Consider the following 144,179-nt stretch of genomic DNA (forward strand, 5'->3'; position numbering starts at 1 on the left):
TAAATGCAAACAGTAAACAGTCATAGAACCCACTGTACATGTCATAGAAAATGCTAGTTGAATCTTTACGTGATTAAATGCAAACAGTAAGTCATAGAAACTCAAAGTACATGTCATAGAAAATGCCACTATGCATCCCTTTGGAAAAAAGGAGGAATTTTGAATTCCAAGCGGGGATGGGGAACGAGATGCTCGTCGCGAATCCGCCGCTGTCCCATCCCCTGGCGCCATGGGGCCGTCGCCGATGGTGAAGGGGAAGGGTGGGGTGGCAAAATCTCATGCTCCGTGAAGCTGGCATAGAATCAGTTACACCATGCATCGAATCATTTACACAGAATCATAGAAAACAGGAATACATCCGCAAAGAAAAGTTACACCACGCATAGAATCATTTACAGAGAATCATAGAAACAAGAACACGGTAACACATCCGCTCAGAAACTTTAATTTGAGACAAAAGAAAAAAAACATATTGCGTAGCCGAGGCGCCGTTGCTCCCCATCTCCAGATCCGGGGGCGCCTCGCACCCACCACGCCGCCGGCGTCACTGCACAGGACCCGATGACGTGCCGCGTGGCATAGCGGAGCCACCCGTTGGCCTGCTCCGTCAAGGTGTGGGCGCGGCCCTAAGAGGAGATGCGGATCTGGAGGGACCCCATGTCTTTGTCGGCACGCCGAGCGAGCACCCGGTCCACATACCCGGCCCGGCCCAGCGCGGCGGCGTCCATCGTCAGGGTCTTGGCGTGGACCCAGACGTGTCGCCATCATCGCGAGAGCGCAGCCGTGCCATGTCTCCGTGCCCTCCCGCGTCGCCGCAAGCCGTCGCCGTGTCAGGCTCGCGCGCCCAGCCGGGCCGCCACGCCCTCCGCCGGCCGAGCACCGGGCCGCTGCACCCTTCTAGCGCCGCCGCCCAGCTACGGGCCGCCGTGCCTCGGCGGGCCACCATGCCCTTCCAGCGTCGCCGCACTGCCGAGCCCACGCGCCGGGCCGGCGCCGGCGTCGGCCAAGCACCTCGCCGGGCCGCCGCGCCCTTCCAGCGCCGCCGCAAGGCGCCGTCGGGGGTGCTAGAGGCAAGTGTGGGGTGTGTCTGTGGGGGGGGGGGGGAGATTAGAGTTGGGAGATGAGGTGGATGTGTTTATATATGACCGGTCTGGGCTGGTCCCAATGGGCCTGATGTGGGCCGATGGGGAGGTTGGTTGAGGAGGTGGTTCGGTCTAGGATCAACCAATTTGCTTCTTGGGCCGACCAACCAATTTATAATCTTATAAATTATAACCTTATCTGACCAACTAATTTGCTTCCTGGGCGGCCCGCGGAAGCAAATTGGTTGAAGAGGTCCGCGCAAACAACCCGCTTCCCGCGCGCGGCTTGTCTACGAGGCTGAATAGGCCACTGGCTTATCTCCTGCAGTCGCGCGGGCCAGTAGCCAGCCCGCGAGCGTGGCATGTGGCCCAGCAGAGTGGCGCGCGTAAACCAGCCGAACGCGGTTGCAGGCCTATTTGGGAAGCAAGTTACCAGCCCATTCAAAAAAAAAATAGTGAAGAAATTCCGTGATCCCGATGAAAAACTAAAAAGTCGTTAATCATGATTGGCGACGCTAGGTAAATGAAACATTTTTCGTCATCTGAGTATAGCAAATTACGTTTTTTTTTGGACTAGGATAATGACAAACGTTGCATTGCATGGTCCATGACAGAGATACAACGTCACTCGTTGCAGAGCTGGCAAGGCACATTGGCAAATCGTGGGCTCGCTTCAAGCAATGTGATGCGAGATGGGCGTCCAGGCAAGTAGGCCTGGTTGTTTGTCGGCTAGGAAATAAATGTTGATGTAGACAAAGTGGTGGTTTGTCTTTTGGTTATTAAATAACTTATGATGATTAATTTGCATTTTCACGTACTCCCTCCATTACAAATTATAGATCGTTTTATTTTTTGACCTCAAATTTGACTACTCGTTTTATTTAAAAATTATGAAAAAAAATCACTTCTTTTATTGTGTGTTTTTTATCAATATAAGATTTTCAAGAATGATTTAAATTTGGCAATATTTGCATAAATTTTTTGAATAAAGCAAATGGTCAAACTTAGGATAAAAAATTCAAACAAACTACAATTTCAAACAGATAGTATTTACTAAGTGATCTGCTCACATACTCCCTCTATCCTAAATTATATATCATTTTAACTTTTCGACCTACATAGATTTTATAATATATCTAGATATACACTAAATTTATAGGTCCATGTTAGAGCATCCAGTGGACTATCTATCCTTCTCCTCAATATCAAAAACTTGTTCTATAAATAATGAGAGGTGCTCCGGCAGACTACCAATCTTATCGTCAATACCAAAAAATATTTTGGCAATCATCAAAACATACCTCCCTCTTGCTCAAATGTCGGATTCCTCTCTCCACCCAATCTTTTGAGTAATTTGCTACAGCACTTGGTACAAAAAAATTAAAAATATTATTGGTGATGGAGAGAGAAAATATATAATGTATGAGAGATAAGCAATCTGGTTGAGATGCTCTTACAGTTTTCTCAGCATATCGCCCATATACTGCCTCATATTACACTCTATGGTTGAGAGTATGTCAACTGAATGGTACGGCATGATGGATAGGATCGCTCTATTTTCTTGTAGAATTATTTTTACACTATATGTCTGTATGCAAGTTGAAATTCAGGAGTTCCTTTTTTTGTTGTGCAAAATGGATCTCGGGAGTTGATCTGCAAAGGAAAAGGGCGCCCTATGCGTGTCGAAACGGGACCAGAGGCAAGGGAACAAAAGCAAACTAAGGCCTTGTTTAGATGCAAAAACTTTTGGATGTAAAACACTGTAGCACTTTTGTTTATATTTGGTAATTATTGTTCCATCATAGATTAACTAAGCTCAAAAGATTTGTCTCGCAAAATACAGATAAACTGTGTAATTAGTTATTTTATTTAGCTACATTTAATACTTCATACATGTATTGAAAAATTCGATGTGATGGGAACTCTTGTAAAGTTTTGAAATTTTGAAGGAAACTAAACAAGGGCTAAGTGGGTGTGCTCCCATCTATCTTCCATCTCATCAATGTCCTTTCGTGTATCTGGCTGAAAAAAAATAAAGGATACGAGTTTGTGTGCTCAGTGCTCTATTCTATGAACAATTTCCCTCTTTCTAGTAGTCACCAAAAAATCAAAGCCATTTCCTTTCCTCTTTCGGCTAAGTAGTTGCCACAGTGCTGGCCCACGCAGCCCATCATCCCCTAACTTTTCCCACTCGACCGGCCCAACCAGCCATGTGCTGCCATGCCATGCCACCAGACACCAGTCCACCACTACCGCCCTCTGTTCACCACGTGAACGCTGACGCAGCCCTTCTGGCCTGCGGCACAGTACTTGCCCCCAAATCGTCCTGGATCAAGATCCAACGCCTCAGACGCCGTCCCCTCCTAAACCGCATCGCATCCGGCGCGTCCACGTGTCGCCTCCCCCCGCTCCCCCTGTCTCCCCGCGGAAAAGGCAGGTGGGGAAGAAGAAGCCAGCGGCGAGCCAAACGCAAAACCCCCTTCCCCCAAAATTTTTGATCTCCCTCCTCCCTCCCCACCAAATCCGACGGGCCAAACCCTAGAGGAGCCGACCGGCATTTCCCCGGCGGCGAGCCAGCGAGCGGGTCGGGGTGCGCCGCCATGAGCCGCCGCCGGCAGGGCCAGGCGCAGGCGCCCATCGACCTGGACAGCGACGCTGAGGACGGTGAGCGCGCCCTCCTCCATCCCCCCTTTTACTCCGCCTGATGTTTGAGGCCTCGTGCTGCGATTTTTGGTGACGGGGAGACCGCGGGCGCGCGGTCGTGGTGCGGTCGGTTGGCGCCGCGCCGTGCTTGCGTTGTTTGGGGGGCTGATTGGTTTGCTCTGTACTGGTTTAGGCGATTGACTGCTCACTCCTTGTTTGTTTCGGCGGAAATGAGGGAGGCTTCATGTTTGTGTTGCCTTAGATTTTGGGGAACAGGCGGATGCTTATATGGCCGTTGCTGTTTGTCTGTATCAGATTACTGAGTAGTGTTTGGTGTCTTGGATAGGACAGGTTCCTGGGTTCGCTTGTGCCTCCACTACCTCTAATGCATAACCTGCAAATGTGCTGCTATCCTTTTCCTTTGGAAATTTAGGACCTACTTGGTGTAACAGTGAAGGTTGAGGATATTAATTTTCCCAATGAATTGTGTGTCTTCTGTCCTCTAATTTCAAGGGTGTCACAGGCAGGGTTCACCAAACCGGTGGGAACACCGGTCCGGACCGGTTCCGGTTTCGGCCGGTACCCAACCGGCCAAAATTCAAATTTTAAATTTAAATTAAAAAAATGAAAAATTCCCAAAAAATTCCTAAAAATACTTCAAGTTGCGATGAATCTAATGGTATCAAATTTTCTCAAAAATTCATTCATTTAGTATAGTTTGCGGGGATTTAAAGTTAAATCAAAAAAGAAAAAGAAAAAAAATGGGCCGGCCCATTAAGGCCCACCAGTCAAACCGGTCAAACCGGCCGATAAACCGATTGCACGGGAGCTTTTGAATTTGGATTTGAATTCAAACCGGTCAAACCGGCCGGTAAACCGGTCAAACCGGCCGGTAAACCGGTCGGAACCGGTTGCACGAGAGCTTTTGAATTTATTTGAATTTGGATTTGAATTCAACCGGTTTCCACTGGTTACCGGTCCAACCGGTCCGGTAAACCGGAACCGGTGGCCGGCGGTTTGGGTTAACCGGTCGGGAAAAAAAACCTTGGTCACATGTGCCTATTGATTTAGAGCTTAATAGATTTGTTGCCACATTCGAGTATAACACATAAGTTACACAAATGTTTCTGTAAATTATTGCTCAGCTATGCAGTTTTGTGTTAGCTGTAGGATTTGGTTCTTTGGATGTATGTTTTAAACTTTTAACATAATGTAACAATGTTCAGCTGGAACATGTATGTTTCATACAGAACCATGCTTATCAGTTTCATTGTGTTCTGACTGAACGCCTGGAATTTTGCTTCCATCGAGCAAGACAGAATAAGATATTTCGTACCAGCAAACAGTCCAATATCCCAGTCATCTTGGATGATTCTGGCAGACATGTGGGACAGGTCTTCCCATCCATGCTGTCACTGTGTGAATAGAAGCTGAACTCACAATCTAATTGAACCCAATGCATGAAATTAAACTTATATGCTTAGACCTTAGAGGAACAAGGTAATCAACTTGCCCACAATTTTTCAGTCCTCCCAAATCCTGTATAGATGAGTTTTCTTGTGTTAATTTGGTTGGCCATGATGTGGTCCTACTAGAGTACTACTTTACTTTTCTTGATTCAGTCACAGCACAAGCCTTAGTTTGGATTACAAAAGTACCAATCATTCTTTGGCTGGGTCAAGTAAATATTCAGCGTTTTTTTATTCTTCAATCTTTATTAGGCTGCACCTGTATTGTACTAATGATTGATTTATTGTCAATTTTATATTATTACCATATATTTGTTTTTTAGATACTCCAGAATGATCTGGTACTGACATGTTCCATTCCAGTGACCAACAGGAATGGCCTCTGGAATGGAATTGACAAGTATGGGTAGTACTCTTATAATGTAAGGTTACAAAGATGAAAGAAAAAAATAAATCTTAGAGTGAAAGTATAATGCCAAAATAAAGGATTAGTTTCTTGTTGAAAACTGGAAAAGATCTGTTTTCCTTGATTTCAAACTAGAGTTTTGCCATTATCTCTGAACAGAATGAAATCCTTGATGCATTTAAAGACTGCTTTTAATTGGTGTAAATGTGATGGCTTCTATGGTTATTCATAGTGGTCATTTTCTTCTTGGCCTAGCCAGCACTTGTAGATGGTTTCCTAAACGCTAACAGAACAATTGTGAAAAACAAATTTATTGCTTGTGGTTTCTTGGTTTTTAAGGCTTTGCTTCGGTGATAAAGTACTCAAGGGAGCTGGGAGTCACCAGCACCTAATCAAAATTTCAAAAGCAGTGAGAGAGGGAGGCACAGAGGGGGTGATGGAGGAAGAATAAGGGGAAAACCAATCATCAAGGCCAATCAGCCACCACATCTGCCATTCCGATTGGATCTCATGCCAGTGGCTGTTGTAGCACTCCCTCCAGTCAGCTGCCAGCAGCGGATCTGACAGGGTGCAGCTGCGGCAGTGTATCTGGTATGCGCTGCCTCGCCTCACAAGCGCCTAGCGTTTGTAAGGGGGTGCTCGCGACTCCTCAGCTCGCCTTACCGCCTTAAGAACGCTATGTGGTATACCAATTACGGAGCCACTTGCAATATGCAAAGTAGATGCTAAGAAGTGATGGATTTCTTGCTACGCTTTTTTTGCAACACTAACAGCAAACTTAGCACATGATTTATGAAATAGATTATGTATGTGTATTCGAGTTCTGAAAAATCTCTATTTCCCTTTGTAGAGTGCAAAAACAAGCGATCTCGAACAAGTAGAATGGCAGCATTGAAGACATCTGGGAGATCCAAACATGCATTACCTTCCTTTTACAATAATCTCCCCCAAAACAGAAGTTCACGCATTGCAACTAGCAGGAGGGACAAGGCAAATCAAGACAAGTTGAATACTGATATTTTTGAATTATACATGGAGTATGTGATGCCATTTTCTCTCTAATTTTATTTGTTGATCTTTTGAAGAAATTTTGTATTCTTATTGCTGCTATGATTTTTTGCACAGGGATCTTTGGAAGCACATTGATGAAGACAAGAAGAGTGCTTATGCATACTTTGATTCTTTATGGTTTAACATGTATTACTGTGGGCAGAATATACCCAATGTCCTTAAATGGATAAAGGCTAAGAGAATATTTTCAAGGCAATATGTTTTTGTTCCTATTGTTTGTTGGTGAGTTACTTTTCCTATTTTGTGTAACCACGTAATGAATTATCATATAGATATCAAATTTCTACCCTTTTTTTACTGCAGTGGACACTGGAGCCTCCTTGTCTTATGCCACTTTGATGAGACAAACTGCTCAGACATTAAGAAAGGACCACGCATGATAGTGCTGGACTCACTTAATACGGCAGATCCGACAAGGTTTCAATCTGCCATCAGAAAGTATGCCTCTCTAATCTCCCCTTTCTGAATTTCCAAAATGTACTTTATCTATAGATATTTTGATTCTATTTTATAAGGGCATATGCATGGTTTTTAAGGCATCGCCTAGTCGCCGCCTAGTCGTCTAGGCGGGAAAAAAATCGAGGCGTCCAGGGCGCCATGAATCCTCTTCATATGGCGCCGGTAGTCGTCACCTAGGCGTCGATTTTCAACATAGACGCGCGCAGGAAAATGAGCGGGAATCCGCGTGCCTAGTCTTCCGGCTGTGGATTCTGAACGAGAGAGGGAAGGAGAGAGGTAAAGAGAGAGGGCGCAGGCCACCAGCACCTGGAATCCTCCGTGGTGGGGCTCTGCTCCAACAATCTAGCTGTGCCCACTCTCCAATCCCGTGGCTCCAGCCCCTTCTCCTCCAATCGATCTGCAATTCTGCATCTTCTTCCTCTTCTCCAACCAATCCGGGCGGACTCCCTCCCTGCTGCACCTAGGAGCTCCTGGTTCTCCTCCGACATGCCCACCTCTGCCTCCTTGCCGGCACCCCTTCCTGGAGCTGCATCACCGGGAGTTGGGTACACAGGTGCTCTGCTCTGCATCACGGGGAAGGAAGAGATCTAGAAGGGGTGCCTACCTCTGCCTCCCTACCGGCACCCCTTCCTGGAGCGGCTAGTGCATCTGCTCTGTTGTAGGGGCTGTTTTTTTCTTGGGTTTTGTTGGAGCTGTGGCCTGATGCATGTGCGTGTGGCCGTGTGCTGCTGCTTCCTAGCTGCCTTTTGCTTGGCTTTTGTGCATTGCCTTTTGTTTATTTGGGGCTGCTGGAAGGAGGAGGATCAGTGGTACATGTGTTCTAAGAACTAGAAGCAAAAAGGTATGTATTTGTGCATGTTTGTGCTGCCTCTATTCTAGATGAGTGTATGTGTATGGCGTCGCCTCGCCGCGCGCTTTATTCGCCTAGGCATCTGGAAGGGGGTGGCTCTCCGCACCTCGCTTTTCCGCCTTAAAAACCATGGGCCTATGATTCAAATGATGGAAAAAGTTTGCTATTCATTTGGTTCCCCTTTATGCATTTTTATTCCGTACAAACAGACCAAGGTATCTATACTGTTGGCTGTTGCCTCTCATGCAGATTATGCCATAATGTTATGCATCTGAAACTTAAAAACAGTGAGTCTGTCGATAGGGAGTTATCCAGACTTTGGCTATAGTTGAGGGGAGTAATTTAGACTTTTTCCTATATATAAAATGTCAGTAGGACAACAACTTGCAGATTAAGCCACATCAAATTCAGCTTTGCTCCAACACATCATAATTACCAGACCATTCACAAATCACAAAATAGTTCATTTGACAGTTTTAGACTTTATGTTTGCATCAATGACTTCAACCATAATTTTTTCTGCAACTGATATGTCACATCAACCTGGATGTTAATTTTACCAGCATTTAATTTCTGATGCTGGTATGCTAGATTCATTGCTGACATTTACGAAACTGAAGAGCGGGAAGAAAGCAAGCAGTTCATAAACAAAATCCGCCTCGAGTTTCCCAAGGTATTTCTATAGCACCTTCTTCGTCAGTATATCATTGCTTTTGAAATCTAGATTTGTTATAGTACTCCCTAAAATAACTTTGCAGGTGCCACAGCAAAATGGAGAAGAATGTGGGATTTATGTTCTTTATTTCATCCAGTGTTTTCTTCAAAACAAAAAACTGGCAGAAGTTCTTGAAAATAAAAAATTGGAAGAAGATTTCACCCAGCTAGTGCGTCATGCTGTTTGACAACTCTTTTACTTCTTTTTTCCATCTTTCAAATGTTATAACTAATTTATTTTATCTATATGACTTAGCTTGACGATGGCTGGTTTGATCCAGAGGAACTAGAGAACTTCCGCAAGGATATCCATTCATTCCAAGCGTATGTTTCACCTGCCATGTTTTTCATTTCCTGTTTGTGTGTGACTCTGATCTCGTTGCCCTTTTTACACTACTGCAGGAATCGAAATAGCAAAACTGAAGAGTAGTATAGATAGCAAGATGGTGCCAAGTATATAAGTTGGTACGCGAACTATCAAGCCTTTTGACTTCCAGTTATGCATGTTGCCCTTTATCACTTATCCATTTATTTCTCTTACTAATATCCAGGCACCATCATTCAATATCGTAGTATACACAAATTACTGAGTTTTGTCTTCACTGGCAGCTCATTGAGGAATTTGAATCAAAGTGCTGAGTTTCATCTTCCCTGGCGGCTCGTTGAGGAAATTTGAACATTGTTCGAGAATCTGTTGTAGTTCAGGTTTATGTATGGAAGAGGGTTTATGCATGGAAGAGGGGAGAGATTTTTGGTTGCCCGGACATAGAGCTTCAATGACAGATAGTACCTGGTTCTGCAGACTCTTGGTGTTCCCTTTCCTCAAAGAAGCTTAGATATTACTAGATTTATCGTATTCAAGCAATTGAACGTTGTAGCTGTACCTGTACATTATATCAGGAACTACTAGGTGAGATTACCGTCACCCTTTGGATATATTTTAGCAGGGGTGCATTCCATGTACTAGTGTATGTATTCACACTTTAGAGGTATTATTATATGAGACCTGGGTAATACAGTTACAGTCGCGTACTCTGTTGTGAAATTGTGTCGGTGTTAGGATAGGAATCCTCAGCATATACTTCTGCTGTTACTGTTATAGATCAGAGATCACATGAGATGTGATGCCCAGGAGCTCAATGTGTGAACATGCTTCGGCATCACCATGTGTCCTGTGCTGTGGCCGAACCGTCGCCTGTTGTGTCTTGTGAGGGTTCCTGTTAGCTGAGGGTGCAGTGATGCTGCATCCAGTTTCTACTTGACAATCCGGTTGGGTAAAACGTTCATTTTACTACTGAGATAAGGGAGAAACCGGAAAATGTATTTTCTCGAGTGAGGTAGCCGGGCCGGTGTTGAAGGAGAGGCGACCAAAGAAGAGGTGCAGTTCGGCTGTACGCACATGGATCTGTGGACGTGACAGCCGAACCGTCGGCCGTGTCCTTCTTGGTGGGCTTGGAGCAGCCTATCTTGTTGATTTTCTACTCTCTGTTTTTTTTCCTTTTTTAACTTCAGCTGGATCTTTTTACATCCTGTTGACACCTAAAATTGGCACACATCATGTTTGCTAGACAATCTTGGCGGACCGGTCTGACCTGTCCTGTAAACCGGTCAAGACAAGTTTGTCAAATTGTCAATTGGACTTCACCATTGCGTAGATCTCGTCGAGACGATGGAAATGCATATATATAACGTCCAATTTAGACTCCGGATAAGGAAGTTATGCCTCCCGAAAGACATGCACCCCGATTAGACCGGTCCAGGGGCGGTTAGACCGGTTCAGAGACCGGTTAGACCGGTCCGAAACACCCAATTAGAGTTAGGAGTTGTATTTTGACATGAGATTTGTAAATGTTTCGACTCCTAATGGGTACAGACCACCCCACCCTATAAAATATAAAGGGTTACGCCCGATTAAGACACATCCAATTGAATCAAACAACAATGCATCTACTTTTTTACCCTAACTCTCTTTTCCAACCTCTTCTTGCTGTTCATCCGTGATCTCCACGACCGTTGATGGCGCTCAAGACTCGGCGACGTCCACACCCTAACGGGGTCCCTCCCGGGCGTGAACATCGACGATCTTTGTTAGTTTGCTCGTAAACTAGTTGTTCTTCACTACGTAAGTGCGTTGGTTATCTCTTTGCTGGTTTGCTTGTAAACCTTGCCGTCTTTCACTACGTAAGTGTGATAGTTATCCCTCGAGACAACCGATTCCAGCGAAACCGTAGAAACCGGTCCGACCGGTCTACCCTAGCGGTCTGACCGGTCTGTGCGGCCTCGCTGCCCTTCGGTCCATTTGCGACATGCACGCTCGAGTGTTTTTGTGTGTTGACCGAAATCTACGTCAACACATCCTTCATGTCATTATTGTACAACGATTTTATATCTGTTGTGCAAAAAAAAAATCAAGTGCAGATAGGGCGCGATGCGCATTGGTCGATTCGACCATTTCCTTCTATAGAACCAGAATCGCAAGTGATTCTGATTCACACGACAAACGTTCTGAGAGAGAAGCAATTGGTGCATGTTCTCGATTGGGATCGGAAGAAGGTTCAGTGCTACCTGTCGAGACATGTTGTGACTATGAAATTTCCTCATTCTACTTAGACCCTATTTAGTTTCAAAAAAAAATTCTACTGTATCTGTCACATCAAATTTTTGGCACATGCATGGAGCATTGAATGCAGTTGAAAAAATAACTAATTACACAGTCTAACTTATTACCACGAGATGAAGCTTTTAAGACTAATTAGTCAATAATTGAATATTATTTATCAAGTAATAATGAAATGTGCTACGGTACCAAAATCTAAACTTTTCACCAACTAAACACACTCTTACATTGATATCAAATTTAGTAATACAGTACGGATGCAATGATCTAATAAGATGGTGGGAAAAAACCGATTTAGAGCTGCTTCAAATTTCTTAAAATCCCTTTGGTTACATCTGGAGCGTCCATTTAAGTCTTTTAAGGTCCCAAACATGGGAAATAAATCCTCTAATCGTGAGCCCTCTAATTTATTAAGTCAAAAAGTACATCCAGACTCCAGATCATGGCCGATGATAAGTAAAAGACTACTTTCCGAGTCCAAGCGGCTGTCTGTGCCGCAGCGGTAGTTTCCAAGGTACAAGGTTGTTGTCGGGCATGTTAATTTATCAAACAATAGGGACAACCCCCCTCCCCCACACCCACAGGGAGAGGGAGAGAGAAGGAAAATGTATCTTTGGAGCAACTTAATAAAATTCTTAGAGAAGAGCTTGTTACAATAATTGTAAAGTATGGGATGGTACTTTTAGATACTTTTCTCTTAAATTTTTTTAGCCGTTGATTTATAAAAAAAATAAATTAAATTAGTATTTGATCCCATTTTATTAGTAATTGGTCTCGTATTTTTGTACCATTAGGTACTTTTTACTTTGACCACCGTACGATTCTATCATATGGACGGCTATCGTTTTAAAGAGTCATTTGCAAGACTGCCCTTATTTAGAGGTCCAATTGCACGTTTGCTCCTGTTTTTTTTAAGTTTGTATGCTTGCTCCTATTTTTTGTCTTCCATTTACATGGGTGTCCTTGAAAACGTCCAAAATAGGGGCTGTATTGCAGTAAAACAGGAGCAACCATGCATATGGAAGACTAAATTTAAGGGCAAACATGCAAAGTTAAAAAATAGGAGTAAATGTGTAGTTGGACTTCAAAACAATGACAGCCTTACAATTTTGCCTTGTTCCAATCATTGTAAAACAATTGTTTCCTCGAGCGCCCATTTGGCCAGTGCCGACATCTCAAGATCCAAGCTACTTTCCGAGTCAATGTTGGTCGCCTGCGCTGTTGTAGCAGCAGTTTCCAAGGTGCACAAGGTTATAGTTGATCGTTGTCTCTCTCCTTCCTGCAGCTGCTAGAGCATCATTGGAAGACCCGATTAACCCAATCAACTCATTTCCTAGAGCATGTTTTTATCCAACAACACAAGAACGGATGGAGTGCGGCCAAACGTGTCGTCCATCTCGAGGGGAGAAATACTTAAATTTTCTCTTGGAAATACCTGCGTGGACCGTATGAGATTCCGATGGTATAGCCGTACAGGACAACCATGCATTGTATTTTTTTTTTGGAGAAAAAAGTAGTCATGCACCAGCTAACTCCAAAGAACATCAGCATCTCTCATCGGAATGATCAACTCCTGATGTATCTGGACAGGGGGATGTGTCTGTTGCCAAGTTTCTACCAAGCAAAGCCAAATCTGCGGGGGGTCTTTGTCCATTGCACCCCCCCCCCCCCCCCCCGCCCCCTGTTAAGTGTTTTAGTCCGGCTAAATCTCCTTCATGAAACTGACGCGTACTGTACTACGTTGCGCTCCAGCTACGCTGCCAATATTTTGTCAGCTCACATGTCGATATCACCCGGAAGAACTCCGGAATATATGCTCTAGCCGCTAGGCCGTCCAATGGGGAAATGTTTTCATAATATGTTTGTTTATAAAAGAAAAGACATCACCATCGAGTACAAAAAATACCACTTAAATTTGAATGATGGAGAGATGTCATTATCCAAAACATAACACCACCCTCAGAAAATGGAGAAGTAATTTTGTATTAAAAGGAAAAAAAAACATCAAATTTGAGCCAAGACCCACCACGTTCTAGGCTCTAGCCATTCTCTGCGCCCATGCTACTAAAATGGAATGGTGAGCTGGAGAAGACTACCGACGACTGGCCGGACCACATGTCCACACGCACACCAAGAGAACAGCAGCACTAAATTCTTTTTTTTTTGAACGAACGCAGCACTAAATTCATCACGAGAGAGCTGGGCCTCTGGATAAAAAGAGTATATAAAAAGGAATGGAATGAAAGAACCTTTATACGACCTTTAGGTCCATTACAGTATGAATTATAGAGGAAAATGTGCATGCTAGATTTGGTTGTATTTTTTGAAGGTAAAACTCTAGATTTTTTTTAGCTTTTTACATTCCAACAACCACAAGCTTATTAAAACAAAATACTGTGCAGGATGCATATAGAAACATGCAGTATCATCTAATTGTTGAGAGGATAAAATCCTAGTCCGCACGATTAAGTGTTAAAATGCTAACAAAAACACTAATTCTCTCCCTGAAACTCAAAATAGTCTTTTTCAGAACATAGACACAATATGCAAAATGGTACATTAAATAGAAATTTCTATGAAAAATCCAAATAAATACAAGTGCATATTTGAAATCATCTTTCATGATCGATCTAGTAACACTTAATCCTACTTTCTCCGTCTCAAAAAAAAATACAATTCTCACTTTCGGAGAAGTCAAACAATTTAAAATATAGAAAATTTATATAAAATTTACTAACGTTTATGTCTTCTAATAGATTTATTATGAAAATAGATTACATGATTAATCTAATGATACTTATCTTATAATATAAACATTAATATTGCTCTGTATAAATTTGGTTAAATTCACTATGTAAAAACTGACCTATAGTGACGTGCACAAATGTGACATATTGTTGTTGTACGCCACCTTTGTTATCTGGGTGACGCGCGAAGATGATGCACGTCACATTTTACCTCTTGATGGCCTCTAAAACGTTGTCCATCACCTTTGTGATGACATAAGTGACGTGCAACATATAAAACACACCTTTGTTATAGGTGACGGGCCATATATTTATGGCCCGTCACCTATAAGTTTGATATAAGTGACGGGCAATATTAAAGCACGTCACCTATAAAATCAGTATAGGTGACGAACTTTAATAAGTAAAAGGTGACGTGCAACATCAAAGCGCGTCACCTTTGTGACTTTTATTAATATTTGAACATGCGATTTTAGAAAAATTCAAATTGTCTCAAATCAAAAATTGGTCTATACAAAAGTTGTAGGTCTCAACCAGATCTATAACTTTGTAGTTCAAAATTTTTTCAGTTGAGATTGTTTTGGCACCCAAATATATAGTTTAAATTTCGATTTTTAAAATTTTCAAATGACCTTAGAAGGAAAAAAAAAGTATATACTAAACTTGTAGCTCGCCACCAGATCTACAACTTTGTAGTTGAAAAGTTTTTCATTTGAGATTGTTATAGCTATGAAACAGGTTATATAAGACACTAGAAAGTGATGATAAAAGAAAAATATCTCATTATTGGTCACATGTGTTGGTGTAGCCCAGTGGTAGGGAAGGGTACGTGCGAGGCTGAGGTTGTGGGTTCGAATCCTCGTAACGCCAGAAAAAATCGCATGCGTGCATATTCGTGCAAAAAATTGCGCGTGTGACATCCCAAAAATCTAACAAAATTAAATCACGTGCTAAAATATTTTTTTTCCAAAAACTTTTCATCGTTGAGCTCAAAATCTGCCTAAAACCCTGAACCCTAATTCCCGGAATCTTTCTCTGTTCCAAACGTCCGATCTCCAACACCCCCGACCCCTTTTCCCTGTGGCCTCGTCAGCGCGCGCACGCGACCGCTAAACGCAGCCGACCGCCCCCGTGGTCGACGCTGCGATCAGCGCGGCGCGAATCTCCCACTCTCTCTCTTCTCTCTTTCCCTTTTTCTTTTTTTTACTTTTTCCTTTTCATTCTCCATTTTCTCTTTTCTTTTCTTTTTCTTTCTCCTCCCTCCTCCCTTCTCCTTCTCCCTCCTCTGCCCCGCTCGGCCCGCGCTCACGCCCGGCCCGGCCCCCCCGAACGCACAACTGACAAGAGTCGCACGCGCCGAATATTCCCTAGCCGCTCTCCAAGCCCAAATGCAAGAATACGAGGCTCGCAGAGGAATAGGCGGGTGGATTGAGGAAGAACCCGAAGAAACCCATTTGGATAGAGGCACTCAGACTGAAGAGGAAGAAGCCGAAGAAACCCATTGGGATATAGGCACTCAGACTGAAGAGGAAGAACCCGAAGAAACCCATTGGGATATAGGCACTCAGACTGAAGAGGAAGAACCCGAAGAAACCCATTGGGATTAGGGTACTCAGACTGAAGATGATGTGATGGATCAGTGTCTTCCACTGAAGAAGCGCCCTATTAGGATCGAGGAAGAATCCCCATGATAGGAGTAGCACTCCAAACTAGAACCCTATCCTAATAGCCATGTATCCATGGAAACTGTACCTCTCCATGTTAAAATAATAAGTACCGTATGTTCCCTTTTGTATTCAAATACTTGTGCAAGAATTTTCACCCTACCTTTGTTTTCAGATGGCTGAGGAAGGATGGACCCAGGGCAATTGCCAAGCTGCACCTGGCTTCCCAGTCTCTTGATCAATGCCTTGGAGAGCCTTGGCGTTACGGAACGCCCAAGGTACTACAGCAGAGAGTACGAGCACCATGGTACCCTCCGCTGCAGGGTGATCCTGGTCATCGCTAGAAGTGACAGCTACCCCGACATCCAGCCATGGCGAGTGGCCGCTACAGGATTTAGGCACCAAGACACCTATCCCTTGGCCGTTAGAAAGGCACTCCGTTACCTGTGCCAGATTTTTGAAAGACACCTCGCTTCCACACCAATGAGATTCTTTCCACCGGCCATCAGAACTCCAGTTTGGGAAGCACGCATTAGAGTCGCCATGAAGAAGACCCACTGTACCAAGTGGCTACTTACCTAGGCTTCTTGGATCAGCTCTTTGATGAGCAAGCCAACATTCTGAGGGAGCAGACCCATCGAGCCGAGCAAGCAGAGCTCGCGGTGAGACTGCAACAGATACGAGCAGCCCAAGCCGAGGCAAGAACCGCAGCTGCAGTCAGCAGTGAAGCAGTTGCTTAGGAGAGCCTCAGGCAAGCCCAAGACCGGCGTATGCAAGAATGGACCAGAAGTGGAACCCTAGTTCCGGCAATTGGGGAAGACCATGTTCTACTCGGGACACCCGTCATAGGATGGGGACCACTCGTGATAACCTCACAAGCCCCACCCGAGAACCCTGAGGGGTCTACTGCCGTCGATGAAGGAGAAGATGCTACGCAACCCAGGGAAAACGGAAACCTAGAGGATGGCGAGCAAGGACTACTCACACACTCCGCCCCAGAAGAAGGCTCGCCCCGCGAGTAGAATGCCCGACGCCATCCTAGTGTTGCACCCTTCCAAGCCCCCCTTTGGTTTAAGTTGTACCCTGAAGTGCGAACCTGTACCTGGACGTGTAGTACGCGTTTTAGCCTTGCCCCGTGTTGTACCCTTCCTTGCAGTAATAAAGTTGTTTGTGCTTGTTGTTCGCTATGTTTGTGTGCTTGTTAGTTGGTATGCTTCTCGGCAGAAGGTAGATTCTGTCTTTTCAAAAATACGAATTTAACAACTTAAACATCACTTAATCACAATCTCACAAAAACTCTACCCAATCTACAGATGGCTTCCCGAAGCGTTACGAGGGCCTCCCGCATTCGGAACCCTGCAGTCGCTGGTACGTGAGTGCAGCCTAATGGACAGAACCCTCCTCTGGATGAACAGGAAGTGAGCCAGAACCGAGGAGAAAATCAAGGAGAGGTGCCACTGCCACCACCACCACCCCTCGGGGACCTGGCACAGATAATCCACAACCAGACCCTCATCCTAGAAACACTGGCCAATGCCCTCGTAAACAAGCGGCCTCGAGAGCAAACCATGAATGACAAGCTGACAGCTTTTCTGAGGACCAAGCCGCCCACCTTTGCCGGATCTAGCAACCCCTTGGATGCAGATGACTGGCTACGTGTAATTCAGAGGAAGCTCGAGCCGTTCGAGTGACAGGACCGAGACAAAGTCCTTCTGGCAGCTCACCAACTCACCGGGACTGCCTTAGCCTGGTGGGAGAATTACTGTGCCGCTGCCAAAGATGCCTCCACCATTACATGGAAAGAGTTTGTGAAGGAGTTCCGCCGATACCATATTCCCTCGGCCACAATGAAGCGCAAGGTGGATGAGTTCTGCGCACTACAGCAAGGAAGCATGTCGGTGGAAGAGTACACCCATCAGTTCATGGAGTTGGCCCGATATGCACCGGAAGAAGTAAACGATGATGAAAAGAAGCAGGACATGTTCAAGAAGGGACTGAACCCAGAACTCCGGACCTTGCTTACCCCTCAGATCTACCCGGACTTCAACACCCTGATGAACAAGGCCATTCTTACAGAAAGTGCCAAAACCGAAGGAAGGAAGGATAACAAGCGTAAGTTTTTGGAAAGCAAGGCCCGCCAGCAGGATCGCTTCCAAAAACCAAGAAGCTTCAGCTACACTGCACCAAGATCCCAGGCCCCAATGCAATATAGGACTCAATCTCATGTGACAGGCCCACAGGCCCCTAACACACAGCTCAGGAGCCAGAACACCATGAGGGCCCCGCAGAGCAATGCCAGTCAAGTCATCACCAACAACAACAATGCTAGGGTCTGTTTCAACTGCCGTGAGACAAGACATTTCATTGCCAACTGCCCATATGCCAAGAACAAGCCTGCTACATCAGCCTTCTCCAACATGGTGAATGGACCAAGGCCAGTTCTGTCAGGTGCCAACCGAGTGCCCATCCACAACAACAACAACAACACCAACAACAACAGTCAGCAGACGAGGCAGCCCCAGCAGTCATTTGGACGAGCCCGCGTCAACCACATCAGCGCGCAGGAGGCTCAAGGAGATCAGGGCGTAGTGCTCGGTGAGTACCTAGTTAGCTCAGCTCTTGCAACAGTACTATTTGATTCTGGAGCATCACACTCGTTCATATCCTCGAGTTTTGTGGAAAAACACAATATACCTACAGTACTACTAAAAACACCCCTATTAACCCGGACGCCTGGAGGTGACATCAAGTGTCAACTAGGTTGTCTACGAGTAAGGATCAATTTAAGTGGGGTAGAATTCCTAGCAGACCTGGTAGTACTTAAGTCTAAGGGAATAGACGCGATCTTTGGAATGGACTGGTTAAGCCGACACAATGGTCTCATAGGTTGTACTGACAAGGTGGTACACCTAACAAACCCGGAAGGAGTACGAGTGACCTGCCATACCCGGGAAAGTGGATCAGACCCAATGGTGTTTAGCATGGAAGCCAAGTCCTTGGAAGAAGTCCCAGTAGTAAATGAGTACTCGGATGTTTTCCCGGAAGAACTTCCTGGGTTGCCACCAGATAGGGATATAGAGTTTGTTATCGACCTTGTCCCTGGAACCGCCCCTATAGCCAAGAGACCCTATAGGATGGCAGCCTCCGAATTGGCAGAATTAAAGAAGCAACTGGAAGAATTACAACGAATTGGCTTCATCAGACCAAGCTCGTCGCCTTGGGGAGCCCCAGTCCTATTTGTCAAGAAGAAGGATGGGAGTATGAGGTTGTGTGTAGATTACCGGGCGTTGAACGAAGTTACCATCAAGAATAAGTACCCCCTCCCCAGGATTGATGACCTTTTCAATCAACTAAAAGGAGCCAAGTACTTCTCCAAGATTGATCTAAGGTCAGGATATTTTCAGCTTAAGATTAGAGAAAGCGATATTCCAAAGACAGCTTTTGTCACCCACTACGGACAGTTTGAGTTCACTGTGATGTCTTTTGGACTCACCAATGCACCTGCTTATTTCATGAACCTCATGAACAAGGTGTTTATGGATGAGTTAGATAAGTTTGTCGTAGTCTTCATCGACGACATACTTATTTACTCGAAGAGTGTCCAGGAGCACAAGCAGCACCTGAGGGTAGTTCTGGAAAAGTTGAGAGCAAATAAACTCTATGCAAAATTCAGCAAGTGTGAATTTTGGCTAGAGAAAGTGGCTTTCCTTGGACATATTTTAACCGCAGAAGGAGTAGCAGTGGACCCCGAGAAGGTTGAAGCAGTTTCTAACTGGCAGCAACCGACCAATGTTAGTGAAATCAGAAGTTTTCTTGGATTAGCTAGATATTATCGGAGATTCATTGAAGGATTTTCGAAGACAGCCCGGGCCATGACAGAGCTGCTCAAGAAGGAGAAGAAATTCACCTGGACAGAGTCATGTGAGAGGAGTTTTCAAGAATTGAAGAATAGGTTGACGACCGCCCCAGTGCTGACCCTACCGGACATTCATCGGGATTTTGTCATATATTGTGATGCATCCCGACAAGGATTGGGTTGTGTACTAATGCAAGACGATAAAGCTGTTGCATACGCTTCCCGCCAACTCAGGCCTCATGAGCAGAATTATCCAACCCATGATTTGGAATTTGCAGCCGTAGTGCATGCCCTTAAGATTTGGAGACATTACTTGATTGGGAATAAGTGTGAGATTTACACCGACCACAAGAGTTTGAAGTATATTTTCACCCAGCCAGATTTGAATTTGAGGCAAAGAAGTTGGTTAGAACTGGTTAAGGATTATAATGTGGAAATTCATTACCACCCTGGCAATGCTAACGTGGTAGCCAATGCCTTAAGCCGGAAATCCTATGTACCCAAGGATGATCATCTGCGAGAGGAAATGACACGATTGAATGTGCACATTGTCCCTCGAGGCCCCAGCCACGTGCTGAACGTCCAATCCACACAAGAAGATAGAATCAAAAAGGCTCAAAGTTCGGACAAGGACTTGATGGGAATCCGAACACAAATTGGAGAAAATAAGGCGCCAGATTTTAGAGTGGATAATGAGGGAACCTTATGGTATAAATATAGAATGTGTGTGCCCCGGAAAGGAGACTTCCGACAAATAATCATGGATGAAGCCCATAACTCGGCCTACTCCATCCACCCAGGATCCACCAAGATGTATATGGACTTAAAACAAAAATATTGGTGGAAAGGAATGAAGGCGGATATTGCACGATTTGTCGCCCATTGCGATACTTGTCAAAGGATCAAGGCCGAACATCAGAAGCCAGCAGGATTGTTGCAACCCCTACCCATCCCGGTTTGGAAATGGGATGAGATAGGAATAGACTTTGTAGTAGGTTTGCCCAAAACACAGAAAGGACACGACTCCATATGGGTAATAGTGGACCGACTCACTAAATCGGCTCATTTCATACCCGTACGGACAAATTACGCTGGAGAAAAGCTAGCAAAGCTTTATGTGGAAAACATAGTAAAGTTGCATGGTGTGCCTAACAGAATTGTTTCAGATAGAGGGACCCAATTCACCTCTAGGTTTTGGAAAAGTTTGCATAAAGCCATGGACACCAAGTTGGATTTCAGCTCCGCTTATCACCCGCAAATGGATGGCCAGACAGAAAGGGTGAATCAGATCATGGAGGATATGTTGAGAGCATGTGTCCTTACCTATGGCAAGGATTGGGAGCAAAGTGTACCCTATGCTGAATTTTCATACAACAACGGTTATCAAGCGAGTTAGGCATGTCACCATTTGAAGCTCTTTATGGTAGAAAATGCAGGACTCCCCTGATGTGGTCAGAGGTTGGAGAACGTGTCCTAGTCAGACCCGCACTCATAAAGGAAGCAGAAGAAAGAGTTGCCAAGATTAGAGAAAAGCTGAAAGCAGCCCAATCTCGACAAAAGAGCTACGCGGACAAGAAAAGACGAGAAATAAGTTTCAACCCAGGAGATTTCGTTTATCTCAAGGTTTCACCCGTTCGAGGGACCCGAAGGTTTCAGGTACAAGGAAAGTTGGCCCCTCGGTACATTGGGTCGTACCAAGTTCTGAAGAAGGTTGGAGCAGTAGCGTACCGTCTAGAGCTACCCGAAGAAATGTCGGATATACACCCAGTGTTTCACGTCTCGCAATTAAGAAGATGTTTGAGGGTACCCGAGGCAGAACACGTGCCAGTAGAAATGATAGATCTGCAGCCAGACCTGCGATACCAGGAAATACTGGTCAAGATCCTGGACACAGTTACTAGGAGGACAAGAAACTCCGAAGTACGGATTTGCAGAGTTCAGTGGAGCAGACACGGAGTAGAATAAGCTACTTGGGAACGCGAAGATGCTCTAAAGAAGGAGTTTCCCCATCTGTTTAGGAGCCAGCCGAATCTCGAGGACGAGATTCATTTTAAGTGGGGTAGGTTTGTGACATCCCAAAAATCTAACAAAATTAAATCATGCGCTAAAATATTTTTTTCCAAAAAATTTTTATCGTTGAGCTCAAAATCCGCCTAAAACCCTGAACCCTAATTCCCGGAATCTTTCCCTGTTCCAAACGTCCGATCTCCAACACCCCCGACCCCTTTTCCCTGTGGCCTCGTCAGCGTGCGCACACGACCGCGGAGCGCAGGCAACTGGCCCCGCGGTCGACGCCGCGATCAGCGCGGCGCGAATCTCCCGACGCGCCGAGCCGCGCACACCGCACCCGCTCGCCCACGCGCACGCCCCCGAGCCTGCTCCGCACGTGCGCACGCCCGTGCCCATGCACTCCACGCGCACGCCTCCACCGCGTGGCCGTACCGCCCGCTGCACCACTCGTCGCTGCCCTGCTCTGCTTCCTGGCCAGCGCCGGCGCACGCACGCGCACGCGCTCGCCGGTAGCGCTGCGCCTCGCCGCTTGCGCCCAGACCCGCCACACGGAGCGAGCTTCGCCGCGCGCAGCACCACCATCAATGCCGGCCGTACGCGCGCACTGCTCTCCTGCCCTGTCTACGCGCGCGCACGTGAGCCACGCGCCACGAGACGCCGCGCCGCACGGCACAGTAACGCCGCCTGGGCGCTCGCGCACACGGCGAGCACAGCTCGCGCCCCCCTCCTCCACGTGCTCGACGCCCACGCCACCGCCGCACGCCGCGTCAAGACACGAGCGGCCGGCCGAACTCCATTAAAGCGCCCCACGGAACCTGTCGGACCGTCACCGACGCGGCCCCTCACCTCTACCGCCTCGCCACCGCCATTCCTCGGCTATAAAAGGGGGTCCTCGGCGTCGCCATCGACCCACAACCCCGGCCGCCACCACCAGCGTCCTCCCACTACCCACAGCGCCGCCACCTAGAGTAGCCATGGCCACCGCCTCCCGCTCTCGTCGCCCCACCTCCCTGCTCCAGCCCAGCTCGAGCTAGGTAGGGGAATAGAACCCCCACCTCCTCCTCTCTCTTTTCCCCTCCTCCCGGAGCGCCGTCGAGCCCCGAGTCGCCGGCCTCGGGCGCCGCCGGCGTCGCGCCGCCCCTCCCCTATTTTCTAGCGAGGGGAGGAGGAAGGGGACGGGTGTTTTTGCCCTTAACCCCCTGACCTTTCTCCTAATTCTTAAATAACCCTTCCACTCTTTAGCTCTTTTACAAAAGGGACCCTTCCTATTCTTTTATTCACAAGTAGACCCATCCACGATTTCAATTATACCCTACATTTTTCCAGAGTGACCCCGGTGTTTTCTAGAATTCCAACCAAGCCCCTGTTATCTCAGAAATAATTACAAACAGGTCCCCGACTCCTTATTTGACCCCTGAACCTTTATATAACCTGTTATTTCATGCGCCAAAAAATCTCAGATCGACCTGAAACTTTACCACACCTCTCATAACATAGTTTTGGCCATGCCATTAGAAAACTGCCCAAAAATCTTACTTCTATCTTCATATCTTAATTGTTTCTGATTCGAGCTCAACGATAAGGCTTTTATTTCTTTTTTCTTGATTATGTGTTTGTTTGTATACGTCATAGATCACGGTGTGAACGAAGGAGAGCCCGTCGACGAGCAGTACTATGAGCAAGTGAACGAGGACCAGTTCTGCGACCCCGAGCCTGAAGGACAGTACTTCGACCAGGACCTCCCGGAAGGCTTTGAAGACGTCAAGTTCAATCCCGCCCTTTGATGCATGCTTTTGTCCTAGTTTTTATAAACACAACCTATTGGCCTGTTTTATAAAATTGCATATGTTTTGCCTGCTGAAAACACGGTTGGATAGCCACCCCTTGATTTGTTATAACCATTCCTTGACCACCTAGGTTAATGTTTGAATGCGTTTGGACGTTAATCGCTATTAGAACGCTTAGGACCTTAAACTCAATACAATTTATTTTATAAAAGGAAAATGTGTGATTGTGTGGGAAGGGAAAAATGTGAAATTTCGAAAGATAAGTTTAGACGGGATGGATGGCATTTCTGTGTGATTTGCCGATTGGTGTGCCCGTGCCTATGTGGCAGAGCAAGGAAGGGAGATATCCATCTTGTCACAACTAAGGACCGAGTTGGTGTGTCATCTCACCTAACTCCACTATCGTGCAAACCACTCGACCGTTGAATGGGCAACGGCTTAGCATAAACCCCACTAGTTAGTCTGATAGCCATCAGGAGAGCTGAGAGCAACGGGTGATCAAGGAGGAGGGATTAGCTCTGTGTGACTTATGCCCCGGTTAAAACCTCTGTGATAGGTCAATGACCCCTTGGTGGATCCCGTGATGGCTAGTCAGGTCTAGCTAAGGTGGGTAATGGCTTTGTTGGGATCTGCACCGACACTACGGTGATCAAGTTGTGGTACCCCGCTTGTGGGTAAAGTTGCACACCTCTGCAGAGTTAAAATCTATTCGAATAGCCGTGCCCACGGTACTGGGCGAGTTACGGTGTGGTCACATAACTAGTGTTTATTGTGGAATGGGTTGGCGTGAGTTATTTTTGGAAACGTGTCTGACAGTTGTGCCGTGTGCTACGGCGGATGAGGAGTCCGGTAGCAGTTTAAAACCTGGATCCTGTGTGGATCAACACCATGTGTTACTCAAAAACTGGTTTTGGAAATACTTTCTTTCAAATGAAGCCCCGCATAAAATCTAGCTTTCCGCAAAGTAAACCATGACCTTATCCTTGAATTACCCTGTGCATTATATTCTGTTTATACTCCCTCCGTGGGTGTGGTTGGACTTGCTGAGTACGTTTGTACTCACCCCATTCTTAATAATTTTTACAGAGGAAGATCCAGACTTCGTTCCTGACGACGCTGAGTAGGGGTACCGTTCTGCACCCAACCTTGCCTGTGGATTTGGGTCACCCGTAGGAGGTTCCGCATGGCGCAAGACTCTGATGATCCCCTCTTCATAGTTAATGTAGTTGTGTGGGTTTTAGTTGTAATCCTCGCGATAGTGGCGCTTCACTGCCCATTACTGCGTAGAGTTGTACGGTGATGAACCATCTGATGTAATAAATGTGTCATCAGCCTCCTGGGACTAATGTTTGTATCACATTTAAGTCTTCTCGCATAATGGGACGTTTCAGCGCGACTTGCAAAAGAATTTATTTTTTATTTTTATTCCTGCTGCAAATATTTATTTTAGCATGCAAAAGAATGATGTCCGTCACCTATGTGTTGACATACATGACGGACTAAGAATATCATAGGTGACGGCTCATACTGATGTCCGTCACCTTTTAGGTACATAGATGACGGACTTTTGCCCATCATTTTTCTGTTCTAATTAGTGACGATGTATTGGTGACAGGCGCGATGCCCGTCACTTTAGGGGGATGACGCCTGTTACTATTGGCCTCTTCTTACATAGTGATTTAAAATTGTTTGACTACTGAAAAAGCGAGAGTTGCATTTTTTTGATGGAGCGAGCACATTGTTAATATACATAATTCTTTATATATCAAGACTGTAGTTCAAAATAATTAACCGATACAGAACTAAATGTTATCCATTTTGAATGTAGGTAGGTAACTAGAAAAAAAACGAAAATACTAGCAGCTGACATGGGAATCTTTGGTACCCAAATCTTCATGGCATCATTATTCGGAGACGCCCACACTACTGTTGTGCTCGTGCATAGAGCCACACACCCCTCTGACTCCAGCGCTCGGATCTCCTGTGAGCAAAGACTACTTCACCAAAGTAGATTAATAAAAGGAGTTTGCCATAAACAACTCCTTTAGCTGTATCATCTTTTATCACCGAATGCAATGCAACATAAAAATTGCAAAAATATTGTTATACCTTAGACTATTTTTATACCTGCTTATATGTCGTTACATTTTTATAAATTCAGTTAAAATTGAGCAAGTTTATCTTATAAAAATAAAAGTAAACTATAATTGGAAACGAGGGTAGCTTACGGTACTCTTTACCCTCTCCCTCCCAAAAAAGTCATAGTAAGATTTAAAATTCATTCCAAAAACAAGTTGTTTTACGATATTTGGTAGGTGCATGTCTATGAAACGATTAATTATTACCAAATATGGCTAATAAATAGGAACAAATAAAGTTATTTTGCCTTTATGTTAATCTGTCATAACTTAGAATTACTTATTTTTTTGATGGTAGGGAGTAGCTTTTAAATAAATTACCTTCATTTTCGTTAATCTTCACTCATATTTAGGCGCAATTGGTGTTTGTACCAAAATAACTTTTAGTGGCAGATGATACCACTCAGGATGATTTGCAAGGAATCCAGGGCGCCAGCTCCTGGCCGCATCTGCCACGATGCCTCTTGATTCTTGAATGAGCTGAGCTGTGCCTGACGGCCACATACGCCATTGCAGCCTTCGTGACGGCTGACGCACGGGCTTGAATGCCTCTGACTGAACCGAACTGAATGGGAGCAGGAGCAGTGAATGGGCCCTTATCACCTCTTGGAGTCTTGGTGCTCTCTCCAACGGCTACCCATTCAGTCTCAGGTGGGAGTGATAATTCCATTTTGAGAAGAGCATCCCTAACTTGGAAGCCCCTACTACTTTCAGAGTTTTATGCAAAATTTAGCCAAGAACAAGAATCCATTGAGTTCCTGAAGCTTTACAAAACTTATGTGAGATTAGTTATACCATTGTAACCATGAACAAGAATTCATCCATTGGATGATATTCTGAAAACTTTAGACCGTTGCACTGAGTATTTGAGTTCATGACTAAGACTAGAGGATGCAGATTTCAGACCATGAACAGGTGTTGTACTGCTGCAACAATTATCCTGTACTTGAGTCAACCAATAAACAAAGGCCTGTTGGAATTTTGCCGTCAATCAGGACTTGCAAATGTTAGAATTACAAATCTTGCTGCGAGTGAAAGATGACCCTGCATTTATTTACGTAGGGTTGGTATTTATATATTAAATACCCCCTTAAAAAGGATCTCTCTGTTTTTTTTTTATTTTGAAAATTCTTGAATGCACAGGTAGGAGCAACGTGTAGGATTTGTATATGGTTATTGGTTAATAATATGATAAATCTGATGCACCTTCATTGACTTGTGGTAAAACCTAGATAAGAAAATAGTCCACATGCGTGTTGTCAGCAAAATGAAAACTAGTCCACATACATTAGGCTATCTTTTGCATCATATATTTATTTTCGTTAAAAACAAATCGACAATGGGCCCACTCGTCATTGATTCCCAAGAGCTTAAAACATTTCCCTCACACATAAAAAAAGAACAGCACTACCACCAGTTGCAGAAAATCAGGAGCAGAAACCGCCGGCGAAGCGAAACAAAAACAAAACCGAATCCAAACCCAAGCTGAACCGATAACAACCCACGAGCTAATCGCAGTCTTTTCGCGTCGCCGCGGAGGAAAAGGCTCCGCGGCCCCGGTATATAGCCCCCACGAGCGCCGCCGCTGCTTCTTCCTCGCTAGCTCCGTCCACCGGACAACCCACACCTCCTCTCTAGCCGCCTCTTCTCCTCCGCCCAGTTCCGTTGGCTCCTGGCTGCAGGAGCAGCAATGGCGGCTTCCTGGAGGGCCCTGGCGCTGGCGATGGCAGCCGTGGGCTGGGTTCTTGGCGGTGGTTTCGTGTGGGGGTTCCCGGCGGAGGATTTGGTGACCAGGCTGCCCGGGCAGCCGCCGGTGACGTTCAGGCAGTTCGCCGGGTACGTGGACGTCGACGTCAAGGCCGGCAGGAGCCTCTTCTACTACTTCGCCGAGGCGCAGGAGGACGCCGCCGCCAAGCCGCTGACGCTGTGGCTCAATGGAGGTTGGTTTGGTTGCCGGCAGGAGCGCTCTGCCTCTCGCTAGATTTTGCTCCCTTATGTCATCTGAATTTTCATCTGCTAGTAGTTTATCATCAGTTGCCTTCCTAAGCATTTTCCTTTGATGGTGTTTGCTGCTAAAATTCAGAGTCAGACTGGGTTGACTGTCGTTGAATTTGCTTTGATACGATTGACGCCGCAGGGATCTTAGATCAGTTTGTCACGTTCTCTTAAATTTTGATGAATTTTTGTTTGTACAGATCCATTGGGCGGTTCGTGTTTATTGGGTGCTGTAATCTCGTCTTTGCTTTCTTGTTTGGTGTTTTTTTTAAGATTAGTAACAGATTTCTAATTTTCGAATCTTTGGAACTAGAGTCCGTATTGGCAGTTATATACTGTTACATTAGAAATATGAAAAATATTGCTTAAAGAAATGTATACGTTTTTTTTTTGGCAAATTGTGATTATTGGAGCACTGTCTTAACCAATATTAGGAAGTGAGATTAATTAACCATAGTCATAAAAAATTAATCAACCATTTTCTCAAATACACCTTCAGCATTTTTTTATTCGCCATTCAACATAGCATTCCTTGTTCATGTGGGGAGTATGATGGCAGGCAGTGTTTCCTCGACTGGAAACAAAGGACTGCCTCCTATTCGTCAACTGCTCCATACCTGCCATGAAAGAAAATTAGGAAAGGGTTAATATTAAAAATAACTTGCATCTTTGTACCCCTTTTCACTTGAGTACTAGGATAGTATCTTTGTCCTTTGAGGTAATGAGGTCACCACATGTGACCTTGCCCGTTTAGAGCCTTACACCATTGGACTTTGTGTTTCGTGGTCCCTGCATATTTCAAAAGAAGTGAGACATCATTTGATCTCCATGCAGCAGAAGACACACCCAAAGAAAGCTTCGGCACAATTTGATTTTTTTTTTTTGAGGAACAGGCACAGTTTGATTTCATCTCTATGCAAACAAAAGTAAATTTAAGCTTCTTTCAAGTAACGGAATCTTGATTATAACAATACTTATCATAAGATTAGGGAATGTGCGTTAAATTTGCTGCAATTTTTCTCCAGCTTGTAGTCATAGCTCATATGATTCTCAGGTCCCGGCTGTTCTTCAATTGGAGGTGGCGCTTTCACGGAGCTGGGTCCATTTTATCCGAGGGGAGATGGCAGGGGTCTCAGATTGAACAAGAAGTCATGGAACAGAGGTTGGAATTCAGGCTGTTATATTTCCATATGGTTGTTCAGTAAGAATGTGAAGTGTAGTTCCTAACTTTAGTTTGTTCGATGCTGTTACGTTCACTTTTGCAGCGTCCAATCTTCTGTTTGTCGAATCACCAGCTGGAGTTGGATGGTCTTACTCAAATACTTCATCAGACTACAACACCGGCGATCTGCGCACTGGTTAGTTAAGATATTTGTAAATCACAGGGAAGTTTCAGCCTGGAATATCGGATCTGACTGTTTACTTGTTCAACCGTACAGCTGATGACATGTACAAATTTTTGCTTGGATGGTACGAGAAATTCCCAGAGTACAGATCGAGAGCCCTGTTTCTTACTGGAGAGAGCTATGCAGGTAGGCGAGTGCCAGTTCTCTTTTGCATGTTAAGGCATTATAAAACTCAGTTATGGTTAATGGGATTGATAAAAAAACAATGCAGGGCATTACATACCACAACTTACCGATGTACTCCTTACCCATAATGAGAAATCAAAGGGTTTCAGGTTCAATATCAAGGGTGTTGCTGTAAGTACCCAAGCATACCTTGCCAAATGTCTTCTTGAGTTAAACTTTATTATCAACAATTCTAACTCTTGTATTTGTATTAACTTGAGCAGATTGGGAATCCACTTCTTAAGCTTGATAGGGATGTCCCTGCAACCTATGAATATTTCTGGTCTCATGGCATGATCTCTGATGAAATATTTCTAGCGATCAGCCACAGTTGTGATTTTGAGGATTACACCTTCAATAACCCCCATAATGAGAGCAAGTCATGTAATGATGCCATATCTGAAGCAAACACTATAGTTGGGGAGTACGTCAATAACTATGATGTTATTCTCGATGTCTGCTACCCATCAATTGTGATGCAGGAGCTACGTCTGCGAAAATATGTATGCTTTTGCTCCTCATGGTACAAATGTAGTATTCAGAATCATTTGATTCCTCCTGTGTGATAGGTTCTTTCTGTTAATTGTAGGCAACAAAAATCAGCTTGGGTGTGGATGTTTGCATGACCTATGAGAGGTTTTTCTATTTCAATCTTCCAGAAGTGCAGCAGGCTCTGCATGCTAACAGGACACATTTGAAGTATCACTGGAGCATGTGCAGTGAGTAAGTGTTTATATTGCTACTCATACCAATTAAATTTATTGGTTTTTCCATACTTTAGAATTTAGATGCTTTCTGTAAGCACTTGTTTTTAGCTGTATGGTTCTTTCCAGTAAAGTTCGAGAAAGAGTTTCTTTCAGCGATATAAACTGTACTTCTGATATGTTGATTCTGGAGCTGCCAACTATTGTTAGAAATGAACTGAGAAAGCAAACAATAATAGTTGAAGATCAAGTAGGTCATCTTTCCAACTGACATGGGCATTTTGCATCATGTATCAGTGTCCTGAATTACAGCAATACGGATGGCAACATCAATATCTTGCCTATACTTCAAAGAATTGTGGAGCACAAAATACCACTCTGGGTGTTCAGGTGATGTAGCCTTTTCTCTTTTACTTCAAATGAACATTTTTTACTCATGTAAAATATCTTCTAACATGATCACTCAACACTACAGTGGTGATCAAGACTCTGTTGTGCCCTTGTTGGGCAGCAGAACCCTTGTGCGAGAGCTAGCTCACACCATGGGTCTGCCTGTTACAGTCCCCTACAGTACTTGGTTCCGCAAAGGCCAGGTGCACTTTTTGTTATTTGACTACGTTTTACTGCAATTATGTATACAAATTAGCTGGTATTGTGTAAACATGATTCTGAAGAATTAGATGTTTACTGACCATGGAAACATCTATATATTTTTGACTTCAAGGTTGGTGGCTGGGTGATGGAGTATGGCAAATTTTTGACTTTTGCAACAGTGAGGGGTGCATCTCACATGGTGCCATTCGCACAGCCAGACCGGGCGCTTGGGCTATTTCGATCCATTGTACTTGGAAAAAGACTACCAAACACAACAAATCCACCCATTGACTAAGTGTACCTACGAAAGAAGCTGAAGATAGAAACAAGTAGCTTAGGTTTTTTCCGGTTTACTTCTGTAGATTAGTCCATAAAGATGTGGGGTGCTCAATAAGTTCTTTATTCTTTATAAGGAGCGGAAAAATAACACTTCCATGTATTATGTTTATCGCCTTACATAGATTGTCAGATTGCAATCCTGAAGTCTGGAACAGAGTAACTGTAAGACATTGTGCAATTTGACACTGCAAGTACACCAAAATAGTTCAGGGTTTACTTTTCTAAGCTCAGCAGCATTTCACTATACAAAAAGGATAGAAAAGTCATTCATTGTAGAAGATGCCAAATGGTCATTCATTAAATAGATAGCAGATCAACTGTTATGATGCTTCTTGTACTTGGGGGTTAGCGTTTCTGCAATGTTATACCTGATGACTTGGTATGATGTGATCTTATTTTCAGCAAATGTAACACCATAAATCTTGATCCTTAAGTTATACTATCAGGACAAGATACAAATTTCTGCTGTAAGGTTACCTGTCAATGCTGTATTATGCTTGATAACAGTTTCACTCGGCAGAGACGATTCCTTTCGTTCATTTTTTTTTTCTGCTGAGCAAACTGTGCTCGATCAGCGTGCAAACCCACATGGTCCAGAAAGTACAGCATCTGGAGCCAGATAATAAGAGGCCTATTATGGCCTATCTGCATTGGAGGGCACAAGAATGCAATGAAATGGTATGTTAATACCTGGAGAGAGCAGAAGCCATGGTAACTGCCCAAGAATGCTATTTTACTTAGGTAAAATAGCGTGTGGCAAATATTTGTGCGATTTTGAGTGAACCATTTGTGTTAAGGGAACATATCAGGTGCAAACCAATCTCTCTGTGCAAACTATAAAAACTTCAATATGGGGGAGGGAGGGATTTGTAAAAGTGTGATTACCCAATCCAAAGGCGGGTCCAGATTGTAAAATTACTCAATCCTCCATATCCCTTGGATGTTGATCCAATGACTCAGATTGAAGTTTTCATAGTTTGCACGAAAAGGTTGGTTTGCACCTGATACGTTTTTTTTATGTTAATAAGCCCAAAGGCCAGAAGCTGACAGTAACAACTGGGAAAAACAATCTTTGTTGTTCTCTGGCAGTACTAAAATATTGTCACTGATGGACGTTGCCAAAAAGATGCCTGGTTAGTGGTTAAGTCAGGCGGACCTGGGCCAAAATTGAATGGCGGCCCGCTTCAGATGGTCTCATCTTCACTAGGAAAAGGAGGCCTGTCTCTATAGGAAATACGGGCTTTGAGTGGCGGCCTGTGCCAACGCTGGGCCTACTATGCTGGGTCCATACATGATACTTTGCCTCTACCGAATGCCAAGCGGATACATTTTAATGCTAAGAAACGTGCTGATTTTATTCTGAAAATTTATGAAATAGCTAAAGAAAATATTGAAAAAGGTAAATGAATAGTATAATTGCTGGTAGTAAAGGTAGAAAGAAAGTTAGTCTTGATATAGATGATTTGGTGCGGTTACACTTGAGAATAAATAGATTTTCAGGGCTTAGGAGGTCTAAATTAATGCAAAGAGCTGCTTGTTCTTTTAAAATAATTAAGAAAATAAATGATAATGCATATAAACTTGAGTTGACTTCGAGTTTGGGGTAGTTCTACTTTTAACATTGTATTTTAAGCCATACTTGAGAGAAGAAGATTAGCTAATGTCTGGGATGACTTTACTTAAAGAGGGAGAGGATAATGAGGATTTCACTTCTTTGGATACAAATAACACTCCACACATGGTTATACAAGGATCCATCACTTGAACTCGATCATGTTGACTAAATCAACAAGTGAGCTTGTTTCTATGTACGTTCGGTGCCCGTTTGGTAGGGTTACGGCTCCTAAAAGGGCTTTGGCCGCGGTTCCTCTAGTGAAGCAGTTTCTTTGGTGGAGCTGAAGCTTTTTAGAAAATGTTTGACAAAATGGCTGCAGTCACCTAGGATCACGGTACCTGATAATATTATTGTAGTTAAAAATAATGGAGATGACCATAAAGTGAGTCTTATGCCTGTATGCCCTTACAAAAGTTGGTGGTTATCTCCATGCCCCTAAAAAACTTAGTCGCACATGTATGCCCTCGCACGAACTTTCTTTTATCCGTGTGTCCTTCTGTCCATGTATTGTTAGAAGATAACGATAGAGGAGCCCTGACAGGTAGAACCCAACAACAAAAATATCCATGTTGCCCCTTACCCAACCATCCCAATCCAATTGTGCTGAGAGCTCCTTCCTCCCCCCCAACCCGTCAGGTTCCTCCTGATCGCCCGCTCCCCGAAACCACCCTAGTTCATGCACTGTCGCCGCCCCAACGAGCACCGGATCCTACACACCATGGCGCGTGCGGGCTCGCTTGAAAGGACCTCAGATGTCGCCTAGGGGGGATAGGCGTTTCAATAAATTCTGTAAATTACAACACTTAAAACAAGCTGTCAGCCACAGACCGGTCAGTCAGACCGGTCTAACACTTAGAAACTTGAACAGACTACCAACCGGTCAGACCGGTTGGGGGCCAGAGAAGCCCAAATATAAGTTAATGTGCTCCACTTGGTCCACCAAGTCAACACTTGATCATCCAAGTAGCACTAAGTTAGTTATCAGGGGTTTCCTCTTAGGATTCTCACTTAGGGTGACCTATGAGCACTTTTGACCAAGTCAAACAATCCATGTTGTATCCCTCTTGATAGTACAGCATACCTATACTCAAGATTAAATATCAAACACATTTCAACCACTTGAGCCTTGAATTGCTTCAATTTTGCCATACTTTGATTTTCTTCAACTTTAGGATTCCAACATTGCATAACATCCTTTTGAGCAAATCCATACTTGAGCTAGTGACTTAGAGTTCCAAATCATTTTGCAAATCTGTCCTTGAATACTCAAGTCACTCCAATAAAATATTTGATGCATTGCATTGCTTCTCACAACAAGGCTTAGATATGATTCTTCGAACACCCCACAGATACTAGCACTTCACCTTAGCACTTCGCACACATGGTAAGCCGTCGCTTCACCAAAGCTTTATTAGTCCCTCGCACTAGTCATCTCGGTTGGTTTCTTCATCACTTACCCTTGCCATGTTGAGCTAAACTTTGCACATCAACAATGACTTCCATATTTTATTTTTATATCTTCATTTCTTTGTCTTGCTTTGTAATCATGAACTTTTGATCCTTTAGACAAAGCATATTTTACTTTGACAAGACATATTTAGAAATCATCGAATGGCGCATGAGCACTTGTTTCTATCTTTGTTCATAATGTGATTGTCTTGCTTTGTAACCATGATTTGATAACAATATTTCAAGCATTGCAAGCTTTCAAATATAAGACCAATATGTAGCATATAAGTGTATGTCTCTTCTTTTTTCTTAACTCCATGAAGCCTTGCAACAATACTTTCAACAATTTTATATCTCATCAAATATGCTTCAAATATGTCAAGCCATGAATAAAAACCATTTGTTTTCATTGCATGAATACTTGTCTCTTCTTTCGTATTACAACATGCTTGATTTTGTTCAATAAGCTCTCTTTCATTTGATTCTTTGATACATAAGTCAATACCCAAAATTTATATACAAGTAAATCCCTACTCGACAGCCATGTTTGCAATCTCAGTGGTCTCCAATGTCGGAAACGGATTGAATACATTGTTTTGGACTGATAGATGGCTTCATGGATGTTGTTTGGCTGACCTTGCTCCGAATGTTATAAATTGTGTGCCCCTGAAACTTCGAAGAACAAGAACAGTGGCTGAAGCACTGCATGATCATAGTTGGGTACGAGACATCAAGGGTGCACTCGGATGGCGTGGGCTAGCAGAGTACCTAGAGCTTTGGGACTGCTTTGCTACATTTGACCTCAACGGGTCTGATGATACCCACTTATGGAAATTTGAAGCCACCGGAAATTTCTCCACCAAATCAGCTTACAGGAATTTCTTCGCTGGTTCTATCTCCTTTGAACCTTGGAAACTGATTTGGAAATCTTGGGCACCTAGTAAATGCAAAACATTTTTGTGGTTGGCAATTCGGAATCGCTGCTGGACCGCATACTGGCTGCGTAAAAGAGGACTTCCCCATCCAGTGTGTTGTCCACTTTGCGACCAAGAGGATGAGAATGTTCAGCACATCCTCACATCATGTGTGTTTGCGCGACAATTCTGGTTCGCCATCCTACAGCCTTTGGGTCTCTCCAACCTGACGCCCAACAGCAGGTGTGTTTCCTTCGCTGATTGGTGGAGAAAAAGTTGGAAAAAAATTCAGAAGCAACAAAGGAAGGGGTTTAATTCTCTATGCATTCTCGGAGATTGGACGCTATGGAAACACAGGAATGCATGCGTCTTTGAGGGAAGGAACCCAAACTTACAGCAGGCCATTCAAGCATTCAAAGAGGAGTCTCGCCTTTGGATTTTTGCGGGAGCAAAGAGTCTTGCTGCCCTGAATCCAAGAAGGCATGTTGAGGTAGTGTAGAATGGCAGAAGTTGGGTGGTCAGGTCCTACGTCATCCTTGTTTTGTAATAGTTCCTAACTAGTCTTTACAGCCCTCTCCCTGGTCCAAGGAGATGCGCTGTTTTTGTAAATTGGACACCCATTTCTCCTCTTAATATAAAGATACGCAGCTCTCCTACGTGTTCGAGAAAGAAAAAAAATTCCTACTCATGATATCTCAATTAAAGTGTTAGTCCTTTAATCATATTGCCATTCAATTTACCAAAACCCATTAGGGCCTAGATGCACTTACATCGCTGGCCTGTGCCGAGGCGCTGCACTTGGACGCGCTCAAGCGTGGCCTCGCCGGAGAGCAGGTCGTCGGCAACGCGTTGATGAACACCTACCCAAGTGTGGGGACGCCCGGATGGCGTTCAGGGCGTTCGGTGCACTACTGCAAAATCTCATTTACCATGACCTTTAAAAAAGGCCTCGGAGGCTGGCACTATTTTTAACCGCCTCGGTTAATTCCTGCGATTAACCGAGGCAATCATTTTTTATTAACCGAGGTGGTTACAAAAACCCACCTCGCAAAATCAATTAACCGAGGCAGACATCTTAAAATGTCTACCTCGGTTAATAGACATTAACCAAGGCGGTTGTTTCAAAGCAAACGCCTCAGTTAATACATTAATCAAGGCGGGCATGTTATAAGGCCCACCTCGGATAATACTGGTGCATCTTGGAGCCTAAACAGCCCATCTCGGCCAGATATCCCCCTTTGAATATATATATATATATATATATATATATATATATATATATATATATATATATATATATATATATATATGTGGCTAGTCTATTTAGCACCCGGTGTGTTGAATAGTTATTTAACGCCCACTGGGGAGCAGCACTCTGGCAAACCAAAATTACGGTGCCACAATATGAGGGTAGTAAATTTTGGTTAAGTGTGTATACTTTTAATGCATATATGGCCCTGGAGCCTATGGTTTGTCACGGTTGTGACCTGTTTTAATGCACGTTTGACTACTCGCACATTAATAAAACACTGATTGACCAGTAAAAAGGGCGCCTTGCATGGGTCATTTGCACGGCGTTTCCATCAGCAACACTAGAGTTGTGGGAAATATGCTGTTGGAGTATAAAGTGGAATGTGTGGCTATAGAAATCTATGTTTGAGTTGTGTGGATCGTGCCAGGGAAAAAAAGAGTTTGGTGTATGCAAGTATGTACAGTGTTGCCTTGTCCATATCCGGATGGAGTATAAAGTGGATGGTATGGAAGTAAAAAGTAGTGGTTCATCAGTGATAGCATTGTGGAAGTAAACCTAGTGGTTCGTCTGTGGCGGTGATTCTAGCCGGAGGTCCAGCAAGCCTCCAGGGCCGTAAAAATCTGCGTGCTCTGTGCTGCAACCGTAAATTTTGGTTGTACATTAGTTCTGCATCTGATTTTTAGCGTTGTTGATTTGTTGCATGTTCCATCGAGTCTTGCTGTGCGCAGAGCATGGTGCCGTGTACCTTTGGGCTGCAGCATCTAAGAGGATCGGGAAGCTTCTGCAACCGTAAAATCCATCAATTTTTTTGTCAGCATCCATTTTTAGCACTGCTGGTCCTTCGAAGCGAGGCCATCTCCTGTTGTGTGTGGAGGGAAGCATGTTAGAACGTTGGGCAGTAGTGCACCGTAGCAGAGATGTCGCAATCACCATTTTTTTCTCTCATTTAACGAGTTTGTTAATCGGCCATCTTGTGCACCAGCGCCATGCCCGTGCCAATGCCACACACAACGGGTAATAATCCATATGTGGAGGTGCGTGGTCTGCAGTGAAAAACAGTTTTGTCCATGGAGTGCATGTGTCATCATGCAAAATTTTTTGAGCATGCTATTCATGCGGCATGCAAGGAATCTCCATTGATGTTATCTTAAACTTGCATTAGAGAGCAATTTTAGGAGGAAGTCAAAACCTGCATGCTAGCTTATTAGTTTGACTGTTTGAGCGAGATTTGTGAGAGGAATATACGAGGACCTTGTGTATAGAAAGAATGCATTGAATCTGCAGTTGTCATAAAAATTAAGAATGAGGGATTTCAGGAGGCTGTTAAAAGCATTCATGCACAGAAACTAACTTGAGTGAGATTTAGAAGAGTAATTAGCATGCATTTGTGTTTTAAAAAGAGATATCCTTGTATGGATGCAACATTTTGGAACATGATTATAGAATGTGTAAAAAACACATGATCGACTCATACAACACACAGATTCCTTTGATCTCAATTTTTATTTCTTGTGTATATGGCCAATTATTCCTTATTCTATAATATTATTCCTTACTTGGCATTTAATCCATTCATCTATATAAACACAATTTTAGAATTTTTTCCTTAACAAAATACTCCTTTGTTCTTAGAAAATTTAGACATGTAATATTTAGGAGTAATTTTCCAAATTTTGAGAAGTAAAATTAATTATGACATCGACCCAATGATAGAGAAGCTGTTTATGTTGTTATTACTTCTCTAATTTTATGATAATACTCTCTGATATTGATAATATTACTACTAATATCAATACACAATTGCAGTTCTTGGAATTCAAAGTCCGGTCACATGGGACCAACTCAAATAGAAGGCTCCCACACATCATGCTCAAACTTCTCGGCACTTGTACCATATACTCCAAGCACATTAATTTGATTGTAGTAATTTTAATACTAAAGAACCGTAAATCAAGCTTGCAAGTTATATTCCATATGTTTCAAGTGCATTAACGGCAAAAAATATATTCCAACCACACACCATAAACCAAGAATTACGCTTGTATGTAGAACTTTTATAAAAAATAAGGAAAGTATTCGATCTCATGTCCAACTATTAACCTTGTTGTGAAACATCATACCACAAGACTTCCACATACACCACAAAAAACATGCGCATTAGTACAGGAACTAATAATAACAGATTCTTTGGATGGGTGAATGTTTTGCATCAATTCACAAACATATTCGAACATCTGCAACATCTCTATTCTCTGCACATATTCAAAAAGGTGATTAATGATTGTATAGAATTATTTCCACCATAACATATTTCACATAGACTGCTAAAGTGGTTATGTTGTTGTGTGCTGGCATGACCTCATGGTCGTATGATTCACAAGTTATGAACTACTATAAAGCACAAAAAATACTACTCTATATAATGAAAAAATACTACTCAAAATTATGACAATACTTATCTAAATTGTGAAAAGTACTACTTGAGTAAGAAAAAAATACTACTATAATTTATGAAACAATACTACTAAAAAGGTGTGAAAATACTACTTGAATATGAACACAATACTACTCTGAATAATGGAGAAGAGAATGCAACCAGGTATATGAGAGAAAACAAGAGGAGAAGATAATAGAGAAAACAAGAGGAGAAGATAATGCGTAATTAATGTGCGCTGAAAGAGGGCAGGAAATGATAGCGTGACACATTATTGTGTATTTATTGTAGCAAGACCTTGTTGCAGTAGTAAATATTATGAGAATTTTACTCCGGTGTGTTGAATACTATTCAACACCCTGTGTGTAGAATAGACAATAGGTATATATATACATGAAAATTTTTAAAAGCAGCCCTATTTTTTAAATATACTATGATTATAACTTAGTATTAGTATATAAAATAAGTATGTCCACATACTTTATGTATGATCACATATCCAACATAAATATCATCATAGATATTCTAGTATGAACACATACTCCGCGTACATATTCTTCATGGGAGCAGATACGTCCTATATCATGAGATACACATGTGGGAGTAGTTACAAGAGAGTGTAGAAAGAAATTTTCATATATATATATATATATATATAACCCACCCCAAACCGCGCCCACCAGGACACCACACTCCCGGTGGGACCCACCCGCAGCATATCCTCCTCTCCCTATTCAGTTTCCCTTTCCCCATTCCCTACCGAGACGAGGCGGCGATTGGGGCGAGTGAGCGGCGATGGCAGCGCGGCGGGGGAACGACGGGCCCCAAGAGGCAGCGGGAGTCCACGAGCTCCCACGCCTGCGCACTCCATCACGGCGGCGGCGATTGCGATTCGTAGCTAGCGGCGATGGAGTGCAGTGCTATGTTCGCGAGCCAGGGTGTGTCAGCGGCAGGGCCTCAACCGGTGGGAGTGGTAGTGCGGCTCCTGCGTCGGGTGTGCGGTGGCCTCGAGCGTGTCCTGCTGGTCATCGCGGAGGCCTCCTCCCTCCCTTCCCTTCACGTGTACTCGCTGCTGAGCCTACGCGTGGGTACTCTGGTGAGCATCACATGTATGCTTCTAAACTTTTTCTGCAATCCCCCGATCTGCAATAATTGTGTGCATATATGTGCAATTTTTTGATCGATCAGGATCAGGACATGGTTAGATTGTGCAAATCGAGCATGCAGTAGTCAGCTTCTCTAATTAGTGACTCATCCTGAAGTGCTCCTTTAGATTTCTAGTAGCGGATTGAATGAGTGTGAGACTGAACGGTGTGTAGAATTGTGGTAGTATCCTTCAGAAAAGCTTTTTCCCTTTTGCCGCGCCATTTTGGTTTGCTGATCTGTGGACGCTCCATCTTGGTGGTGTTGATGTAGAAATACGTTTTGTTTCTTTCTCAGCCCGGTTCATGTGGGCATGGCCCCCCTTTTCGACTCATCCCCTCATCATAGAAGTAGCTATCCAGTATTATGCATTTTTAAGTATTTTTCTCAGGTTGGTAAATTGTTTTTCCAGTAGCACACGTTGTACATGTATTTTCTTTTATGTAATAAATATTCAGTAACTGGATTTAGTAACCAAGAGATTCAGTAATATTATCTAGTATTCTCCTTTTTTACATTGGATGGATTCAGTAATCCGGAGAGCCAGTTATTCATAACTTTTTTATATGCATTTGTAGATTCAGTAATCAATAGATCCATCTAATCACTATTTTTCATGTGGGCCAGTAATTGTTGCAAATAGTTCATTTGTTTGGATTCGGTAACCAAGAGACTCAATAATAAATATTCATTAGATGCTCGCTTTTAGTAATCTGGTTATTCAATAATAAATATTCAGCAGATGCTTGCATTCAGTAATCCATTAATACTTACAAATATCAGTAATCTCTCAATTCCCCAGCAATACTCTGCAACTCTCTGTAACCCAGTAATACTATGTAGCATTTCAGTTATTCTTAGTAAAGTAATAATCTAGTAATTCAGTATCATGTCGGTGTTGCTCTGATTTTTCTCAATGATCGTTTTCAGAGTTTTACTGGTGGCAGGTTCATGTGGACATTGCACCCCTTTCCAACTCATCGCCTCATGCATACGACAGTGATAGTATTGAACTTCACATGGGTGAGGATTCCATGTGAAGAGTAAGATGGTTCATGTGTTTTTTGGTGACTTGGGACTTTTCACCCAAACTTATTTTCTTTAGATGGATTCAGTAATCCGGAGATCCAGTTATTCGGAACTTTTTTTTTACATTATTAGATGGATTCAGGGTTCCATGAAGGTTAGTAATTGTTGCAAATAGTTCATGTGTTTAGATCAGAGACTCAGAAAATTACTAGGATTACTTGTAGTTTCTTATGAAATCAATGATGGTGTACCTTCCAGTAATGTTGTTGATGAGCTGGTAGTTTGTTCAGTAGTAGGTTGTACCACACATGATTAGTAAATTTTGTTCATACGATCCATATGTCTGTGTGGTACTTTTAGTAATTTTCATATCTTCAGTAGCTTGTATCGTATATTGTTCAGTATTTTTGTTTTACATGAAATTTATGTCTTTATTTTTTTTGTAGAAGTATTTTTTTAGGTCAGTATTTTTTTGGTGTTAGCACCGTAAGTTATTCTAGTTGTTTAGTTTCGGTAGTTCAGTGGTTTTATATATTAACCCCTCAATTTTGTTCTGCTTTTTTAGTTTTATTAGTAGTTTCAGTAGTCCAACAGTTTCAGTAATTTTTTATGTACTTTTGGCTGATACTTTTTTAAATTTTTGTTTATGCTAGTGTAGTTTCAGATTAGTTTAGTTTATGCCAGCATGTAGTTTGATTAATTTTTTTTGACAATACTGTCAAAGGTATATCATTGATAGAAGCTGTTTTTCTATAATAGGGGTGTAAATGACGAGGATGAAAAAGCGGAAGCCTCCCAAATTCTCCTCTAGATACGACACATATCGCAATTGTCTCCTAAGTGGCGGCGGTTGCTAGTACTGAACTTAACAAAGGGAGATGATTCCACGTGAAGAGAAAGATGGCTCATGTGTTTTTTAGACCTTTTTTTGGAGGCAGCAAGAGACTAATCATGACTAATATGTGTACATCTGCGTAGTCACCACCCAACTATATGATTGGATTTAGTAATCCAAAGAGCCCTTTCATTTCAATAATATGCACTTCTTCAGTAATTTTGATATTTCTGGTGAATCATTTATTTTCATTAACACTCTGGACATGCTTGGATTCATTAATAGCGTGATATAGTTATTTGGAATTCTTCTACGAACATCCAATAATTTTTCCCCATATTTTTTTGGTGACTTCGGACTTTTTGACAACACATTTTATTCACATTGAATGGATTCGTTAAAATGAGATCCAGTTATTCAGTACTTTTTTATACACAGATCCAGTAATGCTTATGTATATGTAGATTCAGGGGGGGGGGGTGATTTTCTGTGAATCCAGTAATTCGGATGTATATAAATTTACCTCAATAGAAACTATTCAGTAAATGCTTGGATTCAGTAAACCATAGGATCATCTATTCATTATTTTATCCATTTGTAGTAATTTCTCGGGTTATTCAGTATTATGTACATCCAATATTTTTCTCATATTTCAACAAAACCTTATTTTTCATACTTCATTTTTGTATTCAACAATGGTGCATCTACAGTTATTTAGTGTTTTTTATACAGATCCAGTAATTCTTATACTACTGAATACTACCTAACTGATGCTTTTGAAACTACAAAAAGCTACTGAACTAGGAGTAGTGTCTTTCGTTAGGAGTCACTCAGTTACTGGTGTATACATTTTCCTTTTTAACCATTCGAAATCATGAAGACAAAAATGAAAAGAAAATTGCTGAGAACAAATGAAAAGAAAATTCATCCAGAAAACCTCTAGAAAAATGAAATTACTGAAGCTTTTCAGTAATTTAGTAATTTTTTTTAAAATTCCAGCTGAAGCTTTTCAGTAATTTTGCAACCTAATCTTTTCTGCACACACCCGACCGCCTCCAGCCAACCGTGTGGCCCCGTGCGACCAGCTCCTCGCGTGCTCGCGCATCTCCCCGCCATGGCCTGCTCCCGAGCGTCCGCCTCGTACACGCCTCTCCCAGGCCCTCGTGCACTCGGCTGCCGCAGCGGCTGCCACGTCTGCTGGCTCGCCCTCCCCCTGATATTCAGCCGCCGCGTGCTACTGGCCGCAGCTGTGCTGACATGCAGCCGCCTCACCCGGAGAGGCCTCTGCGCTCCCCTGACCCCGTGCCGCTGCCGCCCCCCGGCGCCGCCGCCACCCTCTCTGGCCCCGCGCGCCGCCGCTACGGCAAGCCCCGCGTGCCGTCAATCCGGGGGAGGCATCGCACTTGTGGCTCGCCGCGCGCCGCCACTCCGGCCTGCTGCCCCTGCTCGCCGTCAGTACAGGGAAGCCTCGCACTCACGGCTCGCCGCGCTGCCGCCGCCGCTGCCCCTGCGCGCGGTCACTTTGGGGAGGCCTCACACTCATAGCTCGCCGCGCCGCCGGCTCGCCGGCCCCGCCCGCTGTCGATTAGGGGAGGCCTCGCACTCGCCGCTCGCGCGCTCTACGCGCTCGCGGCTCATGCTCGCGGAAGATAAAAACTGGATATGTTGAGGGAACGGGTCGAGTCAGGTAGTGTCTAGGTTGTTTGGGCTGTAGTTGGTGTAATGGGTTGGTTAGCTGTAGAATACCATTCTACACCTAGGGTGTAGAATAGCGCTGCCGTATGTATGTGTGTGTGTATATATATACTGTGACTTCGTAGGGTTTTAGCTCTCTCACTTCTCTCCCTCACCCTTTCCCTCCGCTCATCTTCCTCCGAGCGGATGCATAGCCAGGGCGGAGCAAGGCACAGGCGGGGACGGATCGAAGCTCGTGCGACGCTGTGGGCTCAGCCCCCTCCTCCACAACAGCCTCGGCGCGGCAGAACGGCGGCGGGGAGGGCCTGGCCTCGCCCTCCTCCCCCACGGCCTCAGTGCGGCGGACCGGCGGCGGGGAGGGCTTGGCCTGGCCCTCCTCCCCCACGGTGCAGGCATGGCGGACCAGCGGTGCGGTGGGCCCGACCTCGCCCTCATCCCCCATGGCGCAGGCACAGCGGGCCTCGCGCAGATGCAGCGGCGCAGCAGGGCCGGTCCGGATACGGACACAGAGAAGACACTAGACCAAAGGAGAAGGCTGGTGGGGCCGGCACATGGCCGACCGACCACCATGGTCGGCCGATGGCCCATGGCCCCTACCGCATTTCTCCTTTGATGTGGCAGCTTCCTATTGGTCCCTAACATCGGTTCATGGTGGATTTGCCTCCATTCTCCGCCGAGGAGAGGATGACACCCCCTATAAATACAAGGGGAGGGGATCCATTTCAAGACACACAACACACACTTGGAAACCCACTCTCATTCAAGATGTAGCCTTTATCTTCTCTTGTAGAGTTCTTGGGATTAGTGGAGTTCAGGTGTGGATTCGTAGTTCGAGGTCTCAGAGTCTTCTTGAAGAGTTTGATATGTCTTATCTTCTCTTTATGTAATGTTCTGAGTTTGTATTAGAGTCTATTTATTTATTTAGCACGTTTGGTTCATATGCTCTTGTTTGTGTGTATGATTTTGCTCATGATTTATGCTTGAGTTGTTTGATTCATATGCTAGTCTAGTCTTCATTTCATGGCTTCGCTTCATCTTCCTTAATTGGGCGCTCTAAAACTAAGGCCCCGGATAGACAAAGGTGTCCTTGCGCAAGGCTAGAGTGGTACTCGGTAGAGCAAACATGGTGTCTAGGTTAATGACTACATTTGAGTGCGACTCTATTCCACGATTTGTAGAGGTAGCCGGCAGGTGGTGGCAGCCCTGTCCGTTAAGTTGCCCAATAATCCTCCACGTTCGGGTAGAGTGGTAGGACGTGCATAAAGCTGTATAGTTGGTCGGGCTCCTCCTGTCCAGTTAGTAGAGGTCTCCCTTATCCATGTTTCTAGGATCCTCTATGCATATGAGCGACTCAACCCAGCATGTTCATGAGTGTGTTAGCTAAACACATAGCTCTTGTTGCCCTTGTGCTAGATCCTACTCCTCTACTGTCCTAAGGTGAGTTTTATCTAGTTACTCTTGTGTCACATTACCCCTCTTTATCACGAACCATTTACCCTTGTTCAGACCCCGAATATTAATCCATAGCATTTTCTATGACATAATAAAACTCTTTGCATCGCTGCCTTCCCTGCAGAAATATAAATGACACCTCGGTTACTCTCGTGTAAAATGCTGTGGCTGTACTCCGTGCGCTTGCAGATTTATTCATGGGCCATGAAATAGCTGCCACTCCATTAGCGTATGCGGGCGTCATAGTTTGGGATTACCCAGTCCTGACTGCTACGGGGAAGAGTTCCCGATGGAGGACCGGACCGAGACGGTCGTCTTCCGATCCTTCTATGAGAAGGGCTTCGCGCTGCCCATGGGGTCATTCTTTCCGTGGGCTTCTTAATTGCTACAAGCTTGAGGCAACACATCTGAAGCAGAACTCGATTGCGCAGATCGTGATCTTCATTCATTTATGTGAGGGGTTCCAGGGAATCGCCCCCCACCTCAATTTGTGGCAGGCCCTTTATTGCCTCAAGGGGCACCCGTCCAACGACCACCATGGATAGGGTTTCAGCCACCACACCTACACTAATGATGGTTTTTACTAGCCACTAATGAACACTTTCACTGACGGAGCTAGAAGTGCACATCTAGACATATGTTGTTGTTTTATGAGTGCGTGAGCCTTTGATTTTTAGAAATGTTTGGCCGATACATCGTTCAAGATGGCACACTCAAACCGACTTATAATCACTGGAGAACCCAAATCCTGCTGAGGAGAGAGCAAAACAGATTCATACTAGAAAAGCCCGCGGCTTCCCCATGTGGGATCCGTATCCCGCCACTAGTGGAAACCATAGCTTTGTTGACGAATGATTTCTGTCACTGCAAAGCTCAAATCCGTCACAAAGGAAGCTCAATATGACGAATTTCAATTCGTTATAGAAGTTGCGTCAAGTTTGTTCCACCGTGACAAACGGCCGATAAATGTCACAGAACTGTTTTTTCTTGTGATGAAGAAACTTTCATCACCAAACCATTTTTGCTTCTGTGACCCATTGCAAAAATGTCACCAGATGTCCGAATCCACGTGTCCCCGTCCACGCTGGCAGGCAACGTGGCTCGCCGTCAATGCCATTAGGTGCCATGCCGGCAGCATGTTTTGCCGTGGATGGACACTCGCGATGAGCTAGCCGAAGGACACGTGTCCACATGTCAGGAGCTTCCAGTTCGACCATGTGTCGAGTCCACACCATGACACGTGGCATCTTCCCGTTTCTCCACGTGCCACATTTTTGTTAGGCCGCATGTCCCATCCATGCAGAGACACGTGGTGTCCACGTGTCCCTTTCCTGAGCGGCGATGTGTCACCTCTAGGTTCCGACACATGTCATCTGCGCACATGTCCACATGTCTCTACCTTGTTCTGCCATGTGTCCCATCCATGTTCTGACATGTGGCATCCCTGTTTCCCTTTCCTGAGCGGCCACGTGTCATCTGGGCACATGTCCATGTGGCTCTATCTTGTTCTGCCACGTGTAACATCTAGGTTGTGACACGTGGCATGTTCGTATGAGTCCACAAGTCACAGCCCCGTTAGGCCACGTTTCACCTCCAGACCGTGACTCGTGGCGTCTTCTAGTTTGCCCACGTGTTGTTTTGTTGTTACACTAGGTGTTGCCTCCCTGTTGTGATGCGTGGCATCTTCCAGTTCATTGTTGGCGCCTACCAACGTCACCACTGAGGTCAAGTCCGATGTGCTAGGCTAGCTATATCTATGCTACCTAATGATTAGATTGTCAGAGATTAAACTAGTGATGTCAGGTCACTCTTATCCAGTGGACCCCGTGTTAACATATTTGACCCACAATCCTAACACGTAGACTTGCGGATCCCAGTAAACACACGTGGTTGCTAGGTAGACATACTGGACCAGTAAACCAGAACCTACAGTTACACGTGTTAGCCACATCAGTCTGCTAGGTCCGCACTCCTACATGTGGATGCCCGAATCACAAGCCTGGGATGTGGACCAACAGGCCCAGGTCGCTACACGTGGCAGCCGGTCCGATTCTATGACGAGGCGCGGTCATCATAGGTAGTCAGGTATGAGGAGTTGATGGCGCACCATTTTTTTTAATGATATGAGATGTTGTTCCGCAACGCGCGTTTTACTTCATCATAGTTACGCAAGGGTTGAGGGTTGCGCTAATGAACTATGACGAAACTAATGTTGTTCTGTGATGCGCGTTTTACTTTCGTCACGGTTGCCTAGTATCCGAGGGCTGCCGCCGAAGACCTATAACAAACCTGAATTTTTGTCATAGATGTGGATTGTTCAATGGCGAAGTTCCAAATGTCGTAGAAGCTACTATTTCTACTAGGGCCCATCATAGTATTGTAGTTGATGCGAACTTTAGTTGATGCGTGTAGTAGTTTGTGTCGTACACTTGATTTATATTTTGGATACTCTATTGTCGTAACGCTATTATTTAATGAGTATATTATTATGGGTATCAAAATGCAGCTATGAAATTTGTTGCTATATTTTTTATGGTGAAAGAACGGGTAAAATAATTAGGGAGGGTGGAGCACAAATTAGTCAGAAACTTAATGTATTTACGAAATCATATTGCAATTAATAGACATATTATTTTTTAAGAAAGAAGTGGTTATATTAAAATATAATGTGTTATTGTGGAGATAGCATAGGAAGTCATAAATGAATTGTGTTGTGATACTGTGGAGGTAGCATAAGATGTTATGTTGAACGAATTATAAAAACAATTTAAATTTACAAAACTTTGCCCTAAAATTCTAGATAACTTTTATGTCCATCCTTTTTTTTATTCGAAGATGTTTTGTTGTCCAAATTGAGGTACAACGGTTTGCATGGGAGTTTGTGCAAATGGATTGCAAAAGTGTTCTGCATTTTAAAATTTACTCTCTGATAAAGTTGTAGTTTTTGAATTCTCGGTCAAATTCTATGTTGAGCAACTTTTGGTTCCAGCGCATTTTGGTGCTCAAATTGTACGTACAGTGTTAGTCGTGTAGAAGTAACAAGGTTGTGGTTTGATTTAATTAACATCTGAGGGTTTTTCTAAGAAAATCCTGAGAGAGGATCAGGATTCAGGATAGCGGGTTGATATTATAAAAATTTAAGGTTTTCTTTGCAAATCTACCTAAACCTGGTCTGTTGTACCGTGGGTTGAGTTCTAGAAAATTTGAGAGGCTTTTCAAAAAATTGCATGAGGGGGAATCGGACCATGTGTTGATTTCTTTAAAGTTTGAGGTTTTTTTCAGAATAAATATGAAATTCACGCGTGACCTCTCTATGGCCTTGTTTTGGTGCAGAAATTGTATATAGAGATTTGAGACTCTACTTGGGAATAAAAAATGGATTAGCCCACACCCGGTCTTCGTAGCCAGCGGTCACCGGGAGGCAAGAACTCGCAACCGACGAAGCGGGCGGAGTACGTGGTCAGTGGTAGTCCGGCAAGCACGCACGCCGGATCTCTGCGGACGGAGGGTCCAATAAGGTGGATCGGATGTGTTGTTGCAAAAAAATTTTGACACGACTTCGTGGCATATATTAGTTGTCCCAACTCAATCTGTTTTAAACCGAGTTTCATAAAACAACAAAACAGTTCTAAATATATCTAAACAATACGAAACGCACCAAAATATGAGTTTAGGGTGCCAGTCAACCTCCGCGGATCTCTCTAACACGTCTTGCTGGCCGGGGCCGCTACCTCGTGCCGCGTCCGTAGCTCCGGCGGATCTCCCTGGCGACGGAGCAATTCTAGGAGGAAGCCCGCCGCTGCTGCGGTTCCGCTAAGTAGAAGGAAAAGCGGCGGCGGAGGAAACGAAGCGGAGGCAGCCAGAGCCAAGCACGGTAGCAGTCAGAACGTGATTTCTTTTATCTTCCGCGGGACACACATTCACTACTACATAAACGCTGATTTGTCCCGGTTGGGAAACTTCTGTTGTCCTGGTTTCCTAACCGGGAACGCCAGGCCGGGACAAAAGGGGGTCTGGCAACCGGGACAAAAGGTGCTGCCATCGCCACGTGTCTAGCACACCCTTTTGTCCCGGTTAGTGTTACCAATCGGGACAAAAGGTCCATTTTTTCTGTTCCTCTTTTCTCAATTGTTTTTCTATTTCGATTATACTTTTACATTTCAATTAAACTTATGTATTGGAATTCAGTGTGTAAGATCTCCACTAATATATACATATATATAGTTACTTATATAATATTTGTCCTAGATAGTTTCCATATATAAACATATATATATATATACACACATATATATTATTGGAGGGCTTAAATATATAATACATACATACTCATAAATATAAATATAATACATACACACACATATATATTTACATAGGTATATTTGTTCTTAATTATATATATACACGTATATTATCATATTTGCTGCGATTGTCAATATTAGATAGTCCATCATAGTAGAATTCGCCTTTTGGATCGAGGACTTGCCCAACAATAAATCCGGACAATTGTTCTTGAATTGCCATAATTTTTTCCTCCCGTATGAGTTTATCGCGCATCTCCACGACCTATGGAAAAAGTGGATAATTAATTTCGACTAATTAAAATATGAGTTCAAATATTAACAAGTTTTTTACTTACTTCCTCCTCCCAATCTGTCCAGGCCCTTGGAGGACCTACCAGACTATGGATGTTCTCGCATACATAGTATGCGCATAAATTACTGTCTTGTTTCTGCCTCATACACTTTAAGAGAGAAGAAATTATCAGGTATTTACATGAATATATAATAAAACTAATGAATCGTGCAACGAATCATCCAAGTGCGTACCTCAAAATCTGTCTTGATCTTCAATTCCTTGTCAAATTTGCATGGATGATTTTTAGCGAATTGTTTCCAAATCCTGTGCATGATTAGACCAATTATAGTCAAGTAACAAAGTGATTCAAATTATCGATCATCGACGGAGTAGTGGTAGAATTACTTTTTCATCATGTTAAGAAGATTTTCATATTGTTCTGGATTTCTCCTCAATGAGTCCATAACCACGAGTAGGCTCTTCTGGGGAATTATGACAATTAGGACCCAGTGTTCACTGCAAAATTATACGAAGGCAGTTCTTGGTAGTTAAGGTTTAAACAATTCGATTACAGAATAGAAAGAGTTAGACGGAAGGAATCACTCACGCAAAGTTGTAAGGAAACAATATCATTTGCTTGTTGTGATGAACGCTTATGTACTTGAACAAGTTTTGGAATAGCTCATCGGAAGTGTCGCGTAGAATCCTCCAATTACAAGTAATTGGGTCGATGAAGCCGAGGTGAGAGTACCCCTTTCTCCTACAAGTTTGCATCTCCATTCTACATGATACCGAATAAATCAAGGGATCAGTATGTTGAGATCATGTAAAACAATACGTAAGGAGAGTAAAATACTTACAGAACCCACAAGCCGACCATAGAGATGTCGAGGTCCTCCTGATGGAATAGTTGGTAAATTTCTTCCCAGTTTATCCATATAATGGCCTCCCCCCGTAAGAAATCGTCATCTTTAATCTTCCCTGCATGAAGATGCAATCGGCCATCGCACGCATGTAGTGCTGGTGCAGCTTATACATTTGCGTTGGAAGCACGGACACTACTTCGGGGGTACAAGAGATTTGCCCTGCTCATACGTCCATTTGACGACCACATCGACCTTTGGAATATCTTCCCCCCTGCAATCTGAGCCGCCGTCAGGTTTGATTCTTTAAAAAATGTAACAAAGTCTTGTTGTTGCGTCGTCTGTCCCACTACGAGAGGCTCTATTGATTGTTTCTTTTGGGCTCCGAGCTGTGGAACGTCGGACGATGATGACTTTGATTGTCTCTTCTTTTTCACAGTAGTTTTGATAATTGTGCGTTCGTAGTCTGAAGGGGGATCTCTCAAAATGAATTTTCTCTTATTTGCTTCGCACATTCCCTTAAAAAATTTCAAATCTACCGGATTTATCACTTTCTCGGGCTCCGGCTTCGGCTTCGGCTTGAAGTGCTCTTTAACTCTTTCTTGAGTTATCCGATCGCATTCTTCAAGCCTCATGTCCCAGGGTTTAATAGGAGCCTCCTTGGTTTTCTTCTTCTTTTCCTTCTTCTTTGGAGGCTCCTTAGCCGGTGCAGCTACCTTCTTTGCCGGCGGCTATTTCTGCTTCTTTGCCGGCGGCGGAGGGGGTGACCATGGTGGCGACGGTGACGCTTGAGTGTTCATCGGCGCATGAGATGATGGTGATGGAGAATGTACCGGTGAACCTTGCTAAGACAGTGCTGCCCTTGGGGGGGTTTTGCAGAGATGATGGCCTTGGAGAGGCATGCTGAGATGCTGGTCTTGGTGTTCGATCATCTGACTTTAGGACAATGTAGCGCTTATCCCATAGGATGTAGCCATGAATGGCTTCTGCTACTATCCTCTCCCCATCGCCACTAGGAATATCAAGCTCGAGCATCTCCCAACCCTGGCACACCTGCTCCACACCAACTCTTGGATATCCTGCCAGAATTTGCTGCCCGTGGTACACGTCGCCTGGTTGGGTTGGCATGGCGGTACCGTACGCAACAGTGAACATTAAGTTCTTAATGGCAGTCTGTAGGTCACAAGGTGTCCGCTGGGTGATCTCATCCACTGGAAATCGCTGCGGGGCCATCGCTTCAACTGCAGCCTGGATCCTCGTTGGCTCGACGGCGACGTCTGTGGAAGCGCAACTGCTTTTCCGCTGAGACATATGATCGGCTGCGACATTAGGCTCTAGAGGCACCGTTTGCGCTTGTTGTTGCTGGCTCATTGCTATGGCCACTTAGCGTTGAACCTCTTCCTCCAGTCTTTTGATCGTGTGACATGAGCCGTTCCTCTAGCCTTCGCAGGTGCTCCCGCTCATCATTCTTTCTTCTTTGCCGGCTTCTATATGATTCAATATAATCCCTGAACCCATACTTCCATGGAACCACGCCTTTACCTCTTGTGCGGCCCGGATGCTCTGGATTCCCAAGGGCGTAAGTCAGCTCGTCCCTCTCTCTATCCGGCTGGAATATTCCCTCGGCCGCTGCTTGTATGGCCTCCTGTAGTCTCTGGGCTGCTAGCTGGATCTTTGGCCCATAGATGCAGTCCCCAGTCAATGGGTCCAAGCTTCTCCCGTGACCATAAAACCAGGTCCTTGACCTTTCAGGCCAGTTCATGGTCACAGGTTGGATGCCTCTGTCAAGCAGATCCTGCTCCATCTTCTCCCATTTGAGTATTGCAAGCTTGTAGCCTCTTTGGCATAGAGTGTGATGGTACACTTTCTTCGAGGCGTTGTCTTTTGCCTTCTGCACCTTCTGAAGCCCAAGCTCTGAAGACTTGTATTCCACAAATGCATCCCAGTGATCCCTAAGCTTTTCGAGCTCGCCGGTAAATACGGGTGTGGTCCCGGTCTTGATATATTTCTTCGTCAAAATTTTCTTGAATGATTGCAGCTGTTCGGCCATCTTACTCAGGGTCCAACGCTTGCATATCTCGTCGGATTCAGCTGGAACCGTGAAGTTTTTCTTAAGCTCCCGCCAACACCATTCTTTTTCTCTTTCGGGTAAAGCATCCCGTTCCTCGCATGGATTGAAAGCTTTCCAGAGCCTGAAGCTGATCGGGATGTGGTCCCTGACAATACATCCGGATTGTCTTTTGAATTTTTTGGCGGCAGCTTCTGGAGCGATCGGTTCGCCATCTGGACCAACTTTCGTTATAATGAACCGCCTTCCAGTTTTTTTGTCGGGCCTCGCTTCATTTTTTTCTGCTGCGACGATGATCCAGACGGCTATAAAAAACATTCATAGTATTCATATAGATTCAGATGAAAATATGATTTTCACTACAAATAAGTATAGTTGTGATATGTACATTAGCACTTTGTTCACCAGCAGCGTCATCCTGAATAGATGGTGGCTCAATTCCATCATCGGACATATTCAAATATATGTCGGAATTGCTGCCATCATCAGCTTGTTCAGGGACATCTCCTTGAGCTTCGGCAATCATATTCAACAGGAACTGTTCGTCTTCCGCGTCTGTGTGTCGCGGATCCATCGTAACTAAAATATGAATAAAAATAAAACCCTTAAAAAATTCTCTAAATAATCCACATATTTACGAGCATTTGACTAAGTACCGATCGATGGACGAGGTCGAGTAATATTCTCTAAGTAATTCAAGAAATAAACTTGAAACATTCTATATATGAAATATTCTAAACAGTTTTTTCACTAAGTACCGATCGATGGATGAGGTCGAGAAATATTCTCTAAGTAATTCAAGAAATATAAAAGAAATATTCTATCGATAATTTCACTAAATACCGATCAATGGATAAGGTCGAAAAATATTCTCTAAGTAATTTAAGAAATATAAAAGAAATATTGTATCGATAATTTCACTAAGTACCAATCGATGGATGAGGTCGAGAAATATTTTCTAAGTAATTCAAAAAAAATACATGAAATATTCTATCTATAATTTCACTAAGTATCGACCGTGAAATATTCTAGATGGTTTTTTCACTAAGTACCGATCGATGAACGAGGTCGAGTAATATTCTCTAAGTAATTCAAGAAATAAACTTGAAATCATCTATATATGAAATATTCTGGACGGTTTTTTCACTAAGTAACGATCGATGGATGAAGTCGAGAAATATTCTCTAAGTAATTCAAGAAATATACATGAAATATTTAAAAGAAATTTAAACTCACTTTACACATACATATACATACACATTCATACATTTAAAAATTTGTAAATATACCTTAATTTACACAACAAATTAGGATTTCACTCTAAACAACAAATTATGATTTCACTCTAAATAACATGAACTCTAAATAATATAATTTCAAAAGTAATTAACACCCTAATTGTCATCAAAATTAAACAAATTAACAAATAGTCTATATTTTACAACATAATTTCTAAACAAATAATCCATATATTCAAATTTAAACAAATAATGCATATTTAAACCAATTTCTAAACAAATTTAAACAAATAATCCACATTAGGGTTAGGGCGGCACCGGCCAGGCGCTGCAGGCGAGGGCGCGCACAGGCGACGGCGGGGCGAGCCAGAGCACACGTCGGGGAGGCGGAGCCGGAGCCGGATGCGAGGGGCGAGGACATGCCGAGGCGGAGCCAGAACCCTGAGGCGAGGGCCGAGGATGACACGCCGGGGAGGGGGACGACGACGCGGCGGTGGAGTACACAAAGTCGGGGAGGAGGAGGACGATGGCGTGCTCGGGGAGCACGCGGGGCTCTGGGCGGCGGCGTGAGGTCGGCGGCGGGGGCCGGGCCGGGATGGAGGATGTCGACGGCGGTGGCGCTCGCAGGGACGACGGCGCTCGGGGACGTTGGGCTCGCGCGGCGGGGCTCTGGGCGGCGACGTCGACGGCGGCGGTGCTCGGGGACGTTTGGCTCGCGCGGTGGGGGGAGCAGGGGACGGCGGCGGCACCAGGCGCAGATCAAGAAACCAAGTTTTTGGGGGAAGGGCGAAGTAGGAAGGAAATATATGGGGGTTTGTCCCGAGTGAAGCCACGACCTAGGACAAAAGGCCCTTTTACCCAGGGTGGTGGCTTCACTCGGGACAAAAGGGGGGGCCTTTTTGTCTCGGGTGAAGCCACCACCCAGGACAAAAGGTGTTTTCGGGCGGGCTGGGAAAATTCCCAGCCCGCGGCCCACCTTTAGTCCCGGGTGGATCTACCACCCGGGACAAAAGGGGCCCGTTTTCCCTCATTCCCGCCAAATCTTATGTTTGTTTTTGTTTATTTTTACTTCTATTTTAAAATAGGCTTTCATTTGTTAATTCAGTTAATAAATTTTGATTCCGAAAATTATGGAACAAAATTTCTTATCTCTATATAAACTTGATACACGCAACAAAAATAACTAATTTTCATTCAAGTGATTGGGCCAACGAAATATCTAACTTTTTTGAAATCATATTTGTTATTTTGACCATGCAAAAATATATTAGGTGATCAAATTTTTTCAAACTGTTGCTTTTCGACAGGAAGTGGATTCTATCATGATATTAACATTTAAAAAGTGAATTTTACATAAAATTAAGCAATTTCATGATATTAATGAGTAGTGTGTGAGTTTGAGAGATAGTGTGTGTGTTAGTGAGATTGTGTGTGTTAGTGAGAGAGTATAGTGTGTTAATGTGAATATAATTTCATGAAATAAATAAAATTAGTTGAGTAATCCATTATTGAATGAAAATTATAATTGAGTCTGATAATTAAGTGAAAAATATAAAAAATAATATATATAACACATAAAGTATAATTGTACAATACATATATAATAAAAGTATTCGAATTGCGATTACTTTTTTATACAATAATATAAAATGATTCAAGTTCATGAAGGATTAGCGGTAACAGACTTTCTCTTCACAAATGTCCCTTGATTATGATCACGGCGCAATTATGGAGCGTCATCATTGGCTAGCATGATGCATGGATCAGCATTTACTTCAAAAGGTGGAATGGCAACAAAATTATTATATTCTTCTGACAAATCTGTCTTGTCCTCCACTCCAACGATGTTTTTCTTTCCTGATAGAACTATGTGTCGCTTAGGCTCATCTTTTTGCTTGTTTATCCCCCTCTTTGGCTTGCTGGACATGTCCTTAATGTAGAAAACCTGAGCGACATCCTAGGCTAGGACAAATGGCTCATCTCTATACCCAAGATTGTTGAGATCAACTATTGTCATCCCATACTCATCTTTTGTTACCCCTCCTCCAGATAGCTTAACCCATTGGCAACAAAATAGACACCTTGAAATTGGGACCACAATCCAGCTCACATATCTCTTCAATGTAGCCGTAATATGTGTCCTTTTTGCCATTATTGTCCGTGGCATCCATACAAACACTGCTGTTTTGGTTGGTACTCTTTTTATATTGGGCTATCGTATAAAATGTGTTTTTCCATTTATCTCGTACCCTTGGTATGTTAAAATATTCCAAGATGGTCCCCTAGCCAATAAGAACAGTTGTTCACTTATATCCATGTTATGCATTAGATGCTTCCGCAACCAGCTGCAGAAAGTGTTCATGTGCTCACGTGTAATCCATGCCTCAGACTTTTTCAAGAATTTGGAGAGCAGAATTTTCTTGTGTTCCTCGATATATGGGTCAACCAAGGATGATTGTTGAAGAACCGTATAATGCGCTTTCTTGAATGAGAAATTATCTGTGCAGACATAAGATTTCTTTCCTAATGTACCCTTTCCAGTTAGTCTCCCCTCATATCGCGATTCAGGGACTCCAATCGGTTTAAGGTCATCAATAAAGTCAACACAAAAGACAATGACCTCCTCAGTTCCGTAGGCACTGGTGATGCTTCCTTCTGGACGAGCTCGATTACAAACACATTTCTTGAGTACCCCCATTAACCTTTCGAATGGGAACATGTTGTGTAGAAATACTGGTCCGAGGATATCAATCTCTTTCACAAGGTGCACTAGAAGATGTGTCATGATGTTGAAGAAAGATGGTGGAAATATCAGCTCAATGCCAACAAGACATTGCACCACATCGTTTTGCAGCTTTATCAAATTCTCCGGGTCAATTATCTTCTGAGAAACTGCGTTGAGGAAGGCACATAGCTTCACGATGGTTAACCATACATTATCAGGCAGAATCCCCCGCAGCACAACCAGAAGAAGTTCGGTAATAAGCACATGGTAGTCATGGGACTTGAGATTTGTGAATTTCTTCTCTGCCAAATTTAAGATTCCTTTTATATTGGATGAGTATCCAGATGGAACCTTTATACTGCTCAAGCAGTCAAATATGATTTCTTTCTCTTCCTTGCTAAAAGTATAGCTGGCAGGACTTAAGTATTGTCATCCATTATCTCACTGTTGTGGATGTAAGGCATCTCGTTCTTCCATACATTACAATTCTTGACGTGCTTCTACTGTATCTTTTGTCTTTCCGTACACTCCCAAGAATGCTATCAGGTTGACGTAAAAATTCTTCGTGAGGTGCATCACATCAATTGCATGACGAACATCTAAGACTTCCCAATATGGTAGCTCCCAAAATATAGATTTCTTCTTCCACATGGGCGCCATTCCGTTTTCGTTCGGAACAGGTTGGCTACCAAATCCCTTCCGAAAAATAATTTTTAGATCTTTTACCATCTTGAAGACGTCTTTACCACTACGGTGCATCGGTTTTATTCGGTGGTCCGCTTGGCCTTTGAAATACTTGCCCTTCTTTCGTACCGCATGCCTATGGGAAGAAACCGACGATGACCCATGTATACAACCTTCTTACAGTAAGTCAACCATATATTATCGGTATCATCTAAACAATGTGTGCATGCTTTGTATCCCATTGTTCGAATGTCCTGACAAGTTACTAAGAGCAGGCAATCATTGATCGTTACGAACAGCAATGCTCGTAGGTTGAAGTTTTCCTGTTTGTATTCATCCCACATCTGTACACCTTCATCGCCCCAGAGCAATAAGAGTTCTTCGACCAATGGTCTTAGGTACACATCAATGTCATTTCCGGGCTACTTTGGACCCGGGATAAGCACTGGCATCATGATGAACTTTCGTTTCATGCAGAGCCATGGTGGAAGATTGTACATACAAAGAGTCATAGGCCAAGTGCTATGACCACTGCTAATCTCACCAAAAGGATTCATGCCATCCGTACTCAAACCGAACCTTATGTTTCTCGCATCCAAATCAAATTCAGGGTACGTTCTATCTATTTTTCTCCACTGCGACCCATTAGCGGGGTGTCTCAACATCGAGTCTTTCTTGCGTTCCTCTTTGTGCCATTGCATCAACTTATCATTATCTTTATTTCTAAACAGACGCTTGAAACGTGGTATTATAGGCGAATACCACATGACTTTCGCAGGAAATCTCTTCCGGGGAGGCTCCCCCTCGACATCTCCAGGATCATCTTTTCTAATCTTGTAACGCAAAGCACTGCATACGGGAAATGCATCCAAATTCTCGTACTCGCCTCGGTAGAGGATGTAGTCATTGGGGCATGCATGTATCTTTTGTACTTTCAATCCTACAGGTCAAACAAGTTATTTGGCTTCATACGTTTTGGTAGGCAATTCGTTGTCCTTAGGAAGCATTTTTTTAACAAGTTTGAGTAATTCACCAAATCCCTTGTCGGATACACCATTTGTCACCTTCCATTGCAGCAACTCCAAGGTGGTGCCAAGTTTCTTCAATCCATTTTGACAATCTGGGTACAACAACTTACGGTGATCCTCTAACAACTTCTGGAACTTCAATCTCTCCATTTCACTCTCACAGTCTGCCTTCACATTGTGCAATGCCTGCCCCAGATCGTCGCTGGGATCATTTTCTGCTACATCTACTTCGGGCTCTTCCATGGGAATATCGTCATCGAATGCACCGATTCCAGCATTCCCGGGAAAGTGGTCGTCAAAATATTCTTCTTCATTGTCTTCCATGGTAACCCCCTGTTCTCCATGCTTCGTCCAACAAACATACTTCTCCATGAAACCATTTGCGAAAATGTGACTGTGTAGGATTCTTGAAGATGAGTAATCCTTGTTATTGTTGCAACGAACAGACGAGCAGCACATAAAACCATTCTGCTTGTTTACCTCAGCCACAGACAAAAAATAATGCAGACCATCAATGAATTCTTTTGAACGTCGGTCAGCATTGTACATCCATTGCCGGTCCATCTGCATTTTAAAGAAATCAATTTGAATTCTTTACATGTATCGAATAAATAAAATATATCAAACCTAAATTAAACTAAATGTAACATAACATGAATAATTAAAAGATCTGCAATATCCATCATACATCTTGATTAATTAAAAGGAGTACTTAATCCATTACAGAACTTAACAAAGAAGTACTCAACATGAAACTTAAAAATTTGGACAACAACACATAGGTTTTCAACCGTCCTTGCGCTGGAACGCAGAATGCTCTAACGGATTTCTTGCTGGCGCAGAAGAAGATGGCGGAGCTGAAACCTCCGAGTTTGGTGGTGACGAACCGTAACGCCGCAATAAATCCTCAAGATCAAACGGAGATTCCTCGCCCCATGCCATGCATTCTCTATATTTTTTTCCAAATAACGGAGCGCTGCCCTATGAAAAGCACTAGGTTTTTTGGACCGACGACCTACTCGAGTTGTGCCCTTCTCTCCAGAAGGACAACGATCATCCCCACCGGCGCCACTCCCTCCAAGCTGCTGAAGCCATATTTTACTGAAAAATACCTTTATTTTTCACAAAATTATAAATTCTTACCATTACAATGCAAATATTATTTACTATTACAATTACAATGATCAGATTAATAACTCTTACAAATAACAATGAAATCATATAAAAAATATACAAATAATCCATCACTAGAGTCTGAGCATGAACGAATGCAACACTAGAGTGTCAAAATAATCCATTCATAATACAAAAAATTCTAATATACTCATTTCATTAATTCATTCATGAATACAAAAATCAACTATCTACAATATGGTCATATATACAAGTACATCGCATGAAGTGTCTAAACTCATTCTAAAAATTTCTACTATCCACATACTCATCTAAATCTAAAAGAAAATTACACCTACATATGCAATCTAAATGTCCAAGAAATGAGTTAGCTACACATTTTCTCTATTTCTAAAGTATGAAATGATCTATACAAGCCAAGGAAGAAGAGAAAAACAAGTCCCAAACCTTTAGCGCCGATGGATGGACGGGAGAATCAAAGATCTTCATAAATGTGGTGAAGAAATGAGCAAGAACTCCCCTCTCCCGAGCCAAGAATAGCAAAAACAAGTGACCTGAATGGCTCGGGCGGGGGGAGAGGGAAGGGGATAAGGGGTCAAGGAGTTTTGTCCCGGTTGGAGCCACCAACCGGGACAAAGGCCCCTGTCCCCCCCTCCGCTGGCCCGGCTAGCCGTTGGATCCAGGACAAAAGTCACCTATTGTCCCGGGCCCAAAGGCTGTCGGGACAAATGGCCTGGAACAAAGGCCTGTTTTGTAGTAGTGATTACTTTTTTTGGACGAGTCGACTCTACAGTATCTTTTTGCGTACGGCCGCCGGTGAATACGGGAGCTGTGGTTGGTAGATCTGCCAGTTTTGTCGTTGGTGCTACATTTTTATTTTATATCAACACAATATTATTACATGGTGATGTGTAGTTGTTAGATCTTCTGGCATTGTAGTAGCATTATCTGTATATTTATTACAGCTGTTGTGGACGCTAGCCTGAACAAATAGAAGTTTAATGGTCGGCGCCTGCAATCGGTAACTTCTTTTTTGAGTCGTACAATCGGTAACTTTAGTGTTCATTACCTATGGATTAAACTGGAATCCACAAGTCATTGCTTTCCCACCCTCTTCGGTTCCTCCGCATCCCCACTCCTCTCCCTCCTCCCCAGCTCGCTCGAGGGCGCACTCGCTCCTGCAGCTCCTCACCAGCGAGTTGGGTGGTAATCTAGCGGCGGAGCGGGTCGTCGTCCAAGCCACTGCGGCGGAGCATATGACAGGCGATGGTCGAGTGGGCGGGCGACACGGGGCTTTCTCTCTCCTGTTCGCCCGGGTGCCTGGATAGGCTACCGGTGCCAGCGAGTGCTAAATTAGCATCTCCGGTGCAATGTATTGCACCCTTCCTTGTTGTTTCTCTCTCCTCCACAGCACCCCATAGACACAATGTTGCGCATGCCCTAAAGTCTTGTTTGCATCAAGAGCTGACGGGATGCTATTGGATGCAAGTGCTCAATTTTAGCACTAGTTTTTTTCAATTGAGAGTGCTAATGGGTAAGCTAAATTTTAACAAAAAATAAAAAAATTTAGCATGTGCATAAATGCTAATATATGTTAAAATTTAGCACTCAACTTTAGCTCCTTCAAAGAAACTCTAAATTAGTGTCGAACAAAGAAAGCTTCGTCAGAAAGGGAGATGCGTGCATGATGTACCTATCACTCGTTTTAGCTGTACCTGTGGAAGGAGAGGAACAGAGGAAAAGTAGTCAAACCACGCCGGAAAACTACAGGACTTGGAGTACATGACGTCCGTTTCTCCGGCACTTGCCGGCCACGTGCGATTGGTTCGTAGCACATGCCAAGAGCTCGAACGGGCACTACTGGATAAGTAAGAGCCCAGCAAACGAACTCACGTTATTTAACTGCACCATCTTCCGAGGGCGCGATTCACGCGCTGATCGAACTCCTAGAGTGACGCGAGAGCTCCTGTCCTGGAGGGGGCAACCATGGCGGAGCTCGGTGGCTTGCTCGCCTCTGCCATCCTAAAGGTTGTGTGTCTGAGGATAGGTTTGGTCATCGGAGACCGGATCAAGCTGCAGGCGAATTTCATCCACGACCTGGAGGGGATGAAGATGACACTGGATTCTGTGTCAGCATTGCTCAATGACGCGGAAAGGCGGTCCATCCAGGAGGAAGCGGTGCGGCTGTGGCTCAGACGGCTCAAGAACGCAATGTATAGCATCGACGACATGATGGATGAGATTGAAGCCGGCACCAAACCGGCTGCATCCAAGGTATGCATTTGATTCTGTATACAAGGTGTTACACCTTGCAAAGTTGTCATCGTAGGCAATTTATATAGTACATATACATGATAGCTCTAATCTCAAGCAGCTTTAGAGATAGTAAACTAATCCTTCTAATGATAAAAGCAAATCAAATCTCAAGCAGTTCTAGTATTCTACCCGTATCGTCGCACTCAGTTTTAAAAACAAAACTGAATGCTAACTATATGTATGTATTCAAAGCGAATTGCATACATACCTCATTAATGAAATAATAGAATAATATTATATTCAAGCGTTTAATTGGCTACAAAATGACTTGCGAGCATAAAAGAAAAGACTACAACATGTTGTTGATTATCGCAGCGTAGGTTTAATATCCCACAGCTAATCAATTTGGGCCATGGCAAATTTGAACTTTAAGTCTTCATGGGAAAAACTCCTCTGTCTTCATTTGAGCAAGGAAAAAGTTCGATTTGCATCCTTGAACTATCACAAAAGTTCAATTTTTGACTATCAACTACGAAACCAGATAACAGAGACCACCCAACTGTTAAAGCCGGACAAATTTGACCCCTTAGATGGTTTTCAAGGTATTTTTTCTACTTTGTGAAAAATAAAAATATTCCAATTTAAACTGAAAACTTCATAAGTAATTCATTTTAAATTAAAATAATACGAATGAGTATCAAAAGTTTTCTAAAAATGTAACTTATCTATTGGCATGATATTTGTTAATAATTCAGATCTAATTTTTTTTAGATTCATAATATTTGATTGCTTGTAGTTATGCCTATTATTTTGAATAACTAAGATTCAATAGAGCAATAATAGATAGGTTACATTTTAAAAAAACTTTTGGAACATTTTTTAAAACAATTATAATTTAAAATGAATTAGTTTAATTTTTAAATCTAATTAGGATCTTTTTAATTTTCTTAAACCATCTTTGAAACCACGCAAAGGCCAAATTTGCCCAGTTTCGACAGTTAGATGGCCTCTGCAATCTGGTTTCATAGTTGAATGTGTAAAATCGAACTTTAACGATAGTTTGATGGTGTAAATCGGAACTTTACCCTTCGAGGAATGGTGATGGGCACAACAGGGGGATAAAAAAAAGGTTCGCACATCGAAATGTAATGCGTGGGAAAACCTGACTTGTGTTGCTTAAGTACAAGAAAAACATTACTTTTTGACCATAGAGAAAAAATTTCTGTTGGTCAAATTCAAATTTTAATAAAACACCTAGTTACTATGTGAGACTCTCCCATTAACCTGGGTAGGGCACAGGTCAACCTACCCATCCAAAACTTATGGTCAAACCACAATGATCCCACTGTAAGGTGACCCTATACCATGGTCAACCTGCTAAGACTAGACTTGATCATGGACGTTTGACCCAACAAACCTGATCCGACACGCTTGAAAAAAATCTGACCCGATCCGAACTGACAAATGTATTGAACGGGCTTGGGCCAAAATTTTCAACCTGCCATAAATTTTGAACCGACCCAAATTTTCACCCGAAACCTGAAAACCCCAACATGAAAATTATACATGAAAAATCAGGTTTTATCAGACCCAACCCGACCACGTGTCAGGTTGGGCTCCGACCAAAAATTCTAGCCCGATGGTCAGATTGGCCTGGCACGGGCCGAAGGAAGAAACCAACGGGTTTCTTTTGACCCAACCTGAACACGATCGGACCCGACGAATGATTAGGTCTAGCCAAGACAACACAAGTCCAAGTCAACCCACTGTATGGTCCAGCCTAAACATCCCAACAAAATCTCCATATATCAATGTGCCGGCACATGCCACTCTTCAATGTAAGCATGGATTTTCTAATAGTTTTTACATCACATTAAGGTCGTACACTTCACCCACGAGTCATTATTTCACATTTTACCCATGAGTCATTATTTCCCTTTTTCTTATTTTAATTACTCTCTTAAACACTTTTGAGGTGAATTGGCAGTAATCACTTTGAAGCATTGCTAGCTATGGTTTGATCAGCAAGATGGGCAACCATTTCAAAGACATGTTCCACTCCAAGCCTTGGAACCCCTCTTGTGCCATGTGGCTCTTAGAACCCTCCTTTCCCGCACCTGCAAGTGTCCCTTACAAACCGGAGTTACTCTAATTACTTAGCGAAGACTAGAGGCATGTAGTCTTTGTTGTTGTACTTTATTAGGTGGTTACTCCATGGACCAAAACTTAGTTAAACAACCAAGTCCAAATTCAAACTTCACTCAAATTTTATAGAAAAGCTGATTAAAATTAAAATCACTCATGCAACACGCTTTAGCTAAAAGTGTTCAAGTTTCTTATTAAATATTAATTTGGGTAAGATTTTGCAAGTTTGAACTTAATTTGACTGATTTGAATCGCTCATGTCACCAAACAATTTTTTTTATATTTGAGTTTTTTTAATAACATGTCAACATTCGACAAAATGTGAGGCGTTACAAAGCCAACAAAAACTCAATTTTACAAGATGTCATGGTCCAACATGCCTTGACCCATTTCAATCCAGATCTTAATGGGCCTACCTGTCTTTGATTTAACTGCGAGGACTGGCTAATGGACCACCATTTTGACCCTAATAATGTTACAAAGCTTCAAGTTTGACTAATTCCCAATTTTTCTTCATGTTTCTCTGTTGTTTCCAAAGTATAGTTGATCAGTAATGCTACTGATCATCGATATGACGCTCGACACATATTGCAATAGATAAGCATCAATGTTGTAGTTATTGTTTCTTTATATTTTGTAGTGGATGTTGCACGAAACATGATGTCAATGTTACGTTGGGAATTTCCATCCTCGAATTGTATGCCAAAATTATCTATATACATATTTTTCTCTGATATTGCAAACCTTGATTAATGTTGCAACTATTATTTATCAATATGGCGACGGACCGTCCAATGAAAAAAATTCAGATCAGACATCTGGGCAATAAATGTGCCAATAGTTGATTTGTATGTATTTTCCCACAAAATATTATTCCCATACACAAAACAAGTTTATTGTTAGGCACCAATTGGGATAAATAATTAAATATCATGAAATTATCCACATAACTGAACATAAGCCCACACTCAAATCTTGCCAGAGGCATAAGAGAAACCATACTTTACTTCAAACTTCCATGAAATATTCTGGAATCTCTAATTAGCCCAAATTGTCATACCAAACAACCCAACTACCATTATAAGAAGACACAGATTCAAAGCTAAAATTGACTTCAAAGTTTTATAGAGAATAGCCTCCTCAAACTTTTCATTAATTTCAAAATGCCCGCCTCCATGCAAAGAATTTTTCTCTTCAAAGTGCTCCAAATTTTCCTATGGAATTAAAAAAACATTAGAGGAACTGGGGAATTCTAGTGTTGTCACTTATTGTTTATTTTATTATCCCTATCTAAAATAAAGTTGTATATGGGTCTTGGTAAGAAGAGCATAGCGATGTCTTTTCACATATCAAATAAGGATCCAACAAAGAGTCACACACATACATATTCGATCGGCAGCCAAATTATAATACCTTTAATTGTCAAAACCTTGGAATAGATGGTTTGAACTTTGGATACAGCCTTTTGCCCAATCAAAGATGTAGGTCTATAAAGACTTTTGTTGCTTGTTTTTTTTTCTTTTTACAATTCCGCCCCACATGATTTATTTGATGTTAATTCTTCATCTGGACTGTTATAAATAGAATCCATGGTAGATAAATGGATGGATGTTTTTCTTTTTCTTTTATTAACATGTGAATCTCCTCAACAAATTGTGTGATTAGTACAGGTATAGATAGATATATCTATATCTTGATTAGCATCTCCTTCTTAATCATTATTGTTGTTAAAACATAGCTAATTAAGTAATTAGTGATTACATATGTGGCTCGGAAATATTGCTTAATGTATTTGAGAGGAAACAGGTCATATATTTTCATCGAAAAATCATATCTTTTATTGGAGAAAAATTGAAGACGCAGAATGGAACTTAAAATGAGTGTTTCTAGTTTGCCACAACTTTGTGCTGGCATACTTGTTACCTTCTTTACCCCACTGGTTTAGGAACCGTGAAGGTTATTAATATTATTCCCAATGTGCTGACAAGCATACAAAAATTCTTGCAGGTTGTAGGTATGATCCCCTGTCTCACGATTGGCCCCAGGTTCAAAATGGTCAACAGGATGAAGGCAATGCGAAGAAATTTGGAGGAGATCACAAGACAACACAAGGATTTCAGTTTCACACCTGGCTGTACCACCAACGTTGAACAAGTTACTTTTATGCGGGAGACATCATCGGCTGTTGAAGAAGCACTAATCGTAGGGAGGACGGAAGAGAAACAGAAAATATTGGCTTCCTTGTCTGAGAACCTGGCACAAGAGATCACCATCCTTCCTATATATGGCATTGGAGGCATCGGCAAAACAACCTTGGCAAAATTAGTTTTCAGTGATGCCCAGTTCAATGATTACTCTCGGGTGTGGGTGTATGTGTCCCAGGCCTTTGGCTTGAAAAAGATTGGCAACTCTATAATTTCACAAGTATCTAATGGCAACAGTTACACAGCTGAAAAGCAGATGATAAATAAGCGTCTTCAAGAGCTACTAGCTGGTAAGAAGATTCTGGTTGTTTTAGATGACATGTGGAGGGATAACGAAAACCAATGTCAACTGGAAGATTTGAGGGCTATGCTAAGGGTCGGAGAAGGCAGCAAAGTGGTGGTTGTAGTAACCACGCGTGACCAAGGCATAGCAAAGGAACTTTGTACCATTGAACCATACAAACTAGCTCCATTAACAGATGACATGTGCTGGACTATAATAAAGCAAAAGAGTGCCTTTGAATCTAAAGATTGCAAAGAGCAGTTAGAGCATATTGGAAGGGACATTGCAATGAAATGTGCAGGTGTAGCTTTGGCGGCTCAATCACTTGGATACATGTTGCGGTTCATGACTTTTGATGAATGGAAGTCAGTGAGAGACAGTGATATCTGGAATGTTTCTGCTACCGGAGATTCATGTTCTGCACAACATACAATTCTTGCATCTTTGAGGTTAAGTTACAACAGTATGCCACCATACTTGAAGCTATGCTTTGGCTACTGTGCAACCTTTCCAAAAGGTCACAACATAGCTAAAGGTGGTCTAATTCACCAATGGCTCTCTCTGGGTTTCATCGAGCCACGAAGCATATTATCCACTCGGCAACTTGGAGAAAATTATGTTCAGCAGCTTTTGGGGCTGTCCTTCCTCCAAATTTCAAAGTCACCTTCAGTGAGTCGATACACCTTACAATTGAGCACCAACATTTTATTTCAGAACTATTACGTGGCACTTACATAATGCATGCTTTCCTATAGCCAGTTGTTTTCACATCGACTAGCTGAATCTACAGGCCGACCCCTCTACATATTCCTTTATCCTCCACATATACCAAATGCATGCAGGGAGAGATGAGCATATATATTGACACGGTTTAACAATCATAATAAAGACAATGCCTATAAGTCATCTACTAGTAATGGCAATAATCAATCCGCGTTAAAAGATTCCATGATAAAAGTTAGGGAAGTTGCCATTTAGATAAATTTGGTATTGTGAGTGAAACATTGTGACATATTTATGATGATAGTTAATTGTATAAGCACCCAATTTCTTTTTACAAAAAAATATATTCGACAGCTATCATAGTTCAATAGAGATAATGTTACATCTTATGCTCTATGGGGCAGATTGTAACACCTCTTGTGCTATTGTAGTAATAGGAAATGAAATAATAGTTCAACAAGTGCTAGGTTTCTAGTTAATATCCCTAAGGGAAAACATTTTTACAAATTTCAGCAGATAAGATCGAAATCGAGTAGCAAAATTTGGATTCATATAGTATTGGTGAAGGGGATGCAACAAGAGCTAACATGGCTCAAGCTAATACTTCAATTAAACACATTTGGAATACAATGCATAAGGAAAAGTATATCATCTGGGAAAATTTATTGGGTAATGGTAACCGAAGTTGATCATAACTAGATAAAAACTAGAGTCAAATGCATCAGAAAAGATCCATTATGTCACTTAGGTCCATCAACTTCAAAATTGCTATGAAAGTCCATTTCTAAGTTCATAAACTTGTAGATGACACAAATTACAAGTTTCTAGACCAAAAAATGAACATTCAAAGTTTATGAACCTATATTTTCAATGTTTATGGACCTAAGTGAGACAAATTACTAGTTAATGGACCTAAAAATACACTTTAGGAGTTCATGGGCCTAAATAATACACCATTACAGTTACATGTTGGTGGACCTCTGGACTCTGGTGCATTTTACTCTAAATACTACCTAGTATGCCTACATGCAATATATTATCTGTGGGATCAAAATTTATCCGTAAACTTCTGATACTTTATGCCTTAAAATTTGAGTCTAGCTCGTTAAAACTCATATACACTAGTTCTCTTAATGTGAATCCCATCCATAGCTAGGAGCCATGCTGTCCTTGCTATATTTCCTGAACCATTAGTCAGCAGCTTGGTTGCATTAATGCAGCTAGTTCTCCATGCTGGTGGTGCCGGTAGCTTCGATAGCTCTGCAATGCACGCACGAACAACCCCTGTTTTTGTACTCATGTAGGATTTTTTTTCTTTCAAATTCAGTACAAGTACGAATGATACTTCCTAAAAACTACTCTAATAGTCTACGATCATGGGGAAGAAACATAATATTGATAACTTCCTTCTTGGAGGAACCTTTTGTAATTGTCTACATTGAAAGCAAAACATGTACATTTAACAACAATTAACAAGGATGTGCATTTTAAACATGTTAATAACAAATAGCTGGAATTCTAAAACTCATGCTAGTTAGTGCATTTTGTTGCAGATTGCTCGATTGCATCACGAGGATGGCATAATGCTCACCATGCATGACCTGGTGCATGACTTGGGAAGATCAGTCATGGTTCATGAAGTTTTGGATGCTACCAAAAAGCAAATTACAGGAGGAAGCTACTGCCGCTATGCAATACTTAATGATTTTACCAAGCCATTGGAATTATGCACAACTTCTCCAGCAAAGATAAGGGCGGTGCGCTTTCTAGACTGTCACAAAATTGAACCATGTGGTGATGCATTTTCATCTGCTATATCTTTGCGGGTCTTGGATTTGAGCAGGTGCTCCATATTGAGGTTGCAAGATTCTATTGGTAAATTGAAACAATTGAGGTATCTTAATGCTCAACGGATCTCTAGTCAAATTATTCCCAGTTGTATCGCCAAGCTCTCCAAATTAATGTACCTAAAGTGGGTCTATGATATCAGCACTGCCAGAGTCAATTGGTGAAATCAAAGGTCTGATGCATCTTGATATCTCAGATTGTGTGGTAATAAAAAGCCTTCCAGAGTCATTTGTGAACCTCAAAAAGTTGGTACATCGGGACATGTTAAACTGCTGTCAGCTTAGAGGTGTAGCGAAAGCCTTGGTCGGCCTTACCAATGTCCACTATTTGAATTTATCACTTCGACCAGACCTTGACAATATTTTACCTCTCGAGGGGATGCCAGAAATAATCTATGATCTCACTGAACTACGGTATTTAGGTCTATCATGGACAATGCATTCTATCTTCGGCCATAATGGCTCACATGAAGCATTCAGTTTCATTAACCGTATTTGCACCCTTTCCAATCTAGAACATCTAGACTTGTCTCGTAATAGTATTGTCTGTGTGCCTGAAAGTATTGGCAACCTCAGGAAGCTGCATACACTGAACCTCTTGAACTGCACAAGGCTAGCAAGGCTTCCAGAATGTATTGTCAGAATGGATAGCCTGAAGATTCCAAATGTAACCGGCTGCTCTGAATTGGATAAGTCTACACTCTGTCGATCCAAGATGTTTGCCTTGTCGCCACACTTTGTAGTCCATACTGATGGTGAATCTAGCAGCAATATTGGTCTGCTCCGTCATGCAAATATTAATGAGCAGCACATAAGTAGCCTTGATAATGTGAAATCTAGAGAAGAAGTCCAGAGTATAAAGCTGATAGAAAAACATGGGATTTACGATTTAAATCTGAAAGTGATCGGGTGCTCTAGCCTAAGAGGGGGAGGGGGTGAATTAGGCACTAATAAAAACTTAGACCTATGGCTCCAACTAGTTTGCACAAAACTTAAACTAAAACATGCTATCAATATGTGCAACTAGGTTGTTCTAGTGTAAAACCCCTATCCCAAAAGAGTTTAGCAACCTATAGCCTTTCCTACCAAGAAACTATTCTATGAAAGTAAAGGCATACAAATTACTAGAATGAAATGCGGAAGCTTAAAGAGCGGGATAGGAGATAGCAAACTCTTGACGCGGGTGTTTATCCCGTGGTTCGGTTAGCCACAAAAGCACACCTACATCCACGTTGTTGTAGCACTCACTAAGAGTATTGCTACTCGGCCACCAAGTCTCTTCCGTGAACACAATCACGGTCACCTTGGCCCCGGGTTCCACTAAGGAGCTTCTCCACAAAGGATGGGGGTCTCCACGTCCCCCGCACAAAGGTGTCGTCGCCGCTCCACACCAAGTCGGAGGGTCGATGACGTTGCCGGCGAGCTTCACGCTCCAAGGTGCCGGCGCACCAAGCTCTTGTTTTGGTTCGCTAAAGAACCACAGCACAAAGGCTTAAGGCCTTGCAATCTCACTCACTAAGAGCTAATCCTTTACACAACACTCTCAAAGTGTGCTAAGGGCTAAGGATATGATCTTGATGCTTTTGTATGGCTTGGAGATGTTCTTGGGTGTGTGTGGGATGTCCAGCAACTCCAGCAATCTAAAAATGGCCGGGGTGAGGCGTATATATAGGCCACCAAGTCTTGTAGCCGTTGCTCCAACGGTTAGCTGAAAATCTGCGTACCACCGGAAGAACCGATGCCTCTTGGCGGGGTAGCGTCGGTTCATCCGGTCACTCATAACACGAAGTAGCCGTTGGACTCCTGACGGCTGACGCAGAGACCACCGGTTGAACCGATGCTTTGCACCGATGCCTCACCGGTTCAACCGGTGCTGAAGGAATCTTCTCCTGGACGCTGACGTCATTACACCGGTGGTATGCACCGATGCCCCATCGGTTGAACCGGTGCTGAAGACACTTCTCCTGGGCACTGACATCGCCTCTGGTACAAAGGACGGCCAATGCACCGATGCCCCATTTTGACCCGTCGGTTCAACCGGTGCCTGTAGGCTGACTTGGCTTCGATTCCCTTCTGCACCAAAGTATCAAGGCGTCGGTTCTTCCGACTACCATCGGATGCTCCGATGCCCTGGCGTCGGTTCTTCCGGTGCTCCTGAATCGAAGAGCTTTCAGGGCAGTCCATCGGGCCTTGCTACGTCTATCTTCTCTTTCTCTTTGTTATCACTTGAACCTAAAAGCCTGAGAAATCTTAACAATCATATTAGTCCAAGTGTTGTGTTGTCATTCGATCACCAAAATCACTCGAAATGGCATAAATGGTGCCATGTTCGTTACAAAATCTTGAGCGGACTAGAGATGCCCAGAGATCTGTGGAGGATGTGTTAGTGTTGGGAGAGCTTGTGCCACCCAGCACCTTATGGACATTTCATATGAAAGGTTATAATAGTGTGACATTTCCAGCCTGGTTTATGGGTATTAATCATCATCTCCCTCATCTTATCCAGATTGAAATGTGGTATTTAAGTAAATGCAACAGCCTACCAGCACTTGGTCAGTTACCAAACCTGCAAGATTTAGTTTTGGGAGGAATGGATAGCATTATAGTAATTGAAGAGGGTTTCTGTGGTGGCGCCAGAGCCTTTCCACGACTGAAGAAATTTAATCTATGCAGCATGGAAAACCTGGAAGCATGGAACACAACATACTCCTATGGTAAGGGTGCTGCGAAAGAATTCATGTTCCCGAATCTTGTGGATCTCTTAATATGTGATTACCCAAAGTTGAGATTGAAACCATGCCCACCTAGGGCTAAGAAATGGGAGATTGAGAACAGTGATAAAGTGTTATCATCATGGGGAGAAACCTGCGCTTCCTCTGATGTACTAACAGATGTCTTTGTGACAGCGAAATCCAGCAAGGTGCCTTTGGAGCAGTGGATGTTGCTTCACCACCTTCCTACCATCATTGAATTAAGCATTATTTGTTGCACTGATCTGGCATGCAGCTCCCTAGAGATCATACAAGACCTCTCCTTTATCAAATCCCTGTGGCTGAAAGGCAATGCTCAGCTAGAAGTTCCGAAATGGTTGGGTGACCTCGTCTCTTTGAGGGAATTGCTCATCACAGAGTGGACAGAGCTGAGTGGATTGCAAGAGAACATGCGGCACCTCACTTCCCTCCAGGAGTTGTCTTTGTACCAGTGTCCAAGCATTACAATGCTTCCAGAATGGCTGGGCGATCTTTCCGCTCTCTAGGAACTTGTGCTCTCAGTCTGCAGGGGCATCAAGTCTTTGCCAAAGAGCATATTGAAGCTCAAAAATCTGAAAGAAATAAGTATTTATGATTGCCCTGAATTGGCTGAGTGGTGTGAATTAGAGGAAAACAAGAAGCTCGCTCACATTTACTAGAAGGTATATGTCCTACCATGATACATGCTGTATCCCTCTTATTTTGGACTGACTAATTTTTTTGTCATTTTTTGTTGAATTTATTTATTGTATAAAACCCTTTAAAGGAGTTGATATAATTGTATATTTTCTTGCGCATTGCCTTGTAATTCTTTTTCTGTATAAATAGGAAAAAGGTTATTCGCCAAATAATTCATAAGATAGTGAGGAACATCTGAATTTAGAGCTTCGAAGGAACAATTGGTAAAAATATTCATTCAACAGAGTCTCCTAGCTGCTACATACCATGGTTTACTACTCCTGCCTGCTTCGTTCATGTCTACTTTAACTTTACAATTCAAAGGAAACTGTGTAAAGAAAAATAAAGTAGTCACAATTAACTCGAAACCCATGAACATCCTATTTTTCTAGCAGTTTAAATACACGGACCAATGATCGCTAAATTACAAACCCATTAAATGACAGAATGAATGAAATGTTGATTTGTTGATGTGTACCAGGATTAATGCGATGCCACAGTGGCTAGCTTTTATCTTCTAATAGGAATTACTATAGAAATGTTCATTTATTTATTATGTTCGATCGCATTAGAAATATGCTATGGTAAATGAGATTTACTTTAACAGCAAATTATTGAAATTAAAAGACTCCATCAAGGTTGATCAAGTTCCACGAGGTTGAATGAAGATCATGAGTATTCCTGGCCTCATGGCATAATCTCTGAGAAAACATTTCTGGCGATCAGCCACAGTTGTAACTTTCAGGATTACAACTTCAATAACCCCAATAATAAGAGCAAGTCATGTAAGTAGGGGTGCAAATTAATATCCCTTAGGTTCACCTCCAACTCTCTTTAGTTCAAAATTTTGTACTACTTCACCAAAGTGGGATCCTATTTTGGAAAAGCAGTACAAAATTTTGAACTACAGAGGGATGGAGGTGCACCTAAGGGTCACCTCTTTGCACCCCTACATGTAAGGATGCAATATCTGAAGCAAACAGTATAATTGGGAACTATGTCAACAACTAAGATGTTATTCTCGATGTCTGCTAGCCATAAATTGTGATTCAAGAGCTACGGCTGCAAAAGTATGTACGCTTGCTTCTCATGGTAAAAATAACATTCAGAATCATTTTATTCCTCTTGTGTGAGATGTTCTTTTTGTTCATGGTAGGCAATGAAAATCAGCGTGGGAGTGGATGTTTGCATGACCTATGAGAGGTTTTTGGTTTTTCTATTTCGATCTTCCAAACATGCCCGGTTATGAGATTTTAGGGGCCCGGGGCGAACTTAAAGGTTGGGCACTTTCAATAATAATAATAATGATAATTTTAATAATAAATATAAATAAATAGCAGTTAGCAGTTATGATGTTGTTACATACACTCGATGTGTATATAAAATATTTATATAAAATATTTTCTACATATTACCTTAGACATTTTTTTCTAACTTGATGACGGTATCAATTATCAATATCAACCTTATCCAATTTTTTTTTGTATCATGGAGATATTGATGGCAAAAATCCTATCTTCTTGATGTAAGTTGTGTTGTGATGTGCAGAAAAAATTAAAAAAAATAACATGATATGCTTAAAGATTTAGAGACGAGAGATACATACAGTTGATCACTGATCCAAATAGGCAAAGACTACTACGTAGGCACTCACAGATAGTGTAGGAGAATAGAATTGGTGTAAAAATGGATTATTGTATTAGCTTGAGCCTTGGGGCAAGGGGGCGCCAAACAGTGGTGGCGCGGAGGCACCGTAGACGAAGACGGTGATGCGTCGAGGACAAAGCGAGGATGACGCCGTTAAACCACCAAGGTCGAGGCGAGTACCGGGTTTGCCAGACCCAGTAGCGCGTCGGGGACGAAGGCACGCGCCTGTGTTGCCAATACTGGACGTACAAGGGAGAGCGCACAACTAAGTCGTAGAATGTAGGGGACCAGCAGAGGAGGTCTCGACGACGGTTGCGGTGCAGAGCGGCGAGGAAGAAGCTGAAGTAGCCCGCGGTTGTCGGAGTAGACGAAGTAGGCGAAGTAGAGACGATGGTGGTGGCGACGAGGTCGTGCTGGACGAAGCCTAGAGATAGAGCAGCCAAGCACTAGCCCAAAGGCCAGCTAGCTTGGCATAGTGGTCGCGGCGGCGGCGGTCGTAGAAGTCGGCGAAGAACTCGAACAACTTGACGAAGACCATGCGCAGGGCGCAACAACACGTAGTCGATGACGAAGTCTTGGACGTGGTCGGCGGCGGTGAGGATGCAACGGCGAAGGAGACCACGAGTGGCGCCGCAGCTGCCCGAAGAGACGAAGCAGCGACAGCCCTCCATACTCGGGGAAGAGGCGCGCAGTACGAGGATGGACGTCATGGGAGCCAGGTGGATCACGCACGTCGGTTGATCAGGCCGAGTATGCGAGAGGCGAGACGACGATGGGCGAAGCTGGCGCAGGCATCCTGATCGGTAGAGGCGGCGACGAGCCAGCGGAGGACGACGTGCGGACGAAGCGGCGAGATGGGCGTCCCCTAGGGTGCCATCCATCTTGCCATGCCACACAGTCGTAGTCAAGGAAGAAGCCGGTGATGTCGACGCCGACATCGAAGTAGAGTCGTGAGGTCGACGGGCGGTGGGCGACGCAATCCCAATCTCGGATCGGGCAAAAGAAAGACACACAACATCTCGTGTAGTACCTCAGGGTGCACATAGCGAAGCCCCTCATATTCTTATTTGTTTTCTCCTCTCACGGTCAAGCAGCCATGGGAGAGAGGAACAGACGGAAAGGAAGGGGCAGGGCAAGCAGCGATGTGGATGGAGCAGGGCGGGCGGATCCCCACCAGGAGGTGGCGCATCCCGCCGGGGCGGCGACTTCCCGCCAGGAGCGGCGGCGGCGGATCCCGCCAGGACGAGCGGCTCCCCGCCAGAAGCGGCGGCGGATCCCGCCGTGCGAGCGGCTAGGGGGCCTCCGCGACGCGGGATCCGGGCGGCAAGGCTGAGCCGCGGCCTGATGGGGCGACAGTAGGGAGCGCCACCACGTATTCCGCTGGCGACGAGGTGAGGGCGCCACGTGGTACCCCTGCGGCTGCCACGGCAGCACGAGGTGGGTCACAAGCGTCCTCGGGGGACTGCGGCTGGCACCATGGCAGCACAGGTCGGGGTCGTCGTCAACGGCTTCCATGGCGGATGATGAGGTACTTCGCAATCTGCTGCTGCTAGATGCTATGGGGGCGAAGGACTAACGGGATCCATCGCGGAGATCGAAGAAGGCGCCGCCCCCGGCGGAGATCGACATGGGTGATCTCCCCGGGGGCGCGCTAGGAGGCTGTCGAAGGGGCGTGCAGGAAGCGCGCCGTGGAGAACGACAGGCGGTGCGCGAGGAACAGGGGCGCGTCGAGGGGCAGCGGAAGATTACGGTTTGTGGCCAAGGATCTTAGACCTAAACTCGTGATACCATGTAGGAGAATAGAATTGGTTTAAAAATGGATGATTGTATTAGTTTGAGTCTTGTGGCTGAATATATAGGGGTACATGACTTGAAGGGCAAGGAGCCTCTCCTACAGATATGGTAGGATACGGATACAATCCTAATCTACATAATATAGAGATATCCCTAATATACTCTAACAGATAGCCTTCCCATGAAGCCATCAAAATGCTCAGTCCGTTCCATGTATTGATTCCAATGGGTCAAGGTAAGAACTTGAGACCTAACGATAACACCAGCCTCTGATGCAAACTTGGCAGCTTGCACCGGTTCATGCGGCCTTAGGTTTCCCTAGCAACAGAGATGGGCATCCTTCTCACTATAGCTTTGGTCATCTTGTCAAGCAAATCTCTCCTGGTTGCCTTCCTCCGGTCACCTCTTTGCGGAGGTACTGCAATGATTTCATTCAAATTCCAATTATTCATCAAATTAAAAACCAACAGCTCTAAAACACTTGAGTGAAACACAACAACCAACCTTCAGAGCAACTCAAGAACTGAACACCTGACGGCAGACAAGATCACAATGCATAGGGAGTCAGGGAGAGAAGGAGACGGCGTCCTTGGTGAATTGACTTCCCGCCGCGAGCATATGTGATGGCATTGCGGATGCACCCGGCGGCAGCCTAAGCATCTCTCTCCCCCTGACTCCGAAAAGACGATCCAATCCAACAAGAGAAAGGAGCTGCGGCGTCGCGTGAACTGGGAACGAGACAACGTGTCTGACAGGTGATTCTCCAGTTGTAGTGTTATACGAACGGATGCATACACTACATGGATATCTAGTGCGGGGGTCCGGGGCAGCCACCCCCCCCCCCCCCCCCCCCCCCCGCGGGTCGGGCCTTCTTCCAAAAGCGCAGCGGGCTCTGCATGCTAACAGGACACATTTGAAGTGTCACTGGAGCATGTGCAGTGACTGGCAGTGAGTAATTGTTTATATTGCTACTTCAGAAATTAGATGCCTCAGTAAGGATTTTGCTTTGTTAACAATATGATTGGTTACAGAAAAAGTTCCATTTAGTTGTGTTGTGCCCTTGTTGGGCAGCTGAACCCTTGTGCGAGAGCTAGATCACACCATAGGGTTGTCTGTTACAGTCCTGTGCGGAACTTGTTTCCACAACGGGCAGGTATAATTTATGTTCTACCACTATGTTTTATTGCAATTATACAAATTAGCTGATATTGTCTAAACATGATTCTGAAACAAGTAAAATTCATTGACCATGGAGATATCTATGTTTTTTTATTCAAGGTTGGAAGCTTGGTGACAATATGGCAACTTTCTGACTTTCAAACAGTGAGGGGTGCATCTCACATGGTGCCATCGCACATCCAGACAGGATTCTTAAGCTATTTCTATCAATTATACTCGGACAAGACTACCAAACACAACAAATCCACCCATTAAGTATTCCTAGAAAAGAAGCTCAAGATAGAAAAAGAAACTTTAGTTTTTTTTTCAGTTTTGCTACAGAAGATTAGTTCATAAATATCCCTCGGGTGCTCAATAAGTTTTTTATTCTTTATAAGGAGCAGAAAAATAACACTTCCAACTATAGTTATTATCGCATTTACATACATCATCAGATTGCAATACTGAAGTCTGAAACATAGAGCAATGGTTTAAGCACCTATGTCATGGGGCATTGTGCAATTTGTCATGGCAACTACACCAAAATAGTTCAGGAATATTCGTTCATTATAAAGGATGGAAGAGTCATTCATTAAAGGATGGGAAAGGGTCATTCACTGATAAGATTTCTCATTCAACTGTTATAATGCTTATTGTACTTGAGGGTTAGCGTTTCTGCTAATGCTAGACCTGACATGGTATTCAACTAATCTTATTTTCAATGAATGTAACAACTTGAATATTGATCCATAAGCTCAATTATCAGGACAAGATACAAACTTCTGCAGTAAAGTTACCTTGTCAATGATGTGTTAAGCTCAATTATCAATAGTGTCCAGCAGCGAAAATTCCTTTCCTTGACTAGAGTTATTTTCCTGAACAAATTCTGCTCAATCAGTGTGCAACACCACATGGTCCAGAGAGTACATCTGCATCAGAAGTAAGATAATAAGAGGCTTATTTGTATTGGGGGGCACGAAGAATGCAATAAAATGGTATGTTAATACCTGGAGACAGCACACAGCTTGGAAACTCGATGTCTCCTTGCTCCCAGAAGGACAAAAGCTGGCAGTAATAACCAGGAAAAACAGTCTTTGTTCTCTGCAGTACTAAATTTTTTATATGAAGTGGATTCAAGGCAAAGCCACCGGTGGACGGTGCCAGAAAAGGTGCCTGGTAAAGCAATTTGGAGTTAATTCAGCTTACCAAATCGCATTGAAACTCTCACTACTGCTTACCAATAGAGAAATATCATTGCTCTAATTGACTCATTGACCAGGTTCTGCGCGTGGTGCTGCGGGCCCGGGGAAAGCGCCGCGCCCGACGCCGCACCGGCGGAGGACGGCCGGCATCTCGACGGCCCCCGTTTTTGGAGAACGACGCTGCTGGGCCTGCGGCGCCTGGGGACCGAGAGAGATGAGCGGGCCTTGCCATTTGACCAAGCCCAACTTGACGAGGCTTTTGAAGCCCACTCAGCTGCTAATCACGTTTTCGTTACTACTAGTTCGTTACGAAGCCAATTCATCTAAGCAGGGAGCGGGAGTGTTTGTTTAGTTCCACATCGGGTGGTGTGGGAGGATGGCGAGCAGGGGAATGGCATAAAGTAGTGAGTGGGGGCGCGGTGAGGAAGCATGATGAGTGGTAAAAGCTCGCATTATTTACTGCGAGAGGGGTGCCTGCCCCAAAAATAAGCCTGTTACGACAACAGGGCACTCACAGGTTTACCATCTGATCCCGAAACTAAAACAATTTTTTATTTGATCTCTTATAATTATTATAATCTCCTGATGATCTCTTGTTTTTATTCGAGTTGTTGATTTTGTTCTAATTTTATACGACAACAGCCCCAATTTGTTTTTTGTTCTTTTCTTCTTCAGTTTCTGTCTTGAGTTATACTGTAAATATGTTAAGTGGAATCCATCACTTCCGATGCGAAGTTTCAAGTTTCCAAAAATGCCTACCACATTGTGTAAAAAAGTTGAGTTGATTAATCACTAATAATGCCAGCCACATCATCTGAAACAATTAAGGTGATTAATGAAACAAGATAAACAGTTTTATTTTAGGGTCTTATTTGCTTGACATAAGATTTAGTTGTGACGGGATTGGACACACAGTTTTATTTTACGGTTTCTTTTTTTTTTGACAATCACACCGATATTTTATGGTTTCATTGGCTTGACATAACATTTAGTTGTGATAGGATTGGATGCACTCCAATGAAATATAACTCTATAGCCCTCAATATAAATTTCAACAAATTTTATTATTTTGAAAACAATGTACTTTGATTAAACTACTACTCTCTCCCTCTCTTTGTAATTATCTTTCCATATCATTGATGTGTCACTCTATATAATGAGCACAAAATCTCTACTAAACGTGCACTGGGAGTGACCTAAGAGTATTGTACATCGGTCATCTAAAAGTTTGATTTGATTCTAGTCGGATTTGCATGGGCAAGGTATGGTGAAATTTGTGCTTGTGCGTGAAAACTCATTATTTGGTTATTTTTATGTTTGTCATAAAAATATAAATACAGATTATAAGGTTTAAATGAAAACTGAAATGTAAAATAGAAAAGAAAATAAAGAAAACCCAATAAAAAGGCTAGCAAGTGCACATCAGTTCTTGGATATATGGATGCGCACATCAGTTCAATGACAAGATACTTTTTGTTCAACAGATAAATAGGCCCAAGTGCATTTCAGAAGTACAAAAATCTTATGAAACGCAACAGAACTCGGTAAAAGATAATGAGCTCAAACATCGTCCAACACTTCAAACATAGTGTTGCTAACATTTTGCGATGCAAAATTAAACTTGGTGAAATAGTAATGTTTTTTTTTGACATTACAAGGATGACCTCTAATGGGATGCCTTTTTGGGTCTGAACATAGAAATTTGTTGGAGGATGTTCTGATGATCGTACTTCTGGAGAAGAGAAGAAAAATGTATCTGCAAGGAATCACTTTACTCACTGGTTACAAAAGGAATCACTTTACATTTTATGAAATGTGTGCAATTATTTCATACAACTGACAGAATCAAATGTCCACGACACCGACTGAATCATCTCTCACCTCTTAAGATTCGGATAATCATAGAAATCAAAATTCTTAATTTCCATCGAGACGTCCTATTCGTTGCATCCACACCAAACGAAACAAAAGATTTTAGAACGAGCTGCTAATCTTAAGGCCAAGAAGTGCTGAACTCACCTGACTAGTGAGCGCTAGCTTGCATCTCATGGGCGACGCCCCACGCAAGCTCCGATTTCGGAACCAATTCGTCAGCCACACTGCTTCATCATATAACTAAGCGTACAAGTAGAACGTCGAAGGCTAACCTAGCTCAGTGGTAGAGCGAATGGCTTTTAACCACGTGGTCGTGGGTTCGACGCCCACGGTCGGCGTTTTGTTGTCTTGCATGAATGTAATTATTTTTTGGGTTGCCCTTTTCTTATGCATCCTGAAAAACAATTTTCGGCAAAAGAAAAAACTTACGAATAGTTAATACACAATTTGACAAAAAGGTAAGAACAAAACATATCTTCAGCGCATTCATCCATATCTCCTGTGCCACTTAATTTGTTCTTCATGATCCACAGGTACTATTGGAAAACCAAGAACCGTTCTGGCATATTAGGTAAGTTATCCCGAAAACAATCATCATTTTTCCATCTTCCAATCAAACCGTAGAGTCTCTAATGAGTACATTTACCTTGAAATACACTTTTTAGTATGATAATTTTGTTGCATTTAGGGCATGTACAACAATTAGACAACAGCCGTCTATATAAGTTCACGTAAGCAAAAAGCTGATGTGTAAATGAGGAAAGAGCATATTGTTGTCTACTATCTCGTCTACTGCTCTGGCTCGTGCTTCCATGCAAATCCACATCAACTAGAGTACGTATTAAATATCACATAGACAGCTAAACAGACAACAACTATCTAAACTATTGTAAAACTGTCTATTTAGCTGTCTCTGTGGGTGCGACAGCACACAAGGGTAGTGGAGGCTGTGAGGGCCATCGCCTGGTGCTCCATCGTCATCTCCTCAAGGAGGAGATCGGCCTTCGCGTCGGCGAATGAGGGGAAGGGGTGCCCCCGGCGAAGATGCATCCCAACAGTCTTGAACCGCTCGCTTAGGCCACGGATGACGTTGAGGACGAGAGTGCGGTCGGTGACGACCTCGCCCAAGTCAGCAAGCATATCAGCCATGCGCATCATCTCCTTGCAGTACTCGGCGATCAACAGATCGCCCTGGACGAAGTTGCGGAACTTCGCCTTAAGAAGTAGGGCGCACATCTCCTTGTTGTTGAGGAATTGGGATTCCACAGCAAGCCAGGTGACATGGGCGGTGGAGCCCCACGTGGAGATGGAAGTAGCAAGATCATCGGTCATGGTGCCGAAGATCCATGACTTGACAACGCGGTCCATGCGCTGCCAATTAGGGAAGAGAGGCGCCGGATCATCCTGCAAGATGTGACCCTGTGGAGAGTACTTCCCGACGGTGAGAAGAAACTGGTCGCGCCACCGGTGTAGTTGCCGGCGGTGAGATCAAGAACAATCGGGATGAGAGCCCGGATGTTCTGAACGGCGACCGCTTGTGCATGGAGGTTGGCCAGCACGGCAGCTTCATAGAGAAGGGGCGCCTGACGAAGATCGTGGGGTCCAGGGGGCTCGGACTCGAGGTCGGAGAGGCGGGCATCCTCATCGGAGGGGAGATCCTTGTCATCGGGTTCACCGGCGGCCGCGTTCTCAGTAGCGGCGCTGTTGAGGGCAGTGCGCTCGCATGCCGCGGCGGCCTCACGCGCCTAAGCAACAACCTGCACCTCCTGGTCGGCGGCGGTGGCGCGCTTCAGGGCGGCGCGGCGAGCCGCCTTCTTCTGCTTAGCCACGCGTAGTAGCGCAGTGGCATCAGCGTTGATCATCTTGGTGGAGGCGTCAACGACGCCAGGTGCTGCACACCTTTGCCGGCAGAAGGAGAGGACAGGGGGGGGGGGGGGGGTTCCCGACATCGCAGCACAGCGAGGGGCTGGCGCGATGGGGAGAGGAGAAGGAGGAGGGCGTGGCCACGGAGGGGCGTGGGGCGCAGCCTAGGCGGCGCGCTAGGGCAGCGGAAGAACCAGGTTGAGAAACCTGACTTGTGATACCATGAAAGCAGAGATAGGAAGGCAAAACTGGATTGATTGATTGATAGAGGGTACAAGGTGTATAATATATAGGCAAGAAAACCCTAGGGATGGTTTATAGAATCAACACCGATCGAGGGATCCTTGCTTATCCTATCAACAATACCATAAGCCAATGGCGCAATCCGCGACAAACAGGTCGGAGCGCCGCAGCCCACATGGGCCGGCCCTACAGGGCCAATACTCCTCTCTAACACAAAGCGGCATGAGCATGGTATGCTCCACTTGCCTGTTCCTTTGATCTACCCAGAAGTCATTGCAATTGACTTCATATCCTTGATGTCATACTCTTATCCTAAAGAATGTGAGGGTGGCATATCCTTGGTGTTCGTAGTATCATTAATATTTGTTTATTTTTCTATTGTGGTTGATGGTGTCCTCAGAAGATGGTTTGCTTTGTCGTTCTACATGTGAAGTAGTTCTACAAAATGATGATGCTGTAATCAGTAGGAGAAATTTGATATGTATTAGAAGACTATTAAGAGATTGATCTATTCAGAAACTTGACCAACTCTTTAGCAGTACTGGGCATGTAAAGAAATGATGGCTTTCTTATTAACTTGTTTCATTAGTCAATAATTGTCTTGTTCTACATTTTGCTGCATTAATCAACTTTGAGCATGCCAACAATACTTTAAGCTAACATTTCTCAGTGAAGCTTACTGGACTTTTTGCTATTGTGAATGACCTAATTTCCTATCTTCAGGGATGGACTTTTCATTATTGTAAGTTACAGTAGTGTGGACAGATGCTTTCTTATAATACAAAATTATGCATCCACCACATATTGTATGCCATTCATATTTTTATACGCAGTGCTAATTCTGTGGCAAATTCTATTGCTGATTGTGTTGAGTTTGGACAATGGCAACAGTTTGCATATCCTTCATTGATGTACTACACAGAACAAAGATATCAAACGGAGTGTGATATATACGTCATTCCTAATAGAATACATGGAAAACTATTAATAGGGTTGTCAAGCAGTTACATTCCTAATAGATTTCTTTTCCTTCTGCATCAATGCATCATGGAATCACCAACATACATGCTATGTCTGACATTTCATTTGCTTTCAGGAATCAAGTTGCAGCTGAAACACTTTAGTTTGGCAGAAAGTGAGAGACCGAGCTCTTCAGTTGTTATGACAATGGGTCTTTTTTCAGAGAACCAGTACAGTACTAGTATTGCTCCTGGTTTATATCAATTAATCTGACGTTGTTAGTAACACATGAACTGGACCACTAATCAGTTAATCATGAAATCTAATGCATTAGGAATGTTGCTAATGAAACAGACACATTATATATAATGCATTTGAGGCTTTTGCTTTACAGGGTCCAAATCAGTGCTTTTACTCAAATATTTTATGTCAACAGGTTGGTTTTAAAGGACTGGTGCATTATATCTTTAGCTCTGCAAATGGTCTCACTAATAATGTCCCACCAATCATATTCTACATGTGTGGTCATACTGTAATCTTCTTGCTTGTCATGTTTGTTGTATATTCGCCACAGTTTACTATTGATTATATGAATCTCACCAAAGGTAATGCTGTAACTACGACGAAATGATTTTAATATTGTCTTGTGACACCTAGGTGTCTTTTTACTTAGAAAGTTTTACCATGAAATGTTATAGCAAGATGAGATAAGAAAAATAAATAGTAAAAGTTTCAAAATTGACTTGGAAAATAAAAATGGGTCAAATTTAACCATGCAAATATGAAGTCTTGCCAAACTCAAATAAATTCAAATGGAATTTGAAAAGTGAATAGACTTGTGTAGCATCGATAGGCTAATGATTGCCTAATGGACTTTTAGTGCAAAAGCAACAAAATTTATGTAAAATTACAACCATATCAAATGATGGTTGGGAGATTTAAAATAACTTTTAAACCGTTACTCAAATGTACTTGAGCCTGAAACAAAAATTGTAGATCTTGAAAAGATGAACAAGTTTGGTATTCAAAAGTTTTTCATTTGACCTCGGGAACATGGAGAAAATTTTAGTTTACATCAAGACCCCCAAATCTTTCCTTATTTCCATTTATGCCCTCCCCTGCATCTCTCTCTCCGCTCTCAGCTGACGGCGCCCTCGGGCGTTGCGACCCGAGCGAGCCCCCAGCCAAGTGGACCTGCCCGCCCACGGTTCCGCCAAAACCCCTCCCCTCTGGCGCTTTCCTTGTGCGCCACACGCCACGGACGTTTGGCGGAGCGCCACGCCGCAGACGCCGTCGCTATTGGCCCCTTGCCGTGTTTCGGCTTCGCCAGGCCAAGTTTCCCTCACCCAGGCAAGCGAATGCATCCCCAGCTCACCCATCCCCTCGCCACTCACCTATAAGGCCTAGTTTGGAAGCCCACTTCCCGGCCGGGATCCCCGTCGTTTCCTCGGGCCGGTAGCCCACGCGGAATTCTTCCACGCAGAGCCAACCATGCGACTTTGGAAGCCTGCTACATTGGGGTTTCTGGCCCGGGTGAGCCTGATATCCTCGTGGAATCACGCCCGGCCTATAGACATCGGGGAGAAGTCCCCGTCCGGCCGTCCCTCGTCTCGCTCGCTCGACTCCGCGAGGTCAAAGCGGAAGTGCTGCCGTCGGCGGCGCCGGCGCTTGATCTCCTCCTCCAACCTCGCGACGACAGCTTCTCCTCCGCTGGTGTCCCTGCAGCCTCTTCCTTCGCATCAGGTGATTCCTCTCTCCCCATTCCCTCGCATCTCCTTGCCCCCATGCTATGGTTTCTCCTCTCCTCACATCTTTTCTTGTACATCTTGTTGAAGAAAATTCGCGGCCAGGAGCAAGAGCCAAGAGGAGATCCTGGCATGGCTTCTACGGAGCGGGCGATCTGATACGCACGCTCCTCTCCATTCTCCCTGACCCCTCCCAGATCGACGCTTGTAACAGGTAAAGCAAACTCTGATGTGCCATATTTTGTTGATTTCCAGTGCCTTAGTCGGGATTTCCAGCTTCGCATGTACCATTTGCTTTGCATCTTGATCACAATTGTCACTGAAAAACACCACTGATTTGCCTTTGTTTACCAACTGTCCCGATCTCCTATTATACAAGTCCAGGATCTCATTAGTTCTAGCCGCCTCTTTCTGTTGCTTGTGTAAAAATTAGACAGTCGCCTGCAAAAAGGAGGTGATCAAATCCAAGGCGCACTGCAGCTGACCCTGATCCCTCTTGTTGTAAAAATATTTTATCTAGAACCATCAATAAACGAAATAAGATCTTTATATTTTTTATATTTGCATCCATGAGCTACTAGTTTGCATCAATAAAATGTCAAGTACTTCACGAACTGATCACAATGTAGAATGCTCATATTTTGCTAGATTTTGGATGTAAAGATGGAGAATTATGATTGTCCGATTTCATAATAAAATATCTATTTGTTGATCGAAGAGACATTTTTTTAATCTTTCATGATATTGTGATGATGCTGGTATGGGCCATTATATACGAGATATTGTCTTATTCATATTTTCTAATTTTTTTCTTGATTTTCCTGAATTTTTGAGATATTTTATTATTTTCTGAATACCCCTTCCCCAAGTTTCCAGATGGAAACAGGGAAGCAAACCCCTAGGGGGGAAGGATCCCCAGGGAAAGGAACATATGGCAAAATCCCCCTCGGGGGGTTGCTCTCCCTGGGTTCCCTTCCACTTGCTCCCCAAACTAGCCCTAAAAGGGCCAAACAATCCTCGGCAACACCTAGACCACGCCGCCCCCTCCGCCATCGCTGGCGAGCTCGGCCTCGCCGCTGTGAGCCTTCTCCACCCCCACATTGCCCCAGCCGACCATCCCACTAGCCTCCCGAACCCTCACTGAATCTCTCGAGCTAGACCCCGCCGCCCCTAGCTCACCGGAGCTCGCCAGAGTTGGGCCGCCATCACCGCCGGGCCTCAGCTTCCGTGGAGCCGCCATCCCCGACCACCTCGACCCCATCCTGAGCCACCAGAAGGTGTGTCTCGACTCCCTCATGTCCCTCCACCCCCTAACCCTCGCCGTCAGCGACGGGGATCCCCGAATTTCGGCCGGGAACCACCGTTCCCTATGGCCAGGGTCCCCATTGCAAGAAAATATTTCTAGGGTTCCAGTTGCAAGATTCCAGTCGCCCTGTTCATCGGTTCAAGAAAGCCCTGTTCATCGGTTCAAGAAAACCAAGTACCAGACACTATGTAGGAAAAGGCCTATAATGACAGGCGTCATCTCCCTATGGCGACGAGCATCGCGCCCGTCACTTCTACATCATCATTATTTAGAATAGCGCCCGTCACATAGGTGCCCGTCACCTATGTGACAAAAAGGTGATGAATATGAGTATAAAATAGTCACCTTTCTTGGTGACCAGGCCCCCGTGTGAGGTCTTCGACCGTCACCTTTGTCTACTACAGGTGACAGGCCTTTAACAAAACCCGTCACTTATCAGTATGTAGAAGCTGACGGGCTTCAGTTTAGCACCGTCACCTTTTTCTGTGACCAGGCCCCCCGTATGAGGTCTACGACCGTCACCTTTGTCCAACACATGTGACGGTTAGCTCACGACGCCCATCACCTACGAATCTAGATAAGTGACGGGTTGTGCTTTACTGCGCCGTCACCTGGTGAGTATACAGAAGTGACGGTTTTGGTTGTTGCCCGTCACCTTAGAACCTGACCCCTGCAAGCTGATATTTGTTCCCTGGATGCATCCTAGAGCACATCCTAGAGCACAACTAGGATTTGGCAGCCTTCTTGCTGATTTAGCAAACACAAAATAGAACTCAATTGATATCTTATTGTTGACGACCAAAATTGGCAGCAGACTAGACCAAGCGGTCTGACCAGTCTAGGTACTGTAGCTGGTCTGGCACGACCGACCGGTCTGACCGGTCCAAGCAGAGTCTGAGTACAACTAGGGCTTTTAATAGATTTAGATCTTGTAATAGGATTTCATGCAGGGCAAGTCCACCCACTCTATAAATATAAAGGGTCACGGCCGATTGAGGGTATCCATTCGCATCTATCAAACACATTTTATCTTTTTACCTTTTCTTTACCCTAATCTTTTCCCTATGCTATTCTTCCTACGTCTCCATGGAGTTTGAAGACGCCTTAGCTGGCCTGCCAAGCCTAGGGCAACCCAAGGTGCGCTTACCCTGACGGGGTCCCTCTCGGGCGAGCGTTCGTTGGATCTTCGTCGAGCTCTCCGGCGAAACCGGTCTGACCGGCCTACTACACCGGTCTGATCGGATCTCGTGGAGGCGCTGCAAGGAGTGTCGCTGCGTGCTGCACGTTCGAGTGCGACCGTGTGTTGGCCCCGAATCGGCGTCAACATACTTTTTGGCGACTCTGCTGGGGAACGAGAATCTAGCTATCATGGCCGATCTATCAAACTCTAGTGATATGATGGCACTTGAAGGATTACGTGAAGAACTAGTCAAGCATATCTGTACCTATATGCTTCCTCGCTGTTATCGGGTAACGGAAAAAGGCATCATCAAGATGAAGATATTTGCCATCGATGAATTGAGGATGTTCGATCTACCAAAACACTGTAAGTCCACAATTAGCTTTATAACTAGTTTGCTCAGTTTTGTGGATGAGCTAATTAATAAAAAAAGAGCGTAGATCCAATTTCTATTATTCAAAAGTCGGCCGTTGAGAAGCCGACTAATCGTCCTTGCAATGATTTGCCAACTTGTGATGTTGCTGGTCAAGATGCAATTCGGTCGTCCCAAGCCGAAATTGTCAAACCCAATTTCCCTAGCAAGAGTATAGAAACTAAGTCTAGTACTTCTACGCTCGGGGGGCAACAAAACAAAGGCAAAGGTGCCGGTTGTATTGCAACCGGTCTGACCGCCTCTCCTAGGGTTTCTTGAATTAAATCAAAACCTAAGATTGTTAAGCCCAAAAAACCCGAGATAGGTGTTTGGAAAACAGTTGAAGCCAAAGGCCGTAGAAAACATCAAAAGGAAAAGCCGAAGCCTATTCATAGAGAGTTTTCAGCTAAATCCAAAATGCAAATTAATGATGCTAGTCGGCCTAAAAATTTCCAGCAACCAAAATTCGCTTCAAAACAGAAATTCCATGAACAAAATTGGCAATGGAGCAATCCTCACATATCAATGCCGTTTCCATCATATGGAGCACCTTTACATTTACCATGGGAATTTTATTATTCTTATCCTCCATGGTCTTATAATTCGTATATGCCATTTTCCCCTAGATATTTTTGTTCAGATTATATTACATATAAGCAATCGGCAAGTAAAAAGTCACCACCTGCCAACAATGACCGTTTTAATCATAAAAATCGGTCTGTGCAGAAAAAGAAATATAAGGTGACTAAACAAATCTATCATGTCAAAAAAGATGGCCGATTAACTAAAAATTCAGATTTGACATTAGACAAAGAAAAGGCGATCATTGAAGAAACATCGGCTAGTTCTATTGACCACATTGCCTCTGATGTTGAACGTGCTTCAAATGATATAGCTGAACAACAATTAAGTTCGGCTGGGGGGCAAGAGCAAAATAGAGAGGCCAGGTCTGCTGAGACCGGTCTGATCGGTCTAGAAACCAGTCTGACCGGTTCATCTGGGAGTGTTGCTAAAAATCCCAGTAACAAGAGCAAAGCAAGGCCGAGCTTCCAGGAGCTCTTGGCCAAATATGAGAATGAAGGAGCTGCCCAAAAGCAAAGGAGATGGTCAAACAAACTCAAAGATGTGAAGTCAACATCAACTTCTGGTGAGCAATCGAACAATCGTCCATGTCAAGGTAATTGTGCTGCTATGCAATATTCAGGACCGGTTGCTCCATGGTTTTGGCCGAATCCTTGTTCTTATACGCCTATGGATTATAGTGGGATACATATGCAGTCTTATTTTATTCAGTATCCTCCTATATATCCAAATTGTGGTACATCACAAAGACCAATTGTTGCTAGCAATAATCTAGTCAGAAAGGATTTATACTGCAGTAAGGAGGGTGAGAAGAGCATGAAGTAAGATTTGAGATACTTATAGCCGAGGTGGTGTTCCTCAGGCTTGTCTCACACCCAGAAAAGAAGACTTCAACGGTGCGCAAGGAGTCCATGGAACAGCAAGCGAAGGCTGTACTAGCAAGGTCGGCGACCATAAAGCAGATATGGAGGCCTAAGCAAGTTGTTTCACCATCAGCTCGAAGAAGCAAGATACGACTGATAAATTGTTATCGCCCTTAGCACAAAAAATGGCCGACATATTCATCGCTCTTAGACAATTTTGGTCCAGAAGAGTGTTCTTTGGCACACAAGTTTTGCCAAAGAACAGGGAGACATATGTTGATGACCAAAATTGGCAGCATACTAGACAAAGCGGTCTGACCGGTCTAGGTGTTGTAGCTGGTCAGGCACGACCGACCGGTCTGACCGGTGGGTCCGACCGGTCTGGCCGGTCCAAGCAGAGTTCGAGTACAACTAGGGCTTTTAATAGATTTAGATCTTGTAATAGGATTTCTTGCGGTGCAAGTCCACCCACCCTATAAATATAAAGGGTCACGGCCGATTGAGGGTATCCAATCGCATCTATCAAACACATTTTATCTTTTTACCTTTTCTTTACCCTAATCTTTTCCCTATGCTATTCTTCGTACGTCTCCATGGCATTTGAAGACGCCTTAGCTGGCCTGCCGAGCCTAGGACAACCCAAGGTGTGCTTGCCCTGACGAGGTCCCTCCCTCCCGAGCGTTCATTGGATCTTCGTCGGGTTCCCCGGCGAAACCAGTCTGACCGACCTACTACACCGGTCTGATTGGATCTCGCAGAGGTGCTGCAAGGAGCGTCACTGCGTGCTCCACGTTCGAGTGTGATCGTGTGTTGGCCCCAAATCGGCATCAACACTTACAAAGCTTACATAAGAAACATCCACCAACTGTACAGGATAAACTATATACTATATCTCTGCACTATAAATTAACAGTACACATATACAATAATCACATGAATCGAGAGTACGTCCATGAAAGAAATCAGTTCAGTTGCGACAGTGGAAGTCACCTTTGTCGCTTATGACATCTATAAGCAAGAAGGAGGCAAGCCTTTCTCTAATAGCCGAGAGTTGCTTGTTTTTCAATTGCTTGTCCGGATGACCGCGCACGTCCTAGCAAAAAGTAACAGTCAAATGATGAGTGCTTATACGACAAATATATATATATATATATATATATATATATATATATATATATATATATATATATATATATATATATATATATATATATATGTTGATGCAACAAGCGGTCAGAGATATATTTGACAAAGGCTTACTTTTGCTCCTTTAAGGTTTATGAAACTTGCAGCAAGGCGGATCATGTGGTATGCAACATAGAACCCGCATTCATTTTCAGGTCCTTGTTGCATGCACTGCCCAAGATGATATATACTATTAGGACAAATATATTATTTAGTGAAATCATGAAAACTTAGTATGCAGGCGGTCAGAGATATACCGGAAAATTGTTCACATGCGTCAACTTGGTTTTTGGAAGACAGTGCTCGGCTCGAAAGGTGGAGAAAGCACTGTATTAGGTGTTATGGCTGTCGTTAGCTGCAAATTAAATAGGTGACATGCTCCAAATGAGAAGATTGCAAATGTGGTAACTCAGAGATATACCTATCAATAACTGCCTTGATGCTGGTGTAGTCTCGTTGTCCCAGAGTGATGCCATCGTCGCCGCGTGGTCTTACGGAGTCCAAGTACCACACTATTTCCCACCTCGGACAGATGACGACTAGGAGATAGTGGGTGCCTGTGTGGTGCGCAGCAAGCACACAACCTGGTGAGGACCTCAAGGCCATTGAGATGGCAGACTGTACGTACTGTGGAATCGAATTGATAATGCTGGCAGAGAAATCCTGGGGGTCAATGAACGCAACACCAAGCTGACGTTCCTTTGATTCTCTGACCAATTACCTACATACAAATACATTAGTTTTCAAGAAGCTAACATAGGGTTTAGCATTACAAAGTAATTAAGAATGATAGTGAACAATCTTTTGTGCTATATATACTCACAGTGTCAAGCAACAGATGAGGGAGATGTCCAAGCCATCGAGGTTGAAGACGTCGTACAGATCAGACCAAGAAACGAAGAAAAAACCAGGCCCACTGTGCAAGTCCTCAGCCTTGAATTCACACACGATTGACATATTATCATTGTCCATGGCATGGGTGATGTAGTGGTTGTGGAGTCCCCTAGTATTGACCCCTGCAGTGGCCGGATCCAGATCTGACAACATTGGCTTGCCCATCTCAAACTTGGAGTGAGCAAAAGTCCATACATTCTTTGCTGGTTCCTTGGGTGCCGCCTTACCCTTTGATTCCGTTGCTTTCTGTGCTGGTTCCTTGGGTTCTGTCTTACCCCTTCGTTTTTTCTTTGGGGTGGCTGGTCTCTTTTTCTTTGGTGCGGGAGGAGGGTCGTCGCATGCCGCAGCATCTTTATTCACATATTAAGGATCAGGTGTTGGGGTGAGTGGCCGCTTTTGGGCACCACTAGTTGACGACCGACCAATGGGCGGGATGGGAATACCACTTTTCTTCCATAGGATCCGCATGGTACGGGCATCCCCCAAAGTAAAAATGTCGGCTTCTGGTAGCGAGATGGGCAGGGCGACATCCTTGGTGTTTTCATGGACAAAAGCAATCTTGACCACGACATACCCATCCTGCACTGGCACCGTGTGGCATTCCTTGTCCCCGGGTTGCACAATCACCTGTGCTAGCTCAATCAACAAAGTTGAGTGACTTCCAGTTATAATGCTGCAGGGGGTTGGAACATTATTGAGCCTGTCAATTGTGTCCGGCTCATCAAGTATAGCACCAATGCATTTCTCGTGGTCCGGCATGCTTCGACGACTGGGGGAGGGGGGTCCTGGGTTCGGCATGCTGCGCTGACCGGGGGAGGGGGGTTAGGCAAGGCTGTTGCTGCTGCTGCTTCTTCTGGTACTCGCTGTTCCACCTCCTTAGAGGCGCAACTGCTCTTGCCACGGGCCGCAGCCAATAATGCTGCATCAACATCTATCCCCACTGCCCTGAGTGTAGCAAATATGTCATCCTTTATCTCCTATTTTAGTCGGTCGAGATCCACAGCAGATGACCATTTCTTTTTCTTCCACAAGCCTTCATGTTCTTTGTCGAAGCTTCCTTCCAACCCCTTGAACTGGAGACTCCACCCACGCGACCGGTGTGCTCTGGCGTATCAATGGCAGTGGAGATGATGTCATGTTCTCTTACACCGCTCTCATGATCCTTCAGCTCGATCACCTGGTCGGCCAGCATCTTGGTACCGTCGTTACTCCAGGTGATTTCCCCACTGGATGGTGTTGGACCAGCCCTGGCCCTTAAATATGGTGCTGATAGCCTAGGATACTATTTCCAAGGGTTCTCTGACCCCGCCTCCTCCATTGCCTTGTTCTCTTTGCTCCACCTCCCCTTCTCTTTCCCAGCATAGCCCTCTGGACCGAGGCGATGGTTGTCTGTGATCCTAGCACGAAGGTTCTTGAAGTGCTGACTCTTCTCTTTGAACTGCTCCGAGGTGGCAGTCTCCACGAACATCTCCCAGTCTTGACGATCCAAGTGCTTGTGCAACTCGAAGGGCTCTTTATCTTCATTGACAAAATTTTGTACCAGACTGGACTTGAAGCTACTGTGGAGCTTGGTGATTGACTTGCATGCCGCCCATCTGACACGATTCATCTCTGCCTCGGATGTGCCCTCAGGAAACTGCAAGTATTGCTTCATTATATCGAACAAGCCCTGCCACGCGGGCTCATCCAAATCCTCAAAGTGGACATTGATTCCAACCCTTTGCCGTGCGATTAATCCATAGATCAGTCGCCAGCGTTTCATTCCATCATCATTTATTGGGAATCTGTCACTGTCGAAGCTTGCAACTTTAATGATGGCACTAGGCCACTTGGTTTGTGCTCTTGGCTTCCTACGCTGAGAGGTACTACATGCACCTGTTTGTGCAGACACTTCCGATTGAAGATTCATCAGTTGGTCACGTTGTGCATTTGAATCGGAGGATCCAATTTCTGACATGGCTGCTTCCACTGATCCTGCAAAAATACACAACAAATTAAACCATGATGATCCAATTAAATAGGCAGCAAATCTACCACATCATCATTTGCAGAAAGAAGTAGCAAATTAAACCAAAATGATCCAATAATACATAAAAAATGACCTTAGACATAAAAGATCAGCAGCACTTGCATGTCAACTATCAAAAATATAACATAGAAAGGCATCAGAAGTGTGAGAGATATGCTTGGATTAACTAACTATCCATTTGCCAATCCGATATCACTCTCGAATCCATGAAGACCTCAGCCTCGAAAGGCATAAGCACATGCCACAGTACTCCAGCAAGTGTACAAGCCATATGCTTCATGCCTTTCGAGGTTGACCTGTTCATGGCAAGTACTCAATCTCTCAATTTTGTTTGGCAGAGGTGGCAATGACTGATTCACTCTTCAGAATCCATGAAGAGCTCAACCTCAAAGGGCAGAAATAGATATCACACACCACCGAGTGTACATGGCATCTGTTTCATGCCGTTTGAGGCTGACCTGTTCATGGCAAGTACTCAATCTCTCAATTTTATTTGGCAGAGGTGGCAATGACTGATTCACTCTCCAGAATCCATGAAGAGCTCAGCCTCAAAGGGCAGAAACAGATGTCACACACCAGCGAGTGTACATGGCATCTGTTTCATGCCGTTTGAGGCTGACCTTTTCATGGCAAGTATGAATCTCTCAATCTCTCAATTTTGTATGGCAAAGGTGGCAATAAGATATTCACTATTCCCATATCATCATTTGCCTCTAATTGCAAAAATAGACAGCAAATCCAAGCAATTCAGACTGATGTTTTGGACAGCAAAAATAGATAGCAAATCCAAGCAAATATATAATAGCAAGAACAATATTGCATGAAGATGACGACGGGAGCGACGGCGTGACCGGCTCTGGATTTTGCCCGCTGGCGGTGGCTGGGCTCTGGATCTTGTCTGCGCGATGGCGTGCCCAGCTCTGGATCTTGCCTACTGGTGGCAGCTGGGTTCTGGATCTTGCTTAGGGCCGTGACGAGGAGGCGCGACCGCGAAGAGAGCAGCGCGACCGGAGGAGGCGAGGAGGTGGGCCTGCGCGACGACGAAGAGGGCGGTGCGACCGGAGGAGGCGAGGAGATGGGCCTGCGCGATGGCAAAGAGGGTGGTGCGAGGACCAGAGGAGGCGAGGAGGTGGGCCTGCGCGATGGCAAAGAGGACGGCGCGAGGACCAGAGGAGGCGAGGAGGTGGGCCTGCGCGACGGCGAAGAGGGCGGCGCTATCGGAGGAGGCGAGGAGGTGGACACCTAGGGTTTGCAATGGGAGGCGTAAAGAACTACGTCTAAGGGGGATGGCTTTAAGTCCAGTTCGAACTTGACCCAGGTGACCGGCGAGGAAGGTAGCCCATCACCTTTCTATTAGCTTTACAGTGCAGCACCTGAAGATTGTTTCCAGTGTGGCCCATCACCTATGTCTTAGGTGACGGGCTATGTTTTGGACCCGTCACCTTTCATGCATGGGTGACGGGCGACACAGATGTCGTCCGTCACCTATGACTGATAGGTGACAGTTAATGTAGTTATACTTGCACTTATAGAAAGCAATTCAGACTGATGTACATTGTTGTTGCACTTACACTTCCAGAAAACAAATTCAGACTGTTATACATTGCAATTGCACTTACACTTCCAGAAAGCAAATTCAAACTATTGTACATTGCAGTTGCACTTACACTTCCAGAAAGTAATTCAGTCATATTACATCAAAATTCAGACAACAAGCAATGTATATTACACTACAATTATTTGGGACATCAGAATTCAGAATTTCACCATGTTACACTAGGTTTCTTTACGTCCACATCCACGTCCACGTCCCCGTCCACGTCCACGGCCTGAATTTGACCTCACACAGATTTTTTCGTTATGGTCGGTCCGCAGGTACGGGGTCTTGTCATTGGCATTTAGGCGGGGGAGCTCACAAGTTGAAAAAGGAGGGATTTCATCAAATTAATTAAACTCCTCCTCATCCACCGCATTATGCACTCCATCGATCCTTCTCTTGCCAGGAAGGATAATATGCTGCGTCATCCTAACTGTATCAAGCATATAAAACACTTGCAGCACTTCTTTTGCCAAAATAAAGGGTTCTGTTTTGTACCCAACATTGCGAAGATCAACGCTGACAAACCCATTCTTGTCACGTGTCACTCCTTGTGACCCTTGAACCCATCGACATTTGAATAGGGCATCCTTGAATTTTAGGTAGTTGAGCTCCCATCTATTTGACCATAGTATGGGGACTTTTACATGTTGTTATCATAAGCATCAATGCGGACCCCACTGTTTTGGTATATGCTCTTCTTGTCCTACTTGACTGTGTAAAATATGTATCCATTGATATCATTGGCCTGATATGTCATCACTATGAATATGGAGCCTACAGCTAGTTTCTTAATGTCATCATTCGGTACATTGCTTACTGCCACATGGTCTTTGAACCAATTATTGAACTCTTTCATGTGCTTTTTGGCAACCCAACCCTCACTTGTCCCAGAATTTTGTTGAATGATAAGCTGTTTGTGCTTGAGTACATATGGCTCCACCACCTCCATGTGTTTTAGGACAAGAAAATGGGCTTGATTGTATGTTTTCCGTTCCGGATTCATAGACTTCTTGCCCAGAGTCCCAAGCCCATCCAACCTCCCTTCGTGTCTTGAATGAGGCACTCCAATTGGGTTATCTGGATCCAAGTAAGTCATCGACTACTCAACAGTTTCCTCGGTCCCGTATCGGCTGATGATGTTTCCCTCCGGATATTTCCGATTATTTACGAATGACTTTAGGATACCCATGTATCTCTCATAAGGAAACATCTGGTGGAGGTAAGAGGGGCCAAGGTAGTGTACCTCCTATACAAGGTGAACCGTGAGGTGAACCATAATATCAAAAAATGTCGGAGGGAAGAAGGCCTCTGTGACACCTAGGTGTTCAAAAGTCATTAATAGACAAATTAGAGCAAAGAGGAGAATTAATGGGAGAGCAAACAAATATTAAATGGCAATAAAAGACAAGTGAATTTCAAATTCAAATATTGGTTTCAATTTGTGAGGGCAAATAAAGAAAGTTCCAACTATATTTCATGTACTTTCACCTCACCAAAATATTGTACACAAAAATCTAGTACCTTTAGTAAGATGTGTTCAATTGGAAGTGGGCCTATTTTCAGCCCAAATAAACAAATAAATTGATCCTTTTTGTAGGAGTGTTTGAAATTTTAAAATAACTCACAAAATTTTGCTCAAATGAAAAAGTGCCTGAAATAAAAGTTATAGATCTCGAAAAACTGAGCAAGATTGGCATTCAATAGTTTTTTCCTTTGAGCCCATCTTAACAGAGTAAAATCGAAATTGCAGAACTGAATCTGGAAGTTTGGTCTATTTATGAAATTGCCACTGACCACAGCTTCTGTCTCCCCTCTCCCCCTCACGGCGTGCCGTACGCCGCCATTTCCGTCTGCCCCCGGTTTCGGCCCAAGCCGCCCCGGTTTGCCCCCTTGCTGTCCCCTCTGGCTGCACGGGCGAGAGACACGCACCTCGGACGACTTGGATGTGAGCAACGCAGCCCGCCATGCGCCACAACGCCCTGCTGAGCTGTTGCCGCCGCCTGACGCCGTTGCTGCTCGCCATTGCCGCGTCCGCCCCTGCCTGGCCAAATGGTCTTCCCCCAGGAGCTCCTTAGCTTAGCCTCGAAGGCTCTCAAGCCATAAAAGGAGCCCTCCCTTCCCTCACACGCGTAGACCACTATCCGGCCCTCCATTGACGCCGGCGAGCTCCAGCACGCCATGGCGTCGCCTCCCCACCCCTGCATTGCTCGAATGGACCACCCCACTAGCTTCACCTTGCGCCGCTGAAGCCCGAGAGCCCCTCCGCCCTTTCCTCCCCCCACCAGAACGCCGTCGCCGTGGTGCCAGGTCGCTGCCGTCCGCCGGCCACCGTGGACCAGCCTCCTCCGGCCATCTCCCGTCGAGCCAAGACCCTCCAGAGGTAGCCCTTGGTCTCCTCCTCCTTTTCCCTAGCAGGGCCCCCACCTCCAGTGACCCTTCTCGCCGGATTTCGGTGCGCCTTCCCTCCTCTGTTCCCCAACCGGCCAGGGATTCATGCTGAGAAGAAAATAGAAATCCAGGGGTCCAAGTGTAAATGTTACATGAACTATGGAATCAAAAATCAGTGAACTTTGAAAATGCGTAGAAATTCGTATACAAAGGAGAAAAATACAAATCTAAAATTTTTGGAATCCTTGCAATGATATCTACAAGTTTTGTTACATGCACATCTTCAGAATCTGACTACATTTTAATATAGGAAAACGATTAAATTAAATAGGATATGAATGTTCTAGGAGTTCCACTCAGTAACTTTATGTGATTTTTGGACAGATGGTGTCTTGTACTGTTTATAGAGTCTGGTAATAATTTTAACTCTAAGGGACATCATTTACTTGCCCAAAATCCCAAGATTCCTCTATCTACTAGTATTGCTCATGTATTAATGCTAGTAGAAATAATGAGGTTATGTGTATGGAACTTTTTCATTGTGTGCATGTCACTAAAACCTTACTGTTTCGCAAGTTTAAGAAATTTTAGATCTGTTTAACTATATATTAGATTTAATGCTTGATAAGTAGGCTTTAATTATGATAAATAGTTTCCTTGCTTAGAAAAATCTTAAACAATTTGTGGAACTTCATCCTGGTCATATATTCAAGTCTGCAAAATTTAACATCCAGAAACACTCTAGAACTTTTTGTGATAATTAGTTTTACTATATGTGGTTTAATTTTATCAAATTTATTACTCCGGTTTTACTACTATAAAAATTCTGAAATAATTACAGTATGTTTAGGACCATGTGCAGACTTCTCTGTAAAAATTTGAACATCATAAATGTTTTAGTTTGATCTGTGGAAATTCATCTTCTTTTAAACATGATCTGTTTTGAGTATTTTTCATGGATTCATGCCTTACTGTTTTTAGCTGAAATTTTTACTGCAAGTTTCGGATTAGATGTACTACCTTGTATACATTTTGTAGCTACAGAAACTATTCCTAGCTTATGAAGTTAAATAGTCAAACAATCTCATGTATATTAACTCAGAAATAAAAACTGCCACCCAGTTCACTTTATGAAGTAAAATAAATATACTTACAATTCTATACTGAAGGAAAGAATATAAATTGTGTCATGTTGTAATTAATTTTCATACTTGCATTCATATAGAGGCTACCAATCTTATTGACGGGACGTACGAATTTGTGCCAATGCACGAGAGACAGTCCGCCGGTGCGCATGTGAATGCCCTTGAGCTGATCCAAGACCCGAACCAACGTTCGGAAGAGCCCAAGGCTAGCAGTGCCCAGGAAGGCAAGCCCCGGTGCATCTAAATGCCTATTATTTTCAATTATATGCAATCTATATTGTAATTTATTTATTGTGCATTTACGTTCAGGCATTGATTGAAACCATAGATGCATGATCCTAGGTACCCATGTTGTGAATACTAGAGGTTAAGCTCGACTAGATGCTCTGCTAACTAGGACCGGTAAAAGTCAAGTAGTTTCTTGCTACTCGCGAGATTATAGAATCTGACTGGTTTACCATATACTGCAATCATAATGCTCACGGCGGGATCATGGGACCACGTCGGTTTAGTGATAATGTACTAAGGCGCAGTGTGTGGTACAAGTTGTTAAGTGTTTGAACGTACTAGCCACATGCCGAGAATATGGTAATCGGTAAGCTCGGTACCTCATTGGACCGGCAAGTGGACTTCTCCCACCCTTCTAACTTCGGTCCCATTTAATGGTGAGTACACGTGCTGGCTCGACCCGGCGCTGTCCGTAGTCTATGGGGCCATGTACTCTGGGGGGTGGGGGGTGGTGGCCCTGATCCACGACCCGGAAAGAAAGGGGAAAGGTTGCTTGGGGTGACCCATCGGTGCTCCGGGCGTGTGTGTTAGGTTTTCCTTGCAAGGTTAATAAACTCGATTCGAATCATTCCGCCGCTCACGGACAATGAGACTGCTTAACACTTCTACTATATAGAGTAACAAGTGGAATATGTTGATGATGATAATACTATTGTATGATTAATGTTTTTCACTACCGTGCTTGTTTAGAAATAGATGCTGATCTAGAATGGTTAATTGAACTGGAATATGGAAAAGTTAAAATCTGAAATTAAGGATCATCACTTAGTCACTTTTTCGGCAAAACAAACCCCTCTAACCAAAAAGCCTTGCATGTCTAGTTAAGTCGACTAAGTTATATCCGTTGACGGGTAAGTCTTGCTGAGTATTAGTATACTAAGCCTTACTTGTGTCTTTGTTTTCAGGTATTACGTTTGAAGATATGTTTGCTGATTTAACTACTTTACCTCCGAGTTGGTCTGTGGTGTGGGATGGATCCTCAGCTGGTGCTGATGCTTCTACTCCCGAGTGATGTCTCGTATGGGCTTTATCGAGATGTCATGTTATCATTAGTTATCATGATTTTACTTTCCGCTGAATAAATGAATTCTGATGAACTGTAGTAGTTGAAACTTCTGTAGTACTACTATTTTACTTTCAGAATTGGTTTGTAATAATTTTAAATTTTCGCTGCCAGACTCTGTGATGTATGAAATGCGTGTTGTTGTACTCTCTGGACTCGCCTTCATGTGAGGTTTGCTTACTCGATCCCGGTTTTTTGTGGCATTAATCGAGATTTTACTCGAGGCCGCCGAGATACGTGCGAGTTGGATCAGAGTTGCCTTTGCAACGATGGTTAGCGCACTAATCCAATTTATTTTGGGTGGTTCCGCCACAGCCTCCATCATACAAAGTGTCTTATGTAACCGTCTGTCGAGAGCTGTCAGCAACTCATCATCAATGACCTTTTGCTCTATGGCATTGAAGAAGTAGCAGAGGCTCATGGCTGTCTCACAAACCTTCACAGGGAGCACATTCCTGATTGCTACAGGCAGTACTGAAGTCATAAGCACATCACAGTCATGAGACTTCGTCATGGCGAAATTCAACTTCAGTTCTTTCATGCTGACTAGCCTGGCAAAGTTGGACCATATCCTGAGGAAATTTTTACACTATGCAAGAATTGGCATAATTCTTTCTTCTCCTTTCTGGACATTGTGGTGGCGGCTACAGGAAGGTCTTTTCCATTTTCTGCTTCTTCGACGTAAAGCTTAGGACGAATGCCCATCTCTTCAAGATCAGCTCTGGCATTCTCATGGTCCTTTCCTTTACCCTTTGTGTTCATGATTATGGCGACAAGGCTCTCACAAATATTTTTCTTTAAATGCATTGTATCAATTGAATGTCGGACTGCTAAGATGTGCCAATACTCTAACTCCCATAGTATGGATTTCTTATTCTAGATCTCTTCATCATGACAATCATCATCACCTCCTTGATCAACTCCACGTTTCCATTTTCCGAGAACTGTGCTGACATCCTTAATCTTCCTGTACACATCCTCACTTGAGAAATGTGGTGGATGATTTGGTGTCTCCCTTGTAAACTGTCTGTCCATACTTCGGTACGGGTGATTCTTCGGAAGCCATCGTTTGTGGCCCATATATGCAAATTTGTTTGAGTTCTTCAGCCACAAGGAACATGTCTCTGACAAGCAGTGGGAGCAACATTGACCCTTCCTTTTGCTCTATCCGGACAAATTATGATGAGCCGAATTGTCACTGATGGTGGTCATTAGCATAGCATGCAAAGTGAAGTGCTTATTGACGACAACATCCCTAACCTCCACACCTTCCTAAAGGAGCTGAATATCTTCAATGAGGAGCTAGAGGAACACATCAATTCTATCACCGGGTTGTTTCAGTCTAGAGACCAATGTTGACAGCATGATATACTTGCGTTTATTGCAAAGCCATGGGGGGAGATTCATGATTGACAATAGAACTGGCCACGTGCTATGTGATGTACTCATGTTTCCATATGGATTCATTCCATCTATGCTCAGAGCAAACCTGATATTCCTAGGATCATCACCGAACCGGCCATAGGTGTTATCAAAATGTCGCCATTGAGAACAATCTACAGGGTGACGTAGCATTATGTCTTTATTACTTCCCTCCTCATGCCAATGCAACAACTTCGCCTCCTTCTTGTGTGCAAACATCCGCTACAGTCTGGACACCAGAGGAAAGTACAATGCAACTTTCCTAGGAGTCCCTTTCTTCCTCTCATCCATGCTTTCGATGCTTGTACCTTGATATTCCACATTCAGGGCAATTGTCCAGATCTTCATTCTCTCCATGAAACAGGACACAATTATTTCAGCATGCATGATTTTTTTTTTCAATTTTCAATCCCACGGGACACACAATCTGCTTGGCCTCGTACACAGTATCCGGTAGCACGTTCCCCTCTGGCAGCATATCCTTCAAGAGAAGAAGCAATGCTTTGAAACTCTTGTCTGTCGAACCATGAGCAGCCTTTAGTTGCAGAAGCTTCAGATCCCCGGTTACCCTCGAGTACTTCTCACAATGGGGATAAAGAGATTTTTTGGAATCTTCAACATATTGCTTATATTTACGCAGCTTAGCTTCAGTCATCTCATCTTCTCCCCTGATATCATGGATCATCTCCTCAACATTGTCGACCAAGGTATCAAACTGGTCGTCACTGAACTCCAATTGCACTCCTCATTAATGTCATCCCTGCACCCTTCTTGATCACAGTTGCCTTGCCCATCATGATCATCATCCTTGCACCCTTCTTGGGTATCGGCGACCCATTCTCCCCTTTCATTAGGCCCTTCCTCTCCGTGCTTATTCCAATAAGTGTAATTTGGTACAAATCCACGAACGATCAAATACGCATTAACCACTTCAAAATCAGAGTATTTCTTATCATTTCCGCAATCGAGGCACGGACAATACATTGTTGTTATAGACCTTGCTTCCATGTCGGCCCTTGCAATCTGTATGAAAGACTTCAACCCCCTCAAGTACTGCGGACAACAATGGCTATAAAGGCTCATCCAACTTCTATCCTCCATCTACATCTGCAAAACACAAGATTTTTTAACAGTTAATTGATCAACATCGAGGATGAGGTGATCGAGGAGGAGGGAATGGGGAGATCAAGCGGGATAATTTGGAGCACTAACCTTACACGACCCCCAAATGTGTCGCCGCCCAAAATCGCCGCCTCCCGCTGCCTTTGCGCCGCAACGAGCGGCGGCTGGCTGCCCGAGCGGCTGCTGATCGAGGGGAAATACTAGGTTATGATCAACTATGACGGACAACGTTTAGAGGTGACGGACGTCGTTGTAGACCATCACTTATGATAAAGAGCTCACGTCACCTTAAAATGATTACAGGTGACGGGCTCCACATACCACCCGTCACCTTTCTTTCTCTCTCGGGAATCGCAAACACCGCCCGTTGCCCTCTCCGCAACCGCATGCCCTTTCGAATTCCGCCGGCCCTTTCGCATTCTGGCCTCTCGCTATAAATACTGCCTCTCGGCCTCTTCTTCTTCTCCACTTGCCACGGTTACCATCGCCTCACATCACACAACTGCTCTCGCGCAGCCGCCACCGCACGCCGCGATGTTGGGTTTGGGCTCTCCCTCCCGCCACTCCCGCCACCGCCGCCGCTTTGTTCAAGCGGTGGACTCATCGCCGTCGTCATCGTCACTGTCGCCATCTTCCTCCCCCTCCTCCCCTTGTCGCCGTAGCCTTCGTCCTCCATCGCCTCCTGCACTGGCCCCTGCTCCAGCTTCAGATCCGGCGCCAGCGGTGGAGAACGTCTTCAATCCAAACCCCTTCGGCCCAGGCGATACCTGGGCAATCGGCATCCTGAGGGACTCATTCAGCTCGTTGAACGAGACCCTCTGCCGCCTTGGGAGACCTCCGGTGAATGCACCACTCGTTCTGAACGTCGCCGGAACATCTACACCATCTTCATGGTGGCGGAAGATGAGGAGGCTGCCGTAACTATGTATATCGTAGTTTGTATGTAGTTCCATACCAGGGTATTCAGTAGACCTACTATATATATATAGTAGGTCTATTGAATACCCTGATATGGAATAAGCAATTCCATACCCGAGCCTCCTTCGCACCCGGTTTTCCTTCGGCCCGGTTCGCGCGCGCCACCCCCCCTTCCGGTTTGACCACCCCCTCTCCCCACCCACCCATGACACCCAGCTCGCCCTCCTCCCTTCCGCCCCGCAGCAACTGCCCCGCGGCAACTCGCCATCACCGCTCCCTCCTCTCCCAGCGCCCCCAATCCTGGTGGCGACCCTCGCCCCTCCCGGCGTCCGTCGCCGCTTCTTCACCCTCCACAAGCGCCCCAACTCCTTCATCCCGGCGCATATCGGCATCCGCGACCCTCGTGCCTCCTCGTTCTTCGCGCTCACCATCGCCTCCCGCCTCCCACCGCGGGGAGCAGAAGTGGCGGCGGCCCTCCCTCCCCTTCATATGCGGCGGCATAGGGGGACATGGCCGCGGCCGGAGCAGCGGCGTGCGGCCAGCGGGCGGGCAGCTGCCGGCGGTCGCGGCGGCTGGCTCCCATACTGCCCCATCGAGGACGCCCCCCTTCACGGGTTGCGCGGCGCGCGCGGCGAGGGCCAACCCCATGCGGCGCGAGGCACGTCCAGGTGCCCTAGCACGCGGGGGCAGCGAGCGGCGTGCGACACACGGGCGCAAGGAGTAGGGCGGCACGCGGATGGTCTAGGCGCGGCCCCGTCCCGCTGCTACCTGGGCCGTGAATGCTTGTAGACAATCCTGATGACCTGATCTAGTTTTTCCCCTCCTTCAAATCGACAATCTCTTGCAGTGGGGATCATGACGCGAATGGCGGCATCCACTCTAGGCATCGAAGCTTCCTCACACTCACCTGAGCTGTCGAATCCTTGGGGGATTCCTCTCCATAGGCATAAGGTTCCCCACTATCGCCATCCCCATTCGAATCTTTTGTCGAGGTTGTTGTATTGACGGTGCTGCTCTGCCTTGTTGCAGGTGTCCGATCGAGTTGGATTTCACCTCCAATAATTGTTCCTGGTGAATGCTAAACAATCTAGGCATCACAGTTTGGCCAGTGCTAGATCTAAATCTCAGCCTTGACTTTGGTTCGATGTAAGGTTGCATTGAAGCATTGATCTACCAGGGGAAGAGGTTCCATTGAATCGAGGATGCCTGCAATGGCATAGGGAACCACCGGCATGCTCCACTCTCATGGACAGAACTGACACCGTACCACCGTACAAGCACGCAGGTGAAGGTGCATACCCCGCATCCCTACATCGCCGCTTTGTCCCCAGCTTGATTCATCCAGGTAGAGATGCTTTTTTTTATCTGCTAGTTGCCTATTCTTGATCTCACATGTGTAGGAGCTTAATTTTATTTTTGAAACTCTTTTTCCTTCTCTATTTTCCAATGCACAGATAGATCTTGCTGGTTGCTGCAATCGAGATCGAGTACACATGCAGGTCCGTCAAACAACCAAGAATTCATCTTTTTTTTACTGCAATATCGATAAGTAATAATAACAGAAAGGTGGATTATTTCTTTTCATGTGAAAGCAAGTTGAGCCCAGATCTCATTTGGCGTTGCAGCTTGCTGTTTCTGCATTGGTACTTAAATTCGGACTACTTTATTTATCTACTCTTAGTTTATCTCACTTGTGTGCTATCTGAAATATCAGGAGCTATTGCATCTGAGTATTGGTTTTGGGCCTAATATTCCAGGGCGTTGTTGGTGCAGTAATGAACCTAACCGCTGGTGCTGGTCCCATGGTGTGGATATCTATCATCTGGGAAGATTGGCTAGAGCATCTTGTGTTGTGCTTCCTTCTGTTTAGGTGCCATGGTGCTCCTCGACAAGATTGGCTAGGCATCAGAGGTGAACTCTATTCTTTTTGTTGAGGCAAAGTTGGGATCTTGAGCTGGATCTTTAGCCCTGCTATTTGCAGAACCTTTGATTTGTAAAACAACTGCTGTTGGATTATGTTAGCTAGTGGTTAGGATTTCTCCAAATGATAGCATATCCTCTTTTTTAGTATGTGATTCCATCTTGCACGGCCATCTGTTACTCGGGTATGGTATGTCTCCCATTAAACTGAATTTTCATTTGACATGCCATGGCCTCAACGTAGTGATAGAATACCTCTGTAATATACTTGCTGTGCACACAGCACAGCCTTGCCAACTTGAGATAGTTAAGTTCCTTATTAATGCTACTAAAGTATTTGAAATGCACCATACTCTGTTTTGTATAAATCTCATTTCCTGGACACAATGGCTACTGTGAGCATAGGATTGTGAGCTTGAGGTAACCAAAGCCTTCTGCGCGCTCTGCTCATGATCATGTAGTTTGAACTGATTATACTGTGTTGATTTTTTTCCTTCTTAACAATCATTTTCAGTTGACAGTTTACTATAGGATATCAGGGTACCCCTGATTGAGTTCAGATCTTCCGAGAAGGAATAAAATGGTTCTTTTATTTTTGTTACTCCTTGCTCATTCCAACTTCTGTTCCATAATGTTTTATACCTTTATGAAGTCAATCTATAAAAACGATGCCATCGTATTCAAGTGTTTTTTTATGGTGTTTTCAGGATTTGAGTGGACACCGTGATCTCCATTGACAGTGCCATCTTTTGGTGGCACTCATCATTACCATTAGATGTTTAGGGATAATTTCCCTTGATCATCACTTGATGGATTTCCCTTCTGTGTGTAGATTCTTATGAAAGTGTAAGTTCGGTGTGGCATATTAGAAATATGACTCCACCTTTGTGTGTTTATAGTAATTATGAACCGGCTTAGAAAAAATGTGTGGTGCCTATAAGCTCGTGGTCCTAAATCAGAAATTTTATGTTTTGTCTCGTAGTTTCTGATGTAAAGAATATTTAGTTTAATCCAGAGTTGACGCATTCACCTGCCAATACAAACAAAATGCTTTTCAATTGGCCCTAGTATTACTGTGTCCGGCAACTGCAAAACCTTTTTGTTTTCCAATCCCCTGGGCGTGTGAATCAATTTTCGTATAATTGTATCGAGTCCTTGCACGTTTCTATTTCCTTACAGCACGTGAATTATCTGGGCTCACCTGCAAGACACGCGGCAAACAATTAAGTGCATAATCCGTCTATACAATCTGTTCACACGCTAGGAAAAAAGCATGAGAAAAGGGGGCGTACAGCTGTAGAGAAGGGGACGTGTCACGTGTGCATTGGAGTGCGGCGTGCATACCGGACTGGTTGGGCGGAGATGGGCGGGGCGTGCTTTGCGGATGAAAAACCGGACGCGGATGGCGGGAGCCTGGGCACGCGGGCGCGACGGTGGGTGGGCAGCGGGCTGGCTCGGGTATACCCAGAGTAGAGATTAACCCTGTCCTATATATATATATATATATATATATATATATATATATATATATATATATATATATATATATATATATATATATATATATATATTATAATATTTTGTCTTATTATCTCGCAACAATCTCGCAATTTTCACTATTTTGTTATCCCGCGCTATTCTCAGCATTGTTACCTCGCAATTTTCATCATTTTGTTAGAATTGCGGCGACATTTTAGTTGTTCAACAAAAAATGATTAATAAGTTCGTGGGATAAGACATACACATAGGTGACGAACTATACGTGTGATGCGTCAGCTTTCAAGTACCATAGGTTAAGCACATCGCAAGAGTCGGTGACGCGCAAAGTAAAGGCTGTCACCTTTGCTGCTTCAGTCTTGACCCGTCACCTTTGAAAGTACTTTAGGTGACGGGCTACGAATGTAGCATGTCACTTTAACTCTAGGTGACGGGCTTTGCTAAGGCCCGTCACCTATCCTCTCTGAAAGGTGACGGATCACGTTTCTGACGAGGCCTCGCGAGGCCTGAAACTAGTCTGAGGTGACGCCCAAATATAAAGCCCGTCACCTCTACTTGTGGGGGGACGGACAACAACTGCAGGTCACTTTTATGCGCGTCACTATAGGTCGTTTCTTACGTAGTGAGACCGCACCGAACCAGGTTGGGACCATCCTCCCGGGTGTGTGAGCGGGTTGGATTGGAACGGCTCCAAACCAGCCGATCTGCGGTTTCAGCCCATTGAACCCGTTGAAACCTGATACGGACGTATCTCTGCAGGTGCCTAGCTTGCTCCTTGGCGCGCAGAGAAGATGATGACATCTGCTAGCTCCCTGCTCGCCGGTTACACGCGGAGGTCGGGTGAGGCGGCCGCGGGCGCTACCTTTGTCAGAGGCCGCAGCTTATCCACATTCATCAGGCTTCATCACCGCATTGCATGCTTGCCTGTAGGCCATAGTCTCTCGTGTGCGGACGTGCACGTCTTGTAAAGCAAGCTGCTGCATTAATATAACTGGTGAAACCAGCTGCCCAAACCAACCCAACATATTAACTAAGCCGTTGGAAACCGTTGAAATCCAGCTCACACCGGACCAGCATAATTATCATGACTTGGGTTGGAAACAAACCAAAAGCCGCTCAAACCGGACCATGAACATGGCGAGATTCCAGGGACAAAAATGAAAAATGTACATGAACCTTTGAGTCTTGATATGTGAATTTTAAAATTGACAATAAATCGTATAAAAATCCTAAAAATACAAACTCAATTGTTTGGGAATCCTTGAGATAAACTCCACAACTTTGTCAACATGGCCATGAACAGATTCTCAATAGTTTTAACTCGAGTTTAAAATCTAAAATAAATAGCTCATAAATGCTATAGCAGTTCTATACATGAACTGAAGCTGATTTTTGGAGTAAAGTCATGTTTCACTAAGTAGAGGCTCACATAAAAATCTCATGGCTAGCAACCCACCCTAGTACATGTTTTGACTAGATCTTGTTTTGGTCTAGGTTTAAATGCTCCATTTTGTTCTTGATGTTCTACTAGGTAATCTTTGGTGAATCCTTGCTAGCTCACTTGATATGCTAAAAGAACGATAGTGTAAAAATGTGGAACCCATTCCAACTTTCTTGCTAAAGTTATGTTTGAATCTATGTATAATGACACTAATTCATGATATATAGTATAGTGCTTGGAAAAAGGTGAAATTTTTAACATTAGTCACACTTGAGTAGATGAACTTAGTTGCAAAGTTTGAGCACCTTATTCCATGTAGAACAGGAGATAGATGGATGGTATTGATATGCTAGATCTAAAATGAGTATTTTTTTTCTTGAGATTATACTCTGTATCTGGGGATGAAACTTGCTCAGATTCATTTTATTAATGCATAGAAGCTACATAAAAAGTTTGATGCCTAATACTCCACAAGATCAGGGTAGACTAATTTTACTATGTTGAAACAACCATAACTAAAATACATAGTTCCTTTCAAGGATAAATGCTAATATTTTTACTGCTAGACGTTTTTTAATATTACTCTCCGTTGAAAATTTCTGAGACTCAGTAACCCTATGAAAGTCTATGTAGAATTAAACTTTTTAAAATATAGTTTTAGTTTAGATAAATTATTACTCCTATAATATGCATAGTATATAAAAATTTTATAGTATGCTTGTCTTCATATCAGGAGCCCTCTGTAAAAATTTTAACATCAGTACTTGCCTATTTTGTTCTGAATAAATGAATTTTTTTCATAGCAGAGGCTGTTTATTTTGTTTTTCATATTTAATGTGTTCACTGTTTTTATCTGAAAATTTTATCATGAGTTCATGCTGAAATCTTGGATCTGGTGTAAAATTTTGGGTAACAGAAACAATTTATACAAGGGTAATAATTAAACCAAGTTTCTATATGAAAAATTATTAAAGGACCAACCCAACCACCTAGCTCCTTAATGAGTTTCATTAAAATTAAGTACCACTCGATAAACGATTGCCAAAGAAAACATGTTTAAGAAACTTTATAGTGAAGAAAATAATGAACTTTACCATCACTACAACTCATGCATATGCATTGATATAGAATTGACGACCTTAGCTAACAGGACGTACGAGTTGGTGCCGGAACCCGAAGGAGGTCATCCAGAAGCTCAAGTGAACTTGACGGAGGTCGTTGAAGACTTGAACTCGGTTTCGGAAGACCACTTGACTAACACTGCCTAAGAAGGCAAGCCCCAGAGCATGAATTCCTATATGTTTCCATTTATCAAATTTATGTCTTCTATCAATATATGCTTGTGAAATAGGTTGTAGGAGTCGAATGAAAACTTAGATGCATGATCCTAGGTACCCATAGCTGAATACTAGAAGTTAAGTTCGAGTAGTTGCTATGCTAATAGAACCAGTAAAAGTCAAGTGATTTCCTATCACTTGCGAGAAAATAAGAGTTGAATGTCTACTACATATTGCAATTATAGGGTCTACAGGCGGGGTCAGGGTACTATATTCTGGATGGGACCCGTCTGTTTAGTGAAAAGATGCTAAGGCCACAGTGTGTGGTAGTGGTGGTTAAGCGTTTGAATATACTAGTCAAATGCCGAGAAATATGGTAATCGATAAGCAAAGTACTCGATCGGCCTGGCGAGTGGACTTTACGCTCACCCTCTTTTAACTTTGGTTTGGATGAGCGCAACATGTGGGTGCAGAGTAGCCATACTCTGTAGTCGAGGGGGGTGAGCCTGATCCACAAACCGGAAAGAAAGGGAAAATGTTGTGTGGGTGATTTTGCTCCCCATGCTTGGGTATTAGGTCTACCTTGCAAGGTTAACAAACCTGATTCGAATCGTCCATTTCTCGCGATTATTGAGACTGCTTGATACTTCTACCACATAGAGTAATAAGAGAAACCTTGAGGTTTATGAACATGGATGGTTGACTTATTTTCTTCCAAAAATGATTGATTAGAGTTAGTTGGTCATCTCGAATAGTTAATCAAACTAGAATCTTCAAAACTAAAATCTGAAAATTAAGGACATACTCTTTGTTGCTTTTAGCCAAAACAAACCTCTCTAGACAAAAAGCCTTGCATGTCTAAATATTTTGCTAAGTATACCACTAGACAGATAAGCCTTATTGAGTATTAGTATATTCAGCCTTACTTGTGGCTCTATTTTCAGGTCGATCTTTTGAGGAGATGATTGCTAGTCTGACTTGGCCCTATGTGCTACCTCCTGGTTGGTCCGTGGAGTGGGATACTTCCCCAGACAAAGGTGATCCCGCCGAGTGATGTCACACAGGCTTTATCGTGACATCCGCATCGTCATTAGCTCGTATTTTTGTTTTCCGCTGCAATAACGAACTCTGAGGGACTATCTGTTGTGTTGAACTTCAAAAGTGTTTTCGAACATGGTCTGTAATAAATCCATGTGAGACACTGTGATATAATAATTTGTAAAATATTGTACTCTATGTACTCATCTTCGTGTGAGTTGAATGTAAGCTTTGGGTTCGATCGCAGCATAGGTGGTTTCATCAAGATTTTACCCGACTGGACTGTCTAAATTACTCCGTTTGAAGTGTGAGGCAGATTAGTTTGTCCTCGTGGCATTGGTCATTGCACTTGGGCTGAATTAATTTAGGCAGTTCTGCCACAGCTAGTATCAGAGCCGAACAAAGTGCACACCCGAGAGTGCGACAAAATTTTAAAAGTTTTCCTTAAAACTTGACTACAAAACTCGAGTTTGAAAAATGCATTGGATCGCTAAGGATATATATAGTTTCGTAAAGCTCTAGGGGATCTCGGGAATATTGACAGGTGGTTATTGAGGATGCGACCTTCCTAACTATAATATAGGATTCGGCAAATACGCTAACTTCGGCCTCAATAGGCTAAGACCGAATAGTTACTCGGTTAGTTATTAAAGAGAGATGATTTATTTCACCAAATTGAATACGTAAGCCAAGTGTGTGGACGACAGGGCGTGCATATGCATTCCTCATGAAAATCAATCAATCTAGAAATCCATCTATAAATTTCCAAGAATAAATTTAAGGTTAAAAGATTAAGGGTGAAATAATGAAGAATTTCCTAGAGTTCCTGTGTTGAAAAATGAAAATAGGATATAGGAAATTGTTAGGCCTAGGAAATGACCTTATCTGAAGAAACTCCTGTGTAAAGTTATATTTTAGAACTTATGTACTAGTTAATTCTAAAATTTCAAAAATTATGCACTTGGATATAGTGGTCAACTTAGTTAAAAGATGTTTCCCTGTTTTTCAGCCTTATGGGAGCAGTTCAGGGATTTAAATTTTTCGACCTGTTTAGGAAAGTTTTCTGCAGAGAAGTTGAATACAAAACTTGTGGCAAACTCAACCATGAATCTACTGTAAAACTTTGAGAATTTTCGGCCAAGTAGATGTCCGTGGGGAGGCAAAACACTTGCTCTCTGTTCCTGAAATTTTCTGGGCGGACGGTAAGGTGAAATTTGAGAAAATGACTATCTTAGAGGCTAAAGTAGACCTGGGCTTTACTAGGAAAGTTGTGCACAATTACTTTAGGAACAGCCTAGTAAAAGTTGAGAACTTTTAGACCACAACATCGGCAGTTAGACATTTTTTTCTTTGCACTGTCCAGAATCTGTCTAGTCATTCTATCAGTTTTTTGTTCCCTATCTTATCCTTGTCTTTTTGGACAGATGGAAGACCCAGTGCTGATGGTGGTGGACGAGCACGGCCAAGTCTACTCCGCTTGCTTGCACTGGGAGGGCTTTCCTCGTATCCTTTGCGAGTTGCTGAGCGCTGCGGGGTACCCAAACCCGCCGCTGTACGAAGGCTTTGACTTTATCGAGACGGGAGTTCGCTGCTACAGTGTGACGATGACTATTGCACATCACCCGCTCAACCCAGGGTGGCCAGCTATTGTCACTCAGGTTATTGGACACCGCCTCATCGACTATTGGGAGACAGCAGCGATGACGACGCTCACCTCCTTTTGTGAGCAGCACCCTTTGGAGGTGGTTCTGACACCGTTTGGGTTGTTTCCAACAGTCAGCGAGAGTGACCTTTTGTGGAGGGATCGTATGGACAGCTCGGACCTTCTTGTGGGACTTGATGCTATAGGCACTATCTGTTGGTGATATGCCCAAGAGCCCATCATCACAATACGGTTTAAAGGCCCAAGAGGATATTGATCCAAGAGGGATTAGGGTTACTAATGGGCCTATGAGATAGAAGCCCATTAGTACGCCCTATATATACGAGGGAGGGGCTAGGGAGGGCGGCAACCCGGTGAGCCGCGCCACCTCCTAGCCGCCGCCGCTCCCTCTCTCTCTCGGCCGCCGCCCATGCCGTGCGTGCGGTGCTAGCACACCGACGCCCGGCGTTTCATCCCCGTACGTGTGGACTCCGTGGAGGCGCTGCTGCGACTGCTGCGCTGATCGGTCGCTGGGATCAAGTACGAGGAGCTCGGTTCGTGGGACGTGATCGACTACTTCCTCTACATCGACGCGCGACTTCTTCCGCTGCGCTGCGCGTCTAGTGGTAACGATCTATGATCTTCTACTCGCAAGTATCTTGGGTATATGCGGTAGTGATGCTAGCGTAGCCTACCCGTTTCCCTACAGTGGTACCAGAGCCATCTTGCGTAGTTTTTGGTCTGGACCATTTGCATATAGGTGATATGTTGTTGTAGTAGATTGGATCTATTACTTTTGCACGGTTTGATTAGATCAATTGGTCATAAGGGGTTAAAACTGGAGCGAGTTGATTGCGCGGCATGTGACAAAAGATTAGTTTGTGTTCTTTCTCTATTATGCATACGACATATCCCTACCGGCTGGAATCACCATCGGGACTAACTGTGTGCATAAGTCAGCAGATTGGACCAACAGATCGAGGTCATGTGTAGATGCAGTCTTCTCAAGTGCAAAGTTTGCACGGTCAATGTGATTGACCTAGTGAAAATTGAGGCATTATGAATGGCTCGGATTTGAGGTGATGCGATCACTCTGATGAGATTTTCATAGGGATTCCATAGATACGATCTATGTAATTCCATGAGGTTTTCAGGGCGCTGCCCTGAGACCCGCGGGGACCGCCGTTGCTTCTCGCTGTAGCGGCTTCCTAAGCGCTACTTTGGTAGAACACGTCATATGCCTAACTTATTTTTGCAGGGTGTGATGTGAATGGTATGGCCTCAATGTCATGTGATGATGTATGTGATGATTTGTGCGGCCTGCATGTCGCAAGTTAACACAACCGGGTTCAGGTTGCACCATTATTGTGTAACGACCTGCGTGTCGACTTGTGATGTTTGAATCCTCATGTAATTATTTCACTAGCTATTAGATATAGTAGCTTAGTATCTTTTCATGGAGGCTTCAATCATGATGGCGATGATGATCACCACAAGACAGGACGGATGGCAATGGAGGTCACCTTGGAGCCATGGCGATGGAGCCCATTGTGATGCAAGAGGCCATACTATTCACAATATAATATGATTATATGCCTGTGATGTTTATTTTCCTGTCATACTATTCTTTCATGCTTTTACATATGGTGGATGCTTTAATCATGATAGAATAGCTTCCCTCAGAAAAGGTTGAGTTTTTGATGCCTTTTACCAATAGCTGCACCTATAAATCTTGATCGTTGTGTGGTAGGTTTACCAAAGTAGAGTACCCTCAGCTATCACTTTTGTATAGGGTGGATGTCGGACATTCACAAGCATAGTATTGGTTTACTCAGCAAAGCTATCAAAACAGTTTTGGGCTTTAAGGCATAGGGTTGGGGCCGGGGCATTGGATGCCACCCAACAAACAAGAGTCGCATAGAGATGTGATTAGTAATTTGTTACTTACCTGTATCACTACTTTTCTAGCCGTGATGCTAAAGCTCACTAGAATTTTAGTGATTATGGATCTTGAACCACTATATGTCATTAGAGGGAAGATGACTTTGATTAGTAGGTTGTCTTTTGTTAAATCAGTTAATGAAAGTCTTTACATAAACTTAGTGCTGAAATCTTGCTTTACTTTAATGTTGTAGATCATGTCTGCCAGTAACAATTCCGCTTTCAATTTGCGTTCTGTTCTTGAGAAAGAAAAGTTGAATGGAATAAACTTTATTGATTGGTACCGCAACCTGAGAATTGTTCTCAGACAAGAGAAAAAGGGGTATGTTCTTGAGCAGCCATATCCTGATAATCTCCCTGACAATGCAACTGCTGCTGATCGCAGAGCTTCTAAGAAGCACTGCAATGACTCACTTGATATCAGCTGTCTGATGCTCGCCACCATGTCCCCTGATCTGCAGAAGCAGTATGAGCATGCGGATGCTCACACCATGATCGAGGGGCTGCGTGGGATGTTTCAGAACCAAGACAGGACTGAGAGGTTCAACATCTCAAAGTCCTTGTTTGCGTGCAAGCTGTCAGAAGGTAGCCCAGTCAGTCCTTATGTGATCAAAATGATTGGTTACATTGAGACTTTGGACAGACTTGGTTCTGAACTTCACCAAGACTTGGCTACTGATGTTATTCTCCAGTCGCTCCCCGCGAGCTATGAGCCTTTTATCATGAACTTTCAGATGAATGGCTTGGATAAAACATTGAGTGAGTTGCATGGGATGCTAAAGACAGCAGAGGAGAGCATTAAGAAGAATCCCAATCATGTGATGATGATTCAAAAGGGGAACAAAAAGAGGAAGCGTTGGACGCCTCCTAATCCCAAAGGTAAATGCAAGGAAAAGAGTTCCGGTGGTGAGTCCTCGGGCTCTAAGCTAAAGCCAGCACCTAAGGCCAAATCTGGCCCTACTTCTGAGGACGAATGCTTCCACTGTCATGAAAAGGGACATTGGTCTAGGAACTGCAAGAAGTACTTGGAAGAAAAGAAGAAGAAGAAGAAGAAGAAGGGAAGTGAGACTTCCACTTCAGGTATAAATGTTATAGAAATAAATATTGCATTATCTTCCAGTGAATCATGGGTATTTGATACTAGATCGATGATTCACACTTGCAAATCGTTGCAGGGTCTAAGTGAGACTAGGAGATTTGCAAGAGGCGAGTTGGATGTTCGTGTCGGCAATGGCGCAAAGGTTGCGGTGTTGGCGGTCGGCACCTACCACTTGTCTCTACCCTCCGGATTAGTTTTGGAATTAAATAATTGTTATTGCATTCCTGCCTTGAGCAAGAACATTATTTCTTCTTCATGTTTGGAAGAAGTTGGTGATTTTAAGATTGTAATAGAGAACAAACGTTGTTCTATTTTTTGCAATGGTATTTTTTATGCTCATTGTCCATTGGTGAATGGATTATATGTTCTTGATCTTGAGGATAAATCTGTCTGTAACATTAATACTAAGAGGCTTAGACCAAATGATTTGAATCCCACTTTTATTTGGCATTGTCGCTTAGGTCATATAAATGAGAAGTGCATTGAACAACTCCATAAAGATGGATTGTTAAGCTCATTTGATTTTGAATCATTTGACACATGTGAGTCTTGTTTGCTTGGAAAGATGACCAAAGCCCCTTTCACTGGTCATAGTGAGAGGGTGAGTGACTTGTTGGGACTTGTACATACCGATGTATGTGGACCAATGAGCTCAATAGCCAGAGGTGGTTTTCAGTACTTCATTACTTTCACTGATGACTTTAGTAGATATGACCATATCTACTTAATGAGGCACAAGTCTGAATCGTTTGAAAAGTTCAAAGAATTTCAGAATGAAGTACAAAATCAATTAGGCAAGACAATTAAATTTCTGCGATCTGATCGTGGAGGAGAATATTTGAGCCTTGAATTTGGTGATCATTTGAAGCAATGTGGAATTATTCCGCAGCTAACTCCGCCCGGAACGCCTCAATGGAATGGGGTATCCGAACGGAGGAACCGAACCTTGTTGGACATGGTTAGGTCCATGATGAGCCAAGCTGATCTTCCATTGTCATTTTGGGGTTATGCTCTTGAAACTGCTGCGTTCACACTGAATAGGGTTCCAAGTAAGTCTGTTGAGAAGACACCATATGAGATATGGACTGGGAAACATCCCGGATTATCTTTTCTCAAAGTTTGGGGATGTGAGGCTTATGTCAAACGTTTGATGTCAGATAAGCTCACTCCAAAGTCAGACAAATGCTTCTTTGTGGGGTATCCTAGGGAAACCAAAGGATATTATTTTTACAATAAGGCGGAAGGCAAAGTGTTTGTCGCTTGCAATGGTGTTTTCTTAGAAAAGGAGTTTCTCTCAAAAGGATTTAGTGGGAGCAAGGTGCAACTTGAAGAAATTTAGGAAACACCCGAAGTTGTTTCAGCACCCACTGAAGATCCACGGGATGTGCAAGATGTTGCACAACCCGTAGTTGAGGCACCAGCCCCACGAAGGTCTATAAGGGCACGTCGCGCTACTGACAAGCTCAACCTCCTTGTTACGGAGGAGCGCCACGTATTATTGATGAAAAATGATGAGCCCTTGACATACAAAGAAGCAATGATGGGACCCGACTCCGAAAAATGGCTTGAAGCCATGGAATCCGAGTTAAAATCCATGCATGATAACCAAGTTTGGAACTTGGTCGATCAAATTGACAGTGTAAGACCTGTCGACTGTAAGTGGATTTTTAAGAAAAAATTAGACGTGGATGGAAATGTTCACATCTATAAGGCACGATTGGTGGCAAAAGGTTTCCGACAAATTCAAGGTGTTGACTATGAGGAAACCTTTTCGCCCATCGCAATGCTAAAGTCTGTTCGGATTCTCCTAGCAATTGCCGCATATTATGACTATGAGATATGGCAAATGGATGTCAAAACCGCTTTCCTTAATGGACATCTAAGTGAGGATGTGTATATGACACAGCCTGAAGGTTTTGTCGATCCTAAAAATGCTGGGAAAATATGTAAGCTTCAGAGGTCCATCTATGGATTGAAGCAAGCATCTCGGAGTTGGAATATTCATTTTGATGAAGTAGTCAAAGGGTTTGGCTTCATCAAGAATGAAGATGAGCCTTGTGTTTACAAAAAGGCTAGTGGGAGCGCACTTGTGTTTCTGGTCCTATATGTGGATGACATATTACTGATCAGAAATGATATTCCAATGCTTGAAGCCGTTAAAACCTCATTGAAAAAGAGTTTTTCGATGAAGGACTTAGGAGAGACGGCTTATATTCTGGGTATTAGGATCTATAGAGATAGATCAAAAAGGCTAATTGGATTAAGCCAAGACACGTACATTGACAAGATATTGAATCGGTTCAATATGCAAGATTTCAAGAAAGGTTTCTTGCCAATGTCACATGGCATTACTCTAAGCAAGAGTCAGTGTGCTACGACACCTGATGAGCAAAAGAGGATGAGTATGATTCCTTATGCTTCAGCCATAGGGTCGATCATGTATGCTATGCTTTGCACGCGCCCAGATGTTTCCTTTGCTCTAAGTGTTACGAGTAGGTATCAGTCAGATTTCGGTGAAGCTCACTAGACAATTGTAAAAAGTATCCTTAAGTACTTGAGAAGAACTAAGGATATGTTCCTAATATTTGGAGGCGAAGATGAGCTCCTTGTAAAGGGTTACACCGATGCTAGTTTTCAAACAGACAAAGATGACTCCAAATCGCAATCCGGTTTTGTTTTCTGCCTCAATGGTGGGGCAGTGAGCTGGAAAAGTTCCAAGCAAGATATGGTGGCTGATTCGACGACAGAGGCCGAGTATATTGCAGCTTCCGAAGCTGCAAAAGAAGCTGTTTGGATCAGAAAGTTTGTTTCTGACTTGGGTGTTGTTCCTAGTGCGTCCAGTCCAGTGGACCTCTATTGTGACAATAGTGGTGCCGTTGCACTAGCAAAGGAGCCTAGAACAACTAAAAAGTCCAGACATATACTGCGGAAGTATCACCTCATCCGTAACTTTGTTGAGAGAGGTGATGTGAAGGTTTGCAAGGTGCACACGGATTCAAACGTTGCTGATCCGTTGACGAAGCCTCTCCCACAACCAAAGCATGAGGCGCACATGAGATCTATGGGTATTAGATACTTACATCAGTGATTCTAGTGTGCGTGGGAGATTTTTGTGTCATGAGTATGTTTATGTAATGATAAATAATTGTTATTTGTTCCATGGATGATTATTTTTTACATTGATTATCAAGTATGTGACTTGTTCGTGAAACTCTTTGTTGACAATGATATGATTCTAAATTATCCCTAGTTTATGTCGTTGTGTGGGACAACAACGACGTTGAGACTAGCACATGCATTAATTGATGATCATGTTTCACGGATCATGGATATGGAGATATCGGATTAATGATGTGGACATATGTTGGTGAACATGGTGTTGGATTGACCCACTCCAAGACAATGTTGGGATTGTTATTTTGTATGTGCCATCAGTTGTTCTTGAGTGTTATACCTATTGGATCCTTAGACCTGAGATCGCCATTGTTTCTCACTGTGTGTAGTGGTGCATCTTGGGGCTGCTAAACGCTACTCCGTGACTGGGTAGTTACAAAAGTAGCTTACAGTTGTGTCATGAAACATGGAATGGGATGTGAGCGGATCAAGACGGAATTTGCCCCTCCTAGATAACATGAGAGATATCTCTGGGCCCCTCGAGATAGTTGGATTTGAAAGTGCATGGCCATGCCAAAGTGATTAAAGAGTTAATCATGATGACTAAAGGTTAGTTATGAATAGAATCCACTATTAGATCGAGAGAATGGTTGAGCTATCACAAAGGTGGCACACATCTCGCTTTAAGCTTGACTGGTATCGTGTGGCAAAGGGATCGGTGTATCAGTATATCTAAGGTTCGGCCGATATGATCTTTATGTGTATTTGTGAGTCACTATGCCCTGCTAGGTGCCGCTATTGACTTGTGATTCGGAAATGATTTCCGATCACGACCACCTACACATGAACCTAACGAGTCACACACTTAAGGGGTTTGGAATGTTGGAAAGCTTGCCTGTATGATTGTCTCTAGTGCAAGTGGGAGATTGTTGGTGATATGCCCAAGAGCCCATCATCACAATACGGTTTAAAGGCCCAAGAGGATATTGATCCAAGAGGGATTAGGGTTACTAATGAGCCTATGAGATAGAAGCCCATTAGTACGCCCTATATATACGAGGGAGGGGCTAGGGGGGGCGGCAACCCGGTGAGCCGCGCCACCTCCTAGCCGCCGCCGCCCATGCCGTGCGTGCGGTGCTAGCACACCAACGCCCGGTGTTTCATCCCCGTACGTGTGGACTCCGTGGAGGCGCTGCTGCGACTGCTGCGCTGATCGGCCGCTGGGATCAAGTACGAGGAGCTCGGTTCGTGGGACGTGATCGACTACTTCCTCTACATCGACGCGCGACTTCTTCCGCTGCGCTGCGCGTCTAGTGGTAACGATCTATGATCTTCTACTCGCAAGTATCTTGGGTATATGCGGTAGTGATGCTAGCATAGCCTACCCGTTTCCCTACACTATCCGCATGACAGCTCGGTGCATGAATGCACTGTACAGACTTCAGGCACTACAACAACAGGCTATGGCTCGGTTAGTGGACCTTTCGCAGTCATTTCAGTTGATTGTGACTCTAAGGGACGAGTAGATGTTGGACTTGGGAGAGATCATTGACAAAGGGGTTAGCATCGGCCAGCTTGAGGGCCAGGTCCAGACTCTTGAGACGATAGTGGGTGAGCACGAGGCCATGATCGAGTTTCTTGTGGATCAGATCCACGACCTCAACTTGGCACTTGAGGACCAGCAGGCACAACAGCACGCTCTCCACGCCCCTCCTGACGTGATGGGCGTGGATGATGAGGAGAGCCTCAGGAGGTGTAGGGTGTTTTGAATGTGGACCCTCAGCCGGCACAGATGGGAACTTACTCCCCAGCTGCCAGCGAGTCGTCCGTGAACAACCTCGACGACTTTTAGACTTTATTCTAGATAGACTTTTGTTTAGACTCCTCTTAGTGTAGCCTAGCTTTTGGAAAATGGTGACCATAGGCTAACTTAGAGTAGAGTACCTTGCTGTAAAGAGTTGGAAGGTAGCAAGGAAGTTAGATGAAAACACTAGTGATGATTGTACATATATGCAGAGTTCGGAAAAATATGGATGCGGTGGTTTGCTCAAATTTTTATCTTTATGTCCATGCAAATCTGGAATATGTGATGAGAACCAAAGTTGTCACAAATAACATGAACTACATGCTCAAACATTTTCAGCCTCATCTGATATGTGTAGTCAGAGTTATAGCAAAAGTAATCTCAATCTGTTTTCTGAAAAACTGAAATTCCAGAGAGGTAGAAATTGAATTTTTCGACTGTCTTAGACCTCAAACTAGCCTCTGAGTTGACTACCAAAGTTGTAGAACCACAAATTATCTACCTGCTGTAAACATTTCAAGAGATTTTGATGAACATAACTAAAGATGTGAATATTATCGTAACCGCAGTCGCTTCACAAACTGTTAATCGAAACTTGAATTCTATTCATTACATTTTTGTTCAATGGAAAGCATTATGGATTATGTCGCTAATGCTTGGACTACCGTGTTTCAGATGGTGGGAGCTGCGTGTGGAACCCCAAGTGATTTTGCCGCGAGTGGCAGTGAGCTACCGCCACCACCACCCCCGCCACCTGGTTTCGCTGAGGTCCTGGCAGTTCACATGGAATTACTCCGTCAGTTAGTGCAAGTATGACATCCTCCACAGTAGCAAGGTGGGCATCATGATCACCACCCTCAAGCTGCAAGCTACTCGGATTTCCTGAGGACTCAGCCACCACTATTCAACAAGACTGAGGAGCCCCTAAATGGGGATGCTTGGATTCGCACAGTCGAGTCCAAGTTTTCATTGATCCATGTTCCATGCTCCGAAGAGAACACGGCTCGCTTTGCCGCACAATAGCTCCGCGGCTCAGCTCGTCTTTGGTGGGACAACTACAATGGCATACTCCTAGCTGACCACATCGTCACCTGGGATGAGTTCAAGGCTGCTTTCTAGAGTCATCATATTTTGGTCATCATATTTTGGAAGGACGGATGGAAAGGAAGCTCAATGAGTTTTTGGCTCTCACCCAAGGTACCCGCACCTGTTGTGCAATATGCCCAAGCATTCAATAATCTGTGTCAGTATGCGGGTTATCACACTGACACGGATGCCAAGAAAAGAGTTCATTTTTGAAGGGGTTTGAATACCAAGCTCAAGGATCGCTTGAACCCCATCAGGGTCGATACCTTTAATGAGTTGGTGAATTTGGATATCACTCAAGAAGATTGCATAATGGCCCATCGAGCTGAGAAGAAGAGAAAGGCTCCAACTAGACCCTCGAGTACTCAGCCACCGAGGTATCACTTGGTGCAAAATCCTCCACAACAGACTCCTCAGAAGGCCCCTCAACAAGAACGATGGGTTGTCAGGCCACCGCAACAGCAGAATCATTATGTACCTCCTACCCAGCAGCAGAATGGCCCAAGGCCATATGCTCCTCAGCCAGTTCGTCTGAGAAATGACAATCGTTGTTTCAATTGTAGAAACCCTAATCACTTTGCTCGAGAATGCTCGCAAGCTAGACAGTCTAATTTGGGCCAGGGTTCCAACCAGAATAATAAGAACAAGGCCAAAAAGCAAACGATTCAAGTTAAGCAAGGGAGGATCAATTTCACCACTCTGGTAGACTTGCCTAATGGTGCACCAATGATGATGGGTATATTCTCTATCCATCATAAGCCTACAGTGATCTTATTTGATTCGGGTGCGTCTCATAGCTTTATTAGTGCTAAATTTGCTGCAAAAGTTGGGTTAGATTTTTGCCATACCAAAGGGTCATATATGATTTCAACACCCAAGGGAAAAGTTACTTCTAACCAAATATTAGAGAATGCTCCAATCAAATTTGGTAGCAAAACCATCAAATCAGATTTGATACTTTTGGCACTAGAAGGCATAGATGTCATTTTGGGTATGGATTGGATGACTAGGCATGAAGTGATCCAAGACCTTTGAGCCCGAGCTTTTGAAATAAATTCTCCAATCCAAGGAACCTCCACTCTTATTCGTGACACTGCGAGACGTCAACAATTTGACAAGGGAGGGTAAATGTTAAATTCTGGAACGTATCGGCCAGGGGCCAAATTGTTGCACCAAGGTACCAGCAATGCAGCCGATACGCGTAAAGAAAGAAATCGGCTAGGACAGCCGATTTGGTACAGAACATGCAGCCAATCGCTCAGGTATAAGTAGACAACACTTAGATCCAAACTCGTTCATCTCTAGTGATTAGATCACATCGAGGAGCCGATGATCGTAATAGATCTAAGATGGATAAATTGCGATAAAAGTTAAAAACAAGCTAGATTAAATGGATTATAACCTAACAAGAAGATAACTATTATTGATAACTTGCGAATAAATTAGATCTAGATAAAAAGGGATGCGTTGTTCACACACATAGACATACACGAACATTTTCCACACCAAAGACTTGTGACCTCAGCTTCCTCTCTCACTTGCTTGTAACTCACTACTACAAACCAGTGCAGGATACATGAGCAGCCACAAACTGGACATAGGACATTCCACTCAAACCAGTATAATCCTTCTGTCTTCTCTGCATACCATCCGGGCCAAATGAGCAAAGCACGAGAATTACTAGCCGGTGGTTCAAAACACGACACATAGACATTGTATCTTGGAAGTGGAATGTCGGAGTCACCACAGTAACTACAAAGGTTTTGAATTCAAAAGAAACAAACATCCAAATTAGTTTCGACAAGGACATGAACATGCATAGTTTATGCGTACATCTACCCACAACCAAGTGACCTGGGCTGAGTTAGTGGGTCCTACAAGATATCTTTTATACCGGGCCTTACTCATGAGCTCATTTTACCTGACGGCATAATAGATAACAATGCGACGATATCTCTCTTGAGCCCCAAAATATATGGCTCATGTTACCTGTCGGCATGAGCTCCAGGATCTCAACATGTTGATGCACAATCTCAGAATGTACTGAGTCTTCATGGATCCTCTTCTACAGGTTATCCTAGCATGCAACCCATCTTAGAGAGATCGACATGGTGCCCAACTCCGCACTTGTCAAAGGGAATTGGTGCATTTGGGAGAGCAGGCTGTATGATCGTCGTGAAGTGTCGCCCCCTGAAGAAAATGTTCCATACTATCTTCAACGCCTATAGCAGGAGAAGCCACATCAGATGCTAATGAACTCAAAGTCATGCTTCCAGGTAGTTCAGATGTGCTGGATAAGAGGAATGTTGTTCCTGATAGTCTCCTAACAGCTTCCTCTGCTATGTTCACCTGAAAACAGTAAATTCCTTAATACTGTAAATTAAGGAAGACATTACGATAAAAAAATTAAGGAAGACATCATGTAATTTTTTGCAGTGTTATACCTACGTTTCGCTAAGTCATGGTGTTTGTACTTGTTAAAGAATTATGTTTTTAGTTTATTTTAAAGCATCATTGAAACAACTTTGTCACATATAAGCCAAATCTGCAGAGTAAATATTTTACATAAATATTATTTAGAAACATCATAAACATGAATATGCAAATTTTTTATGACATCTCTACCAGTAGTACAAAAAATACAGAATTAATAAAGTTTCTATCGTAGTAACTCACTACTACAATAAACTTAATATAGGCGGTTATAAAAGATTTTTCGAGAAGAGTAACCACAACCGCCTTGGAGCTATCGTCATAGTAAATGACATATTTTCTGAGGAGGTTTGATGACCGCCTTGGTAAATCAAAACAAGAAAACAAAAAAAAAGAAAAAAAAATCCATGGACAAGCCCCGCGAGCCCGTCAATGGGCCTGCCAAGCCCATCGACAGTGGAGCTGCTCCGCCAGCCGCCCGCCGCCGCCAAGCGCGTCCCACCACGCCGGCGGGCCTCCAGCCGCCACGCGCGGCCGTCCACCTTGCCTCCGCACAGCTGCCCAGCCTGGCGGCCGCCACCTCTACCTCGGGGCGACGTTGGGGAGAGCAGCAGGAGGAGGAGGATAGCTTGCCCACCGTCAGCGTCGCCCCGCCGCCGGTGTCAATGTGGAGGCACTTGCTCGTTGCCGCGCTCGGCCTCAGCGGCCCCTGCCGCCGCCTCCAACTTCGCCCTTACTGAATTCGGGGTGGCCGCCGTCGCATTCGCCCCGTCGATTCCTGCCGCTACCTCCGATCTCGTCCCCGCCGGATCCAGGGAGGCCTCCTCCACCGGGCGTGACTGGGCTGGGCGAGGATGGCGGGGTCACCTCTTCAGTGGGCCGCGGGCCCGCCGTAGCCCCGAGCTCTGGCCAGCACGGCGCTCTGGTCCCCGTGTTGTGGCCGTGAGAGGCGTTGGAGATGGGAGATATGGGAGAGGAAAGGGGGAAGAAGGAGACGGGAGTGAGGGAGGTGAGTGGATAAGGGGCGGAAAGAAGGAGAGATGAGTGCAAACCCTAACCCATTTGGGCCTCAGCCTTTTCAAAGGTGGGCTTTTAAGGCGATCGCCTCCGTAAATCGGATAACCGAGGTGTTTGCTTTAGAACAATCGCCTCAGTTAATCGATATTAACCGAGGCAGGCATTTTTGAAAATGACCACCTTGGTTAATCGATCGGTTAATAAAAAATGACCTTCTTCGTTAATGCTAGGCATTAACCAAGGTGGTTGAAAATTCTGCCCGCCTCGGAGTGGTTTTCAAAAGGTCGCGGTTAATACGTTTTTGTAGTAGTGACTAGTTCTGACTTATCATGTGCACTATGTCAATTCTCAAAAGGCAGAATAGCCCTTTCACATGGGCCAACGGATCGGATGCCACAGGCTCTAGCAATGGTCAGCAAGAGGGGCGAAAATGGTCAGAAACGATGAAAAAACGGTATGACAATATAGAAAACGAAAGCATAATGGTCAGAATTTTTCTTCACTTCATCAAATGAATTGATATAAATTTGGTAAAATACGACTATAAAATTAGTTCAAAATGACAACGAGTCGGGTGGTACGGGATTTATCCCGACCATTTTCAACCCCTGCAAGACCACGTGGGAGATGGAGAAACTGGAGGCCGACAAACTGCATTACTGCAGCAATGCTGTCAAGGTGAGAGGAGGCTTGAATGGATGAAGCAGTGCTGTGATAATGCTTCTATAATACAATGTCTGACGAAGCATGATCATAATGGCAGTTTGGTCTGGTCATAGATTCTAATGCATAGATGTATGATGTGTGTGTACATGTTCACCAGGATGAGTATGCGTGTGTTTATAAAAATATGCATAAGTTCTGTAAATAACATACTAAAGTTTACAACATCAAAGAACGAACCTCTGTCCTCATAGTCTCAGCGGCAATTATGAGATTTCTGTTATCAACGGTAGCATTCTTGTACTTCTCAGTCATATCAGCCATGCACTTTAGCAAAGATGCATTTTCAGATGTTAACCTGGAAACCTAGAGAATCATATAGTAACATGATTACTTCAATTTCAGTATGACATTAACTTTAGCATTCATGTATTATGATATAGAACCTGAGATTCGAGATTGCGTAGATGTGTTTCTCTCCTCTTTCTTGATCGCCTAGCTGATTCTCGATTCAACAGCATTCTGATCGCAACATGGAAATTTAACAAAGCAAGTTCATCATTAAAATGGTGTTTTATGCTCTCAACATTACATGTAATGTTTCATGTAGAATCAATTAAGGTAAAAGGTTACCAATGTATAGATAAAAAGAGGAAACTATTGGGAGAAAAAAGTATGGGATTCCCAGAACCTGTTAGTTCGAACAGAGTAACTAACCCCTAGGAATCTATGAACAAGAGCATCTAAAATCGGATGGAGCTTGATGTGATTGGATCATTTCTGCCTTTAAATGCAGAGGAAGGTAGTGGTATATTACAGAAGTTCATTGTCTTTTTACAACATAATTAAATCAATATTTTAATGACAACAAAATCAAGTATGGTTTCTATTAGAGGGGCCACACTGTTAAAACTGATGAAAACTTTCATTAATATATTCAAGAAACTCTTGCAATGCAATAATATATGTTACCTCCTCATCTTTTTCGCATTAGCAGGCTCACTTTTCTCCTCAAGATTGACACCACCTTCTGACAGTTCCTTTGATGTACCACTGTTACTTGGCTTTCTTTGATAATCATCATGCCCTATGACATTTGAGTTTGTAACTAAGGTTGCCCCACCTCCATCCCTTGTGTGTCCAACTGAAGAAACCAAAATAATACATAAAAATATGTAAAATAAAGCAACAGTGATAGTTCAAATGTAAAAAAGGGCTATTATCCGCTTTCCACAAACCACACATGCAGCATAATGAACTCTGCCAATATGCAAATTGGTGCAATAGAATTGCATGCCCAATAATGCAACTCACCAACAGAGTGGATGTCAGTGTCCAGCATATAACTGAAGCAGCATCGAACTATGCATTTGTCACCATTATAACTAACCTCACCAACATTATTAGTCATATCTCTGCCTATGTGGCATATCGACGTCACAATAGAATTGCATGCCCAATGCAACTCACCAACAGAGTGGATGTCAGTGTGCAGCATAACTGAAGCAGCATCGAATTATTTATTTATCACCATTATATCTAACCTCACCAACATTATTTATCATAGTTTTTGAAAATTCTGAAATGGGTGCCATATCGACGTCAGGATACCACAAAGATAATCCAGAATTTGTTTCTACTGAACTCCTGGATTCCATGAGCATCAATTAATCTATTTCACATACACTGCTGTTGAGATCAGATTTTGTATAGATTTAAGTATTGCAGGTGGAGTTGGGTTATAGCTTCTATTGGATAGCTCATAAGTACCAGTGTGGCAGGACCAAGGACACAAGACCACTAGCATAACTGAAATTTGGTATCCAATGTTTTAATGGATGTTCAGCTGAGTGATTATTATTTAATTATTGCAGTGGACTTGACATCTAACATTTTTTTCAATATAAGGCACTGCTGCCCTGAAATTTTTCTAGCCAGACCATTAGCAATAATCCTGTGTGTGCTTGAATCTATTCAGTTTCAAAGTATTTAGGTGCAGAGTCTTTAGTTGCAGATTTCCAGCTGCTAGTAAGTGGGACTAATATAGCGAAATCAAAGTAGTTATGGCTGTAGTTATTAGCTGATTGACCCGGGCTATTTTGAATTGCAAGGCTGTGTACAAATAGGAAAGAAATGAGAAAATGCAGAAAAGAATTGCAACACCAAAACTACTGTGTACGTTTTTTTTTAGATAGAAAACTACTGTGTACGTGTGTGTCTGTGATTGTGGGAGCTCCTGGCTACCTGTGTTGGCCCAATAGATCTCAATTCCATTATTCAACTCAGGCCCAAAGGGTAGTCTTGATATATATATAGACTCCAAGACCCTTAAGACACCTTAATAGACTCTTAACACCTAACCAGCCACATGAGGCAAGAAAAACCTCCGTGTGATTCCATCGATGGTCGAGATCACCCCAGGGGGCTGTACCTAGCCCTATCTAGTATATAGATAGATACATGGACGCTCACATATGAGACTTTTCTAACATTCTCCCCCTAATTCTCACACAGTGGTCCCAATCCAAATCATCCGAATCCTAGACCGCAGCTCCTGAAACTTGACTCTCCAAAGGGATTCGGTGAGGAAGTCAGCGAGCTAGTCCTTGGTGCTGATGTAGTTCGCCTTGACGCTCCCACCCTCCAAGCAGCCCCTTATGAAGTCACCCCTGATGTGCTTGCTGTGCTCATGGAAGACGGGGTTCTTCCTCAGGGCCAGAGCGGACTTGCTGTCCACCCGGAGCTCCATTGCTTCAGCATCTCTACCAAGGAGATCACCAAGCAGTCGAGCCAGCCAGATCACCTATGTCGAAGCGGAAGTAGCGGCGATGTACTATGCCTCACAACTGGACAGAGCCACCACCTGTTGCTTGACTGACTTCTAGCTGACAAGACACTTGCTGAGGAAGAAGAGCATCCCGCTCATATTCTTGCTCGTGTCGATGTCGCCGGCATGGTCACTGTTGTAGCTGATGTATAGCACCGCGCCTAGGCACCTCGGGTAGTGCAGGTTGTAGTCGAGGGTGCCCGCGACATAGCAGATGATCCTCTTAACAGCTTGTAGATGCTCCGACGTCAGTCGCTGCATGAACCGATAGACGTAGCCAACGGCAAACGCCAAGTCCGGCCGTGTGTGGGTGAGGTAGCGAAGGCTCCACACAAGGTGCCGGTACTTTGTGGCATCGACCTCATCTGTGGTGCTGTCGCGGCTCAGCTTCAGCCTCTCCTCTACCGGAGTGAGAGAGGGGTTGCATTCGGTGAGCCCACATAGCTCAACAATACGCTTGGTGTAGGTAGTTTGACGAAGACTGATGCCGGAGTCGTCCTGGTGCATCTCGATCCCCAGGTAAAAGTGAGGGGTCCCAGGTCAGTCTTCTGGAAGGCGGCCTTCATCTCCTCTGTGAATGCGTCCACCTCATCATCCTTGGCGCCGGTGATCACCAAGTCGTCGACATAGACGCCCACCAGCAAGGCATAGTCGTCCTTGCCCCGCTGATAGACGGCCGCTTCATGCGGGCTTTGCACAAACCCCATGGTCTTCCGGGTGGCATCCAACTTGGCATTCCAAGCTCGAGGTGCCTGCCGCAGGCCATAGAGGGCCTTGCACAAGTGAAGGACCTTGCCCTCCTTGCCGGGGATGAGGAATCTTGGCGGCTGGTGGATGTAGACCTCCTCCTTTAAGTCACCGTTGAGGAAGATAGACTTGACATCCATGTAGTGGACACGTCAGCCTTCCTGGGCTGCCAGCGCGAGGAGGAGATGCACGGACTCCATCCGTGTGACAGGTGCAAAGGCATCGTCAAAGTCGACCCCCTCCTGCTGTACGAACCCGCATGCAACCAGTCAGGCCTTGTGCTTGACGACCGCACCGGCTTCATCTTTCTTCAGCTTGAACGCCCACTTGAGGGTGATCGCACGATGACCAGCTGGGAGATCGGCCAGCTCCCAAGTCTGGTTCCTCTCGACGGCGTCCAGCTCCTGCAGCATCGTGGCACGCCAGGCCGCATGTTCCTCCACCTCAGTGAAGGAGCGTGGCTTGCTGTCGTCATGCGTCAGGTGCAGCTCCACCTCCAAGTCGTGCGGCACAAGTCCAGGCACCGGCTGCTCGCTGAGGATGTCCTCCATGGTGCGATACCATAGAGGCTCGCCGTCATGGTACGCGTCGATGTGGTCCTCATCCTTGGGAAGCGCTAGGACGAACTCCACCAGGAGGTGCTCGTTGCAGATCATGGCTGGCAGTGTTGAGCTTGGAGGCATGGCCGTTGGAGTTGGTGTATGAGGCAACAACGTAGACGTACGGGTCGCCGGCGTAGGTTAATGGGGTGTGGCCGGCGTAGACGAACAGGGCGTGGCCGGCAGTGTCGACGGAGAACTTGCCGGAGCTGGTGGTTATCACGGAGCTAGGGTAGACACGCTCGGTGAAGGAGAGCTGCCTACACCCCCAACCTCCTCGAAGTGAGTGTACTCGATGAAGAAGTTGCTGATCATCGAAGTTGAGCCATCGTCGACTGCCTTGTGCCGCACCCAACCTCGACCCTCATCGAACACAACATCACGTGCGATGTGCACACAATATGTCATAGGGTTGAGGATGCGGTAGGCCTTCACGCCGTCTGCGTAGCCGATGAAGACCCCTGGTGTGCTCCTGTTGTCGAGCTTGCCGACGTGGCCAAGCTCCTTGACAAACGCGATGCAGCCAAAGACACGGAGGTGGCTGACCACCGGCTTGCTGTCGTGCCACACCTCATATAGCGTCTTGCCATCGGTTGCCTTGGTAGGCAAGCAGTTGAGTAGCTGAATGGCGGTCATCACCGCCTCAACCCACTAGATGGTCAGCATTGCCCTCTGCATGAGGAGGGCACGAGCAGTGGCCACCACCGTTAGGTTGCAGCGCTTGACGATGCCGTTATGCTGCGGAGTGTACGGTGTGGAGTAGTGGTGCTGGATGCCCTCGCCGGCGTGGTACACCGTGAACGCACCGCCGTTGTCCTGCGCAACACACAAAGCTTGTGGCCACACTCCTCCACAGCGGCTTGGTGGCGCTTGATGTCGTCTAAGGCAGCTGCCTTGGTGTCGAGCAGGATCGCCCACATGTAGCGGGAGACATCATCGACAAGGAGCAGGAAGTCGCGCCAGCCTCTAGGAGTAGCCGGTGTGACTGGACCGAAGAGGTCACCGTGCACGAGCTCCAACTTCTCCTTGGCGCAGTAGCTCGCCTGGTGTGGGAAGGGAAGCCGCCGCTACTTCGTCGGCACGCAGGTGTCGCAGAACTGCTCGACATGGTCAATGGGCGGCATCCCCTGCACCATCTCCTTAGCACCAAGCTACCTCAGGGCCTCAAAGTTGAGGTACCCAAAGCCCTCGTGCCAACGCCACACGTCATCATCGCGGTGAGCTGCAAGGCAAAGGGGCTACACCACCTTGGCATTGAGGATGTAAATGCGGCCGCTCCCTTTGCTCACCTTGATGAGAAGTCGACAAATAGTGTCCCAGATGCGAAGCAGTTCATGCTCGATCTCCATGCGCAATCCATTCTCATCAAGCTATCCCAATCTAATGATCGAGTTTCGCAGCGCTGGGATGTAGTAGACACTAGTGAGCATTCGATGCTCCCCGGTCTTCGTGACGAAGATGACAGAGCCGGCACCTTCAATCTCCATGGCGGAGGCATCCTCGAACTTGACAAAGCCTTGACAAAGCCTCTCATGGTGAAGTCCAAGTCGGAGAAGTACTCACATCGCACGGTCATGTGGTGGGTAGCACTAGTGTCGAGGTACCATCCGTCGATCCACTCATCGCTCCCACCCTCCCCGAGGAAGGCGTGAGCTTGCAGCTCATCGAAGTGGAGGAACGTGGTGCCAATCGACACAAGAGGGCAGCATAGCTCGACACTCCTGTCCATCAGGAACAAGGCCAGCTAGTCGTCAGCTCGAGCCTCGGTGACGTGGACCTGACTACCACGCCTCAGCCACGTGCAGTCCTTATCCCAATGGCTAGCCCTGCCACAGTTGCAGCAGGTGTCGTTCGTGTTCACCTTGCGCTCGCTGTCGTTGCCACCGCCGTCACCCCCACGCGGACGTGGAGCTTTGCCTTTGTCCTTCTTGCATGGTCGATGTGTGTGGCCACTCAACGAGCTCGAAGCCTCCCCCTTTTTCCGTTCACCCTGATGAGCACGCCATTGCTTCTCGGTGAGAACAAGCTTGCCACCCGCGGTGGTCGGCTCGAAGGGAGATAGCTAGTAGTCATTGACGGCCTTGAGACGGCCCATCACCTCCTCGATCGTGAGCACGAAGAGGTCCAGCATCGTCTCCACCGCCAGAGCAACTTGAGTGTACCTGTCGGGGATGATGCGGAGAAGCTTCTCGACTACATGCTCATCATTGATGTCATCATTGCTGAACATCTCCAGCTTCTGCATCAAGCTGGCGAGGCGGAGGGAGAAGTCGTGCACCTGAAGGCCAAGCGATCCCACTCCTGCCGAAGCTTTTGGAAAGTTGACCGCCGTGCACGGTTGCTGCCGATGTGCATCTGGGTGATGGCCTCCCAAGCCAGCTTGGCGATGGGCTTCTTGGCGAGGACAGACGCCATCTCCGGCAGGACAGCCGCAAGAAGTGCCTCGAGGGCACACCGATCCTCATGGTCGTCGACGGTGCTATACTCGACTGCATCCCACATTTGCCTTGCTAGAAGCTTGACCTTCATGATCGAGTTCTAGTCGGCATAGTTCGTCTTCAACAGCACCGGCCATGGTGTGCCGCTGCCGGAGTCCTTCAAGACCGTTTGGATGACGGGGGATCGACCCCGCCGCCTGAGGTGACGTCGAGTCCCCTTCGGGGAGGGTGAGGCTTTATGACGCTACTCCGGAGGTGGACGGACCAGCCGACACGTCTCTAGGGAGGGAGAAGCTCGATGACACTGCTCTGGAGGTGGAGAGCGATGGTGATGCTGCTCCATCTCCCGACCATTGTCGACATCATCGCTGTCGGCAGCCTATGCTGCGCGCAGCACGGTCATGTCCTCATCCACGACATGCTGGGCTTCCGCGACATGGGCCGCGTGCGCTAGTCGTCATGCCGCCGGGCTACTGCAGCCTCCGCAGCTGCTCGCTTGGCCTGCTCCTCAGCCTCAAGAGCCTCACGCTCTGCCAGCGCCACATGCTGCAGCCGCTCCGCCAGTGCGCACGCTGCTTCCGCAGCGACATCCGCGGCCTGAAGCACAGCTGCGTCGTCCTCACGCTGGCACCTCATGCTGGACGAGATGGACCTGTGGTGGGAACCACGGCTCGGTGCAGCAGAGGCCATCGCCGAAGAGGAAGAAGAAGCCACTCTGCTGTAGAGAGAAAGGAAGGCCGCCGGGGATGAGCTGCTGCCTAAGGATGCGAGCGCCCTGCTCCTCCTCTGCTCCTGCACCACCGCCTTGGCCCGCATGCGCTAATCCTGCTCCCGCGTACTCATCTGCCCCCCCTCACGCCGGCTCCGCCTGCGCCTGTGTAGCCCGCGTCGTGACGTTGCTGGACCCGCGATGGCCGGCCTGACTCGTGCCGAGCCGCCCACGCAAGCTCCGAGCCCGCGCCTGCTCCGTGCCCGCCCACACGAGCCGCGCCGCGAGTCGTATGGAGGAGAGGGAGGGGAGGGTGAGTGCCGGGGTAGAGGGCCTACGCGCTAGTGGGGAGGGGACGGCGCCGAGGTGGAGGCAGGGGTGGTGGCGGGGAAAGGAGCACGGGAGAGCGAGGGAGGAGAGAGATGAAACCCTAGCTCTTGATATCAATTGTTGGCCCAATAGATCTCAATTCCATTCAACTCATGCCCAAATGGTAGTCTTGATACATATAGAGACTCCCAGACCCTTAAGACACCTTAATAGACTCTTAACACCTAATAGCCACAGGAGGCCAGAAAAACCTCCGTGCGATCCCATTGATGATCAAGATCACCCCGGGGGCTATACCTAGCCCTATCTAGTATATAGATAGATACATGGACGCACACGTATGAGACTTATCTAACAACCTGTGACTCTGTGAGTCTTCTAGGCTTTCACAGACACACTAGTGGCATGAACAATTATGCCTAAATTCTTGATAAACTGACATGTATGCCATTATGAAAGCAATAGTTAGAAATACCATCTGAAGAAGCTTGAGAAGTCAATTTTGAAGTGCATGAAGACTTTGAGTCGGAATAGCCCAACGAGGATTCTTGTGATTTGGCCTCCTGAAATGGACTTACATTAGCATTAAAGAAACTAAAGTTCAAGTGGCTGGGTGCAGGCACTACGCTAGGTTTGTCATGGCTCTGGAGTCTGGAAAGCCACTAGTATTGCGCTTTCCTTAACCATACAGTTACAGTAAGGGGAAAAAATATAGATAGCGCACAGTTATGCCGAACCAATGGTTGCAACGATCAATATAATGATTGTGCCGAAATCTCAACCTTCAAATAATGCATATTTGTACTCACAGATTTTGGACAATGTAACACCCTAAATTCGTTTCCATAATAATATAAAATTTATTAAATTGGTGGCTTCTGTTTTTTAGTTTAGGCCTAGTAATTAATTTAATTAATGAACTATAGGTTCTACACTAGTTTGTTGCATCTCATGCTGATGCATATTATTTGTCTGTGCAATTGTGCATCTTCGGAGTTCTCAAATTGAGGTAAATTATAATTTCTAGAGATTTATAAGAATTTATAGAGCATGGAAATATTTTATTTGCTTTTATCCCACCTTTTGTTTTTCCTTTTTCTCTTTTCTTCTTTCCTAGTCCCTGTTTCTCTCCCGCCAGCCCGCTCGCCTTCTTCCTCTTCCAGGCCACTCCCGCGCTAGACCGTTCCCTGTCCTCCCTCTTCTCCCTCTCTAGCTCGGCTATAGGCCGCCGCCCAGCTGGCCATGCGTGGCCCTCCCTCATTCCTCCTTTTCCAAGCCACGAACTTTCGGCCTAGGAGTCACATGCCCCCCGTTGCCACCGGAGGACAGGACTGGTTGAAAAATGGCCATAATGGCCCATGGACCGCAGAGAACCGGAAGAGATCAGGTTGGAGAGGTACAGTGCAGAGAGATTACTGTCGAGGGAAGACGATGGTGAATCAGTAATGCAATACAGTGGCGGTGGCCGGGGTATCAAATTTCTATACAAGCACTGCCATACTATATGGCAACAATAACCACATGGCCAAAGTCTATACAAGCTCAAAAAACTATTGCCATGTAGTGTCGGCTTTTAGGAGTTCCTGACATGAAGCAGACATTTTTTTTTTCCTGTTTGTGATTCTTCAGAAATTGCTGCAATGAAGTTCCTCTCTCTTGAAGTGTTGATAAACTGCAATGCTAGAACTTTGTACCGTAATGAATTGAAAGCAAACAAGAGCTGAAATAGAACTACCAAACACGCAAGCAAAGGACAAAAAGAAAAGAGTAAAAGCAAAAGATCATAGCGGAGTAACGACCGTACCATGGATTTGGCGACAGCGGCGCAGTACAAGTCCAGCCTCCTCTTCAGCCCAATCACGAAGGCGCCACCTCTACCGCAGGGCAGCTCCACCACCTCGTCATCGATGCCGTCCACCATTCTTCGATGTGGATGGCGTGGCTCTCTCTTTTTCTCCCACCTGAACAATTGTGGAGAGTGAAGAAAGGGAGGGAGCATATTTATAGCAGTAGCGTTGATGGTGCAAGTTGGCAACGAGTGAAAACTATCCCGGCATCGGCTGTGCCAGGTAAAACGTGTGGAAATTACATTTCATAAACATCAAAATTCAGAACAGTTGTGGGTTTTGATAATATGGGCTCCAGCTTTTATAAACCAAAGTGGAACCAAACTTGCAGCTTTTGGTCTCAGATTTATAATCCAGATTTCTTACATTGCAAGTTTGTAACAATCTAACAATCCACAAAGCTAGAAAAACTTCCATTAGTATTGGGCGGGAACCCCCGGTTATTACCAGTTTCCCGTCCGGTACCGCTCCTCTGATACTAAGTGTGTTTGCACTCAGTACCGGTCACCATGCCCGATACTAAATGGCTAGTTTAGTGCCGGTTGGTAACACCAACTGGTACTAAACTGCCGGTACTAAATGGTCGCTACCCGTTGCGCCGCTCGTGTTGGTGGCGCTTTTTAGTCCCGGCTCGGGGTTCTAGCCGGGTACTAACTGGCTCCCAGGGGCATGCGTCCTGCCCGATACTAAATTGAGCCATTAGCTGGTTAGTCCCGGACCAAAGTGCGGCCGGTACTAACGTGTAGAGATGAATGTGCCATTTTCTGGTAGTACCACTGAAACTTAGTTTGCTGCCATTGAGTGGTAGAATATCCGGATTGTGGTCACATTTCCAAACTACGAATAGGACATAATTGGAAATTACACACACTTCCAAATCCATGGAATCTATTTTGCCTTCACGACGGTTGAGGGCATTATTGTAGACTTTTGACATCCAAACCTAATAGCCCAATCCATACAAAATCCAGTTTACCAAACATGCATGTACCTTTTTTTTAATCTTCAATTATTCACTACCCATCTTTCTGCAATCCCAAAACACTACTAGATAAAGAGCTATCGATCCACCCAAAAATACCAGGTCTAATACCAGGATGACCTAGTATTAATGCTAGTATTAGTACCGGGTCTAGTTCATACTAGTATTTTTGAGATGAATGGAAATATATATATGAAGACCTTTACTACCAATCCATAACACCAACCACTACATTAGTACCGGTTGGTGTTACCACGCCGGTACTAATACCTCCAGCCACATTAGTACAAGTTAGTAACACCACCCAATTCTAATGTATATCTTTCAGATTCTAATGTATATCTTTCAGTACTGGTTGGTGTTAGCAACACCATTACTAAAAGTTACTTCACATGTTACTTGAAAAGGAAATTATTCTTTTGCAATCACAGTTGCTGTTTAGGTGAGACTGTAAGGAAATACCGCGCGACACAAGAGGTTCACTTATGACTAATGGCTTTCGGGACCATTCATCCACACTAAATATAGCGGTGGATAGATATTGGTTTCGATACAGCAAGAGCAGTGATTGCGCTATGGAAACTGCCCTAACATAGCAAGAACAATGTAGAATGTTACATCTAAAGAAGCAAGATGACAAAATCATTAATGTTGCTTCATCATTAAAGTACTTGCCAAAATAACCGTATTGCTTTGGTTGGTAGACGCAGCAATTGAGTTATGCAATCAATCTCCTGTCCATAATTGTGGTATACGATTAATAAATTCGTATAACTTATGGATTTAAATTTTTGTACCTAGTATGGTTTCTATGTGGGTTCATTGGGAGCTTAATGACTCATATGTTAGTGAAGCGATTATATCCTTGGCCACCAAGGAAGAGGAGTTCAGAACTTCAAACTGGTGACGGTGGTTTGCACCCCAGGTTGGTCCCATCCCTTTCACTCCCTTCTTAAAACTGCAGTTTCTTTTTTATCATTTTGCAGTTTGTCCAAGCTCAAGACCTAGCGCTAGCGACAGTACACAGGCCTAAACAAAGAGGAGGTTATTCGCACATCCAGAGGAAATCATAGCCACAATAAAAAAAACAACATATATGTTAATATGGTGTAGCTTCAGTCTTCACCAATATAGTAATTGTTTTCTGTTGTATTCTTGGAGTATAAACGTTTTGAGGCTTGCTTGAACATTTTTCACCATCTAAAATTGAACCAGAGGTCGAGGACATGCACCATAGAAAGAAGATACCTATAGTTGAATCGTGGGCCTGCCTCAGAGATACCTGCACTGACAACCCAACAACATAGTACTCGGTTCATCCCCCCCAACAACAACTTGCGGTCCAAGTGGCCATCTGGATAAGATCCAATGGGAAGAAAGGTTTGGGATTCAATTTGGCAACGAGAGAAAACTATCCCGGCATCTGTTGTGCCAGGTAATACGTGTAGAAGTTGCATTTTATAAACATCAGAATTCAGAACAGTTGTGGGTTTTGATGATATGGGCTCCAGCTTTTATAAACCAAAGTGGAACCAAACTTGCAGCATTTGGTCTCAGATTTATAATCCAGATTTCTTACATTGTAAGTTTGTAACAATCTAACAATCCACTAAAACATAGCTTGCTGCCATTGGGTGGTAGAATATCCGGATTGTGGTCACATTTCCAAACTACGAATAGGACATGATTGGAAATTACACACACTTTCCAGAATCCATGGAATCTATTTTGCCTTCACGACGGTTGAGGGCATTATTGTAGACTTTTGACATCCAAACCTAATTACCCAATCCATACAACCTCCAGTTTGCCAAACGTGCATGTACCTTTTTTTTAATCTTCAATTATTCACAACCCATCTTTCTGCAATCCCAAAACACTACTAGATAAAGAGCTATCGATCCACCCAAAAATACCAGGATTATCTGGTATTAATGCTAGTATCAATACCGGGCCTAGTTCATACTAGTATTTTTGAGATGAATGGAAATATATATATGAAGACCTTTACTACCAATCGATAACACCAACCGGTACTAAAAAATCCACATTAGTACCGGTTAGTGTTACCACCCGGTACTAATACCTCCAGCCACATTAGTACAGGGTGGTAACACCACCCAATTCTAATGTGTATCTTTCAGTACTGGTTGGTGTTAGCAACACCGTTACGAAAAGTTACTCCACGGATTACTTGAAAATGAAATTATTATTCTGCAATCACAATTGTTATTTATGTGAGATGATAAGAAAATACCGCGCGACGTAAGAGGTTCACTTTTGACTAATGGCCTTCGGGACCATTCATCCACACTAAATATAGTGATGGATACATATTGGATTCGATACAACAAGAAGAGTGATTGCGCTATGAAAACTGCACTAACATAGCAAGAACAGTGTAGTATATTACATCTAAAGAAGCAAGATGACAAAATCATTAATGTTGCTTCGTCATTAAAGTACTTGGCAAAATAACCGTATTGCTTTGGTTGGTAGATGCAGCAACTGAGCTATGCAATCAATCTCATGTCCATAATTGTGGTATACGATTAAGAAATTCGTATAACTTATGGATTTAAATTTTTGTACCTAGTATGGTTTCCATGTGGGTTCATTGGGAGCTTAATGACTCATATGTTAGTGAAGCGATTATATCCATGGCCACCAAGGAAGAGGAGTTCAGAACTTCAAACTGGTGACGGTGGTTTGCACCCCAGGTTGGTCCCATCCCTTTCACTCCCTTCTTAAAACTGCAGTTTCTTTTTTATCATTTTGCAGTTTGTCCAAGCTCAAGACCTAGCGCTAGCGACAGTACACAGGCCTAAACAAAGAGGAGGTTATTCGCACATCCGGAGGAGATCATAGCCACAATAAAAAAACAACTTATATGTTAATATGGTGTAGCTTCAGTCTTCACCAATAGTAATTGTTTTCTGTTGTATTTTCGGAGTATAAACGTTTTGAGGCTTGCTTGAACATTTTTCACCATCTAAAATTGAACCAGAGGTCGAGGACATGCTCCATAGAAAGAAGATACCTATAGTTGAATCGTGGCCCTCCCTCAGAGGTAACTGCACTGACAACCCATCAACAAAGTACTTGGTTCATCCCCCCCAACAACAACTTGCGGTCCAAGTGGCCATCTGGATAAGAACCAATGGGAAGAAAGGTTTTGGGATTCAATTTGGGAAAAAATTCTCGGTCCCAACAGAAATGGATGCATTTCGGTCAATTTCGGTCGGATTGGCTGGCCTGGGTACCTCCTCACCAAAGAAAACATATGTCGTGCTAGTGTGACGCCATCGTGGCCACTCGCCAGCCTATCCGCTCGCTATCCAAATATCTCAGTTGCGTCTCATCCATAAAGCTTCTCCGAGAGATTAGCCAAAAACACTAGCTAAATTTACTGATTTAGCTACTTTCTAAAATAGATTTGACAACAAAATACTAGAGCAGTCCAAGAGATAAACCTAGGAGATGGATGACCAATAAGGTAGGCTATCCAAAAATAGAGAGTGAATGAGATGGAATATAGAACTACTAAATTTAGAGAGTCGTTTACAATACCTGTTGGAGATGTTTTTTCTTAAATAATAGGTTAATTTATCTTTACAAAATAATTTGAATAATCGCTTGGAGATGCTCCAATGCTCCTGTCCTGCCTGTCTTTATTTCGTCGCTCAAGTACTACGATACGTACGTCGTCTCCGTGCATGCATCTGGTCTTGTCGTCGTTGTCTGGGATATATAATACGATTAGCTGAAGCACCGGACATGCGACCAGACGGGGATAAATTCTCCAAGATGATAACACAAACCAACACGTGACGAGTTCACCCTAGAAATGATTAGGAAAAGCTCGACGCAAAGCAAAGCAAATATTATCCAACAAGCCGATAAAAAACCTCACCACAAAGACTAGAGCTAGTCAAGTGCAAGACCGACTAAAACTTACTTGATTAAGCATGAGAAGATTTTACAAAGATTAGCAATGCTCAAAATCAAGCGGAAGTAAAGCTTTATCAAAAGGCTAATTAAGAGTCTCACTGAAAAGATTGAGCTAGTCACTATAAAAGAGCCCTCTTAATTAAGCATGCAAGAATTAACTAGTATTGGTGAGATGAGTGCAGGTAAACTGAATATAAAGTAGAGAATCTTAATGACCAAATATGAATTTTTTTAGAGAATAGAAATAGAGTACACGGACAGCCTAAGTACGGTGAAAGCGGCTGCAGTGGCAGTGGCGGGGTCTGGCGCGAGGCGGCGAGGGCGACATGCAGGGTCTGGGCATGGGTGGGGCGGCACGTAGCTGCAGGAACTAACAACCACAGCAAAGACGGAAGACGGGCACGATTATCCATCACTTCAAACAGTAGAGATTTTTGCCATAAATTATACTAGGCCAGTCAAATAGTACTAGAGATTGCCTGCTAAATAGAATAGAATCTTTGCATGCATGCAGAAGAGACAAAAGTATTGACATCACTCACATGGATACACATCTGAAATTGAAAAAAGCTATAACTATTAAACCAAACATCCATATTAAATTTGGATTGCATTATTATCTTTCATATGACGAGATCTTCAAAATAAGACCACCCTTGTCTATGTTTACATAATATTTTTTTTAAAAATATTTTCTTTTACACTAAATAATTAATTTTGAATTCTGGGAATAAATAATTTAACAACATGAACATATAATTATTTTGACGAACAAAAAATTAAACATAATGAACAAATAATAATGTACATAAATAAGTATTAAACATCGTGAATATTTATTCGTGTTGTTAAAATATTTGTTCATAGTAGTCGAAATTACTTATTTAGTATTAAAAAATTATTTTTCAAAAATATTATGCAAATATAGACAAGTGTGGTCTTATTTTAAGATCTTGACATGAAAAAGATAATTGTGCAATCAGAATTAAATTTGGATGCATAATTTAAATTTTATATTTTTTTACTATGAAAGCTCCTTGCATGTGGATGATATCATCAATTTTGTCTTTACCTGCATGCATGCATGTGGGAAACGCGAAAACAGTTAAAAAGAAAACACGACAAACTTAAAATTTGACCCAATAGGAATTAATCCCGCTGCTTGAGATGATGTTATCGCGTGCGTAATACATTCTTTGGGCTTTTGAAAAAGGTTTGGCATGCTAGAAAATAGATCAATCTGCAAATGATAAAATACAAATTGGCCGAAATTGATTTCTAAGTTGCTTCACCTTAAATGGGCTCAGCCCAAAATAGATTAGGCCTGCAATCGGGCCTGGCCTGAAAATAGGCAGCTTGTTAGATGGGCCTTACCAGCCTATTAGATATTTTATGACAATTTCAGGATTTGACAATGACAAAAAATTACTGTCAAAATCACTAACAAAAGAATTGTAAAATTTATGATAAAAAATATGTTTCTGCCGTATAATTCTTTTTATACGAGGTATATGTGATGAACATATTTTCATCATGTGAGCGTCACGTATTAGAAAACAAGATGAAAAAGTTATTTTCTGAGACATAAATGAAATGTCAGACAAGACCAATGTGTTGTAGTGCGAGCTTGGCATCGTCAACGACAAGCTTCGGGTCTACCCTTGGCAGCTGAAATTTATAGCTTAGACAATATATCTATTGTCTTTTTACTATATTTATTTAAAAATATTTTATTTTGTTCAAAACTTGTACCTGTATTTATCTAGTACAATCTAAAAGGCTGTTTGTTTCGAGAAACTTCTTTTTAGTCCCTGTCACATAAAAAAAAACCTTTCCACACGATCACCAAAGTTTAATTTTGACTTCTTATTTTTATAAAAATATTTTGTCGCAAAGGTATATATTTATACTTTTACAAATGTATTTTAAAGACAAATCTATTCATATGGTTTTTGTATTTTGAAACTCAACAATTTAAAACTTATTCATAATTTATATTTCCAATGTTTGACCCAAATTTTGTCAAAATGACATTCTTTTCGAGAATGCAGGAAGTATATTATTAAGATAAAAATGATTAAGCATTGTGTTGGTTCCCGAAAGGGGTAATACACTACTACAACAGGCCTTTGTTCCAGGCCATTTGTCCCAGCAGCCTTTGGGTCCAGGACAATAGATGGCTTTTGTCCCGGGTCCAACGGCTAGCCGGGCCAGCGAGAGGATAGGGGCCTTTTGTCCCGGTTGGAGGCACCAACCGGGACAAAAGGGTGACAAAAGGCCCGCGCAGCCTTTTGTCCCGGTTGGTGCCACCAACCGGGACAAAAGGCCCCCCTTTCTCCAACCGGGATAAAAGGCCCCCATTTCTCCAACCGGAACAAAACTCCTTGGCCCCCCTATCCCCTTCCCTCTCCCCCCGCCCGAACTATTCAGCTCACTTGTTCTTGCCGTTCTTGTCTCGGGAGAGAGGAGTTCTTGCTCATTTCTTCACCACATTTGTGAAGATCTTTGATTCCCCGTCCATCTATCAGCGCTAAAGGTTTGGGGCTTGTTTTTCTCTTATTCCTTGGCTTGTATAGCTCATTTCATGCTTTAGAAATAGAGAAAATTTGTAGCTAGCTCATTTCTTGGACATTTAGATTGCATATGTAGGTGTGATTTTCTTTTAGATTTAGATGAGTATGTGGATAGTAGAAATTTTTAGAATGAGTGTAGACACTTCATGTGATGTACTTGTACATATGACCATATTGTGGATAGTTGATTTTTGTATTCATGAATGAATTAATGAAATGAGTATATTAGAATTTTTTGTATTATGAATGGATTATTTCGACACTCTAGTGATGTATTTATTCAGGCTCACATTGAAACCATCTAGAAGCTAAAAAAATCTTTATTTCGAAACAAGTATACGTCGTTAATCTCCATCCAACGGTGATGGCACTACCTTTCGGGGATACACGATGCGCTATAAGGACGTCGCGAATCGGTTGGTCGCATCATCAGCACTTCCGATTGATAAGAAGACAGCATTTGACGCAGTCAGCATGGCCGTTGTTGTACTGAGAGCATATCAACGAGCACGCTGCCTGTGCCAAGTGCTGTGCCTATTAATCGTAAATGTTGGTGCTGCGACTGGCCGATTGGTGACATCCTTGTACCGCACCGTGTCCCCCCGAAAGGCAGTGTCATCACCGCAGGGTTGAGGTTACTTACATATACATTTTCAGAAATAAAGGTTTTTTTCTTCTTGAGGATTTCTGGATATTGAAAAGAGTGTACTCCTAGAACTGAAGGGTGTCAAAGTAAATAGAAGTTATAGAGATTTCTTTCAATTAATGATACATTTCGTCTTTTTTATATGATTTCATTGTTATTTGTAAGAGTTATTAATCTGATCATTATAATTGTAATAGTAAATAATATTTGCATTGTAATGGTAAAAATTTATAATTTTGTGGAAAATAAAGGTATTTTTCAGTAAAATATGGCTTCAGCAGCTGGAGGGAGTGGCGCCGGTGGGGGTGATCGTTGTCCTTCTGGAGAGAAGGGCACAACTCGAGTAGGTCGTCGGTCCAAAAAACCTAGTGCTTTTCATAGGGCAGCGCTCCGTTATTTGGAAAAAAAATATAGAGAATGCATGTCAAGGGGCGAGGAACATCCGTTTGATCTTGAGGATTTATTGTGGCGTTACGGTTTGTCACCACCAATCTCGGAGGTTTCAGCTCCGCCATCTTCTTCTGCGCCAACAAGAAATCCGTTAGAGCATTCTACGTTCCAACGCAAGGACATTTGAAAACATATGTGTTGTTGTCCGATTTTTTAAGTTTCATGTATAATACTCCTTTGTTAAGTTCTGTAATGGATTAAGTACTCCTTTTAATTAATCAAGATGTATGATGGATATTGCAGATCTTTTAATTATTCATGTTATGTTACATTTAGTTTAATTTAGGTTTGATATATTTTATTTATTCGATACGTGTAAAAAATTCAAATCGATTTATTTAAAATGCAGATGGACCGGCAATGGATGTACAATGCTGACCGACGTTCGAAAGAATTCATTGATGGCCTGCATTATTTTTTGTCTGTGACTGAGGCAAATAAGCAGAATGGTTTTATGTGCTGCCCGTGTGTCCATTGCAACAATAACAAGGATTACTCATCTTCAAAAATCCTACACAACCACATTTTCGCAAATGGTTTCATGGAGAAGTATGCTTGTTGGACGAAGCACAGAGAACAGGGGGTTACCATGGAAGACAATGAAGAAGAAGATTTTGACGACCACTTTCCCGGGAATGCTGGAACGCAAGAAAGACTCGATGTTGAGACACCCCGCTGATGGGTCGCAGTGGAGAAAAATAGATAGAACGTACCCTGAATTTGATTTGGATGCGAGAAACATAAGGTTCGGTTTGAGTATGGATGGCATGAATCCTTTTGGTGAGATGAGCAGTGGTCATAGCACTTGGCCTGTGACTCTTTGTATGTACAATCTTGCACCATGGCTCTGCATGAAACGAAAGTTCATCATGATGCCAGTGCTTATCCCGGGTCCAAAGCAGCCCGGAAATGACATTGATGTGTACCTAAGACCATTGGTCGAAGAACTCTTATTGCTCTGGGGCGATGAAGGTGTACGGATGTGTGATGAATACAAACAGGAAAACTTCAACATACGAGCATTGCTGTTCGTAATGATCAATGACTAGCCTGCTCTTAGTAACTTGTCAGGACATTCGAACTAAGGGATACAAAGCATGCACACACTGTTTAGATGATACCGATAATATATGGTTGACTCACTGTAAGAAGGTTGTATACATGGGTCATCGTCGGTTTCTTCCCATCAGGCATGCAGTACGAAAGAAGGGCAAGCATTTCAAAGGCCAAGCGGACCACCGAACAAAACCGATGCACCGTAGTGGTAAAGACGTCTTCAACATGGTAAAAGATCTAGAAGTTATTTTTGGAAAGGGATCTGGTAGCCAACCTGTTCCGAACGAAAACGGAATGGCGCCCATGTGGAAGAAGAAATCTATATTTTGGGAGCTACCATATTGGGAAGTCTTAGATGTTCGTCATGCAATTGATGTGATGCACCTCACGAAGAATTTTTGCGTCAACTTGATAGCATTCTTGGGAATGT

The 144,179-nt window shown here is 44.0% G+C and overlaps 4 protein-coding genes, 1 long non-coding RNA gene, 2 other non-coding genes and 1 pseudogene across 26 annotated transcripts; 6 read left to right on the forward strand and 2 right to left on the reverse strand.

The window, feature by feature from the left end:
* Window positions 1–3,527: 3,527 nt before the first annotated feature.
* Window positions 3,528–9,730, forward strand: LOC120644133 (probable ubiquitin-like-specific protease 2A). 6 transcript variants are annotated; one of them, XM_039920695.1, is made up of 10 exons: window positions 3,539–3,746; window positions 5,940–6,191; window positions 6,451–6,637; window positions 6,726–6,893; window positions 6,975–7,109; window positions 8,572–8,653; window positions 8,739–8,864; window positions 8,951–9,018; window positions 9,097–9,159; window positions 9,246–9,730. In XM_039920695.1, the coding sequence occupies exons 3-9, from the start codon at window positions 6,483–6,485 to the stop codon at window positions 9,122–9,124; spliced, it is 762 nt and encodes a 253-aa protein (XP_039776629.1). In that variant the 5' UTR covers window positions 3,539–3,746; window positions 5,940–6,191; window positions 6,451–6,482; the 3' UTR covers window positions 9,125–9,159; window positions 9,246–9,730. The 6 variants fall into 6 exon arrangements, 5 of the variants coding, with proteins under 5 accessions (XP_039776630.1, XP_039776631.1, XP_039776627.1 ...); XR_005663426.1 differs by lacking the exon at window positions 5,940–6,191 and having other exon boundaries at window positions 3,529–3,746; window positions 9,097–9,190; window positions 9,304–9,730; XM_039920693.1 differs by lacking the exon at window positions 5,940–6,191 and having other exon boundaries at window positions 3,529–3,746.
* Window positions 9,731–27,028: 17,298 nt separating this feature from the next.
* On the forward strand, window positions 27,029–31,042 carry LOC120644134 (serine carboxypeptidase-like 42). The gene is made up of 10 exons (XM_039920699.1): window positions 27,029–27,453; window positions 28,563–28,670; window positions 28,774–28,866; window positions 28,948–29,040; window positions 29,126–29,211; window positions 29,304–29,582; window positions 29,669–29,802; window positions 30,081–30,173; window positions 30,259–30,376; window positions 30,508–31,042. Exons 1-10 carry the CDS (start codon window positions 27,204–27,206, stop codon window positions 30,670–30,672), a joined length of 1,419 nt encoding a protein of 472 aa, XP_039776633.1. The 5' UTR covers window positions 27,029–27,203; the 3' UTR covers window positions 30,673–31,042.
* Window positions 31,043–60,838: 29,796 nt separating this feature from the next.
* On the forward strand, window positions 60,839–71,719 carry LOC120645533 (annotated as a pseudogene).
* A 3,019-nt stretch (window positions 71,720–74,738) lies between these two features.
* LOC120644135 lies at window positions 74,739–77,605 on the reverse strand. Of its 2 annotated transcripts, XR_005663427.1 has the most exons (4): window positions 77,345–77,605; window positions 77,135–77,266; window positions 75,684–75,907; window positions 74,739–75,597 (listed from the first exon to the last, which is right to left on the reverse strand). It is a non-coding gene; the product is annotated as an uncharacterized LOC120644135 (long non-coding RNA). The 2 variants fall into 2 exon arrangements; XR_005663428.1 differs by lacking the exon at window positions 75,684–75,907.
* A 357-nt stretch (window positions 77,606–77,962) lies between these two features.
* LOC120646567 lies at window positions 77,963–78,073 on the forward strand. Its single transcript, XR_005664471.1, has one exon. It is a non-coding gene; the product is annotated as a small nucleolar RNA Z279/snoR105/snoR108 (small nucleolar RNA).
* Window positions 78,074–79,680: 1,607 nt separating this feature from the next.
* On the forward strand, window positions 79,681–79,752 carry TRNAK-UUU. The gene has a single exon. It is a non-coding gene; the product is annotated as a tRNA-Lys (tRNA).
* Window positions 79,753–103,010: 23,258 nt separating this feature from the next.
* Window positions 103,011–105,609, forward strand: LOC120644136. Of its 14 annotated transcripts, XM_039920700.1 has the most exons (6): window positions 103,011–103,573; window positions 103,652–103,967; window positions 104,077–104,121; window positions 104,248–104,265; window positions 104,396–104,533; window positions 105,250–105,609. In XM_039920700.1, exons 2-6 carry the CDS (start codon window positions 103,868–103,870, stop codon window positions 105,267–105,269), a joined length of 321 nt encoding a protein of 106 aa, XP_039776634.1. In that variant the 5' UTR covers window positions 103,011–103,573; window positions 103,652–103,867; the 3' UTR covers window positions 105,270–105,609. The 14 variants fall into 14 exon arrangements, 1 of the variants encoding a protein (XP_039776634.1); XR_005663433.1 differs by lacking the exon at window positions 105,250–105,609 and having other exon boundaries at window positions 103,312–103,573; window positions 104,215–104,265; window positions 104,380–104,889; XR_005663430.1 differs by lacking the exon at window positions 105,250–105,609 and having other exon boundaries at window positions 103,313–103,573; window positions 104,215–104,265; window positions 104,396–104,889.
* Window positions 105,610–122,095: 16,486 nt separating this feature from the next.
* On the reverse strand, window positions 122,096–134,224 carry LOC120644137 (light-inducible protein CPRF2-like). The gene is made up of 6 exons (XM_039920702.1): window positions 134,049–134,224; window positions 132,720–132,807; window positions 125,567–125,738; window positions 125,041–125,116; window positions 124,835–124,960; window positions 122,096–122,830 (listed from the first exon to the last, which is right to left on the reverse strand). Exons 1-6 carry the CDS (start codon window positions 134,163–134,165, stop codon window positions 122,612–122,614), a joined length of 798 nt encoding a protein of 265 aa, XP_039776636.1. The 5' UTR covers window positions 134,166–134,224; the 3' UTR covers window positions 122,096–122,611.
* Between the last annotated feature and the right edge of the window lie 9,955 nt (window positions 134,225–144,179).

The sequence above is a fragment of the Panicum virgatum genome, chromosome 8K, assembly GCF_016808335.1.
Source record: "Panicum virgatum strain AP13 chromosome 8K, P.virgatum_v5, whole genome shotgun sequence".
Lineage (NCBI taxonomy): Eukaryota > Viridiplantae > Streptophyta > Magnoliopsida > Poales > Poaceae > Panicum > Panicum virgatum.

Bases quoted from the DNA above. Each gene is read 5' to 3' on its own strand.
- LOC120644133 (XM_039920693.1), top strand. From the start codon at position 3,683: ATGAGCCGCCGCCGGCAGGGCCAGGCGCAGGCGCCCATCGACCTGGAC. The intron at 3,747-6,450 runs GTGAGCGCGCCC...TTCCCTTTGTAG, and splicing joins GGACAGCGACGCTGAGGACG to AGTGCAAAAACAAGCGATCT. The intron at 8,865-8,950 runs GTGCGTCATGCT...TATATGACTTAG, and splicing joins AAGAAGATTTCACCCAGCTA to CTTGACGATGGCTGGTTTGA.
- LOC120644136 (XM_039920700.1), top strand. From the start codon at position 103,868: ATGGACAGAACTGACACCGTACCACCGTACAAGCACGCAGGTGAAGGT. The intron at 103,968-104,076 runs GTAGAGATGCTT...TCCAATGCACAG, and splicing joins CCCCAGCTTGATTCATCCAG to ATAGATCTTGCTGGTTGCTG. The intron at 104,534-105,249 runs GTGAACTCTATT...TGGTGTTTTCAG, and splicing joins AGATTGGCTAGGCATCAGAG to GATTTGAGTGGACACCGTGA.
- LOC120644134 (XM_039920699.1), top strand. From the start codon at position 27,204: ATGGCGGCTTCCTGGAGGGCCCTGGCGCTGGCGATGGCAGCCGTGGGC. The intron at 29,803-30,080 runs GTAAGTGTTTAT...ATCATGTATCAG, and splicing joins CACTGGAGCATGTGCAGTGA to TGTCCTGAATTACAGCAATA. The intron at 30,174-30,258 runs GTGATGTAGCCT...TCAACACTACAG, and splicing joins ATACCACTCTGGGTGTTCAG to TGGTGATCAAGACTCTGTTG.
- LOC120644137 (XM_039920702.1), bottom strand. From the start codon at position 134,165: ATGGTGGACGGCATCGATGACGAGGTGGTGGAGCTGCCCTGCGGTAGA. The intron at 132,808-134,048 runs GTACGGTCGTTA...AGTCCATTTCAG, and splicing joins CCGCTGTCGCCAAATCCATG to GAGGCCAAATCACAAGAATC. The intron at 122,831-124,834 runs GTTCGTTCTTTG...TACTGTTTTCAG, and splicing joins CTGAGACTATGAGGACAGAG to GTGAACATAGCAGAGGAAGC.